General features: G+C 57.6%; 3 protein-coding genes across 11 annotated transcripts; 2 read left to right on the top strand and 1 right to left on the bottom strand.

The window, feature by feature from the left end:
- Positions 1-9,197: 9,197 nt before the first annotated feature.
- KLHL26 (kelch like family member 26) lies at positions 9,198-36,663 on the top strand. Its single transcript, XM_058563805.1, has 3 exons — positions 9,198-9,265; positions 32,216-32,392; positions 34,620-36,663. The coding sequence occupies exons 2-3, from the start codon at positions 32,328-32,330 to the stop codon at positions 36,205-36,207; spliced, it is 1,653 nt and encodes a 550-aa protein (XP_058419788.1). The 5' UTR covers positions 9,198-9,265; positions 32,216-32,327; the 3' UTR covers positions 36,208-36,663.
- Positions 36,664-45,805: 9,142 nt separating this feature from the next.
- On the top strand, positions 45,806-118,645 carry CRTC1 (CREB regulated transcription coactivator 1). Of its 9 annotated transcripts, XM_058563811.1 has the most exons (16): positions 45,806-45,944; positions 88,366-88,482; positions 89,592-89,639; positions 91,199-91,336; positions 92,356-92,417; positions 94,212-94,306; positions 97,437-97,522; positions 100,788-100,828; positions 101,310-101,530; positions 106,490-106,623; positions 108,391-108,540; positions 108,649-108,699; positions 110,871-110,975; positions 114,280-114,366; positions 114,976-115,156; positions 116,508-118,645. In XM_058563811.1, exons 1-16 carry the CDS (start codon positions 45,819-45,821, stop codon positions 116,717-116,719), a joined length of 1,854 nt encoding a protein of 617 aa, XP_058419794.1. In that variant the 5' UTR covers positions 45,806-45,818; the 3' UTR covers positions 116,720-118,645. The 9 variants fall into 9 exon arrangements, with proteins under 9 accessions (XP_058419794.1, XP_058419790.1, XP_058419799.1 ...); XM_058563807.1 differs by having other exon boundaries at positions 108,391-108,699; XM_058563816.1 differs by lacking the exon at positions 110,871-110,975.
- A 3,833-nt stretch (positions 118,646-122,478) lies between these two features.
- On the bottom strand, positions 122,479-129,972 carry COMP (cartilage oligomeric matrix protein). Its single transcript, XM_058563468.1, has 19 exons — positions 129,894-129,972; positions 129,579-129,664; positions 129,131-129,182; positions 128,548-128,717; positions 127,712-127,849; positions 127,369-127,443; positions 127,115-127,273; positions 126,924-127,028; positions 126,731-126,838; positions 126,388-126,547; positions 125,751-125,869; positions 125,542-125,594; positions 125,259-125,440; positions 124,868-125,046; positions 124,694-124,742; positions 124,158-124,354; positions 123,321-123,493; positions 122,699-122,838; positions 122,479-122,616 (listed from the first exon to the last, which is right to left on the bottom strand). Exons 1-19 carry the CDS (start codon positions 129,970-129,972, stop codon positions 122,570-122,572), a joined length of 2,271 nt encoding a protein of 756 aa, XP_058419451.1. The 3' UTR covers positions 122,479-122,569.
- Positions 129,973-138,391: the final 8,419 nt, after the last annotated feature.

Here is a 138,391-nt window from a genome sequence, read left to right on the forward strand (position 1 = left end):
CAGTCTCAGTCACAGCTGTGTCCCACACACTGAGGTGGCTGCTCTCAATACATCTTTGTCAAAACTTTCCTTCCTTGCTCCAAGCCTTGCCCATGTCACCCCAGCCAATGTGGTCTCATCTCTGTCCCTCAGGCTCTTTCTGGCACCAGGCTTGAGTCCTACACATTACTGCCACACGGAATGTTCTGGAACATTCCGGGCCCTCCCACAATGTTCTGGAATGTCCCGGAACATCCTAGAACATTCTGTTTCGTGCTTTTATTAAAGCTGGGACATCACCTCCTCAATGAGGCTCTCCTGTTAGGAGACTAAACTGACTAAAGCAGTCCATCCCCCCGGTCACTCTTAGCCATTTAGTTGTCGCCATCTGGAAAGGCCTCAGTCATTGATCGGTTTATGTGTCTCAGGTTTGTCTTTCCCACTCGAATATACATTCTGGAACATTCTGGAACATGAGGGCAGGGCTCTTGTCTGGTGTGTTTACAGTCGAATCTCCGGCACCTGGCGCACAGCAGATGTGTAATAAGTGCGTGTTGATTGAATGGAGGGGGCAGTGATGAGAGAGGACGTGGTGATGAACTCCAGGGTCAGACAGCTTTGACATTTTCCTCCTGGGACCTCGGGCAAGTTATTTACCTCCCCGAGCCCCAGACTTTCTTTTTAATTGAGGTGTACTTTATAAATAGCATTGTGCACCCATTTTCACTGTACAACTCCATGAAGGTTTACACTCATGTGACCCAGATGCAGAGCACCCACAGCTCCCAGGGGCTCCCTCGTGTCCCCTTCCAGTTGGTCACTCCTCAGAGGTAGCCCCATGTCTGACCTCTACCACCTTGGCTCTATCTGACCTATTTTTGTTTATTTTTTAATAAATCAGCTTTAATGAGGCATAATTGATATCCAGTAACGCAATCATTTTTTGCACCCAGTTCAATGAGTTTTAACAAATGGAAACCCCTCTGTTTCCCCATAATCAAGATATAGAACATTTTCATCACCCTAAGTCCCAGTGCCCCTTTGTGGTCAATGGCTTCCCTCCCTGATGATCTGCCCCAGGTGGGTCCTGGCCCAACCTGTATCACCATAGACTAGTGTGGCCTGTTTGCACACTTCGCATCAGTTGAATCATGATGTGTGTCCTCTTTGTGCCTGCTTCTCTCTCGCAGTGTCAGGGAGCTCACCTGTGGGGTGCAGGGAGCAGTGGGTCATTCTTTTTCCTCGCTGCATAGTATCCCATTGTGTGAATATGTCACTGTTTATCCGTCGACCTGTTGATGGACCTTTGGGCTGTTTCCAGTTTGGGGCTGTTATGACCATTTGTGTTTGCATTTTTGGTGAAACCATGTCCTCCTTTCTGTTGGATAAATATCTGTGGTGGGTTGAACGGTGTCCTCACCCCGCCTCAATTCACGTCTACCTGGAACCTCAGAATGTGACCGTACTTGGAAATAGAGGGTTTGCAGGTGTAATTTACTTAAGAATCCAGATGAGATCAAAGTGGATTAGGGTGGGTCCCAAATCCAGTGAGAGTGTCTAGGTAAGAGACAGAAACGAACACACAGAGACACGGAGAAGAAGGCCGTGTGAAGATGGAAGGAGCGAGTGGAGTGACGCAGCCACAGGCACAAGACTGCAGACAACACCGGAAGCTGGGAGAGCGGCATGATTCTCCCGCAGAGCCTCCAGAAGGAACCAACCCTGCCAATGTCTTAATTTCAGACTTCTGTCCTCCTGAACTATGAGAGAATAAATTTCTGTTGTTTTAAGCCACTCGCTTTGTGGTCATTTGTTACGGCAGCTCCAGGACACTAACACAATGCCCAAGGGTGGAACTCGAGGCCACAGAGTGTATAAACATGCTCCTTCAGCAAATATTGCCAAATGGCTGTCCCATGTGGTTGTACCAGTTGACCCTGCCACCAGCTGAGTGTGAGAGCCACAGCTTGTTCATCCCTACATAGGGATCGTAAGAACCGTTCCCTTTCCTTCAGGAGTATGGAGAGAATACAATGGAATGCACAGTTCTGGGCATTGAAAACATTCCGTGCCAACATTCAAACTCGGCTCCATCTGTCTTCAACCTTAGGTCTTTCTGCTCGTCCCCAGGATGAGTCACACACAGGGAACTCAGGATGAGGACCCTTGCCTCATCCTGGGGCTAGTGGGAGCTGGGTTCTGGGGTGATGGTGGGGACACTGGGAGGCCCAAGAGAGGCCATGGGGCTAGAGGTGACTAAGACAAGCCAGAGCAGAGTCAGCCCAGGAAACCCTCATTCATTCATTCATTCACCAACAAATTTGCTGCCAGTTGATGCTGGATGTAGGAGGCTGGGACCCTGGCAAAGCCCCCATCTGGACACAGGTGGGCAGCCAGGCTGGGCAGAGGGGAAATGGGAGCTCTGTTGGGCAGCCAGGAAGGCTTCCTGGAAGCGGGGACCTGCAGTGGGTACAAAGAATGTGGGAGGATGCACAGGGACCACTCTGACCTTCCTTCTGCCATTCCTGAGTGTATGAGTTTCCTGCGGCTAACGTAACAAATGACCTCAAACTGAGTGGCTTAAAACAGTAGAAATTCATTCTCTCACTGTCCTGCAGGCCAGAAGTCTGAAATCAAAGTGCTGGCAGGGCGCTTACTCTGAAGGCTCCAGGGGAAGCTCCTTCCTCACCTCTTCCAGCTCAGCATCCCAAGCGTTCCTTGGCTCCTGGCAGCATCACTCCAACCCCTGCTTCTCTTGTCACATGACTTTCTCTCACTGTTTGAATTTCCTTCTTCTTATAAGGCCACCGGTCATTGGATTTAGGCCCCCCCTCCAGGATGATCTCATCTTGAGATCATCACCTTAGTTACATCTGCGAAGACTCTTATTCCAAAAAAGGCCGTATTTCGAGGTTCCAGGTGGACATGTCTTTTGGGGGGACACCATTGAACCCAGGGCACTGAGAATGTTTGTTCAGTGCTCGGGGGCAGGCTTGTCTTTGTCTTGTGTGGCACGTGTGCCCCGTGCCCACCACAGGGTCTGGTGCCCAGGAGGCTGTCCATGAGTGCTTGTTGAATGCCTGGATGAAAGAAAGGAAGAAGGGAGCCAGTGTGGGCACTGGAGAGGGTGTGAGCCTCGGGGTCAGAGTGGTCAGAGAGAATGGGGGTCCCATTTCTGGCTCCTGAGCCTTGGCAAGCCGCTTCTGCTCTCTGAGCGTCACTTTCCCCACTCTGCAAGGTTGTCGTGAGGACAAGGGGCAAAGTCTGCGTGTCACTGAGCATGCAGTAGGACCCTAGGAGGTGTAGCTGGGGTCCGGGGGGAGGGTTGGGGAGGGCGCCCCAGGTTGGTAATGTTCTAGACTACAGGTAAAGTTAGAGATGGTGGACCCACTGCAGACCTGACTTCAAGGGGGCGCTGGAGATGCTGCTGGCTGGGGTGACAGCCAGAGAGCAAGATCAAGGGTAACTGTGTTTATTTGTCACTGAGCCCTGCTCACGTCCTGGAAGGAGTGGCCTCTAGGTCCCTTCTTTTATTTTCATTGAGGTGAGACTCACATAATGTAAAACTCACCATTTTAAAGATTTTATTTATTCATTTTTTTCCCCCCCAAAGCCCCAGTAGATAGTTGTATGTCATAGGTTCACATCCTTCTAGTTGCTGTACGTGGGACTCGGCCTCGGGTTGGACGGAGAAGTGGTGCCTTGGGGCGCGCCGGGGATCCGAACCCGGGCCGCCAGCATCAGAGCGCGCGCACTTAACCGCTAAGCCACGGAGCCGGCCCCAAAACTCACCATTTTAAAGTGCACAATTCAGTGGCATTTAGCACATTCACAGTGTTGTGCAACCATCACCTCTATCTAGTTCCAGGACATTCCCATCATCCCCAAAAGGAGACCCCATCCCCATGAGCAGTCACTCCCTATCCCCTCTCTCCCAGCCCCTGGCAACACTAATCTGCTCTCTGTCTCTGTGGATTTGCCTGTTCTGGACATTTCACGTAAACGGAAACATACAAAAGGTGACCTTTTGTGTCTGGTTTCTTTCACTCAGTATAATATTTTTGAGGTTCATTCCTGTTGTAGCGTGTATCAGAGCTTCATTCCTGTTTATGGGTGAGCACTATTCCGCGGCATGGGTGGACCGCACTGTGTTTATCCATTGATCAGCTGATGGACACTGGAGTTGTTTCCACCTTTTGGCGATTGTGACTAGTGCTGCTGTGAACACGAGCACACACATATTTGTTTAAACACCGACTTCTCTTCTCTTGGGTATGCACCAATCTTACAGATGAGAAAGCTGAGGCTGGGAGGGGGGTGAGTCAGTGGTCAAGAGAGTGAATCTGGAATGAGGTGAGATTTGGATCTGGTTTGAGGTTGGGCTCTGCCGGACACTCACATGTGGCCTTGGGCCTGAGGAGCTACCAGGACCCCTGGTTCACAAGAAGAAGCCCCGGGAGGACCTGTTGTGAGCACTTGGTCTGTATCAGCTATTACATTATTAATAATAATAATGGGGGAAGCTGGGACTCCTCCTCTTGCCCAGAGCCCACTCCCAAGGGGTATCAATCAGCGGGGCCTGCTTTGCCTCCCACCTCTGCATGAGGTCTCCCTGAAGTTGGCTCACCTCTAGACAGCAGTCCTGGCCCTGTCTGGCTGTGGACTGGCATCTGCTCCCAGCAGCCCAACTGAGGTGGGGGTCCCCAAAAGCTGCCTCTGACTCAGCCTCTCACACAGCCCGCTCCCTAAGGGTCTGGAGCCCAAAGCCCTCCCTGTGTGACTGCAGAAGCCCCTCACCTTCTCTGCATTTGACCTTCTCAGCTATCCAGGTCTCGGCCCTTAGCAGCTGTGGAGGCGGGAGTGGGAGTAAGGAATGCAGAATTGGTGATTCTTTTCTTGGGGACAATTAGTGGCCCACGGTGCATACACTGTGGGCATCTGAGTCTGGCTCAGAGCCTTTTTGGAAGAAGGGGGACTAATTCTTACCAAGGGAAGGATTGAGTTCATTCCCATTTCACAGACATGGAAACTGAGACCCAGAGAACCTAAGAGTTATTGCCCAGCCAAGAGTCACAATGATTCGTTCATGCATCATGTATCTAGCTAACGTGTCAGGTGCTGCCTGGGGCTCTGCGGAGCCAGGAGGAAAACAGAGTCCCCGTTCCTTGGGGAGTTGACATTCTAGGAAGTGGATGGAATGGTAAGCAAGAAAAGGAAACGCATGACAGTTCCTCAGAAAGTTCCTCATAGAGCTACCCTGTGACCCAGCACTTCCACTCCCAGGTATGTGCCCAAGAGAAGTGAAAACAGGGATGCAAACAGATATTCGTGCACGCATGTTCACAGCAGCACTGTTCACAATCGCCAGAAGGGCAGCAACCCAGATGTCCACCAATGGATGAATGAAGAAACGAAACATGGTCCATCCCTACTGTGGATAATATTAGGTCATGAAAAGGAATGAAGCACTGATAGATGCTACAATGTGGATGAACCTCGAAAACATCAGGCTAAGTAAAATAAGTCAGACCGAGAGGGACATATATTGTATGTTTCCATTTATATGAAACATCCAGAATAGGCAAATCCATAGAGACAGAAGGCAGATGAGTGGTTGCCAAGGGCTGGGGGAAGGGAGTGGGGAGTGACTTCTAATGGGTATAGGGTTTCCTTTTGGGGTGATGGAAATGTTCTGGAACTAGATAGAGGTGATGGTTGCATGACATTGTAAATGCACTAAATGCCATTGAATTGTACTCTTTAAAAAATGGTGAATTTTATAGTATGGAAATTATATCTTTTTTTTTTTTTTTTTTTTTTTATTTTTCCCCCAAAGCCCCAGTAGATAGTTGTATGTCATAGCTGCACATCCTTCTAGTTGCTGTATGTGGGACGCGGCCTCAGCATGGCGGGATAAGCGGTGCGTCGGTGCGCGCCCGGGATCCGAACCCAGGCCGCCAGTAGCGGAGCGCGCGCACTTAACCGCTAAGCTACGGGGCCGGCCCTGGAAATTATATCTCAATTTAAAACAAACAAAATGAAAATACAGAGCTTGTTAAATGGGGAGAAAAATCAAGCAAGGCTGGGGAAGAGTGGGTGTGGGAGAGGGGACATAGTAATGCCAGCAGCTGGCATGGACTTAGGGCCTCCTGCCTGAGCTGTCATGAGTGCTGTATGTTGTTTATTTCATCCTGGCCTCTGCTCTGTCCCTCAGGGACATTTTAAAGACGGGGAAACTGAGGCAGCAAGAGCCAGAGCAAACCGCTTGAGGCTTCGCAGCTCGTAAGAGGTGGATGCAGATTAAGGGGAATAGCACAGATAGTGAGCATTGATTAGATGTTGGCCTATCTAATGTACAGAGAAGCACAGGGAGGCCCCCTGGGAGCACCAGCAGCTTGCTCTGAGGCCACTCAGTGGTGAAGGGCAGACACGGTGGACGCCGGCCTCAGCATGAGGCCGCAGGAAAGCAATGCATCCCCTTGTCCCCAGGCCTCAATATCTTCCTCTGTAACACCTCAGGGTTACAAGGAGGCCTCTGAGCTCCGACCTGGGGCTGTGAGTCCCACAGCTGGTCTAGAGCAGAGGAGCAGGTGGCGAGGCCCCTGCCTCTGGGAGAGCCATGCCAGCTGTGGGCCAGATGGTGGCCAGGCCTGCGGACACTGCCTGCTGTGTCCCTGCCTGCAGGCTCCGCCGGATCGCGGGTCATCATTATTGGATGAGGATGTGCAGGAACCGTCACGGCCCTCCAGGACCTCCACCTGCCCGTGCCCCATCCCAGTTATGACAGCTGCTCCGTCTCAGGCCAAGAACCCTAGGGACAGTCCCTGGCCTTGCTCTGCCTCATCCCCACGTCTCCTGTTGGCTCCACCTGCAAAGTGCATCCCAGCTAGGACCACCTCCCACCCCCCACCCCACCCCCCGGCTACCACCCTGGGGCAAGCCCCATCATTTGGCCTGGAATATTTGCCTAGGTAATGTCCCTAATTCAAGATATTGCCCCTGGTTCTTCACGTTGGTAATGTTCTCTCTGCTCACAAGCCCCCTTTCTCTCCTCATTTCACGCACAGTGGTCCACAAGGCCCTCCATGACCTAGGTGACCCCTTGTTGCAGCTCACCCATCTTCTTCTCCCCTCTCCCTCACTTTTCCCTGCCAGACAACACTCCAGGCATTCGCCTGCCTCAGGGCCTTTGCACTGGTTGCCCTGTGCCATGTGATCTTGGAGCACCTAGTGTGTCCACAGCACCGTGTGTCTGCAGTGTGCTATACATGAGCACACAGCGGAGGCCCAGTGAACCTCTTCTTGCTTTTCTTTGGCTGTGTGTCTGTGTTTGACGTGTGGGTCGAGTCTGGGTGTTTATGAAGTGTGCGTGCATGTGGATGCCATTGACTGCCGCAGTATGTGGGGCGGGCGTGTGAGCTGTACGTCTCTGCTGAGCGGAGTTTGATGCCTGCATGTAGTTCATCTGGAACAAAGCCTCCAGCGGCGGGCCGACTGCAGGTGGGTGAGGGTGTGTATGCAGAGCTTGCTGGAACTCGAGCTGCTCAGGCACTCATGCATTCAACATTTATTGAGTGCTTATTGTGCGCTAGAGAGGTCAGGAGGGCCGCCCTTTAGCACCTGTTATCTATCAACTTGTACAATGTCAACTCCTGAGCATTTTACACAAATGATTGAGCACCTACTGTCCGCCTGGCCCTCTGCTGGAGATGGATCAGTTGGGTCTGGTTCTATCCGCAGGAACCCACCCAGGCAGGCCCCTCGCTCCCTTCTCTGGGGTCTCCAGACCCATGTCCATCCCCTTCTCCCAACACTGACTGCAGGGAGGGCTCTGAGCCCTGTCTGGACGCTTGGACCCTGCCCGAGGCTGCACAAGGGAGAGTTTTCCAACTCAGAGGGTGAAAGAATAAATGGGCTCAAGGCTGGACAGAGGATCCCAGGAGTTTGGACACTTCCAGGGCAGAGATTCTAGTTTTTCAGTGGGTTAGGGGTAGGGCGTGACCTTGAAGGCTCTGGAAGCTTTACAGAGACCTTGTTGGCCCTGGGCTCCATGGGGTCCAGAGCAGAGAGGGAGGCAACAAGGGAGAGGAAGAAAGGAAGGAAGAAGAGCAAAGAAAAAAAAGAAGGACACAGATGCAGGACTCTGAGCCGTGACTGAAAATTGGGGTGTTTGGGGGGCTGGAGCTTGGGGATCCAAGGGGGTTGGGCCTGGTGGAACGGACTTTGGGGGTGTAAACATGGGTTTGAAGGGTCCGCCGGCAAGGATTTGGGGGAATGGGAGTTGGAATTTGAGCAGATGATGGGGGAGGTAATCTGAGGGCAGGGGCTTTGGGGTGCGAGGACCAGAATTGTGGGGGAAGCAGGAGGTTTGGGGATCTGATGGCAGATGATTGGGGTCTGAAGGTGGAGGGTCTTGGGTGTGAAGGTGGAGGCTAGGACAGGGCAGGGTTGGAAGTCTGAGGCCTGGGCGCTGGGTGAGTTCCAATGTCTAAGGGAGGTCTTGGGGAAGGAGTGACCCTGGGAGGGGGAGGGGAGGTTCTCAGAGCTCTTGCCCCTCCTCCCATCTCGGCCCCTTCCCTCCCTCTTCCCAGACCAGACCCCACCCCAAACCTGCCGCACTTTACTATCCTGCTTGTCCCTACTCCTAACCCCGCTTCCCCCTCCTCCCACTCTTCCCCGTCCCACCTTCTCCTCACTCCCCTTCACGGGCCACGCCCCCACCTCGCCCGCTGCCTTTGCCCCGCCCTTTCTTGGGCCAGTCCCCGCCCCCTCCATAGACCATGCCCCCTCCCCTCCGCCCTGTCTCGCCAATCCCCTGCCCCTCCTCAGACCCGACCCTGCCCCTCGTCCCAGACTCCACCACTCGCTCCAGGCCTTCCCACCCTCTCCTCTCAGCTGAACGGGCCCCTGCCTGGCTCCACCCACTCACAGACTCCGCCCCCTCCCCGACAGGACCCTCCCCTCCCTCAGAATCGGCCCCTCCCCTCACCCCCAGGCCCCGCCCCTCCCCTCCCGTCAGTAGAGCTGGCCCCTGCCTTCGCTCGGCCCCGCCCAACAACAGGCCCCGCCCCTCAGGCTCGGCCCCCGCCCACCGCCCAGGGTCCCGCCCCTCAGCCGAGCAGGCCCCCGCCTCTCGCCCCGCGTCTCCGTCTCCTGGGCCGGCGCGCGCGGCTCCCGTCACTCGAACGCGCAGCGGTGGCGGCGGGAAGATGGCGGAGTCCGGTGCCGGCGGTGGCGCTGGTGGCGGCGGCTTCGGCGCGGGCTCGGGCCCTGAGCGCCCGAGCAGGTGAGACCCGGCCAACAGAGTGGGCCCGTTCCTGCCCTGGGGCCGGGGTGACCTGTGGGGAGTCCTGCGGTTCTGAGGGGCTGGGGATCGGCCTGGGCCGGTTCGAGGGTCTTTCCGGGGGACTGCGGGCTTTAGGGGGCCGTGGAGTACTGGAGGGACGAGGGCTACTGAGGCGCCTGCATGCACCCCTAGGGATCTGAGGGGGCGTTGAGGGGCATGTAGGTCTGAAGGGAAACCAGGGGCTGCTACCTGTGATGGGGCCATGGGGGAACTGAGGATGCCTAGGGGTCGGGGATGCAGAGAGGGCCTGAGCAGGGGCCATGGGCAGTCTTGAGGTTGTTAAGGCTCTCCTGCGGGCTCTGAGGAGGGCACTGAGGGGAGCTTGGAGGGGCTGAGGCACAAGGCTTCCTGGGGGGGTGCTGAAAGACCCTAAGGTGTCTAAAGGTGATCCTGGTCCTGAAGGCATGCTGAGGGGACCTGGGAGGAGTGAGGACCGTGGGAGGCTGGGGGTAGAGGGCTCAAATGAATCTGAAGGCCTGAAAGAGGCCTGAGGGCCTGGGAGAACCTGAGAGGGGGAGGCTGAGGGGTCCTGGGGGTCCCAGTGAGTCCGGATCGGCAGAGAGGGGTCTGGGGGACCTGGGGGATTGCAGGGGTCCTGAGAGGCTAGGGTGGGTCTTCAGGAGCCTGAGGATGGTGAGAGAGCCCTGAAAGTCTAAAGAAAACAAGGGAAGGATCCCTCCCTCAGGCTTCTCCCTCCCATCTCTGGGTTCAACTTCCTGCTTCTCAGGTTAAAGAACTTGAAGCAAGGTCTGGCCCTCAGACCAAGGGGGCAGAATTCACTCCCCCTTTGGTCAGAGAGAGGCCCCTTTTCCCTTTGGCCGAGCCCTGAGACTGGTTGCTTAAACCCCAGATTGGCATAAAAATTGTAGGTCTTTATATGTGGTGTTCTGGGTTCTCTGAGGGGAAGAACACCTGCCTTATGGAGCACACCCTCCCTCCCTCTTCCTATTGTATGAGGCCGGCATGGCCCAGACCCTCCCCTCTCAGCCCCCCAGGACAGCCTGCCATCCTCGGCTGGCCAAGGAGGAAATTTGGGCTCTTCCTTGCTGGTAAGCTTACGGGAGCAAATGATTTCACTCAGTGTGATAAATGATGAAATTGGTTGATACTCATGTGCTGTGGAGTCAGTCCTTGTTGTAGGAACCCAGGCTGGTGCTGCTAGGAAAAGCCTGAGGGCCCTGGTGGGTGAGTTGGGCTTTGGAGGCCTGCAGTGGGGAGCAAGGAGAGATCAGAGGGTTTGGGGAGACATTCAGGGGTAGACTGGGCAGGGCTTGGTGACCAGGCATGAAGTGGCATGTAAGGGACAAGCAAGAAGGGGCAGCAAACCCTAGGTCCCTGTCTTGTGATGGGATAACCTGGGGCAAGGGTGAGGTATAGTTAATTACTTACCATACAATTCACTCATTTTAGCTGGACAGTGCATTGAGTTTTAATACATTTATGGAGTTGTGCACCCGTGACCACAATCCAGTCTTTTAGAATGCGTCCATCACCCCAAGAGTTCCCTCCAGCCCCTTTGTGGTCAACCCCACTCCCACCTCTGGCCCCAGGCACACCCTGATCTGCCTTCTCTCTCTATAGTTAATGACTTTTTAGAAATTTTATATGAGGGGGATCATACAATATGTAGCTTCTTGTGTCCAGCTTCTTTCCTTTAACAAAATGTTTTTGAAGTTCATCCATGTCGTCGCAAGTATCAAAAGTTCATGCTTTTTCACTGCTGAGTGGTATGCCATTGTATGGATGGATGCAGTTTATCTATTTAGTGGTTGATGGGTGCTTGGGTTGTTTCTGTTTTGACAATTAAAAATAAAGTTGCTGTGAACATCTGGGTATGCGTCTTCAGGTGGACATATACTTTCATCCTCCTGAGTACATACCTAGGATGGAATGACTGGGTCCTATGGTAGGCGTAGGTTTAACTTTTTAAGAAACCGCCAAGCTGTTTTCCAGAGTGGTTGCGCCGTTTTACATTCCCAACAGCAATGTACGAGAGTTCCAGTTGCTCCCTGTTCTTGCCAACACTTGATATGGCCAGTCTTTAATATTAGCCATTCTAAGTATGTGCTGTTATCTTATTTGGGTTTTAATTTGCATTTCCCTAATAACTAGTGATGTTGGGCATTTTTTCATGGTCTCCCTGGCTATTCATATCTTTGGTAAATTTTTAAATTGAGTTGTCTTCTTCTTGAGTTTTGAGAGTTCTTTATATGTTTTGGAAACAAGTCCTTTGTCAGATATATGATTTGCAAATATTTTCTCCCAGTCTCTGGCTTGTCTTTTCATTTTCTTAATGATACTTTTCACAGGGCAGAGGTGTATCATTTTGATGAGGTCCAATGTTCTTTTTTGTGTGTGTGTGTGTGTGTGTGTGTGTGTGTGTGTGTGTGTGAGGAAGATCAGCCCTGAGCTAACATCTGTGCTAATCTTCCTCTTTTTGCTGAGGAAGACCGGCTCTGAGCTAACATTTATTGGCAGTCCTCTTTCCTTTTTTTTTCCCCCAAAGCCCCAGTAGATAGTTGTATGTCATAGCTGCACATCCTTCTAGTTGCTGTATGTGGGATGCGGCCTCAGCATGGCCGGAGAAGTGGTGTGTTGGTGCGCGCCCGGGATCCGAACCCGGGCTGTCGGTAGCGGAGCGCGTGCACTTAACCGCTAAGCCACGGGGCTGGCCCCGAGGTCCAATGTTCTTTTACGGATCATGCTTTTGGTGTCATATCTAAGACATCTTTTCTAAATGGAGGCACTTTATTTTTTTTTTTGAGGAAGATTGGCCCTAAGCTAACATCCATGCCAATCCTCCTCTTTTTTCTGAGGAAGGCTGGCCCTAGGCTAACATCTGTGCCTATCTTCCTCTGCTTTATAGGGGATGCCACCACAGCATGGCCTGACAAGTGGTGCCTCAGTGCATGCCTGGGATCCGAACCTGGGCTGCCAGCAGCGGAGCACGTGCACTTAACCGCTACACCAGGGGGCCAGCCCCCAGAGGCACTTTCTTAAAAGACATCTTCCCCATCCCTGAGATGCCCATTTGCCCCCTTCCCTCCATCCCAGTGAACAGTCATTGTTGTCTGGAGCAACTGATGGGGCCATCTTATTCCTGTAGTGCTAGTGTGGGAAGAGGGCTGAGTTTCTCTAATATGGCAAAATGGAGCAAACAGAAAGAGGACCAGGTTTTGATGCAGATTGTGGTACACAATATTCTCCCAAGGATCCTTTTCAGATGTAGAGGCCTTTGTAGCATTGTTCATTTATTCGTTCCGTCGTTTATTCCAAACGGGCCAGCCAGACCCGGTACGCAACCTGCCTATGACTCATTCCTCTTCATCCTTCCACATGCCAAGGTCATGGTCTCTCACAGCCTCCTGCCTCCCGAGCTCAACTTGCCCCCAGAATACTTTTTTTCGTTACCTTGTTGTTTTTTTGAAGTGAAACTTATATAACATAAAATTCACCCATTTAAAGTGTACAATTCAGTGGCATTTAGTACATTCACAGAGTTGTGCAACTATCACCTCTATCTAGTTCCAAAGCATTTCATCACCCCAAAAGGAAATCCTGTAGCCGTGAGCGGTCACTCCCTATTTCCCCTCCCCTAGCCCCTAGCAACCACTTATCTACTTTCTGTCTCTATAAATTTATCTGTTTGATAAATAGAATCATACGATATGTGACCTTTTGTGTCAGGCTTCTTTCACTCACATAATGAGCTTCATCATTCACATGATGTTTCCGAGGTTCATCCACATTATAGTGTGTATCAGTACTTCATTCCTTTTTATGACTGCATAATATGCCATTTTGTGGACACACCACATTTTGTTTATCCATTCACCAGCTGATGGACAGTTAGGTTGGTTCCACCTTTTGGTGATTGTGATTAGTGCTGCTGTGAACGTGTGTGCACAAGTTTTTGTCTGAACACCTGTGTTCAGTTCTTTGGGGTCTATACCAGGAGCAGAATTGCTGGATCACGTGGCTATTGTGTGTCCTTGATCGAGCTGTCATCACCCAGCCTTTCTTGGTGTGTTTGTTTGTGGAAATGCCTTGAGGGTAGAGAGCATGTCTGTCTTGTGTCATCTTATATGCCTGGAGCTCGGGCCACATAGAGGAAGTAAGTGTTCAAGAAATATGGCCGGGAGGGAGGGAGGAAGGAAGGGATGGATGGATGGGGTGTGGAAAAGCTCTCTAGGGCTTGCCATATGGTGGGTGGAAAGTCCCTAGTATGGGATTGGGTCGGCCCCTTACCTTCTTGGGGAGGCTTGTGGGGCTGTCGAAGGCTGTGGGGAGGCTGACCTTGTCTCTGAGGCTGGTTTTTCAGCCTGCCAGGCAGGGCCTGCATCTGCCTTTTTGTCCCACTTAGGGTTTGTCATTTGGCCAGGGGTGGGGATGGTTCCTGTCTTCCCCTTGGCCCTTCCAGCAGTCCCACAACTCAAGAAATTGTCCTCAGGAGGAACTGTGTTCCCCCACCCCCCCAACTGGCCCCAGCGTTACATAACATGTTTGTTCCAACTTCTCTTTTCTGCAACCAACGTGGAAAAAAGAAAGAGAAAAGCTTATTCTCCTTCTTTCCTATCTCAAGGGATCAACAAAAAACCCGTTGCCTAGTAGAGATGGTCGTTAATGACTGAATGGGACCTCTGGGGTGGGATGGATGGAGCGTGGCCGTCTCTGCGGCCGGCCGGGGCTTGTGGAGGGGAGGTGGGGTCCTAGCTGCAGGCTGGCTCACACAAAAGACACTTGTTTTCCAGCGAGCCCCCTCCCACTTCCACCTCGGGCCCTCCGCTGGGTCCAGGCTTCTGGAGGGAAAGGAGGTTTGCGGCCATGCGGGTTGTTGGGAGGGGGAGGTGGAATTCTCCGGAGAGTCGCACCTCCCCAGCTAAAATTCCATCGCTGTGAGGTACCCGGCCGGCCGAATTCCGGAGGAACCTTCTTTCCATGGAGACTCTTCAGACGTTGGGGCTTTGGCATCCTTGCTCCTCGGCCCATCTTCCCTAAAGGTGTCTGGATGGGGCCCAGGCTCACTGACTCACACTGCTCTTGGGGGGTGGGGTGGGGGTATCTGAGTGAGGGACACGCCGGCCACAGGTGTTTCCGTGCGAAGTCATGGCCGGGACGCAGCGTGAGTGGGTTTGGCACAGTTCAGCCGAGGCGTCTGCTCCTGGCTTGGTGGTCTTTGTTTGTTTAAACTTTCTTAACCAGCCCTCTCTGGCTGCACCCGAGATTGTCTTCACTAAGCCCCGAGGTTCTGGACGAGTTCAACCCCAACCTCTGTGTGAAAGACTGGGGGACGATTTGGCCTCCTGAGAAGGCTTTTGTTCCTCTGGCCTTGTCCTCTTTTCAGCCGGGAGGAGAGGCTGGATTTCACCCATCAGACATGGGGACTTGTCTCCTTCTGGCGGGAATTCCGGGAGATTGGGCAGCATCAGGTGCCTCATCAGACCCATGTGTCTGTGGTCCCTCCTTCTGGTGAGCAGGCAGCCCCTCATCCTCATTGCACACCTTGGGCATGTCTGTAACCCTCCGTGTGTTAGATTTCTCATCTGGGAAGTGGGACCCCGAGCGCACTGGGCAGGGTAGCTGGGAAGAAGCGAGCTGGGGTGAGGGCATGCTCAGAGGGTGCCCAGCTCCTCACATGTGTGTGTGTTAGTGTTACTGTGGACGTGGTGACGTTGCCCTGTGGTCCCGACACTGTCATCGTTCTGTCCACTGTGCCTGTGTGGGCCTAGAGGGGATCATAGGGTGTTGGCAGGTCTTGCCAACGAGTCAGTGTGGCAGGTGGGGAAAAGAGGAAGTTGCTGTCTTAGTCCATTTGGGCTGCTGTAACAGAATACCATAGACTGGGAGGCTTATAAATAACAGAAATGTATTTCTCACAGTTCTGGAGTCTGGAAGTCCAAGATCAAGGTGCTGGCAGATTGGGTGTATGGTGAGGCCACTTCCTGGTTCATGTGTCTTCTTGCTGTGTCCACACAGGATAGGAGGGTCTAGGGAGCTTTCTGGAGGCCCTTTATAAGGGCACTAATCCCATTATCAGGGCTCCGCCCTCATGACCTAATCATGTCCCAAAGGCCCCGCCTCCTAATACCATCACATTGGGGGTTAAGTTTCAACATATGAGTTTTGAGGGTACACAGACATTCAGTCTATGGCAATTGGCCTGAGTAGTTGGGAGGACAGTGGCAGCATTACTTGGTGGCCGTGAGTGGGAAAGTGGCAGGGGCAGTGGGAGTATGGAACGTGTCAAGTCTGAGCCACTTCTGTATTATCAAGAAGGCAGATGTCGCCATGTGAGTCTGGTGCCCGGGAACAGAGTGCAGAGTGTAAGCTGGGTGCGGCTGGCCAAGTGTTGGAGTGGGGCTAGTTGAGTCTGCAGCAAGCTGGAGGGAGTGCTGGGCTGGAGGTGCTCGGGGGCCAGGCTGTCAGCTCAGCTCCTCCTGGGGTAGTGAGGCGTTACTTTCCTAACCTACTGGCCTGCGGGGTCCCTCGAGCTCATGATGTGAAATTACTCTGAAAACTGCACACTTCACCCCGAATTGTGCAGCGTGATTGTCTCACAGCTGGATTGTTTCCACCCAGTAGCTGCGACCCCTGGGGACGGCCTTCTTGTAGTTGCCCGTAGTTACTGGGGTAGAAAGGTTTTATTAGCCTCCGCTATCATCGTGCCTTCTCCAGGGAGCCCACTCGATGTGTCATCCCACTTTCCTTAGGCAGGTATTTTTTATTGCCGATCCACACGGGAGAGCTGAGTGAGGCCAGGTCTGGAAGTTTACGTGCGTGTCCCCCTAGACACTTTAAAAGTGGGGCTGTCTCTGTACTCCCACCCTTTTGTCTTAGGGGATATTTCAGACTTGTGGTTGAAGGCCCTGGGGGAGGGGGAGGGAGGGGAGGAGGAGGAGGAAGGGCCCAGAGAGAAACAATTCACCGATGTGGGTGACATCCTGGCATCCCAGCTCCTTTCTCCTGTGGATGGGACTCATTGGACACCTTTCTCTTCCCCTGGTGGCTGTCTTGTGCCTCCTGTGTGCCTGCCGCTGCGCTTAGTGCTGTGTGTGTGGACCCAGGACAGACGGACCCTGCCTGCGGGACTCCGACACGCCGGCAGGGAGTTAGTGAGACAGCCGTGCAGTCATTTCCCCATGGTTGCCAGCAATGATCCCAAAGCCCAGGTGGAGGTTTCCGCCTTCTCGCCTTCTCCGGAAGGTTCTGAGAGCCTCCTCTCGAATGAGGTGGAGTGAGTCTGAAGGTTAGTGTCATTGGCTGGGGGAAGGGGGTCTCTAGTAGTAGAATATTTTCTGGGCGTGTGCAGGTTCTCAAGAGGCAGGAGCCTGGCTTTTCAGGGCTCAGTAGGGCAGAGAGGAGCCGGAGAGGGTGGGAGGGAGGAGGCAGGAAGGCTGCAGGCCTGGGAGCCAGTGCAGGGTTTGAATGCATGGGCACCTCCGTTGTGTTTTGGAAGGATCCCTCTGGCGAGAAATGAGGGACCTGGACCAAGGTAGGGGCCGTGGAGATGGTGAGGCAGGCTTGGGTTTGGGGAAGATTTGAAGTTGAACTTGTGCAACATGCTGACCGCTTGTGGGGCTGGGCAGGGAGTCACTGGCTCTCAGGTTTCTGCTGCACTGAGGGGTGAGTGCTGCAGGAGGACCCAGTGAGCAGGTGGACGGGCAGGGGAGGCAAAGCCTCACTTGGCCTGAGAGGCTGCAGCTGCCTTTGAGCATCTAGTGGAGATGGGGGCAGAGGTGGTCATCTGTCTTGGAGGGCTCGCAGTCCTGCCTCTGTTCCAGAAAGCTGTCATGCCTCTCCTTGCTCAAGGGCCTCAGGTCTTCCAGCATGCAGGAATGGTCCCAGGAATGTCCTTCCTCCTGAGAAAAGGCCTAGGTCCTGAGGTCTCCCCCGTTTGATTCCACCCACCAACTCTGAGCTTCGCCTTGAGAGTGCTCCCCACGTACACCACACAGGCTTATTTTCTCTCTCCTCCTCTCGTCTGTTGGAAGGTCGAGTTGGTTTCACTTTTGAGCCGCATCTCTGTCTGCCCCTTGCACCTCCTCTTCATCCCGGCTCTGAGCTGCCATCAGCTCTTGCCCTCCCAGCCACCGGCCCCCTCCTCCAGCTGGTGGGACCTCCCAAGGCAGGCATCAGACCATGCCGCTCCCCCGCCTGACACCTGTCAGGGGCTTCCTTATTCTCAGAATAAAAGCCACTTCTCTACATGAGCCTCCCAGTCCCCACAATGAGGCCCTGACCCCCCAGGAGGCCCCCCGTGCTTCTGCAGCCTGGCTGGTCTCCAACAGCGTGACAGCACCCCTCCTGGGCCTGTGACCCGGCTCTCCCTTGGCTGGAATGTCCTGTCCCAGTGCTTTGCACGGCTCCAGCGTTGCCTCCTTGTGGCCTGGCTGCTCTGTCCACCGCAGCCCCTCTCCTGCCCCTCTGCCCTGTGCTCATGGTACGTTCTGTGTACTCAAGGCCTTGTGTCCCCTAGAATGTGCTCTCCCCGAGGGCAGGGCTTCACCGTGGTGACTCTGATTCGATCCAGCAAATACCTCAGACATGGTCTGTGATGGGTTTGCGAGGGGACTGGCCTGACCTAGAGGCTTTTGGAACAGTCCTCCACGGCCCTACCGGGCAAGGGTCAACCTTCTCCTCCTTAATCACGGGGGCCAGATGGAGAAACAGAAAATCACAGGCGTGTTGTCAGTGAATCAGCCCCGTTAGAGAGAAGCCAGTGAACGGTACCCTTTGCGTGTGCATCATTTAGTTAACCAACAGGATCTTAGGGCTGTGTGTTGAAGACGGGAAATGGCCTGCCGCTCTCCCTGTCCAGCTGCCTGCAGTGGGAAGTGGGGGCCAGGACCGCTGGGTCCCCACCGAGGCAGACCCGCCCTCCTCCTGTGGTAGCCGCTCCGTAGCTGTGCAGGCGAGCTCTTAACACTTGTTAACCCTGCGTCTCTAGTCCCTTCCTCCTCCCCCGCCCCTTTCCATTTCTCTCCAGAGAGAGTTCCTCAGGATTCACAGAACTCGCCCCCCACGGGCGGGAGAACCTTTCCCTAGCATTCCTCCTCTGCAGAGCGGGTTTTGGGGTGCATCCAGCGTGATTTCAGACCCCTTGCCAAGCAGCCGAGTGGCTGATCTCTTCCCTGCACTACCTTGCCGCACACTGAAAATATTGTGATTTGGGAGGAAGTAACCAGCACCTTCGGGGAATCACAGACCTTTCCTGTGAGGGAAGCAGCTTCCGGAATTGAACACGCTTGGCCTGGAGGAAATCTTGAAGAGTGGACCTTTGGGCTTTTACAGGCCTGGGGGGGGGGTCACCCGAGGATCAGGCTGAAGATGTTTTCTGACGCCACAACTGCGAAATTCCACAGGGGTCAGAGACGTGATCGGGGCGGGCGGGAGTGGGCTGGGCTGGATATCCGGAGAGCTCTCCTCTCAATGGGATGTTAGAATTTGAAGCAGTCTGCCGAAGGAAGCAGGAGCAGAGAGATGTGATCACCTGGAATCTTCTGTAACCCCAGCTGAGAGTGGAGCACTCTCCCGAGGCTGGGTTTAGGGGGTGGTGAGGTGCCCAAGAGGTAACAGGCATGTAAGGGAGCCCCACTGAGAACCCTGAAGGCAGCCTCCACATGGAAAACTTGCAGGACTGTAGTTAAAGTCATGACCCTGTGCTTGCCTTGGTGAAGTCTGGTCTATCCCAGGAGGGCTCTCGCTCGCTCTCTTTTCTCCCGCCTTCTGTCACGGGAGGAGGTAATTGCAGCCTGCCCATGTGCCCGTAAGGCAGGGCGGTTGGGAGCACGCAAATGTTTATGCTCCACGTGAGTCACTTGCATAAACGATTGGTGGTGTTTTCCTTGCTGAGGCTGATGGCATCGGCTGCCCTGCAGCTTGAGCCTTAGGCATGCTTCCAGCATTTTAGCATTTAGAGTTGCTGAACTTTCGAGGTGGGGGGTGTGAGTAGCTTGCTGACCTTTCACAGGGAGCTGACTGTCTTGTCACAGGCAGGCGGGGCTCAGGCTGAGTACAGCCACTGCCCTCTCCCCGCAGATCTCCCAGCATGGCTTCCTTGTGCCCCCCGCCCCCCTGTCCCCCGGAGTAGGAAGCCTGTGTGCAGTGCAGGGAGAGGTGGCAGCTGGAGAAGCATTAACTCCACTGTGGTTTTTCCAGAGGCTCCTCTGGAATGTGGTGGATGGGAGCCCTGGATCTGAGGCTTCTGACATTGAAGGCCCCCTTTGGTTATGAGAACTAGAAACTCAACTTACTGCCTTCAGTTAAAAAATAAGGGTTCATTATTCACATTAAAAAAAAAGTTCAGGGAGAGTTTTAGGTACGTTGGGATTCAGGGCTCAGATGATTCCCTTGCAATCTGTGACTCCCGTCTCAGCTCTGCCTTTCCTCTTGGCTGGGCAAGGTGACCATCCAGAGGGAAGGCGAGTCTCCGTCCTGGGAGCTCCAGCAAAAGTCCCAGGGAAGGCTCTGATTGGATAAGATGGGTCACACTCCCATCCTGGGACCAATCAGCATGGCTGTGGGCCTGGGAGACTCTGGTTAGCCAGGCTAGGTCATGAGTCTCCCTTTCCAGCCCAGGGATGGAGTCTCCTGATCCCTGTCGCTGGGGCTGAGAGTGAAGAATAGGAAGTTCCCTGAGGAAAACGGGGCCCTTATCAGAAGAAGGAAAGGATGTTGGTACCTCCTAAAATGAAGATATTCTTGACAGGCCCCTTCTGATACCTTATTTTATGCTGCTGTTGGAAGGGCCCAGCTGAGCCATCCCCACGTCTGTATCTGCCTCCGTCTGGCCTAGCACCACAGGGCGTGAGCACATGCTGTTCATCAGAACTGTCCCTTTCGGGGCCTCAACACCTGCCCTAGCAGGGGAGACAGCCAGGCTGGGCCCGCAGATACTGGAATTTGGCAGTGCTGGAATCTCACTGCGTTTTCGAGTGGTGCTCTAGGGCTGTGTGATCATGCACCTACTTGCCTGATCTGCAGAGTGAAGGGGTTTTTCTCAGTCAAGTGGCCCCATCTCCAAGCCCAGTATAGCGGGGATAATGTGGGGGGATGGGCTCTTATTGGGATCAGCCTCGCATCAGTGGATGAGAATGAAACAGGTGAAGCCTCAGACTGAGACCTGCCATCTAGTCTGCTCCTGCCACTCCTGGCATGGGAGCCCCGGCTGGGCTTTGAGGGGCAAGGGAGCCTGTGGGGAACCCTGGCTGGGCCTTGAGGGCAAGTGAGGCCACGGGGGAGACCTTCTACTTCGAGAAGGCTCAGAGGTGCAGGTGGCAAAGGAGCATGGAGGAGCTGGTGGACCTGGGAGTGTGGCATAGGGAGGAGGGTCAGTGGGGTGCAGGAGAAGTCAGCCCTTCAATGTGGGAAACAGCATGAGCGAAGTGTAGAGGTCAGACATCCCAGATAGAATCCTGCCAAGGGCTTCCTGGTTGAGCCCAGTCAAAGGATAACATACTCAGTCCCAGGACTTGGACCAGGAGGTCACATGGAGGGGGTGAACAGAGCAGATACATGCAGCAGATATGTGCAGCAAGCAGAGATATAAGTCAGGCTCCAGCCAGTGTTGCCACCTAGCAGCCATCCGCTTGCCACCCATCCATTCACCCACCCACCCAGCTATCTACCCACTCATCCACCCATCCGTCCATCCACCCATCCGTCCACCCACCACCTACCCATTTGTGCATCCATCCATCTATCGTCCATCCATCCACCCACCCATCCATTCATCCGTTCAACATCCATCTGTTCATCTATCCATTATCCCTCTATCCATCCATCATCCACTCACGCACCCACCCATCCAACTATCCAATTGACAAGCATGTCTGAGCTCTGAGCACATGCTGGGCATGGTGCCAGGTGCCAGAAACAGCAGGAGACAGAACCCACCCAGCCCTGCCCCGGTGAGGCTGGGATCACCGTTTCAGCCTTGGGGAGACAGACTGGGAAGAGACAGATGGTGTGCTAGACAGAGCGATAAGCAGGGAAGAAAAATAAAGCCAGGTCGGGGGTCAGAGAAGCATGGGAACCTGGGAAGGCTCTCCTAGTGTGACCCTGCAGGGTGGGGTTACCTCACTCGGAGCAACTGGAGGGTCAGTGGGACAGTCCACACCCTTGCCCTGGCCTGTGCTGAGGAACCACGTCCTGCCCTTCCTGCTGTCCAGCTCCAAGTCCACCTCCCAACTTGGTGCCCCTCGTGAGCAATCTTAGCTCTCCCAGCCTTAGTCTCCCCATCTGCATCACGGTGATCATGAGGTCCACCCACCTGGGGCTATGAAGAGGCCGACACCGGCCAGGCCCCTTGTGTGCTGAGTGGCCTTGGGTGGGTGCCTGAACCTGTGTGCCTCAGTGTACCCGTCTGTAAATTGGTGGTGATAGTGGTATCCCCCTTTCCAGGCTGTCCACTGAGAGGTGAGCTGGGAGCCAGGTCTGCACCTGCCCAGTCCACAGCCCTGCATGGAGTGGGTGCTCACTCACCAGGATGGGGAGGGGCGGGGGTATCATGGAGGCGGAGCTTGCTGCTGACGAGGGAAGTGAGGTCTGGGTGTCCTCTTTCCTTCTTCCAGCCTTGAGAAGTGGCTAGAGTTGGGCAGGTCTGGGATTGGGTGCACGCTGTCCACAGGGTCCTCCTGTCCATCAGCAATGGCCAGACCCCCATGCACCCTGGACTGTCAAGGGCATTGGTCAGAGGCTAGAGTGAGGGTGCACTGCCCAGGCAGGAGGTCACGGACTGGCTTGAGGGGCACTGGGCTCACAGCAGTGGTCCCTGAAGAGTGAGGAGAGGCTCACAGTGGAGAGCCGTGGGGGGTGCTTAAGCAAGGGAGTGACGGGGTCTGACGTTGCCTTCCATTGGCGTGAGGACAGGCTGTGTCCGCAGAGTGCACCACTGTGACCCAGTCAGTATTTGGGGAGCACAGGGATCCGTGCGGTTTGTCCCTTTCACAGCAGAGCAGGACCGCCGAGCTGGCCCTGCCTTGTGTGTAGTGGGCACTGAGCGAGGCCACCCCGCCCCAGGCCCTGTGCCCCTGGGGTCTCGGGCGGGCCTCGAGATGGGCTCGCCTGGGTCTCATTGTTGGGCTGGTGACATGCAGCCCAGGTAGACTCAGCCTGTACTCCCAACCCCACTGGGTTTGCCTCTCCAGGACAGGAGCAGCGGCTTGCCTCACTTCACTGGGTCCTTGCCAGGATTGATGATGTTCTTTCAAGGTGATGCGGGTTCCAGAACCTACCTGCCTGCCCTGCCGCCCTTTCGACCCTCAGCCTGCCTGGCTGGCTGTCACATGGGGGTTCTCAGGAGGTGCCAGCCTCAGGTGCCACGAGGTTGCATGGTTACCTCCTGCCAGGCACTCCCTGACACCCTCTCTTTTCTGTCGCCCTGTCACTGTCCAGCAGGCACAGACAGACAGGAGCCAAGGATGTACACGTGGGGGATGGCTCCTGATAGTGATGCCACGAGGAAGATGAGGCGGGCAAGTGCAGCGTGAGCTCCTTCACAGAGCTCAGGGAGGGCGTCTCTGCGGGCAGCGTGCTCCCAGGGTGGGCTGCAGTGGGCCCTGGCCGTGTCTACAGCCCAAGGCTCTTGGAGGAGGCAGAGTGGATGGGAGGGAGGGGATAAGGAGGAGACACCTGTCCTCCTGAGACACACACAGATCAGTCCACAGGCTGCAAAGGCTGGCCTTGAGGCTGGGCATCCTGTTTTAAATTATTGCAGAAGATGTAGGAGAATAACAAGCATGATGATCAGGAGGGAGAAATAAACAACTGCTGATGCCTGTGGAGAGAAACCAGGCTCGGGGGGGCATGGGATCCGGGCCCTTGGCCAGGTTTTCTTCTCTCTCTCTGGGCTTCTGTCCCCCGCCTCCCTGGGTCTCTGTCCCTCCCTCTTTCTGGGTCTCTGTGCCCCCCCCCACCCAGTGTCTCTTTTTCCCTGTCTTTATCTCTGCCCCCCTCTCTCTGGGTCTCTGTTCCCCCTGGGTCTGCCAGTGGTTTGGTGTCCAGGCCTGCCTGGACACTGCCATGGGGACTTGCATCTGCTCCTGGGCTCCACGCTTGTCCACCGAGAAGCCCTGATCTTTGGTTCCTCCCCAGGAGCCCAGGAACAAGCCTTGTTAGAGAACTGCAGGCAGGCATCTTGGCAGGAGCTGCCCCTTATCAGGAGGGGTAGGCCCAGGAATGGGCCTGCTGCGCCTGGGGTTGAGGAGGGTGGGGCCGGCCTCGGAGGCGAGCAGTCCCAAGAGAGAGCACACTGACGTGAGCGTGGGGGCTGCTGGTCCGCTGGAGCGTTAGAGGGCCGGTGTGAGGTGCCAGAACATGGTGACTCTATCCTTTGGGCTGGGAGCACAGTACCCGGAACTGTGAAATATTGTGGTAACCATGGCAACAGTGGCTCCGGGGTTGTCTGCCTTTGTGGGGCCTGTGGGACCCTGGCTCAGATGCACCTTTTATCCATGGAGCTGCATGCCCAGGAGCCAGCACTGTGGCCTTGGCAGAGCCAGCAGACTACAGCATAGTGAGAAGTAGGAGCCAGCGCTGGAGTTGCCCGCAGCCGTAGGGGCTGTGCTGGGCCTCGATTTCCCCATCATGAAGGGGACACTTGCTGCACTGACCTCCTAGCCTGGCGGGGGATTCATCAGCTTGCGTGTGAAGAGCCATGCCTGGCACATGCTGCGTCAGTGGGCCTGCCTCGCGAAGGGTCAGAGGTGGGCGAGAGGGGGAAGGCAGAGAAGTTTCCAGTCTGGCTGGAGGACAGGAGGTAGGGGGAGGGTAGTATGTGAAATAGGGCGGAGAGGTGGACCAGCGGGCTGCCAGAGCTACTCCATCTGTAGCTCTAGAGCCCGAGTTCCCCCTCTCTGGGCCTCTGTCCTTCCCTCCCGGGGCCTCAGCCCCCTTCCCCACCCACCTGCTCTGAGTCTCTGTCCCCCTCCATTCTGGGTCTCAGTCCTCCCTCCATTCTGGGTCTCTGTCCCTCCCCTTGGGTCTCTGTCCCCCCCCACGTCTCTGTCCCCCCCCCCCCCACCCCGGGTCTCTGTCCCTGCCCTCTGGACTCTGTCTTCCCCCCTGGGTCTCTGTTCTCCCTCCATTCTGGGTCTCTGTCCCCCTCTCTCTGGGTCTCTGTCCCCCCGCTCTGGTCTCTGTCTCCCCCTCTGCGTCTCTGTTCTCTCTCCATTCTGGGTCTCTGTCCCTCCCCCTGGGTCTCTGTCCCCCCCTCACATCTCTGTCCCCCCTCTCTGGGTCTCTGTTCTCCCTCCATTCTGGGTCTCTGTCCCCCCCCCCCACGTCTCTGTCCCCCCTCCATTCTGGGTCTGTCTCCCAAAGGGTAGCGTTTTCCCCACTGATGCACCCCGGGACCCTGGGGCCCAGTGGCCTGGAGCTCCCTGGTACGGCATCAGCCGGGGCGCGAGCCAACCAGCTGTGCTGCGCTGCTGTGCTCCGTTGAGCCACATGGACAATAAAACCAAAATTGGCTTTGAAAGTGGAAGTGCTCTCCGTTTTAAGGGGAAGTGAGGGAATTTGCATGTCAGAACAGTATGTTAAAGGGGCAATACCGTCAGACTCTGTTCTGGCCTGAGCTTTGGGCTCCATGTGGGGGTGGGAAAGGACTTGACAAAACCCCAAAGAAATGTTTCCATGAAATTCTTTCTTGTTCTTGCTTTTTCCTTTTTTTTTTTGGACATTCCAATGAAAAGAACTGTTCTGGGACGTCGGATCTCTCCTGTAGGGTTGGGTAACTGACCGTGGAGACCAGGGCCAGCAGCCCGGTGAGAGCGGAGGAGGGGAGTGCCCACCCCGCAGGGTGTTGCTCTCAAGGCAGCCCCCACCTCCACCACAGGGCCCCGTCACAGAGGTGCTAGGGCCGCACTTGGTGTGGCTCTGCACTGTCTGTGGCCTCCCCCCACCTGGCCATCCTGCCTTGGGCTAGGTCCCCTCCAAAGCAGACCCTGAGGCGAGGACTTCAGCCCATGGCGTATTTGAAGGGTGACTCCACGAAAGACCAGAGGCGGGAGGGAAGGAGCCCACGCAGGGGAGATGAGCCGTTGACAGCATGGGTAACGGGCTCAGCTGGCTGGGGACCCCGAGGAGATGATGGGGATCCTGCTACAAGTGGGCCACCTGGGGGCATTTATCCCACCCAGTCCTACTGGATGTCAGCCCCTATGCAGGGAAAACCCCAAGGGAGGCAGTGCCGTGTCCCCATGTCCATCACAGGCCTGGGCCTGGCAAAGGGGTGCCCGATGACAGTGCTCGGGGGACGTGGTGCGGGGGAAGGGGATCAGGATGGTCCCAAGCCCAGGCCAGGCCTGCAGGGGCCACATGTGACCCCTCAGAGGCCAGATCCAGGCCAAGGGTGCAGCTGGGGCGGCAGAGAGTGACCTCCAGAGATGCCCTGACCCGGCTGCTGACGCATTGGCTCCGATGACTCAGTGCGGGTGACCAGGGCTCTGGTGGCCGTCTGGAGACTCGGACCGGCTCAGGGCTGCCGCCGCCGCCGCCTTCCTGGGGGCGCGTGGCCCCACCGCGCCGGCCGCCCCCTGTCTGGGCCAGCCTGAGTAATGGGTCCTTCCCTTAGTCATCGGTCCCAGGCCCAGCCCTCCCTCCTCCTCCTGCCCACCGCCGCCCAGCCAAGCCTGCCTCTCCATCCAGGCTGGGGACTCTGGCCCCTGCTGGCTTCTCTTCCTCCCTGAGCTCCCCAGAGGGTGTAAGGTGTGTGTGAGGGTAGTGGTGGGGGTTTCAGGGCCGGTTGTCCCATCTGTGAGATGAGAGGAAGGAAACAGCCTTGTGGGGTGCTGTGAGCCTTCCTGGGGGCACGAGGAGGAGGCCTAGGGGAGGATGAGGCATGGACAGAAAGGGGCTGCCTCCTCCCTGCCCAGTGCAGCTTGAGCCTGCAGCCTGTGAGCAGCCCCGCAGTGGGCTTGGCTGGAATTCCTGTGCCGGGGCATCCTAACTCCCACGTAGGAGTATGGCCTCTGCGTTCAACTGAAGGGAGCTCTTTGTTGGAAGTACCATAATTCTGTGTACCCCCTTGAAAGGCGTTTAGCTCATTTCCCATCTTTGGCCCCTAGAAACAGTATTTGGTGAATATCCTTTGCATCTCTCGTCTTGTATGTGTGAGTATATCTCGGATAAATCCTAGAAGTAGACTTGCTGGTTTGAGGATGTGAGCCTTTAGAATTTTGCTAGGTCTGCCAAACTGCCTTCCTGGAGTTTGTCTTACTTCACACTCCCACTGGGAACGGACGTGAGCGTCTGCTGCCAGACAGCCTGATGACTCTGCCCACCTGAGGGGTGAGGCTAGTTTCTTGGTGAGTGCAATTTTCTTATTGTGAGTGAGGCTGACTCTTAGGTTGTCTAGCTAGCTGTGCTTCCTTTCCTGTGAACCGTCAGCCCACATCCTTTGTACATCTTTCTGTGAGCATGATGGCTTTGTATTGATTTCTTGGTGCTCTTTGTATATGGGGGACCACAGTAAATATATGTGCAGGAACTGAGCAGTCCCAGGATGAAGTTGCCCCTGGTGTGAAATCTTCCTTCTGGTGAAAATGTGCACGTGCCTGCCAGTCCCCAGAGCTTAGAGGAAACACAGGAAGTCCTCCCTTCTTGCCTCGCAATTCAAGGAACTTCTAAGAAAAAACGAGGCCAGTTGAAAGCAAAATGGCAAAGGCCTGGCAGGCCTGTGCACAGAATCTGTGAGGCGAGGTGTCCATGGAGAGGCTAGCCAGGCTCCCTTGGCATCTGCCATGTGCTGGCACACTGGGTGATTCCAAGCTTTAGGTCTCCAAGCCCCTGGCCCGGTTTGAGGGCACATGAGTGGCTCGTACGGGGGGTGGTGGTGGGATGCAGCCCCCCACCGGGCCTTGCTGCTTACCTAGCCCAAAGGGAAGCTGAGGGAAGTAGGCAGTCTGTGGTCCCTCGTTTCCCAAGAGGTGACTGGGGCCAGGGAGCCTCACCACAACTCTGTGACATCTGTGCTCCTGCCTGCCCCGTTTGACAGCTGAGAAAATGAAGACCCAGAGACAAGGGAACGTGCCTGAGTCACACAGCTGGCCGACGGCTGGGCAGGAGTTGGAATCCTGCCCTCTGCTCATCGCACCAGATGCCAGAGCCTTGTGAGGCGAGGGCTGTGCTGCAGCCCAGGCAGGCTTCCTGGAGGAGCGAGTCTCACTGAGCTGCATCTCCCAGCCTTTGTGTCCTGGCCTGAGCCCCAGACACTCCACTCAGGGCCAGGCTCTGGGTTTGGGTGACTTAGGGGACCCTGGTGTTGAGAGTGGCATGCTGGTGCTGTCCACTCCAGTGCTTGGACCTGCTGAGTCCAAGTCTGTGTCTTAATGCCATGCAATTCACCCGCATGGTAAAGTTCAAGACTCATCTCTTCTCTGCCTTCCCCTCCCCCGTCCCTGAGAGGGAGGCTCCGAGGGGTCACTCCCCGTTCTTGACCACCAGGCCACTGTGCTGCACAGAGAGGGTGAGCACGCAGCCCCAGGCACGAGGGCCCGTGGTGGTGGGGGAGGTGGCTCTGCACACTGTCAGGCAGGCGGGGCCCCAGGCAGGGCTGCAGGGAGTGGGTTGGCTTCCCAGGGCAGGCCGTTGTGGCAGCCAGGCCTTTGGGGCCAGCACCCAGGACGCAGCCAAGCCCTCTGCTCCAGGGGAAAGGCTGGTGTCGCTGTCTAACTGCAGGGCTGGGAGGAGAAGTTGGGGACACCCTCACTTTCTGGCCTCCGTACCCCTTTGCACCCGGCTCCTGTCCCCTCTCCCTGGGGTGCTCACAGCTGCAGCATGAGGCTGATTCTGGACGATTTGACCACTTTTTGTTCCCATTCCCTGGACTGTGTGCCTGGTGAGGGCAGGGCCACTCCATCTCGTTCACGCTGTGTCCTCCCACCCACGAGAAAGGGAAGAGGGGCTGACAAAGCCGATGAGGCAAGCAGGTGGGGTGGGGGGTGGGGTCCTTGGAGACTTGTGCAGGGTGCAGGCAGCTGCAGGACTGTTGTAGGGTGTTGACGAGAGGACACAGTGAGGCTCTGTCCCTGGAGGCGTCCCTGCAGGGGCTGTAGAGTGGAGGGCAGCCCTTTGAGGTGGGCACACTTTGAGGCCCTTAGAATCCTCAGGGTCCAGGAACCAATGGCATTCTCTTAATGATCTTCAGAACTTGGGTCCATCGTGGGGTCTTGGCAAGCAGAAAGAGCAGAGACTCGGGTCACAGCAGTGGCCTGGTCAGGCAGGATGGGCTGGACGCAGTGGCACTGGCTGCCTCGTGCCGGGGAAGGCAGGGGGTTGTATGAGGTGGCCATCCCCTCCACCTGGTGGGGAGAGGCGACGGGGCTGAGCTGGAGACTTGGGGTCCTCCTGGGCCCCTTTCCTTCCCTCGCTCCATGGCCTTTAGGAGGGCTGTGCACCCAACCTTCCAGGCAAACCCTGGGTTTGGCTGCCAGAGCCCCAGGCACCCTAGCATCGCCAGCCCAGATGACTGTGGCCCTGGGCTCCAAATCATGTGTGTTCCTGCCTCCCAGGGACAGGCAGCCTTTCTACCAAGTGCCGGCCGTGTCCCCCCATGCCACGTCCCCACACCTTTGGGACCCTGAGCACCTTGCAGGCCTGTGGTCAGCGCCTGGGGCCCTGTAGCCCCTCTGCCCATTGATTGGTTCAGCCCCCTTTCCTGAGGCTCTCTGGAAGGGCCACTGAGGTGGGTGGCCTGTGTGTGCTCGGGAACCTCCTGTTAGCAATGGCTGCGTTGATTGAGCACTGACTGTGTGCCTGTGCTTGGTGTCAGCTCTTTTACTCCCGGGAGTGCTTTGGGAGCTGGTGGGCAGTGGGGGCTGAGAAGCCTTTCTCCTTCTGCTTTCTTGGAAAGACCGGTGCCCACATTCCTGGCCCTCATTTGCGGGCAGGCATCAGTTCCAGGAATGGGAAAGCAAGTTCTAGAGAGCTGGAGGCTGTGGGGAGAGAGCAGAGTGCTTGGGAGGGTGGCCCTGGCCCAGGGCAGAGTGGGGCGTGGGTCGGGAGAGTCCTGGGGGGCTTCTTGACCCCACAGGGGCCTGACCCTGGAGCTGTTGGCACGTTCCCCTCCTGTTGTATTTGGAGGATGAAGTGATGTATTAGGGCCTTTTGAACCATTCATTCATTGAGGCACTCTACGAAAGTTTTCTGAGATGAAATAGCAAAGGGGACAGGGGCTGGAGGGGAGGGGATGAGGGGATGAGTGGGGCATAGGGTCTGGACCACGGAGCGCCTCATATGCTGTGAGGTGCTGGCGGCCATGGCTGGGTTTTATGCAGGACCTGAGAAGGCTCGATGTCCTTTCATTTTGTTTTTCGTGTTTTTTTTTTTTTTTGTGAGGAAGATCAGCCCTGAGCTAACATCCGTGCTAATCCTCCTCTTTTTGCTGAGGAAGACCATCTCTGAGCTAACATCTATTGCCAATCCTCCTACTTTTTTTTTCCCTGAAGCCCCAGTAGATAGTTGTATGTCATAGCTGCACATCCTTCTAGTTGCTGTATGTGGGACACGGCCTCCGCATGGCCGGAGAAGCGGTGTGTCGGTGCGCGCCCGGGATCCGAACCCGGACTGCCAGCAGCGGAGCGCGCGCACTTAACCGCTAAGCCACGGGGCTGGCCCTTGTTTTGTTTTTTTATTGAAGTGAAATTCACATAACATAAAATTCACCGTTTTAAAGTGTACAATTCAGTGGTATTTAGTGCTTTTACAGTGTTGTGCAACCACTACCTCTGTCTAGTTCCAGAACATTTTCATCCCCCCAGAGGGAACCCTGTCTTCCTGAGCAGTTAGTCTCCATCCCCCCTCCCTAGCCCCTCGCAGCCACCAATTTGCTTTCTGTCTCTGGATTTGCCTGTTCTGGACGTTTTGTATAAGTGCATCATGCAAACATGTGGCCTTTTGTGTCTAGCTTCTTTCACTTATAAAAATGTCTTAAAGGTTCTTCCACGTTGTAGCACGAATCAGAGTCATTCCTTTTTTATGACTGAGTAATATTCCATTGTGTGCATACAGCACATTTTGTTTATCCACTCATCCGTTGATGGTCATTTGGGTGTTTCCACCTCTCTCCTTTCTAAAACTTTATTTTTTATTCTAAAATGACCTTTGCCTCCTGAATCCTCATTTTGAGGTGCAGGGCTCTCTACTTCACTTGTCCCCTTCTTCCTGGCAAGCTGCCGCCACAGGTAAACTCATTTTCTTAGGGCAAATATTCTTGGTTTTGTGGCTTCCCCACAATTTGCTATGCTTTGCCCCATATTGACCACAGGGTAACAGGAAGATCCCATGTAGCCTGCTATTTCCCAGGCCCAGGTTCAAATCCTGCTGCATCTTGTTGTAGTTCCAGGGCTATGGACAAGCCACTTGCCGTTTCCCTGTCCATGGAAGGTGGGACAGGCCTTTCCCCTTGACTGGATGGCCACTGATTGCAGGCCAGAGCCAAATTCTTCTGAAAATGGCCAGAGTGACTTTGTGGTTGTGTGGCTGCCCTCCCCTGGGGTGCTGGGCACAAGAAGTGGGCTGGGCAGGTGTTGGTGTGGCTGGGCCTTGAAGGCTGGCTCCTCCTGGAGGTGGTGCTCCCTGCTCCCCAGTGGACGGCTGGCTTGTGACACCCCCATCCCCAGGGCCTGTGCTGCCTGGGAAGCTGCAAGTCGTCGTTCCTCCTTCACACCTGAACTGGGGCTCTGTGCCAGCCCCTTAATCCCGCTCCACCCTTTGCAGGGGAGAGAAGATGGGTTTACCTGTGGGGGCAGCTCGCTGGGGCATGGGGGACAGCAATGTGACACAGAGGGTCCTCTACCTCAAAATGAGTGCTCACAAGGCACATTTAGAGTGAAAAATAATGGAATAAAGTTGTAAAAAGGGGAGGAGTGGAAGCAACCCAAATGTCCACAGATGGATGAAGGGAAAAAGAAATTGTGGTCCATCCACACAGTGGAATATTACTCAGCCATAATAAGGAATGAAGCACTGACACATGTTACAGCATGGATAAACCTCAGAAACATTATACTGAGTAAAAGAAGCCAGACACAAAAGGCCTCATAGTGCGTGATCCCATTTATATGAAACGTCTGGAACAGGCGAATCCACAGAGACAGAAAGCATATCAGGGCCGGCTCCGTGGCTTAGTGGTTAAGTGCGCGTGCTCCGCTACTGGCGGCCCGGGTTCGGATCCCGGGCGCGCACCGATGCACTGCTTGTCCAGCCGTGCTGAGGTGGCATCCCACATACAGCAACTAGAAGGATGTGCAGCTATGACATGCAACTATCTACTGGGGCTTTGGCGGGGAGGGGGAAAGGAGGAGGATTGGCAATAGACGTTAGCTCACAGCTGGTCTTCCTCAGCAAAAAGAGGAGGATTAGCATGGATGTTAGCTCAGGGCTGATCTTCCTCACGAAAAAAAAAAAAGAAAGCAGATCAATGGGTGCCAGGGGCTGGGGGAGGGAGGATGGAGATTGACTGCTCATGGGGACGGAGTTTGATTTTGGGGTGATGGGAGTGTTCTGGAACTAGATAGAGGTGATGGTTGCACGACATGGTGAATGTACTAAATGCCACTGGATTTTTTAAAATGGTGTATTTTATGTTATGTGAATCTCACCTCAATTTAACAAAAAAAGAGTCATTGTAACCTCCTCCGGTTCTATGTGAAACCCCTCCTGTTTCACAGGCGGCAAATGGAAGTGGAGAGGCTGCGTCTGCTGCCAAGGCCTCTTGGTGGGCAGGTGGCAGATGTGAGCAGGACTCAGGTCTGGTTTCTGCTTCTCTGGGGCTGGTTCTGGCAATTTTGCCCACGCCTGGGACACCTTCAGAGCCTGCCCAGTGTCTGGGGCGGAGACCAGACAGCCCTGAGGCCTCTGAGCCACGCCCCCACCTCTGCTGTCTTGCAGCTTGGCCGACAAGAACGGAGCCCTCAAGTGCACCTTCTCGGCACCTGGCCACAGCACCAGCCTCCTGCAGGGCCTGGCCACCCTCCGCGCCCAGGGCCAGCTCCTGGACGTCATGCTCACCATCAACAGAGAGACCTTCCACGCACACAAGGTGGTCCTGGCCGCCTGCAGCGACTACTTCAGGTGAGTGGGGCGGCCCCAGGGGCAGGCTGGAAAGCGCCCGCCCTTCTAAGAGGCAGCCGTCTCCGCACCAGCCAGCCAGGGATGGCTCTGAGTGAAAGTAGCTGGTGTTGGCCAAATGTCCAGTAAACCTGCAAGTTTCTCCAGGTTTGCAGCTTTATTCAAACTTTTTGGGGACATTGTGCAAGCAAGCAGAATATGCCTGAGAATTGAGTCAGAGGCGGCCAGTGGGCTCCTATTTAGCAGCTTCCGCCCTGGGGGTGGTGGCGGGGCTCCTCCAGGTTTTCCTTCTAAGTCTTTATTTGATACCAGTGTGTGCCAGGCACTGTTCTAGGCCTCAGGGATCCAGCAGGGATAGGACAGGCGCAGGTCCCTGCCCTCACAGCGCCTGTACTCAGGCCAAGGGACAGGCCAGCGCCCCCATGTGCGCATGCTCTAGTCCAGTACCCATGTGACAGGTGAAGGCTTGCTGGGTATACGGGTCAGTCTGCCACCAAGGCCCTTTCCTAAAAGTTCCTTCCCTGTGCCCAGCTTGGTGGGGGCACGAGGGCCCCCGGGTGCTGGGCCAGGAGCCATTCTCCTTGCCAGCTGGGGGCTGTCACGAGCTGGGGATGGTCTCGCTCATTCCCTTGGTGACCAGCCGGCAAGCTTCCTCCTGCCAGGTGGCGACCCCACCAGAGAGCTGGGGGCCCGCCCTGACGGTGGTACTCCAGCCTGGCTTCGCCAGCTGTGGCAGAGGCGCCCCTGCCCGCCGTCTCAGAACCCCAGCCCAGGTGTGCACCGTGGGCTGCATGCTCCTCCAGCCCAGGTGCCTTGCCTGGTGCGCCCCCCGGCTGCCCACTCTGTGGGCTCAACGAGGCCGTTCTGGGGAGTCGGAGCAGCCAAGCCATCTGGGGCGCCGCTTCTATTTTTATTCTGGATTTGGGGACGGGCGGGCCAGCCCAGCCAGAAATGCCCTTTAAAGGCTCCTCTGCCCTGGCATTGCAGCCGGGAAGGCCTTAAAAGGCAAGGCTCCCTCCCGTCGCTGTGACTGCCTCTGCCTTTGATGGGCTGATGGGACTCGTGGGGACAAGAAGGGGCAGTGTCTGGGGGGATGGCAGAGTGCTGCTTCTGGAAGGCTCTGTGGCGCTGCGGCGTGGAGTGTTGCGTAGTTGTTAGCTGGTGGCCCCGCAGCAGCACCAAGCTCAGCTGTTCCTGCTCAGGGGCCCGAGCCCAGCCCACAGTGGGTGTGCAGCTGGGGGGCGGGCATCTGTTGGGCAAATGGATGAGCGAAGTTCCCTCCCCTTGGTCAGCCGTCATGATGAATGCTGATAGTAGTCGCAGTTATAATAAAATGCCAGCTTGCTCTGTGAGAGGAGCCTGCCTTGCACCATCTTCTAGAACCTCCCACAAGCTCTGAGTGGGCGCTGGGGTTCTCACCCCTTTTCCCGGTAGAGGGCCCCTGAAGGCCATGGGGGGGCTGTGACCCAGGTCTTTGTCTCCCACTGGTGCTCACGTTAGTGCCACTTGCCAGAGCAGGACAGCACAGCTGACAGCTGAGTCACTCACAGGGGGTCTCATGGTGGGCTGGGGCTCCTGTGGGCCATTCTTGGGGGGCTTCCCTGACCTCCTGGGCCTCTCTCTGGAGATGGCAATGACCCCAGTGGGGCCCCCTGATGGGCACTCCCACCTGGGGACCCTCACCCCCTCCCCATCCCTGTGTGACAGCAGCTGAGACCCAGGCTGGGGAAGGTGGAGCCACCTGCCCAGGTGAGCGTGCCGCTGAGGGGCTGGGCTCTGTGGACAGTGCTGCTAGTGCCTGCGGGGTCTCGGCCTCATCTCCTCGGCTTTCTGCAGGTGTGGTCTTCCAGGGCCAAGTGCCAAGGTATGGCTGGAGAGCTGTCCCCGGAGCCAAAGCCAAGGTGTAGTCTCCTTCTGCACAGCTGCACCCGCCCCGCCATGAGCGGCTCCCGGCTCCCACCCTCCGAATCAGCTGGGCCCCAGGCCTGCACGCTTCTGGGTGAGGCTAGGCAGGGCCCCTTGTGGAGGGGCACAGTGGGGAGCTGCTGTTTGTAGGAAGATGCATAGTTTAGACTGGATTCAAAATCTTTCTGTTTTGTTTTTTGAACATCTTTAATGACCCTCTGGCCCCCCTCACCCCATACCCCAGTATCTGAGGCCAGGCTGGTCTGGGCCAACCACAGTGCCCCTTGGCCTCCCTGAGCCCACATGCTATGTCTCCCACCTTCAGGGCCATGTTCACGGGTGGTATGAGGGAAGCGAGCCAGGACGTCATCGAGCTGAAGGGTGTGTCGGCCCGCGGCCTGCGGCACATCATTGACTTTGCCTACAGTGCCGAGGTGACGCTGGACCTGGACTGCGTGCAGGATGTGCTGGGTGCCGCTGTGTTCCTGCAGATGCTGCCTGTGGTGGAGCTGTGCGAGGAGTTCCTCAAGGCCGCCATGAGCGTGGAGACCTGCCTCAACATCGGCCACATGGCCACCACCTTCAGCCTGGCCTCGCTCAAGGAGTCAGTGGACACCTTCACCTTCCGGCACTTCCTGCAGATCGCCGAGGAGGAGGACTTCCTGCACCTGCCACTGGAGCGCCTCATCTTCTTCCTGCAGAGCAACCGGCTGCAGAGCTGCGCCGAGATCGACCTGTTCCGCGCTGCCATCCGCTGGCTGCAGCATGACCCGGCCCGGCGGCTGCGCGCCAGCCATGTGCTCTGCCACATCCGCTTCCCGCTCATGCGGTCGTCGGACCTGGTGGATAGCGTGCAGACTCTGGACATCATGGTGGAGGATGTGCTGTGCCGCCAGTACCTGCTGGAGGCCTTCAACTACCAGGTGCTGCCTTTCCGGCAGCATGAGATGCAGTCTCCGCGCACGGTTGTGCGCTCAGATGTGCCCTCACTAGTTGCCTTTGGCGGCACGCCCTACACCGACAGCGACCGCTCCGTCAGCAGCAAGGTGTACCAGCTGCCTGAGCCGGGCGCCCGCCACTTCCGCGAGCTCACAGAGATGGAAGTGGGCTGCAGCCACACGTGCGTGGCCGTACTGGACAACTTCGTGTACGTGGCTGGTGGCCAGCACCTGCAGTACCGCAGTGGCGAGGGTGCAGTGGACGCCTGCTACCGCTATGACCCCCACCTGAACCGGTGGCTGCGCCTGCAGGCCATGCAGGAGAGCCGCATCCAGTTCCAGCTGAACGTGCTGTGTGGCATGGTGTATGCCACGGGTGGGCGCAATCGGGCTGGCAGCCTGGCCTCAGTTGAGAGGTACTGCCCGCGGCGCAACGAGTGGGGCTATGCCTGCTCGCTGAAGCGCCGCACGTGGGGCCACGCGGGCGCCACGGCCGGGGGCCGCCTCTACATCTCGGGCGGCTATGGCATCTCAGTGGAGGACAAGAAGGCGCTGCACTGCTATGACCCCGCAGCTGACCAGTGGGAGTTCAAGGCGCCCATGAGCGAGCCCCGCGTGCTCCACGCCATGGTGGGCGCCCGCGGCCGTATCTACGCCCTTGGGGGTCGCATGGACCACGTTGACCGCTGCTTCGACGTGCTGGCCGTAGAGTACTATGTGCCTGAGACGGACCAGTGGACCAGCGTGAGCCCCATGCGGGCCGGCCAGTCGGAGGCCGGCTGCTGCCTGCTGGACAGGAAGATCTACATTGTTGGGGGCTACAACTGGCGTCTCAACAACGTGACAGGCATCGTGCAGGTGTACAACACCGAAACAGACGAGTGGGAGCGTGACCTGCACTTCCCAGAGTCCTTTGCAGGCGTCGCCTGTGCCCCTGTCCTGCTGCCCCGGGCCGGGACCAGGAGGTAGCCCCCGGGGTTGGCATGGCCTCCACTGTCGCCACGAGGGGCTTGGCGAGCCCACGTCTGAGTGAGAACCGCGGATCCCCCCTCTCCCGGGCTGGCCTCCCGGGGTCTGCCTGTTGATAAGGTCCCTCCTTTCTTCCCGAAGCAGATCTGGGCTCAGCGCTGGCTGAGGTTGCCTGCCAGCAACAAGGCTGGCGTGTCATGGCAGCAAACTTGCACCCGAGGCGGTTTCCTGGTCGTGCATTGTCCTAGTCCGTGGGTGGCAATCTGGGCTCTTTGGGGTGGTGTTGTGTGGCTTTGCCCCGCTTCTCTCCCCTCCCACAGCCCAGCCGTCTCAGACATTCAGATGTGGGCTCATTAACGTGATTAACGTGATCCCAAATCCATGGTATGCAACTCACCCCCCTCCAGGTTTATGCGCCTGTGTTTTTTAAAATAAATGCACCACAAATCTCTGTAACATATAGACCTCTAGGAGTGGGAGGGGGGCTTGGAAGCACCCACCTGCCCAATAAACCCAAGCTACTGGGGGTAGAAGGGGCTGGGGGAGGAAGGTCCCGTACGCGTCTGCTTTTCTGTCCTCGGTCCCCACACCTTCAGGGCGTTCCCTCAGCCACTTTCAGGAGGAAAAACACAGTCAGCTCCCAGCTTACAGGCACTGGGTGTTCTGTTTGGCACTGGGCGTCTCGTGGTCCTTCTTGAGGACTGGGCCCACGCCTTGGTCCCTGTCCCTGTGCCGTGGTTGAAGGGGGATGCCAGCTTCAGAATCTCATAATGCGTCTTCACTGTACAGGTCTGCCCTTGACTTTTATTTCTCGCCCTCTTTGCAGCCCTCTGCTCCCCCTCACCCTGAGTTCAAGTCAACAAACCACCAGGCCAGGGCCCACCCGACGTGGGAGGTCAGGTGGGCCAGGAGGCCTCTCCCTTCAAGGGCTTCGAGGCATCTGCAGCCACATTTGTTTTGGTTCCGTTTTGCTTTTTTTTAAAGCGGCCGGCACCGCTGTCTTATAAATGGGATTTGTACCCTCGGGACAACTTAAAGTGTCTCTTCTGCTGCTAATAGACGATTGATATCGTGTCTCTGTGACCCACTCGCCGTGTAAAGAATTAACCTTATACCTTAGCAGACGTCATCTCCTAATACTTTCCTTTTATTTAATAAAAATATTATGGTGAAGAGATGAAGCAGGCCCAGTGCTGAGCTGGTGGGGCCTGATGGGTCACAGATTCCTCCGGTCCTCCACGTGCTTGGGGGCTGCTCTCCCCCCCTCGCCCTTTTCTAGCCTTGCAGAGGAGCTGGAAGGGGGCCGGCCTTTGGCTCAGGGGCGTGGGAGCAGTGGGAAATGTGGCCAGGACTCCACCGGGCCCTGGAAGACGGAGGGCAAAACTGGCCTGTGCCGGGCAGCCTTTGGCAAGACTCTCTCCACGTTGTTCCATGCACGAGGCAGCCCCCAGCCCAGCAGGTTCTGTCTCCATCTGCTCAGTCCTGGGGCCCGAGATGAGGCGACTGGGGAGCCCCTGTCCCCAGAGGCGGTGATGATGGAGATGCATGGCTGCTCCTACAGGAAGCACGAAGTCATCACGCTTTCATGTGGGCCCATGAGCTCCGCGAATTGCCCCCAGCCCCCACTTCTGTGGCAGGCCTCACCGTGACCTGGCTGCACGCTGGTGGAGAATGCCATTCCAGACAGCCTTATGAGGGGAGCCTTCCGGGATTACTCTCAAAATGTGCCTGCAGGCCTGGTGCTCCTGTGCAGCGGCCAATAGCCCGGTGCTGCTGGCTGTGGGGGGCCAAGGCTGAAAGAGGAACTTGGTTGGGAACCAGGAAGAAGCCCACGCAGCCAGGGCATCGAAGTGAAAGCAGTGGCCCTTGGGGACTTACCAGAACATTCCAGACCCTTCTCATCCCTCCCCGCCCTGAGCTCCCCCAAAGAGACCCCCTTCCCCACTGGAGGCATGGCCCCTTCAGGGGGGCAGTGAGAAGCTTTTGCCAGCTGCAAGTCCCCCCAGATCAGCTCACACCTCACAACATCTTGTCCCCAATGAGCTGGCAGGGGTGCTGGGGGTGGGGTGGGGGCGGTGCTGCAGTATCTAACCGGGTTGGTTGTGCATAACCGTCTGGGTTGGTTCATGGAATGTTCTTGGGGCCCTCTGCCCCTCCCTCTCCACCACCCCCCGAGAAGAAAGGAAAATTATTTTTCTTATTGTAAACTTTAAACATGAAAAAGCTGTTTTTAATTTAGCAGAAACTGGCTTGAATCTTCACTTTGTGAACATTTGTGTCCTTCAGAGAAAGGCGGAACATGAGTGCACACACACATTTGCACACATGCACGCATGTGCTCACACGCACACCTGCACTCGTGCATTGTGACACACATGTTCATCTAGTCACGCGCTCACACGTGGCATTGCTCATACGCTTTGTAACACGCTCTGTGCTCGCTCACACGCAGTTAAACCCCCGCTCACACTGACACCCCTGGACCAGCCTGGCCTCTCTGCACAGCACACTGGAGGGGTCTGGAGCCCGTTACCTCGTCACCTCCCTTCACCTCTTGCCCAGGGTGGCTGGGCCGAGAATGGCTGTCCACTGCATAGGGGCTGAGCTAGGGGAAGCCCGTCTGCTTCCAGATATCCTGCTTCCCTGCTGCAGCCCTGCATGGGCCAGCAGGAGCCTCCCTCCACACCTGGGCTTGGGCTGTGGGAAAACGCTGTCTCCCAGGACGGTGAGATGCAGGCCTGCGAGAAGGAGGCCAGTGTGACTTCTGGGGCCTCGCAGTGAGCGAAGGCCAAGGGGGCCTCCAGAGAGCCGTGTGAGGTGGGAATCTGCCCTGGACCTGGCCAGCTTGGAAAACTGCCCCTGGCTTTGTCTCTGAGAACACAGCTCCAGCTCCTCTGTTCTCACAGGCCCTGGAGATTTTGCTTCTCTTGGTGGAGCCTCCACACACGGTTTTATTAGGGGGCACCTGGCCGTGTATCCCAGGGGGCACAGCCCGAATATTTGTTGCACAAGCAAGAGGCTCTTGGGTGGGGAGGTGGGAGCAGCATCATCCACTCCAGCATCCTTGGGCACTGTCTGCCTGCAGATCCCAAGGGCAGGAGAGCTATGGAGGCCCTCTCCTGTGGGCTTGTAGCTGACCCTGCTTGTTGCCATCCCAGCAGCCACTTCTCTCTCCTTCACCAATAGAGCAATGATTTGGTGCCAGCAGCATCGTGCCCAGCCTCAGGGGTTAATTTAGGATTTGTCTGAGCCAATCTTGGCAGTGCCTCTTGCTGGGGTTGTTTTCGATCTGGGCGCATTTCCCAGCTCTGGCCAGCAAGATTTAAGGGGAGGTCGTGGGTGGGGGTTTCTGGACAAGGGAAAGGCCTTATTGCCTCCTTCCCACCCTAACTGCTTTCTATGAGGACACAATGCCAGGAGCTTCTGCAGCCATCTTGTGGCCATGAGGAGAGGCACAGAGATGCCACCTCCCAGAGCCCTGAAATCATGGGGCCATCAGTCCCACCCTGGAACCTCTGACTTCTAGATTCCTTTTTATGAGAAATCACAATGTCTGTGCTACTTAAGAGACTAGTGATCAGATATTCTGATACTTGTAACCCAAACAATTCCAAAATTATAATATAAATGTAACAGATGCTAGGATTTCCCCATCTTATGTAAGTCAGGGTTTGCAAGCAACAGAAACTGACTCCGGCTGATTTAAATAGCAAAAATGTGCACTGGAAGGCTATTTGGTTGCTCACAGAAGTAGCAGGAAGGCTGGAAAACCAGGCTCAAAGCAGTAGGAATCAAGGGGGCGAGGCAGCCAGGGTGCCCATGCCAGGGAACTGGTGGGTGAGGATGCTTCTGCTACCACCACAGAATGCAGATGCCTCAATTGGCACTGTCATCTGCCCTTGGCACTTAGCTGGAGCTGCTCCTGGAAACCAGATGCTGCTGTCTCAATGCTGTTTCTTTGCACCACTTGTTCCTGAGTGGAAACATCCTGTTTGCCCAGCCTGTGTCCTGTGCCAATGCCCTGGCTGCCTGGGGAGCAGGGGAAGTGAGTAGGGCAGTGCATTAGTCAGCTGCTGCTGCGTAATGAACAAGCCCAAGTCTCAATGGCATGCAAAAATAAATGTTCTTGCTGTGTCTGTGACTGAGCTGGGGTGCGCCTGTTCTAGGCTGCCCTCAGCTGTGCAGCTCTGCCTCCAGGAGCAAGGCCGTGGAGCAGCCAGGAGGCTCAGAGCCACTGGTCTCACATCCTCCTCCGACCAGCAGCAAGCCAACATACGTCCTCCTCCTCCAGTGGTGCCAGAGGAGGAGTGAAGTCACAGGAGGCCTCCTAAGGTCCGGATTTGGAAGTCTTGAGCTGTCACTTCTGCCCATATGCCTTTGGCCAAAGCAAATGACATGAGGAAGCCCCAATTCAGGGCTGGGGAATATGCTCCACCTTAGGGAGGCAGAGCCATGTGGTTCGTGGTGGAGGGTGGGACGCGGGAACAGCCCGGGGGCTAAGGCCTGTAGTTTGATCTGTCACACCATTGGCTTTGGGGCTTCTGTTGCCAGCAGAGGGTTGACTTTTTTTGTTTTGTTTTGTGAGGAAGATCAGCCCTGAGCTAACATCCATGCCACTCCTCCTCTTTTTGCTGAGGAAGACCAGCTCTGAGCTAACATCTATCGCCAATCCTCCTCGTTTTTTCCCCCAAAGCCCCAGTAGATAGTTGCATGTCATAGTTGCACATCCTTCTAGTTGCTGTATGTGGGACATGGCCTCTGCCTGGCCGGAGAAGCGGTGCGTCGGTGCGCGCCCGGGATCCGAACCCGGGCCGCCAGTAGCGGAGCGCACGCACTTAACCGCTAAGCCATGGGGCTGGCCCCGAGGGTTGACTTCTTATTGTGGGCACTCCCCAGACTTGGATGGGGACTCCTCCGATGCTGGGCACCAAAACGAGAAGCCTGCTCTACCTCTCCTGCAGCCACTGCCCCCTGGAGGTCGGGGAACTCTCCCCTTTTTCCGTCCAGTAGATTGGGCTGTAGGTGTCCTGGGCTTTTGGATGTCAGGGAAGAGGTCTGCATGGGGGCGTTCAGCTGCAGTTCAGCCACGTCCCAGGGTATTGTGGTGTCACTGGGAGGCCCGCCCCAGAGCTCCTGTCAGCACAGTGTTTACCAGGGGAGGAACTGGATTGTTGGCTCTGCCCCTGTCTCGTTGACCCCTAAAGCCGTCCCCCCGGGTCCCTGGCCCCTCAGCTCTAGGCTCTTGCTACCCTCTTTGGCAGTCCTGCCCTGTCCCACCTTCCACCCCACACTCAGCCCAGGTGGGGGGGCCAAGGGGCCTGGGTCCTCATCTAACCTCTTCCTATTCAATTGTAAGGAGTGGGCGCCGTGTCTGGCGTTTCTGGCTTCCACTGAATTCTCCCCTTTCACTTCATAATCTAACCTGGCTCTTGCTTTGCCTTTCAAAACTCAGTCTGGGTTCAAAACTGTGCCTGGGTTGGAAGTCAAAGGCCCTGGATGGTTTCCTCTTTGCCTTCCCGCTCTGATGGCCCGAATTCACCTCCACACGATGTGGGTATCCCGGATTGACTGAGATTCCATATAAGGCAGTGCAGAAAACCGAGGCGTGAACACCAGCATCTCGAGGTAGAGTTTGCTTCCCTAACAGTTGCTGAGTGCTTGTGAGGAAGCAGGCGCTGAGTGCTTCACTTGCATATCGATTTCATCTCCCCAAGAGCCTGCTACGAGGAGCCACTACCCACATTTAACACGGGAAGACAGCGAGGCACAGAGAGGTGAAGTCACTTTTCTGTTGTCACACAGCTGGAGAGTCGGCAAGGGCTGGGCCATGCAGAAATACTCAGGAGTTTAGGTTTTCATTTGGCTTCTATTTAGAGGCTTGATGCTGAGGAGTGCTATGGCCTGGATGCAGAGGAAAGGGCATTCTAGGCAGGGAGACAGCCTGTGCAAAGGCCCTGAGGCAGGAAGCAGCAAGGCTACAGTGGAGGACGTGAGAAAGGGAAGGGTGGGAGAGGATGCTGGGGAAGCTGGCAGAGAACAAATGGAGCCAAACAGAGCTACGGAACAGAGGAGAGAAAACTATATCCTGGAGGCAGCAGGAAGGGGCTTATAAGGACTTGCCTCTTAGCTCACACTTGGATGTGCTCTGTAACTAAAGTGAAGCTATTCAACAATTGGATATTCCGAGCCCCTTTGGTCAAGGCTGGCTGGAGAAGGACCCAGGGCTGGGTGAACCTAGAGTGAGGAATCCTTTGGGATCAGGATGGGCTTTGGGGAGGAGGGGACATTTGAGGTGGGTTTTGAGGGATGAATAGGAGTCTCCCAGGCAGAAAGTGATTCATTCAACAAACACTGCCTAATTCCCCCTCTTTGCCTAGTGTTGTGTTAGCTCTGGGGACCCAGAGAAACAGAATGAACACAGATGAGTATAAAATGAGGCCTAAAGTGCTCAGAGCCATCAGGGGATAGAGAACAAGCCTTAAGAGTAGGGAATTGGGTGTGTCTGTCTTTCCCGCTTCACACAGGGAACCTGAGCCCCCGTTCCCTGTGTTTGGAAAGGGTGAACATACTGTTAGCTTCTGATCTCAGCTCAATCTATGGGGGAGCAGACCCCGGAAATAGCTGCTTTCAGAGAGTTGGCTGTTCCCTGGTCATAGGACACACACACAGGAGTGCACTTCAGATAGGGCCCTCAGGGAGGGTCTCTCAGAGGAGCCTGAAAGATGAGAAGGTGCCAGCCGTGAAAGGATCTGGGGGAGAAACAGTCTTGGCAGAGGCAACAGCACGTGCAAAGATCTGGAGGTGGAACAGCAAGGAGGCTGGAGTGGCTGGAGTGAAGGGCCAGGGGGGCGAGGGCCTTGCGGACCCTGGGAGGAGGGGGGACTCTTCCTCAGGGCGATATGGAGCCTGAGATCTGCCCTAGATCCGCCCTGCCTTACACAGACCGCAGCTGGTCCAGGAGCCCTGCCTGGCTACACTGGGTGGCAGCAGCTTCCTTTGATGAAGGAAGAAAGTGAAAACATCAGCGCTGGGTGTTGCCCGGGTCTCCAGATGCCTCAGCCTCCCCTGCCCTCCTTGGGGCTGGGGGTCAGTGGAGCAGGAGGAGGGCCTGGGTCACCGTCCGGCCATTGCACAATAAGCAGGCTTGCGGCTTCCTCTGACTCATCTCCAGGGTTTAGGACAGATGGAATTACCGCCGGGGCGTGAGGTGAATAGGGGTGAGTAGGGCGAGCACTGGCCCTTCACCTCTGCCCTGCGGGCATGGCCCCTTTCTGTGACCTGATAACCCCTGCTACCCCCCAAATCTTTTCTCCCCTATCTTTTTGTGCCCAGAGACTGGCTTAGTGCAGGCATATGTCAGTGATCAGGGTAACCAGCATTTTTTGAGCACTTATGAGCCAGGCACTTGACATGAGTTAACCCCATTTAAACCTTACAAAACCCTGTGCAGAGACCTCGGCGGTCCACACACTGAGCTCTGCCATCAGGCCTGAGTTCTAGTCCTGGCTCTGGCACTTAACTTGCTATGGGCAGCTGCTGTTCCTGCTCTCGTCTCTATTTCCTCTCCAATCTCACAGGATGGTGGCAGGCACTAGAAGCCACATCTGTAGAAAGCCCAGCCCCACACTTGACTCCCAGAAGCTGCTGTCTCAGTCAGTGCTGGGGAAAGAAAATGGACTTCAAGTTGACTTCAGCAAAAAAGAGAATAAATTATTGGCTCATATAACTGAAAAGGCAGAGGTGTTTAGCTTCAGGCATGGCTGGATCCAGGAGCTCAGACAGTGTCTCTCTTTACCTTTGGCTTTATTTTCCTTTGTGTAGGTTTACTATTTCAGGCCATCTCTCTTCAAGTGGTGACCTCTGGCACTGCAGACTTGTGGTATCCTTCAAACCAGCCGCCCAAGCAAAGAGCGTGCTTCTCTTTCCCATGGTTCAAGCAAAAATTCCAGAATTGCATCTCATTGTGCAAACTGGGTCACATGACTGCCCTGAACCAATCGTGATGGCAGAGTAATGGGCTCTGCTGATTGGCCAAGCCTTCCAACCTGGGAAGGGTTGTTTGTGGGGAGAGAAAGTAGTGAAGCCAGCCCCATCCACATATCATGGGCTGAAAGTTGTGACGAGTGTTCCCCAAAGGGCAGTTGGTTGTTGACACCCGAAAGGGGGAGCTGATGCTTGTTATGCAAAACGGTTAGAAGTCCATGGAAGTGCTCAAAACCATATGAACAAGAAGGATAAAACAGAGCAGTGGCAGTGCCTAGGACACTCCAAATTAATATATACATATATATACTTAATATGGACATTTCATTAAACTGTTGTAAAGTGCAAATAAAAGCATGTTCAGAAAATGTTGGTGTCCCCCTATGATCTCTACCAGCGTCCAGCCATCCCTGGCCTTAGTGAAAAGCATGCTTGTTGTGCACTTAGAGGTGTCCCGCAGCCCCCCAGGCACCCCTCCCGGCTTCCGCCCCATCCATGCCCCAAATCCCTGGTGGGTGCAGTCCCTCTGCTTGAGGAGGCACAGCTGGATGTCAGAACCCCTCTTTCTTCCCTGGGTCACCCCCCTGCCACCAGGGAGACTCTGCTACCCCTTTCACTGCTGGGTCTGGTCCGGGTGGATTTCTGGACCTTTCCTTTAGCACCCCATGGCAACGCTGGGCTCCCTGAGTAAGATTGGGCTGGAGAAATTCAGAGAGGAGGCTGAAGCTCTTTGGGCTTAAGGATCAGAGAATAGGGTCAAATGTGAGGTGAGAGGAAGGTAGTAAGGATGACGCCCAGGTTTTGTGGGCTGGGGGCTGCTCACAAGGTTCAGGTCTCAGCTCAGATGTCCCCCCGCCACCCTGACGGTGGTGGCCGTAGGTGCCTCCCATGCTAACGTCACTCTCCTGCCAGCCCATCCCTGGTTTTATTTTCCACATACATGTGTCTTCATCTGAAAGGTTCTTGGGTCATTTGTTGGTGGGTGATGTCCGTCCCCTCCCCGACTGTGCACCCCATGAGGGCAAGGGCCACGCCCGCTTGCTCACTCCTTTCCCCCAGTGTGCCTGGCACATACGGGCCCTCAATAAATATTCGTTGAATGAATGAATGCATGAACGAGCAACGCCCTGAAATGGCCTCAGAGAGGAACTGGTCGGAGCCTAGGCTTAGCCTCAGGGTGCTACCTGTCCTTGCGGGGGTGCTGGCCCCATCCTTGTGACCTGGAAGGGTTTGAGTCCAGCTGTCTCCCTCTTGGGGGCTCCAGCGCCGCCCCCCCCGCCGGTCCGCGGACCTTGCCTAAGGGCCAAGCAGCCGCTGTCCAGCGGGCCAGGAGGCGGCTCACTGCGCCTGCGCCAAAATTCCCACTTTCCCTCCCTCGCCTCCCCCGCCGGCCCCAAGCCCGCCGCCAGGGCGAGCGCATGCGCTGTCGCCCCCGCGCCGCGCGCCGCTCCCGTGCGCCTGCGCCGCGCTCACGACCGCCGAAGCGCCTGCGCACTGCTCACCGCCCGCGGGCTCGGCTGGCGCTTGCGCGGTGGCACCGGCGAGTGGGGGGGCCAGGAGGTGGAGGAGGAGGAGGAGGTGGAGGAGGCGGCGGAGGCGGAGGAGGCGGCGGCGGCGGCGGCGAGAAGATGGCGACTTCGAACAATCCGCGGAAATTCAGCGAGAAGATCGCGCTGCACAACCAGAAGCAGGCGGAGGAGACGGCGGCCTTCGAGGAGGTCATGAAGGACCTGAGCCTGACGCGGGCCGCGCGGGTAAGGGGGTTGCCCGCGCTGACCCCGCAGGGCCGGGGAGGGAGGGAGAGGGCGCGTGTCCGGCGCGTGCACGGGGCCAGGGGTGCGCGGCGGGGGCGGGGCGCGGCGGGGGCGGGGCTTGGCGCAGCCGGAGGGGACAGGTGTCCCCGCGCCCCGGGCGTCGTGGGCGGGACAGGTGCCCCCACATCATCGATACCTGAAGGGATACAGGTGCCCCCACATCATTGCTACCTGGAGTGGGGGACAGGTGTCACTGCATCATTGTTACCTGGAGGGGTAGGGGCCTCTATATCCTCACTACCTGGAGGGAACAGGTGCCACTACACCGTTGTTACCTGAGGGCGGCTAGGTGTCCTACATCCTTGCTCCCTGAGGGGGGCAGGTGCCCCCATATCACTGCTACCTGGGGGAGACGGGATGACACTGAGGTGTATGAACCGGATGCTGCTTGTGAGCATCGTTGTTACCTTGTAGGGGGGATAGGTGCTCCCACATCGTTGGTACCTGGTGCGGGACAAGTTCCCCCCCATCACTGCTACCTGAAGTGACCGGTGTCTCTACATCATTGTCACCTGTGCCCTCACTCCCTGGGTGCTGGGGGAAGGATAGGTGCCCCCACTTGCAGACCCGAGGTGGGATAGGTATCTCTCCGCTCTGGACACCTGGGGCAAAGGCCAGGTGTCCTCCCCTGTGGGTACCCCAGGGGCTTTGGGAAGGCAGATTGTGCTCAGTCCTGGAGCTTGGAGTGGAGACAGCTGCCCCTTCTCCGTGCAGCCCCTATGGTGGGGACAAGGTGATGTTCCTCCCACTGGGACAAAGGACAGCTGGCCACAGATGGCCCCTGGCCCCTGAGGACCAGGGTGGAGGGACAGCTCTCCCTCAGGTGGCTGGGCTGTTTGGCCTGCAGGGGCAGGCCACGTTGCCTGCTGACCTCCTGGCAAGTCTCTGTGAGCCCAGAGCAGGGCCTTGGTTGGGGCTGGGGTCAGAGGCCTGGCTTTTCTCCTGGGCCCCAGCTCCCTGGCCATGTGACCACAGTGAGGTACCGAGCTTCTCAGGCCTCGGTGTCCTCCTTTGTCAAATGTGTCTGGCAAGTCCTTCCTGTGGGTCAAGGAGGTGAGCATGCTTTGCACAGGTGGCAGTAAATCTCCGTTGCGTTCTGGAAGAGCGGTGTCCTGCACCCTGGGGCCTCGGGGAGGGTTTGGGTGGGAGCTGCAGACACTCACATCGCTGATTTCTGGGTTGGGTCTCTGATCAGACCATCCTCGGTGGACCTACCTCTGTGACGTGAGCCTCAGGTCACACGCCTGATTCTTCAAGTGGACTTTTCAGGTCACGTTATTTTCTAATTAGCTGCTTGTTTCTCCTCGAGATCGTGACCTTGTAGATTAGAAGGTGTGTCTTCACTTCTGTGCGTTCATTTGGCACACATTGATTGGGTGCTCACTGTCGGCCAGGTGCTGCCTCTGCCTGCTCCAGCAGCTCCAGCAGCTCCCGTTTTCGCGCAGGGCGTGGTCGGTGAATGAATGAGTGAAGGAAAGTGTGCAACTTGAGTGTCCCCCATGTGTCAGGGCTTCTGAGGGCAGGAGTGTCCACTTCATCTTGTCTCCAGAATGTAGCAAGTGCTAACATACAGTAGGTGTCAAATGTATGTAGTGTGACAGGAAGAATGGGGTCACACTAGGTTCGTGGCTGTCTTCATGACTGGAGGTCCGGTTTCTGCGTTGGGGTTGGAAATGGATTATTGTTGTTGAAAAGATTTCTTTAAAATAACAGCTTTATTGAGAGATAGTTCACATACCGTATAATTCACTTGTTTAAAGTATACAATTTAGTGGTTTTTAGAGTTGTGCAACCATCACCACTGTCTTAATTCCAGAACATTTTCATTGCCCCCAAAAGAAACCTTGTACCCACCAGCAGTCACTCCCCATTTCCCACTTCCCAGCCTTTGGCAACCACCTATCTTTCTAGATTTCTACATCTTTATGGATTTACCTATTTTGGACATTTCATATGTGTCCCCGTGTGTCTGGCTTCTTTCACTCAGCATTATATTTTCAAGGTTCATTCATGTAGCGTATGGCAGTGCTTCGTTCCTTTTTATGGCCAAGTAATATTCCATTGTCTGAATGGACTACGTTTGTTTATCTGTTCATCCATTGAGGGATTTAGACAAGATTTTTGAGATACGCAGACAGCAGTTCTTTTGGTCCTGGAAACCACTTTCTGTCTCCTTCCTCCCCCTCTGTTGGCTTCAGGAGTTGGGGAGGTGGGTGGACATGGGCCCTGGGCAGAGGTGAGCTCACACTGGACTTTTAGAGACAGAGCAGTGTTCTCTACAGGGGGCGATTCTGTCCCTCAGTGGACATTAAGCAATGACTGGAGACATTTTTGTTGTCTTGACTAGGGGAGGGGGTGCTACTGGCATTTAGTGGGTAGAGTGCAGGATGCTGCTTAACCCCCTGTGATGCATAGACAGCCGCCGTAACAGAGAGCGCACCGGCCCCGGGGGTCAGCAGTGCTGAGGCCAAGAAGCCTTCAGTTGGAGGAAACGTTGAGTGGGCAGGGGTGCAACCTTTTCACTGGGCAGATAGAGTTCAAGCTCTGTCCCCACCCCTATGGCTGTGCCACCTTGGTCATGCTGATGGCTTTTCCCGCACCTGGGACCAGGATGGGCAAGCTAGTTCCCAGCTGTCCGGCCATTGCACGTGGCGAGTGGAAGATCTGCAGTGTCTGGTGCCGGTGGGTGAACCCACCTGATGCAGGCTCCCCTCCTGCCCTCCTCCCGTGGCTGCAGCCTTCCTGTGCTGCCTCCCCATGCGGTAGACACCAGGGTTTCACCTGCACCTGCGAATAGGTGGGATAGTCAGTACCTGTCCCCAGTCGGTACCTGCTGTTCTGTCGTAAATTCCACAGGACTGGAGCGAGCAGGGCCACTCGTGTGTCTGCTCACAATCCTTAGTGCTGATGGGCGTGCCCGCAGTGCCTTCCCTCGTGAAAGACCAGTCAGCAGACATTGGGCCTGATGAGTAAATCCATGCTGTCACCTCTCCTGGAGGCGGGGACCCCAAGGGCTGGGTTGGGTTGGGGAACAGGACGTGATGTCAGGGAGACTGCTCTCAAGTCGCAGGTTAGAGGAGTGGGGGCACGAGTGTTTCTTTCTCATTCTCAGCCTTGAGGCAGCCCAATGTGCATGGCGCTCTGCTGTGTGACTTGGGACAGGTTTCTTAACCCCTCTGGGCCTCAGAATCCTCACCTGGAAAGTTGGGGTAGCTTGTTCATTGCACAAAATGACATTTTAATTGCCCATCCCATCCCAGGGACTGTGTTGGGTGCTGGGCAGCATACGAGACATGTGAGGGCCATGCTCTTGGGGAGCCGGTGTGGTTTTAGGGGGAACAGGAGAGACTCATTACAAATGAACAAAGCAGACGCTATTGGAGAGAAGCAGCAGAGCGATGTGCTGAGACTGGCTAGGGCATGGGGCTGACATCTGGACAGAGAGATAGAACCCCCCACGCTGGGGAAGAGTGCCCCAGCTGAGGGACGGGCAGGTGCAAAGGCCCTGAGGTAGGAAGAGCTTGTCGAGGTGGAGGACAGGTGGGAGGACAATGAGGCCGTCATGTCAAAAGAGGGAGAGGAGAGGCAAGGCTGGAGCGGCCTCATGAGCCCTGGGTTCCCCTGAGGAGGGGCTCTGGGAGGGTTTGAGATGGTGAGTGGCCTGACCCTCTGCTTGTTTTATAACAGCTTTATTGAGGTATAATTCCCAATACATTCAAACCACCCATTTAAAGTGTACCATTCATGGGACTGGCCCAGTGGTGTAGTGGTTAAGTTTGCATGCTGGGGTTCCCAGGGTTCGGATCCCAGGCGCGGACCTACACACCACTCATCAAGCCATGCTGTGGCGGTGACCCACATACAAAATGGAGGAAGATTGGCACAGATGTTAGCTCAGGGACAATCTTCCTCAGCAAAAAAACCAGAAATAATAATAATAAAGCATACCATTCAGTGGTTTTTAGCATATTCACAGAGTTGTGCAGCCATCACAGGTCACTTTAGAACATTTCCATACCCCAGAAAAGAAACCCCATACCCATGAGCAGTCACTCTCCATTCCCCTTCCCTATCCCTGGCACCCACCAATATGCTTTCTCTCTCTGTGGGTTTGCCTGTTCTGGACGTTTCGTATACATGGAATCATACACTATGTGGCCTTTTGTGTCTGGCTTCTCTCACTCAGTGTGAGGTTTTTGAGGTTCATCCACGTAGCATGTATTGGTGCTTCAGTCCTTTTTTTGAAATTGTGGTAAAATATACATAATGTACAATTTACCATCTTAGACATTTTTAAGTGTACAGTTCAGTGGCATTAAGTACATTCACAATGTTGTGCAACCATCACCACCTTCCATTTCTTTGTTACTTTTTAAGGCTGAATAATATTCCATTGTGTGGATACACTGCATTTTGTGTATCCATTCGTCTGTTGGTGGACACTCGGGTTGTTGCCACCTTTTGGCCGTTGTGAGTAGTGCTGCCATGGACATTCGTGTTCAGGGGCTTGTGTGGACACAGGCCTTCCTTTCCTTTGGTGTATCCCAAGGAGGGGAGTTGCCAGGTCATAGAGTTCCTTTCCGTTTAGCCATTTGAAGATGTTTCATGTCTTCCAAAGATGGCCGTGAGCTGAAGGGCATGGGGTGAGGGGGGAAGCAGCAGACAGTGAGAGGCCTGCTGCAGTGTCCCGCTTGGGGAGTAGGGGAGGTGGCTTGAGCAGAGAGGTGGCCGTGGTAGTGACCAGGAGCGATGGGTTTTGGTGATTTTTCGGCGGTAGAGATGCCTGGATGTGCAAGTGGATAGGATGTGAGGGGTGAGGGGAAGGGGTGGGAAGTGCCACCCGCTGGCCAGGGGCTCAGGACACAGGAGGCTCTGCGTGTGATTGATCACCGAGCATCCCAGGGAGCTGCACCTGGGCCAGAAGAAGCGCACGCAAAGCTGTCTGCGGTGGTCCGGCTGCGCCAACGGAGGATGTTCTCCCGGCCCTGTCCTGAGGCGGGGGGGGGGTGGGCTTTGCACAAGCTGAAGGAAAATGGGGCCCTGGGCGGCAGGCACAGCGCGGTGGTGGCTCTGGTTAGCTGAGCGTGGCAGCCGCCCCCGGTCCTGGCCCCAGTCCTGGCTTTGGCACCGTTTGCCTCTGTGCCGGCTGCTTCAAGTGTGTGGTGCCATCTGCAGCCTCGACATGCACGCACGCACGCAGGACTCCCCAGGCTGCTCTGTTTGAGAGGATGGGGTAAGCCATCCACCGCCCCCAGAAAGCCTCAGCAGTCTCAGTGCTCTCCAGGTTGTGAGCTGCACACCCGGTAGGGGGTTGAATGGGGGCCCCTAAAGATGTTTGTCTACATGCTGGCCTTCAGAGCCTGTGACTGTGACCTTATTTGGAAAGAGGTCTCTGCAGATATAGTTAGGGCAAGGGTCTGGAGATGAGATCATCCTGGATTTAGGGTGGTCCTAAATCCAATGACTGGAGTCCTTATAAAAAGAGGAGAGGACACAGACACTCATGGGGGAAGGCATATGGAGACAGAGGCGGAGATTGGGGTGATGCAGCCATGAGCCAGCGATGCCTGGAGCCCCCAGAGGCTGGAAGAGGTGAGGAAGGCTCCTCCCCTAGGGCCGCTGGAGGGGATGTGGCCCTGCTGACACCGTGATTTTGGACATCTGGCCTCCAGAACTATGAGAGAATAAATTCCTATTGTTTTATACTCCCTAGTTTGTGGTCATTTGTGACAGAAGCCCCAGGACACTCTCCACCTGGGCTGAGACAGAGCCTGCAGAGTCCAGGTACCTTGTGGAAACCACCTTGGGACGGTGGGCCAGGGGGCTGTCTGCAGATGCACACGTCTGTCTTCCTCTGGCCAGTTCACACGGGTCCTGTGGCATTTACTGTTGAGGTCCAGAGTGGACTCTTCATTCAGCCATCGTCGGGAACTGGGGACCCTCACTCCATACTGGGCCTGGCAGTGATGGTGAACAAGCCAGAGGGCCAGCAGTGGGAGCAAGGCCGCAGGGCAGGAAGGGGCATCTCGTCATCAGGAGCTGACTGAACGCGGCCCAAGTGCCAAGGGGCACAGGGGACGCGGGGTGAGAATTTTGGGTTTTATCCTAAGGTGGGGGAGGTAAAGTTTGCCCTTTGCACTCTCGCTTCTTGCTCCCTGCTGGGCGCTGTGTGGCTTTCACTCAACCCCCAATTGGTGTTGCTCACGCTCCCTCGGAGAGCAGGTGTTGTCTTTCCCATTGTGCAGATGGGGAAACTGAGGCCCAGAGCAGTGTCGTAGCTGGGAAGAGGTGAGCTGGTGTTTAGCCCTGGGACAAGCACACATGATGTGTCTGAAACAAGGAATTAAAAACAAAAACTAGAACCTTCTGTTGCCTGCTTAGGCTTGGTTTCTCTGAGATGTGACTCAGTTTCTCCTGTCAAGCTCATGTTTCTCTTGCAACTCAGGCCTGGGAATCCAAGTTTCCTGCCGTTAACTGTTGTTGTCACAGAGGCAGTGGCCATGGGTTCCCCTTTGTGCATGGCCCATGGCTCTTCTTCCCATGAAAGCCATGGTCTAGACCAGGCTGGATGCTGCACTCTCTGTAGCCTGCATGGGACAAGCTTTTCCCTGAGTCCAACGAGCTGCCATTTGGAAGGAGGCTTTTCCTGGGAGCCCCAGCCCTTGCTGAGTCTTTCCATGCACACATCCCACAGGTGACTGTTGAGTGCCCCCTGCCAGCCTGGGGTCCTGTGCAGAGAACCCCTCCCAAAGCTCACAGCCAGCCCGGGGCCTTAGAGCCATGCAGAGTGATCTTTTTCTTTTTTTTCACTTTTTAAAAATTGAGGTGACATTCATATAAAATGAACCATTTTAATGTACAATTCAGTGGCATCTAGTACATTTACAGTGTTGTGCAACCATCACCTCTGTCTAGTTCTAGAACATTTCCACCCCCACAAAAGGAAACCCCATCCCCGTGAGCAGTGACTCCCCATCCCCCTCTCCCCCCAGCCCCTGGCAACACTAATCTGCTTTCTGTCTCTATGGATTCGCCTGTTCTGAACGTTTCATAAAGATGGGATCGTAGAATATGTGGCCTTATGTGTCTGGCTTCTCTCACTCAGCATGAGGTTTTCGAGTTATATCCATGTTGTAGCGTGTGTCAGAGCTTCATTCCTTGTTATGGCTGAGTAATATTCCATTGTGTGGATGGACCACATTGTGTTTATCCTTCATCTGTTGATGGGTATTTGGGCTGTTTCCACTTGCTCACGGTTGTGAATGGTGCTGCTGTGAACACGTGTGTGCAGGTGTTTGCACGAGCCCCTGTTTTCACCTTGTGGGCACATGCCCGGCAGTAGAGTCATCGTGCGTGTTGATTCACTAGGTGGTGGCAGGTGGTCAGGGTGTGCAGTGGCGGGACCCGCCTGCTCTGGGGAATCCACGAGGACTTCCTGGATGTGCAGTGTGTGTGGAACCAGGGGTGTCCAGGGCTGGGTGAGGGAAGGTGTCAGTGGCTGGGGGACAGGTGTAGGAGCCGAGGGCTTGGTCTTGAGGCTGCCTTCTCACTTCCTTGACTGTGACCCACGGTTAGAACTTTGTGTTTTGTGTCATCCCAGCACCCACCAACAAACATACAATCAAAACAATTTTCTCCAGAAAGTCCAGCCCTCCCTGCGTGCAGGGAAAATTGATATAATCAGTTCTGTTCTGTTTAATATAAAATGGCAGTCGGGGCCCACTGAACCCGCTAATTTGGGCTCAGCAAGCTATGCCTGTTTTTGTAAATAAAGTTTTATTAGAACATGGCCATGCTCGTTTGTTTACGCCTCGTCTTTGGCAGAGTCGAGTCATTGCGACAGAGATTGAATGGCTCGCAAGGTGAAATATTTACCCTCTGGCCCTTTGCAGAAGGACTTTTCTGGCCCAAGGCCGAAGGATCTTGCCCGCAGCTTGAGGCCTGCTGACCTAGAGCAACAAGGGAGGTTGAGAAGCTGGTGGACGGTGGGTCTCTCACTTTCCGGGGCCTCTGAACTGTCTGGGAGCTAAAGGATGCAGACTCCTGGATTCCCCCAAGATTCTGCCTCTGCAGGTCTGGAGTGGGGGCCTGAATTCTGAGTGGGGGTCTGAGGACCCTGCCATGCAGGCCTTAGTGGGAGGCCTGGACACCGGGGTCACCAGGGCTGTGCCAGGTGGAGGGAGAGGGTCAGCCACCGTCTAGGGGTGAGAGGGCTGTCTGGCCCTCAGTTAGTGGCACAGTGGTCTCTTTTGGTCCGTATAGCCAGGAAGGGTGTTCTGCTGTCATTGTCTCCAAGGCCGGCCCCGGGGCATAGTGCCAGGTGACTCTTGTTCGTGCAGTGGGCCTTCTGGCCCTGGTCTGGATTAATTAGGTTACTCTGGGTCAGAGCTTGGCCGTTGCGGACATTGTGGAAGGCTGTGTGTTGGCCCTTCTCTGCTGCTCTCCACGCTGGGGGCTTTCTGGTTTCATGCTGTTCGTGAGATGAGGCAACAGGGCCTCAGGGTTCGGGATTCAGAGTCCTTGGTGCTGGGAATTTCTCTTTAAACGGGACCCTCTGGAAAATGCCATGTGGATGTCAGGAGTGAGGTCTGGCCGGGGAGAGACTGGCCTGAGCGCAGTGCCAAGGTAGCATCAAACATGGGTGGTGCAGGTACTCCCCCGGGCCGGTTCTGCCAGCGGGGGCATTTGGCAATGTCTGGGGACAGTTTTGGTTGTTATGACTCTGATGGGGGGCGGGGGGAGGGATGTGCTTCTGGCATCTGGTGGGCTGAGACCAGGGATGCTACTCAGCACCCTGCCGTGCCCAGGACGGTCTCTCCCCAGAGACTAAGCTGGCCCCGGCAGAGCCGAGCCCAGAAGCCCTGCCTTTGGTGTGCCGGGGTTGTACAGGTGCGGAAGTGGTGAGTGGAGGCCCCCAATTCCATGAGCCGCAGACCTCGAGCCTGGGGACATGTGACAACAGCCCCGGGCAGCTGATGGCATCCTCTCTGGTTCACAGAGGAGTAGACTGAGGCTGGGAGAGCCTTCGAGGTGGGAGAGCTGGGATTTGACCCAGATGGAACTGACCTGGTCACCCGTACGTTTTCTCCCGTCTCCCGCTGCTCTGGGATTGTGCCACCTGGTCAAGGTGGGGCAGAGCGTCACAGAACACTGATCACGGAGGAAATGACTTAAGGAGCATAGGCCGCATGGGCAGAGTGGCTGGGAGGAAGGCTGGCGGGTGGGGGATGGCCCTGGGCCAGGCCCTGCATGCAGGCGATGGGGAGGCATGGAAGCTTCCAGCAGGATGGTGACACGAGTGACATGAAGCTGTGGGGAGTGGCAGGAGCCAGACTTGGTAGAGGCCATGTGCATGTGCCCAGTGGGTGTTGCAGTAACCCACGAGAAAGAGCCTGTTGCTTTCCCTGTTGCAGAGATCAGAAACTGAGGCGTGAGAGGTCACGTGGTTTGCTGTGCGCGGAGGTGCTGGGTTTGAGCCCTTGTCTGAATCCAGGGCTCATGTTTTTCTTAACGGGGCATGGAAGGCCCTGTTGTATGCTGAGTTCATACCCATCTGTTGAGGACCATGGAGGTCATCCATGTTTTTTTTTTTTTTAATAATTTTATTTATTTATTTTTTTCCCCCAAAGCCCCAGTAGATAGTTGTATGTCATAGTTGCACATCCTTCTAGTTGCTGTATGTGGGACGCGGCCTCAGCATGGCCAGAGAAGCAGTGCGTCGGTGCGCGCCTGGGATCCGAACCCCGGGCCGCCAGCAGCGGAGCGTGCGCACTTAACCGCTAAGCCACGGGGCCGGCCCATCGTCCATGGTTTTTTGCAAACCACACATTCATCGTGTTCATCCCCATGCGTGTACGTGCCCAGGCGTGGCCCCCCACCTGTGTGTCTGTCCCTGTGCTCCCTGCAGCAGGGAAGAAGTGCAGCAGCTTGGGGTGAGCCACGGCGAGGACAGGGGAAGGGCCGATTTGGTGCAGTTAGGAGGGTAATAATGACGGGGTTTATCGAGAGGTGAACAGGAAGGAGGGCAAGACGGGGGCTCCCTGGCTGCTATGGAGGAACCAGAGACAAAGGGACGGAGGTGGGCGAGTCTCACCTCACCTTGGAGCTTGTAGGATGGAACAGCCCCCTGTTTCTGGCTGGGGTGTCTCTGACCTCCTCCCCTCTCTCCCACCTGCCACCACGTCCAGCCCCAGGGCAGAGGTGGGTGCCCTGCCCTGGCTGGGCATGGCTGTGGTGCTGCTGATCCTGATGGGGGTCCAGGTGCACAAACACGGAAGCTACTGCAAGCCTCTTGGGCCAAGGACTTGGAGAGAGTCAATATTTATTGTTTGCCAAATAGAAACAGAGCGCATCTGGGGCCTCCTCCTCATGGTGCTCAGATGGGCACGAAGGGGAGAAAGCGCGGGAGGATTCCGTAGCACCTAGTGCCCAGCCCCGGGCCACACTGCGGGGCTTCTCCCTCTTCACCCTGGGTGAGTTTAGAGCCGGGAGTCCCCTCTCCATGAAGTGGGGGTCACAGTGGTCTCTGCCTGGTCGGATTGTGGTGAGACTCGGATAGGTTAACCCATGTCATGTGTCCAGAACGGCGCCCCGCGTGCAGATGCTCACTGCGTGTGTGCTGCTGCCGAGGTTCTGTAGGCGCATGCACAGTGAACACACGGTGGCGCCTGGTGGGCACCACTGTGGGGGAGTACGGCAGGCATTCAGTAGGCACTCAGCAGATGCTCAGCAGGCACACATTGTGTACTCAGCAGGCACTTGGCAGCAGGCACATTGTCGACCATTGATGGGCACCCAGCAGGCATTCAGCAGGCACGCAGTGTGTACTCAGCAGACACTCAGCAGGCACTCAGCAGACACTGGGCTGTGACCTCCCTGAGGGCAGGCCTGTCTCCAGTTCATTCTGTGTCTCCGAGGTGCAGGTGTCCTCTAGATGGGCCAGTTTCCCACCACACTGTCAGGCTTCCCCCCTTAAGTAGTGGCAGTATGGTGTGGGGTCCTGGTCTCTAGCTGGGGATGTACACCAGCCGCTGAGGAGCCATGGAACCAGATGGGTAGAGTGGTGGTCTTCCCGGAGCTCTAGTTTGTTTTGTTTTGTTTTGATTTGATTTGATTGAGGTCACAATAGTTTATAACATCGTGAAATTTCTTTCCTTTTTTTTTTTTTGTGAGGAAGATCAGCCCTGAGCTAACATCCATGCCAATCCTCCTATTTTTGCTGAGGAAGACCGGCCCTGGGCTAACATCTGTGCCCATTTTCCTCCACTTTATGTGGGACGCTGCCACAGCACGGGCTGACGAGCGGTGCATCAGGGCGTGCCCAGGATCCTAACCTGGGCCGCCAGCAGCAGAGCGCACGCACTTAACTGCTATGCCACGGGGCTGGCCCCTAACATTGTGAAAATTCAGGTGTACATTATTATTTGTCCGTCACATATAAATGTGCCCCTTTACCCCTTATGCCCACCCCCAACCCCCTTCCTCTCTGGTAACCACTAATCTGTTCTCTTTGTCCGTGTGTTTGTTTATTTTCCACATAAATGAGTGAAATCATGTGGTGTTTGCCTTTCTCTGTCTGGCTTATTTCGCTTAACATAATACCCCCAGGGTCCATCCATATTGTTGCAAATGGGATGATTTTGTCTTTTTTATGGCTGAGTAGTATTCCATTGTATATAGATACCACATCTTCTTCATCCGGTCATCAGTCGAGGGACACTTGGGTTGCTTCCACGTCTTGGCTATCGTGAATAATGCTGCAGTGAACATAGGGGTGCGTTAGTCTCTTTGGATTGTTGATTTCAGGTTCTTTGGGTAAATACCCAGTAGTGGGATAGCTGGGTCGTATGGTATTTCTGTTTTTAATTTTTTGAAAAATCATGGAGCTCCAGTTTTGCTGAAGAGCTTCAGGGAGAAACTTGGAGTTCGTATTGACCACACACTGTGTGTTAGGGGTGGACTGGCAGAGCCCCGGGGGCTCGGGCCAGTGGGCCTGGGCAGTGTGGTGCCTGCTCGGCCCTCCGAGTGCCCTGGGGGAGAATGTGAAGCCCTGGGTCTCCCGCTGAGGTCTCCAGATGCAATCTCCCTGCAGTGGCCAGGGTTTGGATTGAAAGAACCTGCTTTGTGCCGGCCCTGGGGACACCCTGCGGAACAAGTCAGCTGGAGCCCCTGCCCTCAGGAGAAACCACGCCAGCGGCCAGCTGGTCTCCTTAGCCCTGAGGTCACAGCTCTGAGAGGGTGCAGTGGGGTCGGGGTGGGGGGCCCTTTGGGGGAGGTGACATTTGGGTGAGTCCCAGGAGACAAGGGTGAGCCATGGGGGTGGGGAGCACGAGGCCTGTCGTTGGGGAGATCCTGGCCTGGCTGAGCTCAGTGGGTGATGCCTCAGGGCCACGGTGAGGGCTCGACGTCTGGTTCTGGGGTGGTGGGGTGTTCCAGAAAAGTTATGAGCAGGGCAGTGACGTGAGATGTAGGTTTAGCAAAGATCCCTCCAGCCGCCATATGGAGACAGGTCTGGGGAGTGCGGGTCGGGGCTGCAGGGACCTGAGAGAGGCTCGGGCAGGCGTCCCCCAAGAGCTGGTGGCGCTGGGGGAGTGAACGCCGACTCGTTAGAGACCAGGACTTGCTGACTTGGCAGCAGTTCTTTCACCCAAGAATCAGGAATCTGATTCCTGAGGGGGTGCCGGGGGAGGTTTGTATTAAATAGCTCCGACTTCACGCTCTGGTGGCCCTGTACTGAGGAAAGGCATTTCTGCAGCAGAGAGGAGATCTTGAGCCCTAATTTCATGTGAAATTCCCCTTCTCTGTGGTCCCGTCCTGATAACCCACTGGGCACAGGGGTTTCACCCCAAAGCCGGGGCGTGGTGTTCTGTCCAGAGGGGCGAGTTTCTGCAGCGAAAGACAGACCTTCTCCCTTGTCGGCTGTCGGGAGTATGAGCACCCCGTTGCCCGGTCCAGCCTCGGAGCTCGGTGGTCTCTCCCGCACTGCCCAGTGCCTGGGGCTCCCCATCCACGGGAGGAGCCCTGTGAGAGCTTGTGCCGCTACCCTTCCCTGCCCGCCGGGTCCCGTCGGGGCTGCGGGGAAGCGCTCTGCCGCACATTTTTTTTTTAAATAAAGAAATCATTTCTGTTTAAAAGTTTCGATGAAAATAGAAATAGAAAACCCAAAGCACTTCCCATTTCCTCTGTGCATCTGACACAGCTCACCTGGGTGTGGAGGGGGGCTGGGTGCATGCCAGCTGGTCATATGCCTGGAAATCTCTGGGAAGTGTTGGCCCAGCCAGGCAGAGTCCCCGGGGCTGGCTCTGCGGGGCCTGCCAGTCCTCGGGCTGGGGACATGAGGCGGCAAAGCGTGCCCTGCGAAGACCCAAGAGCTGTCCGCCCCACCGGAGCCTTGGAGGGACGCTGTGTCCGTGCCGGGCCCGGCTAATGAGCCTGTCATGTTGGGATCAAGTTCAGTGTTTCTCAAGTGACTGAAGAGACAGACTCCCAAGGCCCTGTTCCATGGTCCTTTTGCACCCCTGAGCATTGCGCTGCCTTGATCCCTTCTGTCCTCCCAGGCGGGCGGGGTGTGATAGCTGTAATTAGTGTGGGAGCAGCTCGTTAAATCATCACGGAGTCAATACACAGTCTCAGGAGTGATTTACGGGCCCAGCAGCCTCAGTCTTTGCCCACAGGTGGCAAGGAGACGCTAATTCCTTCACTGCTGGCTCAGCAAATGCAGAAGGAGGAGCCCTGAGGGTCTATAGCAGGAGCCTGCTGGGGGCCACCTGTGCCCAAGAGCCTTCTCTGTGGTCCTCCCAGCGCCAGGCCAAGTGGCTCCTCACTGCAGCTCAAGCCCTGGCTCTGCTGGCTTCCCCTAGATGACTCCTCCTCTTGTGCCTCAGTTTCCCATCTGTAGAGCTGTACAGGTGAGACAACGTGCCCCACCCAAAGCACTGAGTCCTGTGCCTGGCCGGCATCAGGGTGCCCTGTGGGGCAGCCATGGGGACAGAGTCTCACCCTGTGCCTCCACGTGCTGTGGCTTGACATGTGCTGGATGCCACGACATGGCTTATGCATCGTCTGTTCATTTTCATTTGGTTGCAGGGGGTGGTGGGGATATTCATTTCTTTTGAGATAGTTTTAGACTTAGGGAAAAGTTGCAAAGACAGCACAGAGAGTTCCCAGAGACCCTCACCGTGAACATCTCTGGTGACTAGGCTGGGGTGGTCCCAGATCTATAGTAGTCACAGATCTATTAACCAGACTCTAGGCATTTCCTCAGATGTCCCCCGGTGACTTTATCTGGCCCAGGATCCCATCCAGGCTCCCACATTGCATTTAGTCGTCGTGTCTCCTTGGTCCCCTTCGATCCCTGACCATGGTCAGGGTTCCGTATCATCCACTACCTTCAAGCCTTGAAGAGAACCACTTTGTCTTTGTATAGAATGGCCCTCGGGGTGGCTTGTCTGATGTTTTCTTGCAATTGGGCTGAGGTGGTGTGTTTTTGGCAAGAATCCCACAGAGGTGAAGTGCTAATTTTCTTTTTATATTTTGCCTTTTTTTAAATTGTGGTAAAATATACATAACAAAATTTATCATCCCAACCATTTTTAAGTGTATGGTTTAGGGGCATTAAGTACGTTCACATTGTTGTGCGACCGTCCCCATCATCCACCTCCAGGACTTTCTCATCTTCCGAAACTGCAACTCTGTCCCCATTGAACACTAACTCTTCCTCCCCCTCCCCCAGCCCCTGGCACCCTCCATTCTACTTTCTGTCTCTGAATCTGACTCTTCTAGGGACCCCATATAAGTGGAATCATACAGTATTTGCCCTTTTGTGACTGGCTTATTTCACTGAGCATAATGTGCTCAAGGTTCATCCATGTTGTGGCAGGTGTCAGAATTTCCTTCCTTTTTAAGGCTGAATAATATTCCATTGCATGTGTATACCACATTTTGTTTATCCATTTATCCTTCAGTGGACACTTGGGTCTTGGGTTGTGTCCACCTTTTGGCTGTTGTGAGTAATGCTGCTATGAACATGGATGTACAAATATCTGTTTGAGTCCCTGCTTCCGTTTTTCCGGACTATACACCCAGAAGTGGAGCTGCTGCATCATGTGGTCCTTCTGTGTTTAACTTTCTGAGAAACTGCCAGACTGATTTCTACAGTGGCTGCTCCAGTTGACATTCTCACCGCTAGTGCACGAGGGCTCCAGTTTCTCCACGTCCTCGTCAGCACTTGTGATTCTCTGTTTTTTTGGTTATAGCCCTCCCAGTGGTGTGAGCTGGCATCTCCTTGTGTGTTGATCTGCATTGCCCTGGTGACTAGTGATGTGGAGCATCTTCTCCCGTGCCTGTCTGCCCTCTGTATCTCTTTGGAGAAATGTCGGTTCAAGTCCTTTGCCCATTTTTGAATCAGCTTGTTTTTTCTTGTTGAGTTTTAGGAGTTCTGTTTATATTCTGGATATTAATCCCTTATCAGATTTATGATTTGCAAATATTTTCTCATGTTTCATGGGAACAGGACCTTTTCAGTTTGTTGATTGTGTCTTTTGATACACAAATGTTTTTAATTTTGATAAAGTCCTATTTATATATTTTTTCTTTTGTTGACTGTGCTTTTGGTATCATAGCCAAGAAGTCATTGCCAAATCTAATGTTATGAAGCTTTTCTTCTGTTTTCTTCTGAGTTTTACAGTTTTAGTTATGGTTATATAGTTATAGTTTTAGTTTGAGGTCTTTGATCCATGTTGAGTTAATTTGTGTATATGGTATAAGGTGTTGGTCCAACTTCGTCATTCTGTGTGTGGAGATCCGGTTTTCCCAGGACATTTCTGAAAAAACTGTGCTTTCCCTGTGGAATGGTCTGGCACCCCTGTCAAAACTCATTTGACCGTATTCGGGAGGGTTTGTTTCCAGGCTCGCCGTTCTGTCCCGTTGGTCTGTATGTCTGTCCTTATGCCAGGACCACACTGTCTCCATTACTGTCGCTTTGCAGTAAGGTTAGAAATCAGGAAATGTGAGTCCTCCAACTTTGTTCTTCTTTTTCAAGATTGTCTTGGCTATTCGGGGTCCCTTGAGATTCCATATGACTTCATGGTGGATTTTTGTATTTCTGCAAAAAACGTTGTTGGGACTTTGATAGGGATTGCATTGACTCTGTAGATTGCTTTGGGTTGTATTGTCATCTTAACAAAGTAAAGTCCTGCTCTGCTCCTCCCAGCTGTGTGATCCTGGGCAAGCACATAACTGGCCCCTGCCTCAGTTTCCCCATTGCCACCACTCCTCTGATGCTCTGTGGAGGGGTTAACCGGGTCAGTGCGTGACCAACCCCAGGACTGTACTGGCACACAGTTGGTGCTTGTGGTGGGGGTTGTGTCTGCTGATTGCCCTGAGGAGCTACTGACTTGCAAGAGAGAAGAGGCTACAGAACGGTGGGCCATGCTGGCAGCGTTGCCTGGAGGAGGAGAGCTCTGTGGTGGGACAGGAGAGGGGTGGGGAGGGGAAGGGTCTTTGGGAGGAAGAGGAACAGCATGTATGGAGGCACAGATGCCTGGAGGGGGATTGTCTGGGGCATGACTATGGTTTGAGGTAAATCTGGGTGGGGGGCACGTGGCGAGAGAGGAGAGAGGGTGGGTGGGAGGCAGATCCGGAAAGACCCCGAGAGCCAAACCGGGGAGCTTGGATACCATCCTGAAGCCGGCTGTGGGGGTAGGGAAGGGGAGACCCACCATTAGCTTTGAGTTTTAGAAAAAGCTTGAGAAAAGCTTGGCCAGGGGAGGGAGGAGACCTGGTGTGGGAGGCATGGGGCCTGGGGGGCTCAGGAGCTGTGGCAGAGAGACGACTGATAGGCCACCGCAGCTGGGAGGCCTGCGGGAGGAACGGGCCACCCCCGGGTTTCTGGTTGTGACACGGGGAAGATCATGGTGCAGTCTGCCAGGGCCAGGAGGTGCCGGGGTGTGGAGTGGAGGACTCAGGAGGACACGAGCCTGGTGAGGTGCTGCTGGGATGAGGAGGTTCCTGGGAGCCTTGCAGAGAGCGTTCCAAGTGCAGGCCGGGTGGCCCTCGGGAGTTGCCGGCTGACTTGGCATTCAGGGCCTCCCCAGAAGAGGTGACCTGTGAGAAGCACTGAGGCCTGAGTCCTTGGAGAGCGTGTTTGAGGGAGGTGGGAGGGGACCACAGGGTGGAGGCCGGGGGAGGAGTGGAGTGAAGGGAGAGGGGGTCCCCTCGCAAGGGCAGCTATGGGCGCCAGGCTGGAGAGGTGCCCCTGGTGGACGGACGTCTGGCCAGCGCCTGCTCTGAGCCTGCATGGTGCTTGGAGACACAGGTGCTACAGCTGCCAGGTGGGGCTTAGGGGGAGCCGCATGGAAGCCAGTGGTGCCACGAGGGAGGTTTGCCCAGGGGGGCAGGAGGAGGCGCACCTGGTGGAGGGCACAGCAGCTGCAGAGGCTTGGCGTGGGGGGGATGTGCGTGGGAAGGTGGAGCCCAAGTGAACAGGATCTTGGGAGCACCCCACCTTGGCCTTGTGCTCCTGCACACGCATTGGACTTGATCTCGACGCCGGTGGTGGGAAGCCTGCAGTGGGGGCAGCAGCTGCTGGTGCAGGGGACAGCTGCACATCTTTCATAATCATCCAGGGAGTGGCCCTGTGGCCTGAGTTGGGGTCTGGATGGGAAGGAGGGAGATGTCGGGAGGAAGGACGGCCAGTGCCTCAGTGCCTGCATGGGGGCGAGAGAGGGACAGACAGAGTCTGGGGGCTGGCCAGGGGCTGTGTCCACGTGAGGCCGTGGACGGGAATTGAGGTGAGCTAGCGTGCCTGTTGACACCTCCTGGGACCTGCTGGAAAGCTGTAAGTGCACCCACGAGTGCGCCCTGAGAGCGCTCAGTCCCTGGGACAGGTGAAGCTCCAGGTCCCGTCTGCCCCAGGAGCCCTTACTTGTGCCTGCACAGCCACTCAACCGTCTAGATGTCGCATCGGGCCCCATCCTGGAATGCCCTGGGTTCAGGGGTCCCTGCCCCAGTCTGGCCCCTCCGTCCAGCTCCTTCCAGCATGGGGGACTCTGTGCAAGAGAAGGTGGCTCAGGGCACTCTGCTTTAAATACTTCCAGTGGCTTCTCATCACACTCAGAGTGAGGTCATGTGAGGCTGAGCCCTCCTCCCCCCACCCCCTGCTTACTGGGAGGTGGCCTGGCCTGGCCCCCTTGTCCCCCTCCATGCTGGTCCTCCCGCATCACGCTTACTCTGACCCCAGGGCCTTTGCACTCATTGGGCCCCCCACCTGGAGTGTTCTTCCCAGCTCCAGTGTCACCTCCTTGGCCACTTGCCCTCCCCCCACCCCCCGCTTCCTGCACAGCCCCTCTCACTCGGAAATCCTAGGCCTCCTTCCTTAGTTTGCCAGCCTCTCTGCCCGACCTGGTGCCTGAGGCACACCGGGACCTGTTGATGCTGTGGGCGAGCATGCAAGCCGGCAGAGTTTGCCCCCAGCCAGCGCAGGCCTGCTGGCTTTTCCTGCGGCCTCCTTTCCAGCACCCTCAGGCAACGGACTCCCTGTGTCTCCAGCGGCTTGCCCAGGCCTCCCGTGCTGCTGGCCCCCGGCAGTGCCTTCCTGGAGGGGACCAGCCCCACCAGCTGAACAGACATGCAGGGTTTTCTGGGACTGCTAGAGGGTGAGGACGGGAGCCAGTGTGAGCGGCTCCCGGGCTGTGTTGAGCTCTTCCTTAAGGTGGGGTCTCTGGGTAGGGGTGTGGTGTGGGCTGCCCTGCCCTGGAACCCCTGTCTCTTGAGCCAGCCTGTGCCCGGCCTAGCTGCTGACCCCTCTGCCGTCACCACTGTCCCCTCCCCAGGGCTTTGCAGGCCTCTTGGCGTTGGGGGGCCCACCCTGGCCAGGGCCCCTAATGGTTAAATACTGGACAGGCAGCAGTAGATTTCTTTGGGGTTTTGGCTCAGAATTAGACGTGCATCCTGGGCCTTGCTTGGCCCACATGCAGCATCCTAGGTCTATACCTTCCCGTGCTGGTTGGCCTGCTTCTGGGGGTGGAGTGAGGGCTTCTTCCCCCCAGGCCTTGGGTCAGGCCACACGGCTGCTGAGCTGTAGCGAGGGGTAGCAGGATTGAGCTGGGCTTGGTGGCCCTGGGTCTACAGCCAGCTGGGTGACCTCAGGCCACGCTGACCCTCTCGGAGTCCGGGCTCAGGCATGGGGTGTGAGGGGACCCATGCCGCCTCCATGCCAGCGGGGCGGAGGGAGCTGTGGCCCTGTGCTGGCTGATAAAAAATCACCAGCCAGGAATCCAGGCCCCAAGTTGTTGGCACTTCTAGTGTGTCAGGAGAAGCCAGCAATTCTGATGTTTAAGTTTCAAATGATGTTTCAAAAAATTTGAAAGTTGGCCACCAGTTTGCATTTTTTGAAATGCTCTTCAGACCTCAGGAAGGCCACAGCTGTGACTGTTGCGCCCCCGCCTGCCAGGTTGCAGGCTCTGACGTGGGCCCAGAGGCGCCACCGCCCTGTGGGTTGCAGCAGATGGGCGGCTGTGCCACTCCTGGGGTGGGTGCCAGGCAGGTCCGCCCATTCCTGGGCTGCCTCAAGAGGGATGTGCGATGGCTGAGAAGCCACGTGGCCGGGAGTCTCTGACCAGCAGTCCGTGTTCCTCTAGAACGCGTGGGGCTGTGGTGGTTTCCTGGTGAGACCACACTGCTCTGAGGCAGGGACGCTGTCCTTGGTGACCTTCTCCCACCCTGTTGTCCAGCAGGCAGGAGGCTCAAGACAGGTTGCTCTGGGCCTCGCCCGCTGCTCACCTCCAGGCTCACTACACTTTGCCCTTGGCCAGAACCTCAGGAATGCTTATCATTTCTTTGTATATTTTTATTGTGGTAAAATTCATGTAACATAAGCGCACAATTCAGTGGCATTTAGTGTATTCTCAGTGTTGTGCAACCAACACCTCTATCTAATTCCAGAACATTCCCATCACCCCAAAAGGAAACCCTGTCCCCATAAGCAGTCACTCCCCATACCCCTCCCCCAGCCCCAGGCACCCACTAATCTGCTTTACGTCTCTGTGGATTCGCCTGTTCTGGATGTTTCATATAAGCGGAATCATACACTATTTGGCCTTTTGTGTCTGGCTTCTCTCACTCAGCGTGAGGTTTTTGAGGTTCTTCCACGTTGTAGCGTGTGTCAGAGCTTCGTTCCTGTTTATGGCTGAGTACTATTCCATTGTGTGGGTGGACCACGTTTTGTTTCTCCACTCATCCGTTGATGGACGTTTGAGTTGTTTCCACCTTTTGGCGATTGTGACTGGCGCTGCTGTGAACATGGGTGCACACGTTTCTGTTTGAACACCTGAGTTCAGTTCTTTTGGGTCTATGTGGTAATTCTCTGGTTCGCTTTTTGAGGAACTGCGAGACCATCTTCCAAGAGCCAACGGGTTTTGAAAACCGCCCCTTCCATGTTCACTGTTGCACCCCAGCTGGGAGCTGGGGCTCTGTGCTCACTTGTGGGTCTTCCACTTCCCCTCCCCGCTCACTCCTGGTTTTATTGGGCATTCTTAATTTACATTGTCAAGGTTTGTGGTGTTTGCACGTGGCCCTATAACTGTTAAGGCTCACCGCTGGTCTTAGCTCAGTGTCTGGGTGCTTGATGCAGGCTGGGATTCCTGCCCTGGTCCATCTGGAATATTCTATTCGTGTGTGAAGAAGTGAAGGCCCAGGCACAGAGCCCCAGGGTGTACACCACACTGGACACCCAGGGAGGTACCCCGGACACCTGTGCCGTGGCTGCCAGCGAGTCCCCCACCTAGTGTGCCCCATGCCCATGCAGTCCACTTCCTGTCCCAGCGGAGGGCCTGCGAGTGTGGAAACCCCCCTGCAAATAGCAGCCATGTGCCTCCCATGGGCAGCCTGGGCCCACCCAGAGGCAGTGGGTGAGAGTGCTTGCTGGGGCCCCCACAATGCCCCACTGGCCTCCAGCGTGTGCTGTGATGCCTGGCAAGCCACACACACCCAGAAAGACTCTGAAGCGGAGGGTCAAGGGTGCCCCAGAAATCACATTGGCTCCATTTCTAGGAAGATGGGATTGTGCGCAAGCAGACGTTAGGTGGCACCCCCAGTGGGGTCTGGGCAGCCTCACAGTATGGACCTGGTAACATGTTTGCAGCCAGACTGATGGCTCTGAGAACAGACGGGCAGCCTCCTGTGCACTGGTGAGGTGTCACCTGTGGTGGGCTTGTGCCATGCTCACCAGAAAGGTCTCTGCAGAGCTTTTGTATTTCGGGATGGCAGGTTAGGGATTGGCGAGTTGTTCCCATGAGGGGGACCTTCGCCGCATTGGCTACATCCTCCTGTGACCTCCCCCAGTGCATTTTGAAGGCCCTTCCTGCTCACAGTGGTCTCTGGTGCTGCCTCACACAGCCTGAGGGCGGCCTTGGGGGCTCTCCAGGAGTGTTTATTAGTGTCCTGGGGCTGCCACAACATGTGGCCACAAACCTCCTGGCTTAAAACAACAGGAATTGATTGTCTTATATTCTGGAGGCCAGAAGTTGGAAATCAGGGTGTCACTAGGGTTGGTTCTTTCTGGGGATTCTTAGGGAAGAGCCTTCCTCGCCTCTTCTAGCTTCTGGGGGCTCCAGGCATGCTGTATCACCCCAGTCTCTGCCTTCCCCTCTGTGTCTGTGTCCTCTCTTCTTCTAATAAGGGCACCGTCATTGGATTAGGGTCCACCCCACTCCATTACGACCTCGTCATAACTTGCTCACGGCTGCCAAGAGCCTGTTTTTAAGTAAAGTCACATTCTGGGTGCAGAGGTGATGACTTGGACATCTCTTTTTGGGGGACCCAGTTCAGCCCACAACAGAAGGTAAGTGCTGTGGATGGGGTGGAAAAGTCAGCAGCAGTGAAGGCCCTACAGCCACAGGGGCAGGACTTGCCCTCAGTCGCCCGCGGCCCTCGTGCAGCGCCTGCCCTCCGCTCAGCGCAACTCTCAGCGCCGCGTCACGCCTGTGCTTGCATCACGGTAGGTTTTTTTTTTTTTAATTGAGGTCATAATAGTTTGTAACATGGTGAAATTTCAGGTGTACATTATTATTTGTCCGTCACATATAAATGTGCCCTTTTACCCCTTATGCCCACCCCCAACCCCCTTCCCCTCTGGTAACCACTAATCTGTTCTCTCTGTCCATGTGTTTGTTTGTCTTCCACATATGAGTGAAATCATGCAGTGTTTGTCTTTCTCTTTCTGGCTTATTTCACTTAGCATAATACCCTTAAGATCCACCCATGTTGTCACAAATGACACCATTTTGTCTTTTTTATGGCGGAGTAGTATTCCATTGTATATAGATACCACATCTTCTTTATCCACTCATCAGTTGATGGGCATTTGGGTTGCTTCCATGTCTTGGCTATGGTGAATAGTGCTGCAACGAGCATAGGGGTGCATAAGTCTCTTTGAATTGTTGATTTCAGGTTCTTTGGGTAAATACCCAGTAGTGGGATAGCTGGGTCCTATGGTATTTCTATTTTTGATTTTTTGAGAAATCTCCATAGTGTTTTCCATAGTGGCTGCGCCAGTTTGCGTTCCCACCAGCAGTGTATGAGGATTTCTCCACATCCTCTCCAACACTTGTTGTTGTTTGTCTTGGTGATTATAGCCGTTCTAACGGTGCAAGGTGATATCTCATTGTAGTTTTGATTTGCATTTGCCTGATGGTTAGTGATGTTGAACATCTTTTCATGTGCTTATTGGCCATCTATGTATCTTCTTTGGAAAAATGTCTGTACACATCCTCTGCCCATTTTTTGATCAGGTTGGTTGTTTTTTTGTTGTTGAGTTGTTCGTCACGGTATCTTCACATCCCAGAGTATGGTGCTGTTCGCATGTGCAGATGGCCCCCCAGGCCAGCGTCTCGCTGAGTTGCCCTGGGTTTTGAGATTTGTCTCCGCGGAGGGATGAGCCTGCCCTGCTGAGGTCAGCACCGTATTGTCGTTTGCAACGTCGTTTGCAACGTCGTTTGCAATGTCCACAGTTATTTGCCACATTTGGTATTCCTGCCACTGTCGCTTCTGCTTTGCTGCTGTTTGGAGCTGCCACTTCATTCTTGCACCCATAGCTTGGAGCACGTGTGCAGCTGTGGGATTGCGGGGTCACTGAGGGGGGCCGACGCTGAGGGCCAGGCCCCATGCTGCGCTGCAGGCGAGGAGAAGCCTTTGGGGCACCTAGCTGCCCGTCCTGGTGCCTGGCTCTGGGCATTCCACGGTGAGCGCAATAGCCATGCTCCGCCCTCGTGGGTCCCGCAGTCCCAGGAGGGGGACCTCGGTCTGAGAATCACAGTTGGAGGTGGTGCTGGGACATGGCTCCTGCAGAGTCAGGGGCAGGGGCAGGTGTGTGGGAGCAGGGCCTGTGTGCTGGGAGAGGCTGCTGGGGGAGGCGAGGGCTGGAGGGCCTGGCAAGGAGAGATGCTCTAGGACCTACCTGCTCAGGTGGGCAGTTTGGCACGACTCTGGCTGCCACTTGCAAAGAGGATTGGGGCTGCAGAGTTGATTTGGGCACCCAAGCAGGAGGCTCCCGTATTCGTCCGCAAGAAATGGTGGGGCTTTGACCCGGGTGTGGAGGGAGGAGTGGGAGGGCCTGGTGCTGGAGCAGATGTGGAGCAAGATGGGAGTGGTCTGAGAGAGATGCAGTCCCTGGGGAGGGCGTGAGCTTGTGCACATGTCAGTGTGCGTGAGGGAGCGAGCACACGTGTGTGAATGGGTGTGCCCACATGCGTGTGGGGATGAGTGTGCATTGAGTGCTTGGGTGTGTGTGAACACATTCGTGTGAGTGTGTGTCCGAGTGTGCATGTGTGCCCCTGTGTGCGCACACGTGAGTGAGGGTGCGTATGTGCGCTAGCCTGTGCTTTCTGTGCAGCCTCCCTGTGGGGATGGCAGGAGCTGGGAGGGAGGCATGAGTTTCGGGGGCTTTGAGCGAATCCTGATGAGCTCGAGGCGGGCGCTGAGAAGAGGGCTGCTGGATTTGGGAGTGGGGTCCAAGTGGGCTTCATCCGGAGCCGAGGGGAGGGCTTCCCTCTAGCACTCTCGCAGGGGAGTGCTCTGGTTTGTGGGGGGCTGGAGTGTGTGGAGCTCAGGACTAGGCCTGTCTCCTCTGGGGCCTCTGTCCCTGGTGTGTTAATGGCCACTGGGCGGTGGCCCTCGGGGTCAGGCGCAGCCCTGGAGCCTGGCTCCAGTAGACCGTGAAGGGGATCAGGGTTGCCACCCCATGCTGCACGCGGGCAGATCCACCACGCATGGGCAGAGCTGAGGGTCCAGGCCTTCCCCTCCTCAGCAGCCCCCATTTGACCCCGGGCAGCTTGGAGGCCTACGGACACTGCTCTGCCCTCCCAGGCCCAGGGGAGGAGGCAGGGCTGAGTGCTGGGCAGGGAGCAGATTGGGGGAGGCAGGGCTTCTTGGAGGAGGGGGCTTGGTGTGCAACCCCCAGGTCGGGGCACAGCTGTTCCCAGAGCTGGAGGAGCATGGGTGGGAGGAGGAGCAGGCACAGACAGGGGTTCTGAGAGGAGAGGGACTCGGCCCTCTCGAGGAACAGGAAGAAGACCCGGGTGGCGGGGCAGGGCGCAGCTGGAAAGACAGCACAGCGCGGCCAGCACTGTAATGTGTCTGGTTTGATTTTCGTCGATTCATTGGTTGATAATTGAGTTGAATTTCACATAGCATAAAATGAACCATTTAAAGTGAACGATCGAATGGCATCTAGTACATTCACAGTGTTGTGCAATCATCACCTGTATCTAGTTCTAAAATATTTCCATAACTCCAAAAGCAGATGTCATCCCCCATACCTAGTCACTCCCCACCCCCTCCCCCTGCCCCTGGAAACCGCTAATCTGCTTTCTGTTTCTGTGGATTTGCCTGTTCTGGACACTTCATATAAATGGAATCATACAACATGTGGCCCTTTGTGTCTGGCTTCTCTCGCTCAGCATGATGTTTTTGAGATTCAGCCACGTTGTAGCATAATCAGTGCTTCATTCCTTTTTGTGTCTAAGTAATATTCCATTGTGTGGATGGACTGTGTTTTTTTACCCACTCACCCATGGATGGACACCTGGGTTGTTTCCACATTTTTGGCTGCCATGAACACGCGTATGCAGGTGTTGGTGTGGATGTAGGTCTTTGATTTATTGGGGTATATACTGAGGAATGGAATTGCTGCGTCCTGTGGTATCTCTGTTTAACTTGTCCAGGAACCACCAAACTGGGGTCACGTTTTATTTTAAATAAAACTGGTGTGTTTAAAACAGGAGCATGACACAATTTGAACTTAATTAATAAGGAACAGGCTTGAGTTTCTGGCAGCGATGTGCAAAGTGGGCTTTGGGCAGGGGGATGGGGAGGAGGTTGTGCAGGTGTCCTGGTGCGAGATGACACAGGCTGGGACCCCGGAGGCCCTGGATGTTGAGCTGCTGGGACTTGCTCATAGAAGCCACAAGAGAGAGAGGGACAGGGGGCCCTGCAGAGACTCTGCCGTGCTCCCCTGCTGGCCCCGCACCTCGGGTTGCACTCAGGTCTCCTCCAGCCCATCCTGGCCTCCTCTTAGGCCTGAACTCCTTGCAGTCTCCCCGCCATGTCTGCCTGCCCAGCCACCTGTGCCACCATTGGCCTTCGCCTTTCCTGGCCCTTGTTCTTGCTTCCTCTTCCCTGGGGGGGTGCGGCCCTGGTCTGGTAACAGTTCCTCCACAGCGAAGCCTGTCCTGGGAAGTGTCCACTGGACCACGCATGGTTCTGTGTGGGGCCCGCCTTGGTGGACTGTGAATGTGGTCTGAGGGCAGCGAGGCAGCCCCCAGGCCAACCCTGTCCCGTCCCCATGCCTGGAACAGGTGCTGCCCAGGGCCCTGCTGGGGGCTGAGGGTCTTGGGTGCTCAGGGCAGAGCTGTGAAGGCACCTGAGGGGCACAAGGTGGGCCCAGGCAGGCCCAGGATCCTGCCTGCCAGGCCACAGAACGGCTTTTAGTGTCGTTATGTAACTCCATAGTTGTGCTATGTCTAAAAAATGGAGCACAAAAGCTATTTTGGGCCCGTGGTAATGAGGGCATCTTGCTTTTGTCTTGTCTTCCTGTGGCCCCTGCCGTGGGGGGGAGACAGTGTTGAAAGAGCTGCTCGTGAGAGGCAGTTCCACTCCAGCACCCCAGCAAGGCTGTGCGGCAGCGTGTGGATGCCGTTCTCAAAAATCATTTGTTTGGCATCAGCCCGAGGCAGCTGCTGGCAGATCACCCTGCGGCGCCTGGGATCCCTGAGGCCGGTGGGCACTGCTCCCCCCAGTGTGAAGAGGCCCGGCCTCCCGCCGTGTCTGGGACCCTACTTCCCCGAGGCAGGTCAGGCACCTGTGGGAAACTCGGCCTGACATTTTCGAGGTGGGCCAGGCAGGGCGAGGGAGGGGCAGGACACGCCATGGCGGCGTTGTCCTTGCCCGGCTCTCTGCCCAGGCCGAGGGGCCACTTGCTGGGAGGCAGCCCCCATTTCCTGTGGCCGGCATTCAGCTGGTGGTGTGTGTCATCCAATTGGTGATGAGATGTAAAATTAAACTGCAAGGGATCCTTTCCCTTGGCTACAAATAGAGATGTGTGCTCACACATTCTAGAAGCTGTGTGTGCACCCAGGGGTGTGTTCAGAGTCCAGGCAGAGAAACGATGAGTTCTGGAGATCTCTCGCTCTGTGTACAACACACATGGAGGTGCAGAGCCTCAGGCCTTTCTCAGTGTCCTGGGGCCACTGTAACAAATGACTATAGACTGGGGGGCTTAAACAACAGACATTCATTCTCTCACAGTCTGGAGGTCAGAAGTCCAAAATCAAGGTGTCACAGGGCTGAGCTCCCTCCAAAGGCTCTAGGGGAGGACCCTTCCTTGCTTCTTCTAGCTCTTGGGGGCTCCAGTATTCCTTGGTTTGTGGACATTTCATATAAGTGGAGTCACACACTATGTGGCCTTTTGTGTCTGGCTCCTTTCACTCGGCATGATGCTTTCGAGGTTCATCCACGTTGTAGCGTGTGTGTCACTGTTTCCTTTTGATGCTGCACTGTGTGAATGGACCACATTTGATTCATCCTTCATCCCTTCATCCGTTTGGTTGTTTCCACCTTTTGGCAGTTGTGGATGGTCCATTTGCAGTTTATAAATTTGTTTGCACCTGACCTTCCATCTCCCTCCGCCTCCCTCCCTCCGTCCCTGCCCCTGGAGCCAGTGCTCAGGAGGTGCCTGTGGGCGAGGAAGGATGAAACAGGCCCAGGAGGGGCGAGTGTCCCCCCTGCTGAGACTGATGGGTGCAGAGCGGGATCCAGCATGGGGCTGTCTGCCCTCCCAGGACGTGTGGCACCACCACACTCAGTTTAAAGTGTCACAAGTTTCTGGCTGTGGTGGGTTCAGGGCCACATTCTCAGCAGTGGGCTTGGTGTCTGCTGGATGGAGGGCCTCTCGGGGAACTCTGCAAGGACTGGCGTGCGCACATCCGTTCTGTGTTTCCTGCCTCGGGAGCTTTTGTTTGGGGACAAGGATGTGGGACCTAAAAGAGCTGTGAGCCCTGGATGGTCACAGGGGCCTGTGAGCAGGAGAGGTGCGGGGCCTGGACGGAGTGAGATGGTCCCCACCTGGCCGCCATCCCCTCAGAGGCTGGTGCGCTCAGAGCCCCCAGAAGGTAGGATGTGGGTTGGCGTGTCAACGATGATGGCGTCCGGCGTCACCTGCAGGGCAGCACGACATGAGCACGAGCGCCGTGGCGGCATCCTTGGGGCCCATCAGCCGCTTTGCGGAGTGAGAGGCCATGATGAGGGAGCAGCAGCAGCTCTTAGGTCTTGGGCGGGGGTGGGCATATGCGCGGCGTGTTGTTCTCCATGCTTGCTGGAATTCAGTTTCAGTTTCCTGTTAAAAGAAAGAGGTAATGGTGCACCTTCTGTGTGTTTTTGTGGGGTTCTCTCATGAGCTTGGCGTTCAGGGCCCACCCACCAGGCCTCAGCTTCCCCTGGGAAGGGGAGATGGCTGCCCCTGTCCTGGCTTGGGGGCCCACGGGTGTGAGTGTCCTGGGGCTGCTATATCAAGCACCACAGACTCGGGGGCTGAAACAACGGGAGTTTATTCTCTCACATGCTGGAGGCCAGAAGTCTGAAATCCAGGTGTGGGCAGGGCTGCGCTCCCTCTGGTGGTCTAGGGGAGGAGCCTTCCTGGCCTCCAGCTCCTGGCGGCTCTGGCCTTCCTCAGTTTGTGGAACCATCACCACAGTCTCTGCCTCCCTCTCCACATGGCCTTCTCCATGTTGTTTCCTCTTCTGTCCCTTATAAGGACACTTGTCACTGGATTTAGAGGCCACCCAGATAACGCAGGAAGATTTCTTCATCCCAGGTTACTTACCTTATTTACATCTGTAAAGATTCTTTTTCCAAATAAGGTCACAGTCACAGGCTCCTGGGGTGAGGACGAGGACATAAGTTTTCAGGGACACACTGTGAACCCAATGTGTGTCCTGAGCTGATTAGCTTCGTTTGCTTGGATGGCGCCCACATGGGGCAGGGGAACGCACCGTCTTGGTCTCACTGTCACCACCTTCTTGCTCTTGTCAGGGGCCTCCGACCCTGTTGCCCACCCAGCCCCCACCCACACCACCTCAGCACGCCTGCCCTGCACCCTCCCCGCCCTCCCTGCCCCCTCTCGGTGGGGGCCCCGCCCTGAGCTGGGGTACGTCTCCACATCTCCATGTCTGTGACCTATTGTCCGTATGTGAGATCCTGCTCCCTGGGCCCCTTGGCCTGAGTTGGGGGCCCTCCTCTCTGACCTCTGCACCTTGAATCCCCGCTTCTTCCACAGCTCTGTCCAGTTGGGCATCCATTCCCATGGCCTCCAGGAAGCGCCCCCCCCCCCATCCTCACAGAACCCTTCACTGTCAGATCATCTCATTGGCCTGTTTTTTGGGTTCGTGTCCGTCTCTGTCCTGGAGAGGATGAACCCGGGTGTTTGGTCCTGGCCCAGAGCCCAGGTGGCCTTGGTCACCCTTCTCGAGGAGAGGGCAGTGGCTGGGCTGGCCATCCCACACCAGGGCTCTCAGTCAGTGTTGAAGAAGGTGCGAGTGCCGGGCCTGAGCTGTCTGCTCACGGGGCCACCAGGCCGCTCAGGTCCCTTGGGATTGGCGTGACCCTCTGCCCTCTTCCTGGCCTTTGCCGTGCGCATGTCCCCTTTGAGTCTCATTCCTTCCCTCTCACAGTTGCCCAGTTGTCCGACCTCCCTTTTCCTGACCACCACCTGCGTGGCATCCTCTCCCCTGTTCTGTGGTTAGCTGGCCCTGCATTTGTTCCGGAGAATTCCTCTCCCACCCTGTGGGGCATTTCTGGGCTGCTGGCCACCCTGCTCCCTGCTCTTCTCTGCTAACCCCTGCATGTTCCAGCGCCCCGTCCCACTTAGGGACGACCTTGGGAAGGGGGTGGCCTGGCCTCATCCCAGATCCTCCTATCCGTGTACGGGTCTATTGTGGAGACGGTCTAGAAATCGTGACCATCGTCGGTTTCCCACCATCCACCTCCAGCCCGGCGGGCGCGTGTCCTCGCTCTTCTCTGGAGCTGAGGCTATGTCCTGCAGCCAAGTTCCAGCTCCTTGCTCTGCTGACCCATGATTCAGGAACATCTTTGCGCATAAATCTGTGTTTTGGACGATCTCCCTCAGGAGAGCTTCCCAGAAGTGGGATTACCGGGTCAGAGGGCAGGAACGTCGTTCAGGCTCCCAATGGACGCTGCCAAATGACTCTGTAGACGCTGCTGGCCACCTGCCTCTCAGGGTCCTGCTCATTTCCGCTGCAGCTGACGAGTGCTGGGCGGGTCCATGTGCCGCCCCAGCCTCACCCCTCAGCCCCTAGGTGACAGCAGAGGAAATGGAGGCTCGGGAGGGGAGAACGCTGCCCGGGGCCAGGGCTGCAGCAGTAGGGGTGGGGCTTGAGCTTTGGGGTGTTGCCATCGTGGGACGGTTCTTAGCGTGAAACCTCAGCTGACACAGGATTGAGTGACTGATGGGGTGAAGAACGTCCCCCCAAATTCATGTCCAACCAGAACCTGCTAACAGGACTTTATTTGGAAATAGAGTCTTTGCAGATGTCAAGTCACCATGAGGTCATCTTGGAGTAGGGTGGGCCCTAAATCCAGTGACTGGTGTCCTCACAAGAAGACACTATAGAGCCCCACTGGGAGAAGGCCGTGTGGAGATGGAGGCGGAGATCGGAGGGGTGCGTCTCCAAGCCCAGGAATACCACAGACTGTCAGCAGCTCCCAGAGGCCAGGAGAGAGGCCTGGGACAGATCCTCCATCAGAGTCTCGAGAAGGAGCCAGCCCTGCCCGCTCCTTGATTTCACTTCTGGCCTCCAGAACAGTGAAGGAATAAATTCCTGTTGTTTCAAGCCACCCAGTTTATGGTCATTTGTTACAGAGCCCAAGAGTGGGGATGGACAGAGAGGGGCCCCGGGGTCAGGGTCCCTGCTCCCGGAGAAGCGCCCCTCCCCCGGTGCCCTGCCCCCCCCCCCCCGCAAGGCTGCCCAAGGGCCTAGAGTGTGCCTTGTCCTGACCCCTCCCCCTTTTTTGTTAGTAGGCAAGGAACTTTATTAACCTTGTTCCAAACTTTATTCCCAACTTCTTCAGCTTAATTAGCCATACAGCGTGAATCGGGGATAAGCAGAACCTGGAAAGAGCTACAGTGGCCAAGGGGTTTGGACTTCAAAATCTCAGAGCTCTCGATCTTATCAGCTCTGGAAACCAAGTCACGTTAGAATGCTGTCCTAGTATAAATGAGTGGCCCCAAGTAACTTCTTCAACTCTGATCTTTAGAATGTGACTCGATTCTGTTTGCCTCATTCTTGGAGGCCTCTCTGGCTGCGAGCCCCAGCCTCATAGCCGCCTCAGAGCTCCTGCCAGGCCAGGTCTGGCACCCTGTGGGGCCGGGAGAGATTCCCCAGGTTGCTGGTGAAACCAGGTGCCCTTGGCCATTCGGACGGAGCCTTGCCGTGTGCCTGGTCGGCCACTTGCCTCGGGGGATGCTGGCTAGCGGTGGGCATACTCCGCTGTGCTGCAGGAAGCTGGCGCTCAGACAGATGGGGTTGGGGGTGGTGCTCATGTGCTGGTCACCCTGTGCCGTGTGGGGCAGTTGGCCTCCTCTCCCGTGGACACCATGACGTGGAAGTGGGGGAGCAGATATCTGAAATGCAGAAAGTGCCTCAGCAGCCCACAGCTGTGCATGGCCCCCACCAGAGAATGGTGGAAGGTGGCCTGTGTCTCCAGTTGGCCCTGCTGGCGGCACTGGGCTTTGCCTTCGGGCTGTGTGTGGGCCCTGCACAGCACGACCCCTGCATCCCACTTGGGGCCCCTCGTGGCTCTCCTGAACCTGCCGGGGCTCGTCCAGGGCGGGAGTGGGCAGGCAAACACTAGACCCTCCCGGCCTGCTGCATATAGCCCCTGTGGACCTGACGGTGACGTGCTGTGGCCCCGGAGTCAGTATGTGGATGAGGAGTCGGGGGGTTGCACTGCTGAGGCCCCGGCTCGCTGGATGCCGCTCCAGCCCTGGGGATGCAGTGCCCAGTTGCAGGCCAGAGGGAGATGAGTAGCCAGGGCTGACCTCTGTGCCTGGTGAGACCCCACAGCCACGTTGCTCCACCTGCCGCAGCCCTGAGGGCCTGGGGGTGGGGTTGGCATGGGGTCGGGGAGGGGCGTCCCTGGGACCTGCTGGGGAGGTGTCTTGGGGATGGCCCTTTTGCAGTTCCCAGTGTGCCAAGACCCCACCTGCCTGGCAAGTCCACTGTGTCGCCAGCACTGGGTCTCCAGCCAGGCGTTGGCCACCCCCTGTGCTGTCCTGGTCTGGGCTCCAGTGTTGCCCTCCCTGTCCCTCTGCAGTGACCGCCCTTCAGAGCTGGCCTGGCCTCATCCTTCCTCCCTCTCTTCGTGGGCCTCCACTTCTGCCCTTGCTGTTCCCTCTGCTGGGACCCTTATTAACTCATTCTGCAGCCTGGAGTATTGACTTGAGGGTCCCCATCGTCAGCCTTCCCCCACTGTCCAGTCTCAGGGTCCCCGCCTGCCCCAAGCTTGGCTCTGAGTGGCCCTGCCTCCCTCTGGCCCCCGTGGACTCTGCTTCGTGGCAGTTAGTGTCCTGGGGCTGCCGTTGCAAAGTACCGTAAACTGGGGCTTAAAACAAGAGGAATTGATGCCCCCTTAATTCTGGAGGCTAGAAGTCCGAGATCAGGGTGTGGGCAGGGTTGGCTCCTTCTGGGGGCGCTGAGGGGGAGTCCGTCCCAGGCCTCTCTCCCAGCTCCTGATGGCTGCCGGCACCCCTTGGGGTTCCTTGGCTTGTGGCCGCATCACCTGATCTCTGCCTCTGTCTTCACATAGCTGTCTCCCTGTCAGTCTCTGTGTCCTCTTCTTGTAAGGACACCAGTCATGGGATTTAGGGACCTTCCTAAATCCAGGATGACCTCCTCACAAGAGCCTTAAGTAATTACATCTGCAAAAACTCTGTTTTCAAACAAAGTGACATTCTGAGGTTCGGGGTGGGCGTGAGTTTTGGGACACTGGTTAGCCCAGTACAGGGGTTCCTGCTCCGTCATGCTGTCTTGCAGCCGCCTGAGATGCTTGCCAGGTGCTCCCAGCCAACCCCTGGCCTATGGCCCCGGGGAGCAGGCGCATCGCTTTACATTTGGGCAACTGATTCTTCCCTCAGCAGCCCCCAGAGAGTGTGCACCGCTGGTCACCTGTGCCTCGCCGACTCTCGGGCTCTCCGGGGCCAGGCCCAGAGAAGGCCCCTTTCCACAGGCCACTCCACCCTGCACCCAGGGGCCTCCTGCCGGGAGAGTCCTGGGGTCCCTGGGCTTTGCCTGGGCCTGGCTGGCTCTGGGTGTTACCAGAGGATTCAGGCTGTAGGGTGATTCCGGGGCTCCCCAGTTCCAGATACAGCTGTTGACGTTCGTTTCCCGAGGGAGTCGCTGGTCCCTGAGGCACCCACAGAGGATGGGCAAGCAGGGCCCAGCTGTTAGGGCATGCTGGCCCACCAGACAGACACAGGCTGGCAGCATATCTGTGAGAGAGTGCTGGGGACGGAATTGTATCCCCCAAATTCATATGGGGAAGCGCTAACCTCCAGTGTGACTGTATGTGGAGATGGGGCCTGTGAGGAGGTGATTAAGGTAAAATGAGGTTATAGGGATGGGGTCCTGATCCAACAGGAGAGAGAGAGTTCTCTCCTCACATTTCTCAAGGAAAGGCCACGTGAGGACACGGGGAAGGCGGCCTTCTGCAGGCCAGTGAGAGGGCGCACACCAGAGGCTGTCCCGGAACCCTGGTCTCGGACTTCAGCCTCTAGAACTTTGAGAAATGAATGTTGTTTAAGCTGCTCAGTCTCTGTGGTGTTTTGTCATGGCAGCCCAAACTAATACAGAGGGGTATTTTGGAAGTAGGGGGTCAGGGAAGGCTTCTTGAGGAGGTGATGTTTGAGCTGAAACCCAAATGATGAGAAGGAGCTGCCGTGGAAGGTTCCAGAAAAGAGGGCGGTGGATACAAGGGCACAGAGGCAGATGGCAAGGGCTGGCCTTGTGGGCCACTGAGGGGAAGTTGGGGTTTGCCAGGGAAAGAGCCTAGATTGTAACTGAGGCCCCCTCCCATCTCTTGGTGACCTCAAGCAAACCTCGCGTCCCTCAGTGCCTCAGTTTCCCCACTTGTAAAACAGAGGTGAAGCCATGTGTCCCCCCATCCCAGGGCTGCTGCGAGGCCCCACCCAGGGTGGGTGCCCAGCTGACTGGCAGGGCTGGGGTCTCATTCACAGGGAGAAAGGCCTCCTTGAGCCAGCTGTGCTGCACTCAGACCCCGAGGGACCCTTCACACGTCCCAGCCGGAACATCTGTGTTCACCACCACCACCAGCAAGGGAGTCCAAACGTGCTCGCTGCAGACCCTCTGACTCTGCCGGGCTGGGAATTTGGCAGCGGCAGCAGGGCCTGATTAAAGGCATTCCGAGGCACGCTGGTGTTTGTGTATCTGGTTCTGTATTTACACTTTGGGAATGAGGGGGGAGGCAGCTGGGGAGTGTCTCGGATGGCCAGGGGGCCGCGGGCCGGGGTGACTCAGCCTGGAATCGGTGCTGGGCCACACGCCTGTGACTCGTTCATTCATTCCCTCATTCATTCATTATTCCCTCCTGCGCTTGGCAGATGTTTAATGAGAAACTCCAGTGTACCAGACTCACTTCCGTGGGGTCTGCCTGGCTCTCCTCAAGGCAACCCTCAGTTGCCTTGGGGGCTGGTGGGGAGGTGGGACCAGAGCAGCAACGAAGTTAACAAGAATTAACTCAAAGTGGACCAAAGACCTAAATGTAAGAGCTAAAACTATAAGACTCCTGGAAGGAAGCATAAGTGTAAATCTTTCTGGCTTTGGGTTAGGCAACGGATTTTTCACGAGCAACAGAAGAAAAATAGATTAATTGGTCTCTATCAACATTGAAAACTTTTGCACATCAAAAGACTATCAAGAAAGTGAGAAGAGAACCCACAGAATGGGAGAAAATATTTGCAAACCATACAGCTGATAAGGGATTAATATCCAGAATATATAAAGAACTCCTGCAACTCAACAAGAAAAAGACAACCCAGTTTAAAAATGGGCAAAGGACTTGAATAGACGTCTGTCCAAAGAAGATATTCAAATGGCCACCAAGCACGTGAGAAGTTGCTCAGTGTCACTGGTCATCAGGGAAATGCAAGTAAGAACCACCGTGAGATATAGCTCACACCCGTCAGGACGGCTCCTACCAGAAAAACAGGAACCAGCAGTGCTGGCGAGGGTGTGGAGGAATCGGAACCCTCACACACTGCTGGGGGGCATGTACAATGTGGGAGAGTCTGACGGCTCCCTCAGTAAGTTGAACAGAGAATGACCATGTGACCCAGCAACTCCGCTCCTGGGGAGAGACCTGGAGATTTGGAAATGGGGTGGCAGACAGGTACTTGCACACGTGTGGTCATGCAGCACTGTTCACAGCAGCCAAAACGTGGAAACAACCCAAATGTCCATCAACAGATGAAGGATACACAAAATGCGGTCCATCCACACAATGGAATATTACTCAGCCATAAAAAGGAATGAAGCTCTGACATGTTACAATGTAGATGAACCTCGAAAACCTCATGCTGAGTGAATGAACCCAGACACAAAAGGACAAATAGTGTGTGATCCCATTTATATGAAATGTCCAGAACAGGCAAATCCACAGAGACAGAAAGTAGACTAGTGTTGTCAGGGTCTGGGGGAGAGGGATGGGGAGTGACTGCTTACGGGGCGGGGTCTCTTTTTGGGGTGATGGGAATGTTCTGGGACTAGATAGAGGTGGTGATTGCACAATATTTTGAAGGTGCTAGATGCCAATGAATTGTTGGTTTTATAATGGTTCATTTTATGTTATGTAAACATTACTTCGATAAAAAAGAAGAAAGTTTAAAGAGAGAGAGAGAAGAGCAGTCCCTGGCCTTCCTGGTTGGTCACGTGTTCAGGTATAGCCGTCTCCCCCAGAGCCCTGGGTTTCTGATCCTTTCTGGAGTGGGCAGGGGAGGCGTGGAGAGAGACTGTACATCCCATGGACACTCGGCATGAGTGGTCACTGCTAGTGTCTCAGCGGCCATAGGGCGGAGGCCAGGGCATCCTGGCTTGGAACCAGCAGCCCTCTGCCCTCCTCTCTCTGGGGTGACTCTGCCCGGGGTGTTTGGAGTCACCTCTGTGGTCTCAGTGAGCTGTCCACAGCCTTACATATCACCCAACCTCAGCTGAGCAGTGGGGGGCCCAGTGTGATGAATGGAGCCCAGGAGGGGCCATTTGTCTTCCTCGAACTGGCCACCTGGTGCCCAAGCTGACACGGGGGGCCTCCCAGGGCCGGGCCAGGCCATGCAAGGAACCTGGAGGGACGTAGCCAGACAAACTGGGATGCACACGCTCGTCAGGGAACAGTGGCCCCAGAAAATCTGTGGGCAGCTCCACGTGACTCAGAATCAGATCCTTTCAGTGGCTCTTGGGGCTCCCTCCACGTACCCCCACGACTGCTGGAATGCTTAGAGAACCTGACGAAGCCCTGGTCCGTCCTTCCCAGGAAACACTCCCAAAGGTGGCCCGTTCCAGGCCTCTCTGCCCTTGGCAGCCTTCTGAGGCCTCCACCTAGGGGAGCCCTGAGGTTCGGGGTTGCGGGTCACGGCGTGCGAGTTCCCCCGGGCTCCCGGGCAGTGCTCGGGGCCCGGAAGCGTCGTGCGCTCGAGCTGGCGAGGAGACAGCGTTCGCCGTCCGCCTCCTTCTTGTGGGTGGTTCTTTGCCTCTGCACTTGGGCAGTGTCTGTTCTTCCTAACTGTAGGCAGTGGACAGGGGTCCCACGTGGGTGCAGGAGAAATGTGGGCTCTGCCAGGGTTCTGAGCGTGTCTAGTAGTTGTTCCTGTGCGCACATGTTTATCCAGTGTCTGCTCACTCACTGACCACGTGTGTGCCTGGCTGTTCCATGTGCCAGGGTCCTCATGGGGCTGACAGTCTGACAGGGGGAGACAGACAGAACACAGTGGGGTGGTTTTGGACAGTGAGCTGCGGAGGAGACGACCCCACGGGGGTGAGGTACATGGTGTTGGGCTGGCCCAGCGGGAAGAGCCTTCTGGAGCAGGGAGTGCCAGTGCAAGGGCCCCGAGGCAACGACCTTCTCAGCTGATGGAGGGGCTGTGAGGAGGCCTGTGTGCTGGAGCTCAGTGGTTAGGGAGAGCAGAGGGCCAGACCGTGCAGGCTTTTGTGGTGAGGGGGACACTGAGGCCGCTTGGAGCACACACCTCCTCCCTGGCCCCCCACAGTGTGGCCCCTGCGCCTGCCCTGGCTTTGCAGGACAGAGCTCAGCCTTCAGCACGCCTGCTTCCCTTAATCTTATTAGAAGGCCGGCCAGTTGCCATGGTGATTTCTGGCAGGCTCCACTAAGGCCAGCTCTGTCTGGAGCACAAGGCCTGGGAGGGATTGGCAGGTGGGGGTATTGCTGCATCCTGTGCAGGTCCCGGAGGATTGGGGGCTGCCCTGAAGAAGTGGCTGTGTCTGTCACACCACGCCTTCCCAGGGCCACCGGCCCCCGTTCCTCAGCCACCTGGAGGCCACCAGAATGAGGGGCCGTGTCCGGTAGGGGCGTGGGCATGGACAGAGGCCAGGGCTGCGTGCTGTGCTGGGCGAGGCCCTGTGGGATCCTGTCAGGAAGGGGGCTAGGGGAGGCCAGAGAGGCCACTGTTTACACAGGGCTCTGCAGGGGAAGTGGGTGTTGGGCAGGGAGAGGGGAGAAGGATTTTGTGTATGGGGACCTTGGGCACAGGCTGTGTGTCGGGGGAGGGGGCCCTGCCTGGAAACGAGGGGCTCAGGGCCGAGGCAGGTCCACAGGCGGATTTTTATAGGGAGACCTGTACTGGGCTTGCCCATGATAGAGCCCACGTGTAGAGTCATCGTCAGGTTGGTGCTGTGACCAGAAGCTCTCAGAGGAGCTGGACACTCTTGTCAAGATGCGACGTGGCCTCTGTGGCACTCTGCGGTCCCAACCGCCCACTGGTCCACAGGGTCACGCAGGGGTCAAGTTCCAGGAGTGGGGTCTGTGCCCCGCTTGGCCACTTCTGAGCTGGGTGGCCCTGGGCAGTTCCCTCAGCCACCGAGCCTTGGTTTTCCCATCTAGAAAGTGGAGTGTCCTGCTGCCTCCCTCAGAGGGCCTGTCTTGGATTGAATTGTGTCCCCTGCAAAAGATATGTCTACGTGCTCACTCCTATGACCTGGGAATGTGACCTTATTTGGCAAGAGGGCCTTTGCAGATATAATTAAGGGTCTTGAGATGAGATCATTCTGGATTAAGGTGGGCCTGAATCCAATGACAGGTACTATTATAAGACAAAAGAGAGAGATTTGAGGCACAGACACAAAGAAGACCACAGGAGATGGAGGCAGAGATGGGAGTGATGCAGCCATGAGCCAAGGAACGCTTGGAGCCCCCAGAAGTTGAGAGAGGCCTGGAACAGATCCTCCCTCAGAGCCTCCAGGAGGAGCCAACCTACTTGCACCTTGATTTTGGACTTCCACCTCTTGAACTGTGAGACAGTAAATTGCTGTTGTTTTAAGCCACCCATTCTGTGGTAGTGTGTTCTGGTAGCCCCAGGACACTTACGACAGGGTCGGCTTGATGCGTAAATGTGCTGAGACTTCAGAAGGGCTCTATGCCCCACAGCGGGGGCTCAGGGACACCTGGGGTGCCATCTGTACACTCGGGGCGGGGAGACTGAGCACAGGATGGCTGATGTCTGCGCTGTGCTTCCCGGTCATCCTTTGTGGCCCTGTTGTCCTCAGCCCTGAGATGCCTCTGATCCCCGGGGTCTGGCACTGCTCGGCCCATTGGTTCAAACCTTAGGGCAAGAAAATTTGAGAGGCACGGATGGGACTGTTGATCTGGAAAGATCCAGGGCTGCAGCAGGCAGGTGGGAGGCGAGGCCAGACACATAGCAGCACTTGCCAAGGGTCCAGCATGGCTATATGCAGTCCTGGCACTGGACACAGCATGACCAGCAGACCGTGAGTTTCAGGTGCCCACTGTCTGTGGGTATGGGATGGGGATGGTGGCCAGGGTCACGAGCAAAGGCATTTCAGACACAGCGAAGATGGTTAGAGAAGCCAAGAGGCAAGTAAATAGGCTCAGTCGGTGGAGCTGCACCGCAGTCGTTTTCTTAGCGTTGGCCCAGTGAGGTCAGAGGGTAGCTGGGTAAGGGATATTCAGGGACTCTGTAGTATCTTTGCTGTTTTTCTGTAAATCTGCAACTTTCACAATGAAAACTTTATTAAAAACAACAACAGCAAAGCCAGAGGCTGATAGCGACTTGGGGGGCTGTACCTTGGGCAGGGTGTCAGGGAGGCCCCTCTGGGATGGGTGTCGAAGGGGGGCTGTCATAGGCTGAGGCCCTAGGGGGCCACAAATGGGGTGCTTTGGGGCCAAGCGGCCAGAGGGAACAAAGAGTGGGGAGAGTGGAGGGCAGGGAGGCCACAGCAAAAGCGTGGTAATGGGGCGCCTGCCCACCCTCAGCTCAGGCCCTCTGAATCTAATGTGCGGTCCACTCTCAGAGTCAGGGAGCCCTTCTCAGACCTGGAGCTGTCTGACTCACAGGCCACAAGCAAGGAGGAGTCCAGGGAGCTGAAGCTCTCCCTTTCCAGCGGGTGGTCTCCAGCATACAACAGCCTTGTCCAGGCCTCACTTCCCTGCCTGCCCCGCCATGGCCAGCAGCCATGAGGACAGGGCAGGGGGAGGGGAGGCCTCTGAGCCCTGTGTCAGCCCCAAGCCTCCATACGGGCATCGGGAGCTGTGTTGGCATCCTGAAAGGTCCTTTCGTGGCCTCCAGACGGGCCTCTCATCTGGCTTGTGAAAGTCAGCCCCTGAGTATGGGAATGGTGGTGTTCGTTTATTCACTTACTCACGTGTTCGTAGGTTTGTTCCACCAGTGGGTTCTGCTGAGTGACAGGCCCTGGCTTGGATGCTGGGTTCATGGAGCTCTGTTGGCAGGGTCAAGGGGAAGTGCTGTTGAGTGGTCACAGAGTGAGGGCCGCTGGGCAGAGAGATGCCTGAGGGACCATGGCTTGGCAGCGGGAAGAGGCATGAGCTTCAGTGACCAGCGGCTTGTCAGACTCTGTCCATGGTGTCACTCTGCTATCCTCCCTCTGAGGCAGCAGGTCCATGGGTGGAGCCTCAGTCTGGCAATTCCTCACCCCTGGACCCTGCTCCTGGGGGTTCCCAGCCAGGCCTGAGAGAGCATTCAGCTCCTGCAAAGTTAGGGGGTCCCCCGGACCACCCTCATGTCTGACACCAACTGCAGAATTGGAGTGTTCCAAAGACCACACTCAGGTCAACAGTCATTAGAAGCTCTCAGAACTTACTGAAAACCATTCTACACACACTTAGAGTTTATTACAGCGAGAGGACACAAATTGCAGTCGGCAAAGGGACGGGGTGCATGGGGTGGCGTCCAGGAGAGTCCAATGCATGGAATTTCTGGTTGTCCCCTCGCCATGGAGTTGTGGGAACAGCGCTTCTCCCAGCACCAATGTGTGACAACATGCATGGTGTACTGCCATCCAGGGAGGCTCCTTGAGTCTCAGTGTCCAGAGTTTTTATTGGGGCTCATATGTGCAGACCCAGCTGACTACCCACGTGGCTGACCTCCATCTCCAGCCCCTGCGGAGGGGAGCTGATGCCACATGGCCCAAGACCCCCACCCTAAATCACACTGTTGACGCAGACCACCCACTGTGGCCCCAGGCCAGCAAAGACACTCTTAGCAGCAAGGACCTTCTGAGGGCTTCCCCTTCCCGGGAGCTGGGGGCAAAGGCCAGACCTCTGTGGGCCAGGTTAACTCCTTCCTGCGCAGCCCCACTTGCAACCAAGGATGCACACGGGGTCCCCCAAAGGAAGAACAGCGCCCCCACATGCATGCGTTCCAGACCCAGAGGCCATGCCCCTGCAGTCTGACAGTTCCATAGCAAAGTGGGCGGGGGGTGGGGGGCCATCGGAGAGAGAGGTTTGGACAGAGGTGGGCCCAGGTGGGCCAGTGTTGCAGCAGCATGCAGGCTGTGAGCGTCCTGTCAGTCCCCGATCCTGTAGCTCATCCTCAGCACTGGGCTCCGTCTGGCCCGGGACCGGGCAGCTTTGTGGAGTGTTTGCCTTCGACGTGGGGGTTCCAGAGCTGGTGGGTCAGCCTGTGATGAAAGTGCATGTGGTGTGAGTACTTCCTGTATCACACGCCAGGCATTTGCATGCACACTCGCCTGGACAGCCCACTTGGGGGAGGGGAAACTGAGGCCCAGAAGAGGGCCATGGCCCTCCAGGGCCACATGGTTCTTGAGAGGCGGACACAGCGCAGGCTCCTGCCACACAGCTCAGACGCAAGGAGGGCATGGGGGGTGGTTTCAGCTTGGAGGTGACCTCTGCCCACCACGCTGGGCTTCCCTGTCCCTCTGGCCAGGATCTGGCCTGTTTTATCCCTCATGACTGTGGGGAGGGACACAGTGGGGTGTTCACGGTGAGTGTCCCCAGCCGTCAGAGACAGACCCTGGGCCTGGCCCCGCAGGCGCCTGAGAACCAACCGCAAAGGAGCAAGAAAGGTCAGTCTCCTCGGCTCCACCGCGGCTCGAGGAAACAGCTGTTTACCTAGGTGAGGTGCTCGGCTGGGCGGGTGGCCAGTTCCTGAGCTTCGCTTCCCCCTCCGGTGTCCGAGGCCCCCCAGGAAGCTGGGGCCAGTGTGGGAGAGCAGGGCGGTGCGGGCGGCCAGCTCATGGAGCACTGCCAGGAGCTGTTTGCGAGGGAACATGAACTGGCCTTGTTGTGTATACACCGTCGACCCTAGCAACCGCCCAGCTGGCCGGAGCGGACGCCCACCCTCCCCACGTGCCCAGCCGCTGCCCTCGGTCACGGAGCCTGTCTCCTATGGCAGTGTGACAGGCGTTGTGGACCTGCGGCCCCAAGGGCCGTTGGTGGTGCTGACCAGGTCAGGGGCATCTGCCGTTGATCCAGGGCAAGTGGAATTGGCTGCTCGAGGGAGAAGAGGCCGGGTCCCAGTCCCGTTCTGAGGCAGCCGAGGCAGCCGGGGCCGGTAAGGGAGCCCCAGGCTCCTAGTTCTGAGGCCGGCCCACGCGACAAATCCCCATGCAAGTGCCAGGCGGAGGGCTGTGCAGGGTTGCAGCGAGCCCAGATAAAGGCCCTCCACTGGGCCTGGCCCCTGTGAGGCGGCAGGACAGGGAGGGGGCTTGGGCAGGACCCCATAGAGCTCAGACGGGCTCTGGCAGCCCCGCTTGCCCTGTGTGCTGCCGCAGGGACTGCACATCCTGCCCCTGGAAAGCCAGCACTGTGCTTCTGAGACGGCCGCTCTGATTCAGGCCATTGGAAAGACGATTTCTCCTGTGTCTGGGGGTCAATTTGCAGCCTCTGGCCTCCGCCCCAGGAACGTAGACTTTGGCAGTGATAAGAAATGGCTCCCCCGGGGGGGTGAGGGGCCGCCTCCTCGGGCTGCAGGCTCCAGGTACATGGATACTCTCACTCATTCACAAACCGGCCGAGCCCGCCAGCAAGCCTCCCCCAAGTTAATGGAGTTCTGGGGAGGGCTGGCCAGGGCACCTTGGGTTTCTGGTTCTGCCATTTATGGTAGAGAGGCACGTGGCTCCTCTAAGAATCTGAGTGACGAGGTCCCCACCCTCTGTGACTGGTGCCACTGACCCCATCGCTGGGGTTCTTTCGGGGCCCTTGGGGGTGGTACTCTGTGGGGTGTGCTCGAGAGGGCCCCCCGGCCCCACTGCAGCTGCTGGCTTCTCTCTTGCAGCTCCAGCTCCAGAAATCTCAGTACCTGCAGCTGGGCCCGAGCCGTGGCCAGTACTACGGCGGGTCCCTGCCCAACGTGAACCAGATTGGGAGTGGCACCGTGGATCTGCCCTTCCAGGTGAGCCCCCATCCAAACGCACTGCCTCCCACCTGGGGCGCATTGCACTCCAGACCCTGCCCTGGCCACAGCCCAAGCATGTGTGCATGATGGCCACTGCGGACAGCTAGGGTCACTACCCTGCCCCACCGCCTACTCCTCTCCTGCCCCGGTGCTCTCCTGGATCCCCTTGGCCCGGCCCCTGTCAGCAGACCCTGAAGCGAGGCCGTGGTCTGGCCTTGAGCGTTTCGGCAGCCACTACACCTGTTGGCCGGCTGTGCGGCAGCGGGAACCGCTCGGGGCCTCTGGGGCTTGGCTCTGTCCCGCCTCACTAATCCGCAAGCCCAGCAATTCTCAGAAGGAGGCCCCGTGGCCTGACCCCACTTGTCTGCAAACGTTTCTTGGCAGAGACCCACACAGCGTGGCTCCCGCAGGCCGCAGGGCCGCTGTGCACATCCCTATCATAAATAATGTGAGATAAGGCCCACCGCCCAGGCGTAGGGCCGGCCTCTTCCCCCAGGCCATGCCCTGGCCCTGGTCTGCAGGTGGAAGCTGGGGTGAGGTGAGCCCACCCCTGGCACGATGTCTGGGCTCTGCAGGGACAGGTCCATTGCTGGGACAGGGCCCTGGAAACAGCCGTGTCTGTCCACGTGCTGACAGGCCAGGTGGAGCTGGGCAGGTCCCTGGGGAGCTCAGTCCCCCACCTGCCCACCTGAGTCGCTCCCCAGCTCCTACTCCTCCCACGCTGCCCCAGGACACAGCAGGGCACTGCCCAGGGTCCCCCAGGCTGGCTTGGGGTCCTCCCGGCCCCCAAGGGGATGCCTCCTCTGCATTCCCTGGGCCCCGGGGCGAGCCCCTCCTCATCAGAGCAGATGTGTGGGCCGCTGCCCGGACCCCGTCTGCCCAGAGCCTGGCCTCTCGGTCAAGGCCCCCTCGTTTCGCTTCTCTCCCTCCTCCCCATCTCTCCTCTCTGTTTCCTGTGTCTCCTCCTCCCTTGAGGAGAGCATCTTTCTGGGCAGCCCCCAGCTTGGCCCTGCCTGGGGTCGGTGTAGAGCCCCCTCGGGCTGAGGGTGCACGGGGGCCTGGGCGAGGCAGGAATGTCTCAAAGTCTCGATTCTTTGCATTTTCAGCCCAGCGGATTTCTGGGGGAGGCCCTGGCAGCGGCTCCTGTCTCTCTGGTAAATGAGCCCCTGGGCTGAGGCCACCCAGCCCCTGAGCCGTGTCCCCAGCGTGGGTGCTGGGTGTTCCTGTGTGGCCACCCCCCTAGCCCCCATGGCCCAGTGGGTGGTGTCCCGTCCACCAAACGGAAACAGATCTGCTCTGCACCCCCATCTGGGGCCGTGCTTGTGGTCGCGTTGAGAGACCTCCACCTGGGGATCCGAGCATGCACATCAATGCTGCACGGTTCATTCCTGTGACACACACATACATGCGTGTGCGTGGATCCTAGACGTGGCCTGGTGAGCCAGGCTGTGGCCGGGCCCGAGCTTTTCTCTGCCTCTGGCTCTGCTTCAGCCACCTCAGTTTCCCCTCTGGCCTTCCAAGAATCTCTAGGAGGAGATGAACAGCCCCTGCCCTCCGGTGTCCGTGCCCGGATGGCAAGGTCCCCACCCTCCCTCAGTCATGGCTGTCTCCCAGCCCCGCAGCCTTTGGGAGGCAAAGGTGCAGAAAGACCCAAGCTGGAGGGTCCTTACCAGGTCAGAGAGAGACGGGGGTCCCCGGACCAGGAAGAGCAGTCACCCTGATGCTGGCCGGGGTGTTTGGACGGGTGGGGAGGAACAGTGACTCCAGCCAGTGGCAGTCTTCCAGAAGGAAATTGCTTTTTGCCCAGCTGCCCAGAGAAGACATTAGGGCCCAAGGACCAGATGGCCGGGTGGGGGAACTGGCTGTGTCCAGAGCTGGCTAAGGCCGCCTGTCTTGTCCTCTAGTCAGATGGCTAGAGGCCCCATGGTGCCAGGGCAGGCAGAGAGCAGGCTCCTGGGGGCCCTAGGGGCATGGAGCCAGGAGGGAGAGCAGGGCCTGGCCAGGGGCCTCGTGCCAGCCCCAGGTGCTGGAAGGAAGCCCCATCCGGCCAAGCTGTGGGCGAGGGCTCCGGAAGGCGCCTGCGCTTGGCTCCCGGTGGTGCCTCATGCAATGCCTGGATGAGGTCTGGGGAGGGTGCATGGGGGTTGAGTCTCCATCAAGCCCACCCGGGCTGAAGGAGGAGCCTCCAGGGAGCCAGCACTTGGCCAGGTGGGCCCCTCGACATCCTCGGCTGGAAGCCCCAGGGCTGTCTCTTGGCAAGCCCCTCCAGGGATGACGTAGGTGGGGAGAGGAGGCCGGCCAGGCCCGGAGAGAGAAGGCAGAGGCCTATCTGCACCTGGAGAGGCTGGAGGGGCGCTCAGGCCGTCTGCAACCCTGGTACCCCAGCCGACACCGGGCCCCGAGCTTGCGCCGCTCTGCCTGGCCCGTGCATGCCAGCTGTACTGCACGCCTGCCGCCCTGGTGCCCAGGACTCCTGGCTCGCCCCCACCCCTGCAGTGCTCAGAGGCCGGGGGGCTGAGGCTGCAGGAGGAAGCCCGTCTGAGCTGTGGAGTGGTGGCTGAAGGTGTCATGGGAGCGGGGACCCTGAGGTCAGGTCTTCAGGGCAGAGCTGGGGTCAGATCTCAGGCCACAGCTGATAACGGTGTTTTGGGTTTCTCTTTTTTCCCATTCCTTCCACCCCTCCCTCCCCTTTCCGGCCCCCTCCCCTCCCCAGACACCCTTCCAGTCCTCGGGCCTGGACACCAGCCGGACCACCCGGCACCACGGGCTGGTAGACAGAGTGTACCGGGAGCGCAGCCGGCTCGGCTCCCCACACCGCCGGCCCCTGTCAGTAGACAAACATGGACGGCAGATATCCTTCTCCTAAAGGATGTGCATGGGTGAGGGGTCCGGGCCCTATTGGCGACTGCCAGACCCAGAATTTGTCTAGCTGATGGAGCCACCCACTGCTGGCTCTGGCGATGGAATCAAGGCTGCCCCAGCCTTCAGGGCCCCCGGGAGGACTTCTTGGAGGAGGTGTTGTGGCTCCTTGAAGACCCTTTCGCCAGGCTTGTGGGGTAGGTGGGGGCACAGGAAACAAGGACGCAGAGGTGGCTGCGGGAGCACACAGCCTGAGGTGGGAGTTGGGGAAGGTGAGGCCGGACCACATTGCACTTGGTTGCCCAGCTGGGCAGTGGCCCAGGAAGGCTGTGAGCAGAGCACCTGTGTGTCCAGGCTGAGTTGATGGACAGCATGGAGGGCAGCCCAGCCAAGGTAGTGGGGCCGAGGAGGTCTGAGCCAGACCTAGACAGATCCAAGGGAGACTTGATCTCTGCAGGCTGCAGAATTCACCTCCCCACCTCAGCCAAGCAGAGAGATCCATGGAGTCCCACCCCTACCCCCAACTTGGCCAGCCAGGCCCCTCCCATCGCCAGAGTCTGACCCGCCACTGCCGGGACCCGCCGGCTCTCTTGAACAGAGAAGCCTGATCTTTCCCCATTCTCATTTCCGTGGCTGGGGGAGCCCAACCAGCTGGGCCCCAGACTGAGCCCTCGGGCCCCGGGAGCTGTCCCCTTGGCCCACAGTTAAGAGTCAAGACGGGTCAGCTGAGTTAGATTCCCCACTGCCCCGCAGGCCTGGTTTCGCAGCCGAGGCCCCTCTTGGAATGGGTGCACTGCGCACGTGTGCTCACAGTGGGTGAGTGCTGAGTGCTAGGTGGACAGGGCCACACCCTGGGGGCTGCTTGCAGCCAGGCAGGAAAGGCCCCCGCCCCACGGCCCCAGCTGTTTGCCGGCTCCCAACAGCCTGGCTGTGCAGGCTGGCCGGCCGGGGGTTCCTGGGACTCGGGGCCGGGCCTAAGCTGACAGTGCTGTCCCCTTAACTCATGTTCACGCAGACAGCTGCCCGTACGGCACCGTGTACCTCTCGCCGCCCGCAGACACCAGCTGGAGAAGGTCAGTGACCCAGAGCTACCCGCAGCCTTCTCATTGAAAACAAAACCAAACTTTCTTTGTGGTCGTGCTCGGAAAACCAATAATACACAGTCGCTTACAAGTGACAAACTAAGAAGCATCCAGAAGTTTCTAGAAACCAGGTCTATCCCTATAACAATGAGGTCACAGCTTTGGGGTCTTCCAGAGTTTTTGTTTGCTTTCTGTTTGTGTGTGTGTGTGTGTGTGTGTGTGTTTGTGTGTGTGTGTGTGTATTTTTAAACATAGTTGGGATTGTGTTGGATATTCAGTGTTGGAGCTTGCTTTTTTTCATTTAATATTATGTTGTGAGTGGTTTCCCACATTCCTAAGCAGCCATTGAAAGTGCGATTATAAAAGTATTATATATTTATTACTAGAAGATGAGGAAAATACGTAAAGGTATCTGAAAGAAAGAAAAACACACCCCTAATGCCATCATCTAGAAAGGTCTAAAATAACAATAATACAGTTAATGTAAATACCTATAGTAGCATAGGTGCACACCAACGTGAATGTAATAACGCCATAGAGGTATACACTCAAAAATGGTTAAAATGGTAAATTTTATGTTACATATATTTACCACACATACACCAAATATATACGTAGGTGATTTCAGTAGACAAAGACCAAAAGCAAGCAAGTTGTTTAAGAAAATATATACACACACGCGTATATTCATAATATGTGATATAATATTAGCAGTTAAATACCTGTCAAGCACATTTCATATATTAGGCCCCGTATCAACCATCATGTACATTAATTGATATAAGATGCACAGAACTTTGTGAAGTAAGTGGTGTTATCCTCCCCATTTTAGACATAAGGAAATTGAGCACAGAAAAGCCAGAACACTTGCTTAGGGACACACAGCTGGTGGGCGAGGCCAGGGCCCTGACTGGCTCCTCACTGCTCGGCCAGCCCTTGGGTCAGACTCAGCTGGCCCAGTCCTTTGTAACTGCTCTTTTCTCTTTGAACTGTTCCCTCCATTTCACTCTTAGTGGCTGGGAGGTCCACACTGCGTCCTTGTGGCTCTTGTTGCCATCCCCGAATTGCCAGTTGTGCAGCTGGACCTGCCCTTTGCGTGTCTGCCCAGATCCCCTGGGCAGCTGAGGGGCTGTTTTGGGGACCCTCCCTCCAGGCACCTGCAGCTGGGTCAGATTCGGTCACCCTGTCTCCGGGGCAGAGGGCGGAGCTCCTGGCAGCATTTGGGCTGGTGAGCAAGACCTTCCCTAGCCATTCCCCCATAGGGGCCCCTCAGGAGGCTGCATTCCTTCTGGGGCCTTCTCCGAGCCTCATGTCACTGCCTCCTCTTCCCTCCCATCACACCTGGTTTGTAACTGAGCATCCTTGAGGGTGGCCTTGCCCGTTGGTGTTTGTCATCAGAAGGGGACCAGTGATCACAGTCTGTGGGCTCGTAACCCCAGGCTAGGCCACTGTGGGACTGTTGGGCCCCTCTCCAGATGGTTTCAGGAGAAAGGCACCATCCTTTACTTAATGCTGAGAAGCCCACGGAAGGGCTGGGCTGGGCAAGGGCTGGTTAGGAATGGGGGAACGTCTCTGCTGAAGCTTCCTGTTCTCAAAGGCTTTGCAGACAAAAACCACAGTCACTCCTGTGGGTTTTTGAGAACACTGTCTTTAGGGTTTTGCTTATGTGCCACAGCTCACAAAAGTGACTCACTACTGCCACCCTGTCCCACTGGGTAGAGTGGGGCCAGGACTATCCCTTTGTCCCCTTTGGGGCCCAGGCTCACTCTCTCTCCTCTTCACCAGGACCAATTCTGACTCTGCCCTGCACCAGAGCACAATGACGCCCACCCAGCCAGAGCCCTTTACAGGCGGGTCCCAGGATGCACACCAGAAAAGAGGTATTGGCAGGGCACGTGGGCGTCTTTCCTCGGGTCAGACAAGTCCAGCAGGTGGCCCGTGTGTTCCCAGAGGAGGCTGCAAGCTCCTGGGTGGACAGACCTGCAGAGAAAGACTCAGTGGGTGCTGTGGGACAAGGGGAGGGGCTCAGGGAAACTTTCAGTGATGGCGCTACTTGCATTGGTGGCTAGTGGCACCCCGCATTTGCAAAACACCCCCGGGGCAGCAGTGGTGGTGGCCTAGCTCACACAACTGTGAGCAGACAAGGCAGGAGCCCCCAGCCCCCAGTAGCAGCACTGCTGACACCAGCTCCACCATCAGTGGGGCTGCATACAAGTCCCCGGGTCCCCAGGCCCCCATCAGTGACAGCAACACCATGAACCCAGCACCCGTGGCAGTTGTGCAACCAGCACCCCCAGACAACTGGGGAACAGCAGCACCCAAGCCCGCGGAGAGCCAGTGGAGGAACATGAGATCCAGCTGACCAGAACCAAAGTAACCAAAGCCACACCCAAGTAAGAGAAGGTGGTTACTACCACAAATGCACCAGCAGAGGATCAGCTCATCAAACACCATGAAGAACTACAGTAACACTGCAGAGCAGAAGGAAAATGACAACTTTCCAGAAACCAAACCTGAGGTCACAGAAGACTACAGTCTGACAGAGAATTCAGAGTAGTTGTCATTAAGAAACTCAGTGAGTTACAACAAAACTCAGTTCGGTGAGCTCAGGAATAAAATTAGTGAACAGAAGGAATACTTCACCAAAGAGATTGAAGCTCTAAAAAAAAACCAAACTGAAATTCTGGAGATGAAGAACACAATTAATGAGGTAAAAAATAATGTAGAAAGCGTAAAAAATAGAGTAGACCTTATGGAGGAGAGAATCACTGACCTTGAAGATATAAACCTGGAAATGATGCAAGTGGAGGAGGAGAGAGAACTAAGATTTAAAAAAAAAAAAAATTCTCCGAGAAATATCCGACTCAATTAGGAAAAGTAACATAAGGATTATAGGTCTTTCAGAGGAAGAAGAGAGGGAGAGAGGAGCAGAGAGCTTGCATAAAGAAAGAATAGCGGAGAACTTCCCAAACCTGGGGAAGGAACTGGCCTTACAAGTACATGAAGCCAATAGAACTCCTAATGACATCAATGCAAAATGACCTTCTTCAAGGCATATCATAGTAAAACTGGCAAAAGTCAATGACAAAGAAACAAGGGCAGCAAGACAGAAGAAAATAACCTACAAAGGAACCCCCATCAGGCTTTCAGCAGATTTCTCAGCAGAAACCTTATAGGCTAGGAGAGATTGGAATGATATATTCAAAATACCGAATGACAAAAACTATCAGCCAAGAATACTCTATCCAGCGAAATTATCCTTCAGAGATGGCGCTACTTGAGTTGGGTTTTGAGGAGTGCATAGGAGATTTCTAGGCAGAGAAAACAGCCCCTGCAAACTCACATTGGCTTCTCTTCATGGATTCAGGGCACGGCCACGCAGTCTGGGAGCCTTGCAGATTCTTTCATATGTCAGGGGCAGCAAGCCCAAGCAAAAGGGGCATTTATCAGCTCATGGCCAACAGTCCAGGGCTAGATGTTCAGCTTCAGTTACTGCTTGATCCAGGGCTTCACACTGGACTGCTTCCTGGCTCTACTGCTCAGAACCCTCCTGGCCCACAGCCCCTGGGCCCGTCCTGGCTATGTTGGGTAGGAAAGAGGCTGGCTGTTCCCTAAATCTTACCCAGAGCCTCCCCTCCAACTGGGCCATGCGTACATCCCTGCAGCTGGGGCACATCTGTGCCCAGGCCCCTGGTCTTTCCTTGGAGCCAGGCGTGGAGGCAGAGTCCACAGGACCTTTCAGTAGGGTATATGCCATCTTAAAAACTGGGGCAGTGTCACCCCGAGAGAGGAGTACAGTGTTATGAGGCCAGCCTCAGAAAACCCCACACGGACCTGATTTGCCCTGAGACACTGAAACCAGAGGATTAGTCACATACACTGACCCAGATGCTTACTGCTCTTTTGATAGCATTTCACTCTGTGAGTATCTAAACATACCAGGGAGATTCTGCTGATAGAAGAAGGATTGTCAACCAGAACTTCACCCCTTGGGGCGCAGGGGCTGTCCGCACACAGTATTCCTGGGATCCCAGCTCATTGGGCAGCAAAGGCGAGATTGCGGAAGAAAATGTTTCCCTAATGAAAACAAGGATTCCAGACACCCAGGAGTGACAAGAACGGACACAGCGCCTGTCACTTTCCTCCTGTCTCTGATGCTGGGGACAGTTCTGAGGGCGCCGTCTCCCTGGCGGGTCCCCATAGGTGGGCGGGCAGGCATCACCATCCCTGGACACTCTGTGACTGTGGAAGGGAGCTGCCCTCAGGAGCCCTGGCAGCTCACAGTCCAGTTGTTGAGGGAGGAGAGGAGACATGTCACCTGTCCCTGTTTCTCTAGAAGGGGCCCATGTGGTGACAGGGTTAGGGGTTAGCCTGGCTGCCCTCCCATCCCTCCGCCCAGGTATCAAGGAGGAGGAATTGACCCAGCTAGCTATGCTTGTTATGGCTCTATTGCAAGGGGAAAACTGAACCTCCAGCAGGCGTGAAGAAATTGGGTCACATAAAATGTTTAATCTCACCTTAACTGAAAAGTCCAAGTAAAGGAGCCTTCAGGTACAGCTGGTTCCAGGGCCTCGAAGGATGCCTGTCCAGTCCCTCAGACCTTCCCTCCTCTCCTCCCCTCCTCTTGGGCTGGCTGGCATTGTGACTAACTCGTGGGGCTGCAGCTGCTATGGGTGCATCAGCCCAGCCTCTGCCGATGTGGGGCCTGGGCCCCTGTGCTTGGTGCTGATAGCCCAAGATGGTGAGGCAGGAGGCGACAGGGCAGGTGGGGCACGTGGGGCAAGGCAGCCACTTACAGGAGGCAGAGAGAGGTTCTCAGCTATTCTTTAAAGTTTGTGTTTGTTTTTGTTTTTTTAATGAAATCCTTTTTTGTACTTTAGTTGTATCCCCAGAAGTTTCTGTGGGGCAGTTTCAGTCTCATCGTGGTTGTGATGTCAGGGAAGCGCCTTCCTGGTGCCACCACAGGGCTGCCCCGAGATTCCTCTCTTGACTCTTGTTCTCCCCCTGCAGTCTTACTGTTAACAGTCCCGGGCATGGAGGAGACCACGTCGGAGACAGACAAGACCCTTTCCAAGCAGGCGTGGGATACCAAGAAGGTAAGGGCCCGGGGCTTTCGAAAACAGCTTTCCTTCCTGTTGCTTTTAAGCACAGCCCTGGTGAAGATGGCGAAGCAGCACGTGGGGGCCTGTGCCTTCCCTGGAGTGTGATCCTCACTTGGAGTCGGCCAGGCGTGTAGGCAAGCCTGTCATGTTGGCGGAAACCAGAGAACTCCAGCCTGTGCTCGCCTCGGCAGCACAGACACTACAGCTGGACCAGTATAAGGATCAGCACGGCCCTGCACAGGATGACACGCAAATTCACGACACATTCCATGTTGTTGTATCTGGGGATGGGTGTTAAGTCGACCTACCGTGGTGATCATTTCACAGTGTATACAGGTATCAAATCATTATATTGTACACCTGAAACTAAGGTTATATGTCAATTATACCTCAATTTAAAAAAAAAGAAGTTGAAGCCAGGGAGGTTAGGTGATCTGCCCAAGGCTGTGTGGATGCTCAGGGTTTAGAACCTAGACCTCGTAATTCCTAGCCTGTGATCTCCCTACTAACCCACAGCATTGGGTAGTTATCAGTGTTTATAAATGTTTACAGTCGTCCTTAAACATAGACTTCCATTCATTTGCACAATAACCACAGCTTTTGTTAGAGAGCAAAGCCTACTCGAAGTCCCAATTGGATTGAGATTTCTGTATTATTTCCAGGTCTAGAAACAAATTTCTCAAGTTCAGTCTATAAAAACGTCTAGTGATCAGATAGAATTTGTGCCATGAATACAGATTTCAAAGAATTTGAATAGAACAAGATACACTTAGCACTAAAGGTATTTTGAATGTTAAAAAAAAAAAAACGAATTAAAACCCATTGCTGGTCATGTTGTGGTGAAAGAGACAACATATGAATTCCTCATCCCTCCGGGAAATCATAGCGAGATGATGAACACGCAAACAGCCATGTGTTCCTCAAAGGCATGTGTTCAGAAATCCACTGGAAACAACCTGAATGTTCAACAGGAGGGGATTTATAAGGAAATTATCCTCAGTCCCTCATGTGGAGAGCTCCACTCGTGTTGGGTTGGGATTTTTGGAGGCATTGTAAAGGTGTGAGAGATACTCGTGATGATACTCTTGTGTGGAGAGAGCAGGATAAGCTGTTAGAAGGGCATGAAGACAGCAGCACAGATGCCTACGGACAGACGCCTGGGTGTGTAGAACCAGGCCGAGGGCAGACACGCGAGTGGGGCGCATCCTCTTGTGCAGGTGTGGGCACTGCCATTGGCCCTTTATCCCTGCCTACCTGTTCCAGTTTTGCACAAGGAATGCATATGGTTTTTATACTCAGAGAAAAAATACTCAGAGTTCTAAGGCCGAACAAAGTGAGAACACAACGGAAACATCTAGGTGCAGAGAGGTGGGTAAGTAAGGACATCAGGATCCTTACAAGCAGAATGTGGTGCTGCCATAGAGAAGGCAAAGATGGTGAGTGTCGTGACAGGGAGGAGAACCCCCCACCTTCCTGGGAGCGGGGAGAGGGCGGCAGAGCCCGGCATCATGGGGAAGCTCCTTTCACCTGCTGGGAACCAGGTGTCGGTGAGGATGTCAGTACAGGAGTTCTGTTGGATTCATTGGGGGTGGGGTGGGCACAGTGGGTGAATTTTTAATACTGTTTAGAAATCCATTAGTTTCTCCATAACGTTCATGGAATGCTTTTTTTTTTTTTTTGAGGAAGATTAGCCCTGAGCTAACATCTGTTGCCAATCCTCCTCTTTTTGCTGAGGAAGATTGGCCCTGGGCTAACATCCGTGCTCATCTTCCTCTACTTTATACGTGGGATGCCACCACAGCATGGCTTGATGAGCACTGTGTAGGTCCACACCCGAGATCTGAACCTCTGAACCCCGTGCTGCCAAAGTGGAGCATGCGAACTTAACTGCTCTCCCACCAGGCTGGTCCCTGGAATGCTTTTGAAAAGATTCTTTAGAAAGTCGTCGTCAGGGGCCGGCCCGGTGGCGCAAGCGGTTAAGTGCGTGGGCTCTACTGCAGCGGCCTGGGGTTCGCTGGTTCGGATCCTGGGCGTGCACCGACGCACCGCTTGGCAAGCCATGCTGTGGCTGTGTCCCATATAAAGTGGAGGAAGATGGGCACGGATGTTAGCCCAGGGCCAGTCTTCTTCAGGAAAAAAAACAAAGAGGAGGATTGGCAGATGTTAGCATAGGGCTGATCATCCTCACAAAAGAAAAAAAAAAAGGAAAGTCGTTGTCAGAGTTCTTTGCAAAAATCCAATAATGAAGCGAGTGTTTACTCTCAGAATTAAGAAGCCCGTCGCCAAGTAGAAACCCGTCCTGCTGGTGTTCCCTGCAGAGGCTTAACGCCTGCTGGTCTCATGCCACCCCTCGGACTCCCCAGTCCGTGCCAGCCCAGTGTCCCTCCTCACTGTGTGCGGCAAGGCCACCTGCTTGTCTGATAATCCCTAAAGAGCACACGGACCCAAGGGCCCAGGAGACAGACGGGGACTTAGGGAAGGTAACACAGCGGAGCCCCCATCAGCGGGGCTCTGTCCCGTCATGTCTGCCACCATTGGAAGAGAGTTCCCTCTGTCCTTGACTGAGAGACCAGGGCCTGCGTGAAGCCTGCAGTTCTTGGGTGGTGATAGTGTCCTCTACTCGCAAAGGAGCAAGTCGGGGTTTCACTGCCAACGGAGTTTTGCTGGGACCCTCTCCCTGGGGCCAGCCCACAGGGCAGCCAGGGTCTCTGTCCTCTGGGAGCGAGGGTGTGGGAGCGCGCACAGTGCTGGGGCACCGCTGGCAGGCAGTGCCCTCTGTGTGCTTAGGGCATCTGGTCCAAGCCTTTTCTGGCTACTACACATGATGTCCTTCTCCACCGAGGACAAACAGACGCTGAGCAGAGGAGCCTCTGCCCCAGGGGCCCTGCCCACCCTGATCCAGGAATGGAATGAGGGGTCAGCCTCAGGGCACCCAGGTTTCCAGTGGCCCCACTGCAGAGTTGGGGGTGTAGAGTGGGCAAGCCACCTTCTTCCCCGAAAGCCAGCTCTGACAAGGGGCCGCATCGCCTCTCGGCTGTGCCCTCCTTACTTACCAGATATAGGGAGACTCTCTTCTCAGCTCTTGGTTTTGCCTCTGGGCGTGTCTGCGCCAGGCTGCCCTCCCTCTGGGCGATTGTTATGTCTGTGGGACTCATGCTTCTTGTTGGGTGGCTCTTGGCCCTCGAGGGATCAGCCATGCTGCGCGGAGCTGCAACGTGCATGAAGAGGCCAGCTCAGCCTCTGCTCTCTTCTCTTTCAGACGGGGGCCAGGCCCAAGTCCTGCGAGGTCCCCGGAATCAAGTAAGTCTCTGCAGGGCCTGCCCTGCATGCCCAAGGCTGATCGGGGGGCTGCTTGGACGACCCCAGAGCTTCTCATCAGCTCACGAGGCTGCAAGTCCCGACAAGAGGGGCCTGCTGTTGGCAGCCACCCAGCCAGCCCTGTGGTGGGGGACACTCCCACCTTCCCTACTCGAGATGAGAGCCCCCAGCCTCAGCCCTGGCACAGCCAGCCCTCAGACACACCCGGGCAGTGAGAGGACCCTCACCACCCCTGTCCCCCAACCCTGTCCTGCAGGGATGGGCTGCTTCCTAAGGCCCCATTGGAGATGTGGGCTGACAGCCATTTTTCAAGCAGGGCAGCACCTAATCACGGGGTGTCATTTTGCACCTCCTGATTTTTTTTGCACCAGCGCCCTCCTGCCCCTGCTGCCGCTTCTGGGGGAGAACAAGCCCGGCCACTGTCCTGAGAGCTCACCTCCCCCTCTGTTTGGCCTTTCCCCAGCATCTTTCCATCCGCCGACCAGGAAAACACTACAGCCCTGATCCCTGCCACCCACAACACGGGGGGCTCCCTGCCCGACCTGACCAACATCCACTTCCCCTCCCCGCTTCCGACCCCGTTGGACCCTGAGGAGCCCACCTTCCCCGCACTCAGCAGCTCCAGCAGCACTGGCAACCTTGCAGCCAACCTGACACACCTGGGCGTCGGCGGCGCCGGCCAGGGTAAGGCAGCCAGGTGATTGGGCCCTTCCTTCCCTGGCAGAGCTCATCATCTAGTGAGCACGACACGTATGTTTGAACGATGACGTAGGGTGACATCCAAAATGCCGGGCATGGGGTGGGGGACAGAACACACCACAGGGGCTTGGCATTTCCCCGCATTGCCCAGGGAAGGCATCTCGGGCAGAGGGCACAGCCTGGGCAAAGGCGCACGGGTGGGAGAGCTCATGGTGCCCCCAGGGATCAGACAGTGCTTCTGAGGGGCTGCTGGGGGCTTCAGAGACGCTGAATAAACCCAGAACATTCTAGGAGGGGAGCCTCCAAGAGTTTGACCCAGTTAGGTGGGCCAGGCTTTCCCCCTGTCCCTCATCATCCCCAGCCCCTTTCTAAGGGACAGGACCTGACCTGCTCCCCGCACATCCCTTCCCACCCCCCAGCTCGCTGTGGCTGCCTGCTTGGGACACTGTAGCCTGGCCCCCTCCCCAAGCTCCACGTTCATTTCTCCCTGGGCTGTGTCCGGGGGTCGTCCCACGGGCCCCTTGCCCGTCCCAGTATCTCCCAGCACTGCCCCAACACTGCTGCTCCTGGGGACCAGTGGTGCCATTCCCAGATGGCTCAGGCCAGGGACCGTGCAGGTCAGCTCCTCTGTCCTGCTGCCTACCCTGACCTCTTGGCTCGTCCTGTCGGCCCCACTGTCAGGACCCGGCCCAACTTGGACCCTCCCTACCCTGCACGGCCTCCACTTGCCTGGCCCCTGCGGCCCCCTGAGCCCCTGGCCCCCAGTCTCTTCTCCACCCAGAATGGCCGTCAACTCATGGCTCTCCTCGGGTTTGGACCTTGCACTGACCCTCAGTTGCCTCCCAGTGAAAACCTGAGACCCCCAGGGCCTGGGAGGTCTGCTACAGTCTGCCCTCTGATCTCGTTCCCTACCCGCTGCAGTCTCCTCTCTAGCCCCAGAGCTCACCTCAGGGCCTTTGCACGTGCTGCCCTCCCGCCAAGGTCCTCCCCTTCCTCCAGAGGGCTGCAGGGCCCCTCGCCTGCCCCATCCCCACTCACACCTCCTCCCCTCTGCAAGGCTGTCCTGATGGCCTGCCTGTGCCCACAGCCCCTCACACTGCGTTCCTGTTCTGCCTTCATGCTCCTGTTCTTGTGCCCACAGCCACTCACACTGCGTTCTCCTGCCCTCACCCTGCTGCCCCTGTGCCCGCAGCCCCTCACACTGCGTTCTCCTGCCCTCACCCTGCTGCCCCTGTGCCCACAACCCCTCACACTGCATTCCCCTTCTGCCCTCACCCTGCTGCTGCTGGGTCACTAGTTTGCATTCTTGTGTCCCCTGGGTTGGGCCTTGCTCTCCTGCATCCCTGCTGTGACCCCCCACACCCATGTTGCCTGTCAGATATGTCGGTTTGCATCCAGAGAGGAGACAGGGCTGCCCCAACAGCCCCGTGGGGACAGGCAGGCGGGGTCGTGGGCGGCCCCTCTGTGAGGTCAGTGAAAACACTGCCCTGTGCCCTCCAGCCTGCTTGGGAGCCACAGAGCAGGCCGATGCTTGCCCTGCACACCTGCATGTTGTACCTCTCCCCCGAGCGTGGTGGGCAGCATCATGCAGGGTTTGCTGAGAGACAACCTCATGCTCTGACTCGTGTTTGTCAAAGCCCCTCTGGCTGCCCAGGGAGGCCAGGCTGTCAGGAGGGGGCTGCAGCACCTGGACCAGGCTGGGGCCCCATCGGTCAGTTTGCAGAGAGATTTCCAGGTGAAATTGGCCTGCTGGGAGTGAGTGGGTATGGGGAGTAGGGGAGAGCAAAGAGCCAGGAGTCCCTTCCTGGCTTTGGTGCCGACAGGTGAGGGGTATTGAGGACTGTGAGAGGTTTTTAGATGGGGGGATGGAGGCCAGAGCAGGACCTTGGCCTAACGGCGTCAAGGCCGTGTTCTTTCTTCCACATGCCCCGTGCCCGCTGAGGCTCAGCCGCCTGGATGAGGACACCAGCCCCAGCCTTGGCCCTCACCCCTGGGAAGGCCCAGAAGAGAAAACGAGCAGATTCAGGGAAGCCTGAGATCCACGGCCCCCAAGAGATGGGTGGGTGGGCAGCGTCTGCACAGGTCTGTGCAAAGCAAGAAATCAGAAGGTCTGCTCTGGGGCACCCCCTCATGCAGATGCAGCTGGCTCCCCAGCCCCTGTTTTTCTGCTCACATCTCCCTGCAGCCTCCAGAGCACCACCCCCTCTGCCAAGGGGTCCTTGGCGGCCCCCTGACGCCCGCCTGGGAGCTGCACACCTCCAGCCCGCGCCGAGTCTAAACAGGCACAGGAAAACGCAGCACATGTGAAAGCCATAGATGCGGACGAGTGCAGGCCCGAGCGTGGGGCCCAGACCCCGGCCCGCCTGGCTTGAGCGCCGGCCCAGTAATGTCTGACATGTGTTCAGTTGTTTGGGAACCTGCTGCTGTAGCAGCTCGCCTGGCAGGGGCTTTGCTTTCTGGGCACATTTTAAATCAAGCCGAGCCGCCGGCCCTGGCACACGTGGAGACCCCTCAGCCCCCAGCCCACCCGCCAGTTGGAATGTGAGACCCGCGAGGAGGCAGAGGGAGGCCTCCAGCGCCAGGGAGACAGCGGCCTCTCTCGTCTCCTTCCACATGTGCTGAAGTCGTTTTCCTGGCTGCTCACAGAACCCTGAGAGGATAGGCCTGGGTCCTCCTTCCTGGCACAGCTCTGGGGCGGCCGGCCCCGCACACAAGGCTTGCGTGCCTCAGGCCGGGCCGCTGCCACCTGGCCTGCCCTCCCCTGGCAGCTCTCCCTGCCTGCCCCAGACCTCCCTTCCAGCTGGTCCCACTCCTTTTCCTAAATGCGGTGCAGGTTGCCAAAAAGAAATTCAGCAGCAAGCTGTCTGTCCACCCTCCTGGCCCAGCTGGCCTCTAGAGGATTGGTGGCGGCCCCGTGTGAGGCCGGGAGTTCATTCTGCAGCCCGGCAGAGGGTCATACACTCCCTTGTATTCACAGCAGACGTTAGAGGCTAGCAACCCAAGGGCCAAATCCAGCCCACTGGTGTGTTGTGTCTGGCCCATGATGGTGTGTGTGATGCTCTGAATCAACATTTAAAATCAGGAGAGTGCATGTAAAAATCTGCATTTCTGGCTACTTTTGAAGAATCAGAAGGTCCAGTAGCGGTGGGTTGAGGTCCTATGTTTCAAGACTATCCAGAGCGCTAGAACTTGCTGCAGGCCCCACCCGCCCCTGTCACCCCACTGTCCCTCTCACTGCTGGCATTTGTCTCTGCCACTCAACTGAGCCCTGACATCTGCTCCCTGGGTGTTGAGCATTCCTCGGCCCGCTGGATGTGTGAGGCAGGGGATGCTCAGAGAAGATGGAGGAGCCGCCCAGGCTTCTGATTCCATGTGCCTTCTGACTGGGTATCTCCTGGACCCCTCCTGCCCAGGCCTCTTGTCAGTGCCTGCCTTGATGTTGCTGTGTACACAGCAGCCTGATTCTGGGGCCCAAGATCTCTGCAGAAACTGGACCCAGGGACTCTGCCTTGGGAGCAGTCAGTGGTGCCAGGCTCCCTGCAGTACTGGGCTGAACAGAGCTGCTGGGGTGGCCGAGGGGAAGTGTAGGCGTGAGCAGGCTTGCCTTCCATGGATGACACAGCCCCAGTGAGCAGCTGCCCTGGGTGGAGTGAAGGCTGCCCGTCACCTCTCCTCGGTGTGTGCCCGCTGCGTTCCCACCAGCCCGCGAACCTGCCGTGTCACCTGCTGGAACCAGGCCGATCTGGTGCCCTCAGCAGGATGGGCCTGGCTCCCCAGGCTGTCAGGCACCTTCACCCGGCCTTGACTGAGGGCCAGACTCTCTTCAGAGCCTGCTAGTGACCTGTTTAGGGCCTCATGGTGAGCTCACAAGGGCGGCTCTTATCTCCGTCTCGAGGGCGAGGAACCTGAGTCTGAGGGATCAGGCCAGGCCCCAAGGGCTCCCTCGGCTTTGGAGGCTTGTTGCCTGCCTGGCTCAGAGCCCTAGATGACCTGGCAGGCCCCAACTGTTTCCACACTGAGCTTGACCTCCCTCAGCTCCTTCACAACAGATGTATCCAGGGATTGGATTGCTGCGGGAGGGGCAGGGGGTGAGGGAAGGGGCAACAGAGAGGCCCCAGCAGGAGCTCCATCAGGAATCAGTGTGCTGGAAGAAAATAAAGAGTAACTGAGTTTCTAGCTTGGGCAGCCTGCTGGGGGTGGTGCGGCAGCCTGAGGAGTTCATGAGGTCGGGGGAGAAGGACGTGGCTGTGAGATGTGGGGAAGGGGTCACCAGATACACGGGTTCAGGGGCCAAGAGGAGATCTGGCTGAAGCAGTTACAGGAAGGGGCGCGTTCTCCGAAGGTGGGTGAGGAGAGCCATGAGGTTCTTGAAGCTAACCAAAACCCAAGCCAGTTTCGGCAAAAAAGGGGATTGATTGTCTCTGGAAACCAGGAAGTGCCAATGTGGCTGGATTCAGGGCCAGGTGCTGCCCCTCCCCCTCAGCCTGATTCTCTAGCCTGCCTTTCCCCTTGTGGCCACAGGATGCCCCACACACAGCTCCAGACCTCCTCTCTCGGAGTTCCATCAAAAGTCCTGGGGTAGCCTCTCATGGACCAGCCTGGTCACATGTCCACCTGGGGGCCAATTACGTGGCAGTCCAGAGGCAGGGAAGTGCTGATTGGCAGGGACTGCGGAACATGCCCCTCCTGGAAGGATGGCAGGGTCAGCCGGGAACGTGTTGTTCAGCACAGGTGACGGGTAGAATGGAGCCCACGCAGAGCTGAGGACCCTGAGGTCAGGTATTGGGGCCTTGGAGAGGACACCCTGGGTTTGGTGGTCAGGACATGCCTGCTGGCTTGTGTCTGAGCAATTAGGCTGTCCCCAGCAGTGACCGTGGGTGTGTGAGTGGCCCTCCGGAGGCTGGAGTCATGCCCAGCCTCCCTCTTTCCCTTCTTCTCTTTCAGGGATGGGTACACCAGGCTCCTCACCGCAGCACCGCGCCGCTGGCGTCAGCCCGCTGTCCCTGAGCACCGAGGGGAGGCGGCAGCAGGCTCAGCAGGTGTCGCCCACCCTCTCCCCGTTGTCACCCATCACTCAGGTGCGAGGGTGTGGTGGGGTGGGGGAGACGGGCCCGGCTCTGCCTCTGGGAGGCCTCCCACTCCTTTCGGGAGGCCGCAACATCCTGAAAACATTTTCAACATCTTTGGCTTTTTGTCAGACTTGCAAACGCACAGGAAATGCATTAATCAGTGCCTGGAGTCCCCTGTGCCCATCACGGCTGTTAGATCTGACGGCTGTTTGCTTATGGCCATGTGACTGGGCGCTCTTTGTTATGTTATTTTCTCTTCCTTCAGATCTAGTTGAAGTTTTCCAAAGTAAAATGTTTAGAGAGTTTTTTTCTTTTCAATTTACCATAGGTTTGCTTCATTTGCCTTTTTGATAGTTCGTGTGTGTTTTGGGATTGGCCGTGGTGTCTGGGTTATCCGGGTGCTGATGTGTGATCGGTCATGATACTTTCCTACAGTCCTTTTCATTTCTGTGGAGTCGGTAGTAAGCTTCCCACTTTCATCTCTGGTTTCCGTAATTTGAGTCTTTTCGTTTTTACTTAGTCAATCTAGGGTTGTAGAACGAGTTAGGGGGTGTTCCCTCCTCTTCTGTTTTTTGGAAGAGTTTGAGAAGCATTGGTATTAATTCTTTAAAAGTTTGGTAGAATTCACCAGTGAAGCCAGTGGGGTCTTGGCTTATCTTCATTGGGAGGTTTTTTGATTACTAATTCAACCTCCTTTCTTGATACAGGTCTACTCAGATTTTCTGTTTTGTCTTGCGTCAGTTTTGGTAATTTATGTGTTTCTAGGAATTTATCCGTTACACCTGTTTTTTAAAAATCACTAATAGATAAGATTTATGTTGTTGTTTGTTTTGTAACACAACCTCAATGGCGTTATCCACCTACAGCAAAATTAACAGGACTCTTTCATCCCTCCTGTGCCCGGCCGGGCCTCTGTTCCTTCGTATCTCTGTCTGCTTGTATGGTTTTTGTTCCCATCAGGGTCCAGACAGAGCCATGGGTGGCTCCTGGCCGTTGTGTCTTCAGTCTGTCCATCTCTGACCCCTGCCTCTTCTCCCTCTCCCTTAGGCCTGCCTTCCCTTTCCAGAAACTCCTTTTTGGTCATGAACCCACTGCTGATTAGAGGCCAGGCATTCTGCTAAGTGTTACGTCCTGTAGGTCCTGGGCATGTCCAGCCTCCCTCAGGGCAGGAGCCCCGCCTGCCCCAGAGACTGTCTGCACAGACTCATTGACGTTGAAAACATCGCTCTGGTTATCTTCCTCTCTCCAATTCAGAGGGCCCGAGCTGGTCATAGCCGAGTGACCACACCGGGGCCTCCATCAACTGCATCCTCTCCAGCTTCCCCAGGGTGGGCCAGGCTGTGGGATGGGGGTAGGGGCTTCCTTACCCCCAGGACCCCAGAGAGGCTAGGTGCCGCTGCCCACTGTCTACCAGCGTGTGGCACCGGTGCCTACACACAGCGGGGAAACTCCAGCTCAGGGAGGCCGGGGACTGCCTGAGTCTCAGTGAGGACGGAGGGTGGCCCACCTCTCACAGTGAGGTGAGGGTGAAAGAAGGGCTTGTTGGGTGCAGGGCGCAGCCAGCTGAATAGCTGCCCGGGCCCGTCCAGCTGCAGCCTAGACCTCTGTGGCCCTGGGCCGGGCCTGTCCTTTCTGGGCCTGTGCTTCCCTCTCCAGGGTCTGTGCATCCCTTTGTTGGTCCATCCTATTGTTGCTGAGCGTGGGGGCCCCGGGGACCAGGTGCTCGCCACCCCCCGCCTCCTGCGCCTCCTGCCTGACGCCCTCCTCTCTCCCCAGGCCGTGGCCATGGATGCCCTGTCTCTGGAGCAGCAGCTGCCCTACGCCTTCTTCACCCAGGCAGGCTCCCAGCAGCCGCCGCCGCAGCCCCAGCCCCCGCCACCACCGCCACCCACGTCCCAACAGCAGCCGCCCCCACCACCGCCACAGGTGCCCATCGGCCTCCCCCCAGGAGGCCCCCTGATGCCGAGTGCCAGCTTGACACGGGGGCCCCAGCTGCCCCCACTCACAGTCACAGTACCATCCTCTCTCCCCCAGTCCCCCCCAGAGAACCCGAGCCAGCCGCCGATGGGGATCGACATCACCTCGGTAAGCCTGGGATGGGGTCCCCTGCTGGGGGACTCACGCGGGAGGAGCCTAGGGCTGTGGGAGGCCCACACTGGGCACCCAAGGCCCAAGGACAGTCAGGCGCCTGGCTGCATCTGCAGCCAACTCACAACTCCACTGCAAGGCCAGCTTGGCCAGGGGTTGGGGCTGAAGCAAATGCTGCCTGGGGCCGGGTGCTTGATGGGGGTTTCTGCCTGGAATCCTCAAGCCAGGATTGACACCCCGTATATAGATGGGGAAACCAAGGCACGAGCAGGGGTCAGTTGCCTCAAACTTCACCCAAGATGAGCTACCCTGTGTCTGGCTGCCAGGCCCTCCCACATGGCCCTTGATGCCCCCACCTCAGCCCTTCCCACCCGAAAGGGGCTTCCTTGGAGGCAGGGAGAACACAGAGCTCTCAGGCCCTGGGGAGGGGACTTATGGGACCCAGAGGGACCGAGATAAGCTTGGAGAGGAAGAAGGGATAGAGCCAGCCCTGTGGTTCCTGCAGCACAGTGCCTGGGCTGGGGGCTGCAGCTCAGATCATGGGACCCCCTACCTGGGGCTGGGCTCATGGTGACAAGTGCTAGGTTTTGGCCTCTGCACCCCCAAACCTTCCTGATTGTTCACACTTTCACCCGGTTGCCCTGGTGGGAGGGGGGTGGTCGCAGCTACCTTTGGGCACATCCAGAGGAACGAGGACTCATGTTTGGGGCACAGTGAGCCTTCCCCACTCGGCCCTTGGCTGCCAGCCCTAGGATAGTGTCATCAGAACATCACGTGCTCTGCAAAGAGCAGGCCCCCCCTGAGCTGGGCGGGGCAGGCCTGTGACCTAACAGGTAGAGACCCAAGTTTCCAAGCTGCTCTGATCCCTCAGAGGGCAGACCCCAGGAGTCCCCTAGATGAGAAAGTGCCCAAGCCCTTCCTTTGGCTGAAGTGCTGCAGGTGTGGGAGTAGCTGACAGTGGGGCCTGCCTGGGGCACCCAGTTCCCTGACGCCCTCTGACGGTGAGGCCTGCTTGGGAGCCACGCTGATGTTGGAGGCATGGCGCCTGGGCCGGCGCACAGGTAGCTCCTCCCCAGGCTCTCAGATCAGGGCCTCTGTCACCCGGTCTGGCCCAGGCACTGCCGGTTTCCTCGGGGCGTGGGCTCCGGTGGCCTCCTTCAAGAGTTTGTGTAGACTCGCTCATGCCAGAAGAACATCCTTCTGGACATTTTCCTCTTTCCATCTCAGAAGGCCTGAACTGGTCATTGCCAAGTGACCACACTGGCACCTCTGATACCCACATCCTGCTGATGAAGCCCCCAGACCCAACCGGGCTCAAGCCCCATCCCAAACTGCTCGGAACAGCCACTGAGGAAATGGGGGAGACGGAGCACTGATGGGGCCCTGGGCCACCTGTCTGGGCCTCAATGAACAACAGGCTCAGAGGGGTCAGGCAGCTTGCCTGGAGGTGCACAGCAGGTCCTGGCCGGGCTGGGACCAGAGCAGAGTCTAATTCCAGGTCCTGGCCCAGCCCATTGTGCCCCTGAGGGGCATTTGAGAAGCCAAGGTCCTCTGTCCTTCGAGTGAGGAGAAGGCTGCCCCTGGGAGGTCTCTGGACAGCATTACCCCATCAGGCTTGTCTTAAGTGACACCAGTGATTGTGACTGCCCGGTGCTGGAGCCTTGCAGTGTGCCCTAGACGGCCTCTGCTGTCAGTCCCACCACCCCTCGAGGCGGGTGGGATGTGCCAGTGCACACAGTGGGGCTGAGAGAGCCAGGGACCCACGCCGAGTTGAGAGCAGAAGGCAGCGTCCAGCTGCCTGGCCCTGGGCCTTCCCTGCCTACATGTGTGTGGCTGTACTGTGTGTACACATGTGTGCAGCTGTGTGCACATCTATGTGGGTCCTCTGAAGCCTGCTGAGTTGAGGCTAACCCCTTGGTCACCTCTCCATGGCCGTCCAGGGCGATTGTGTGGCTGGTTCCGGCTTCTCCAACCACAGCCCCCACCCTCTGGGAGCCGGGTTTGCAGGCAGGTCTCACAAGGCCTGGGGCCCAGGCAGGGCTCGGGACCACACCTCCTGCAGGTGCCCTGGGTGCTCTGCTTACCTAAGGGGGGAGCCCTGTGGGGAGGCTCGGCCGGGCAGGGCCGGGCCTGGGGCCCCTGGCGCCCTGACCTGTCTGTCATCGCAGGCGTCCGCTCGGCAGCAGTACCGCACTAGTGCCGGCTCCCCGGCCAACCAGTCTCCCACCTCGCCCGTCTCCAATCAAGGCTTCTCCCCCGGGAGCTCCCCGCAAGTAAGGGACGTCGCCTTCCCTCACCAACACCCCGCGCTCCAGCCTCGCTTCGCACCCCATGTGCCCCCCACCTGCCCGCCCGCCATCTGTGCCTTGTACCTCACTCCATCCCATCTCGTCCACCCCACTGGGGCTGGGAGGAGAAGGCGTTGCCCAGTTCCCTCTGTGGTCTGTGCCGAGTCCCTGCTGGGGGTGGCGGGCTCCTCACTCGCATTGGTGACCTTAGTGTCAGCCAGCCCCCCAGCTCCTCGCTCAGTGGCCAGCGACACCCCCATGTACAGCTCAGAGCACGCATCAAGCAGCTTGCAGCCCGTCCCCACCCGTGTCTGCCCGCCCTGAGGCCTGGCCCTTTGAGGCTGCCAGATGTCGGGTGCCCCGCCTGCTTTAGGGCACAGCTGAGGAGCTGAGGTGACAGCTGACCTGTATTGGGGGCTCCAACTCTTCAGCGCCCTCTCCGCCCCCACCGCCCTGCAGGAAGGCGTGTCCTCCCCAGGACGCCTCTCTGAGCAGCACTGCAGCCTCTCAGGGGTCCTTGTCCCCATCCCACAGATGGGGAGACTGAGGGCAGGCCCCAGGAGACAGGCAGGGCTTGACCATGTCCATCAGACTCGGGTTTTCCCCCCACACCCAGCACGATTGTACCCTGATCTTTGTCACACACACGCACACACCCCGTCCAGGTTCCTCAGAATTCCCCTGAGCCCAGTTTGGCCCATGGCTGCATTCTATCCAGTACGTCCCGTAAGAGGAGAAGGGGTACCTGCAAAGTTGATAGTCGGACCCGAAACCTCTCACACTAGCGGGAGAGCCTCCCTGGAACCCCACCACTCTGTCCCGAAAATGTCACCAAGCTGAGAAACTCCAAGGAGACACTGCAGTACCCAAGGCCTGAAGCCTCATTCTCTGCCAAGGGGACGATAGCGTTTTCTTTCCCGTCTGGAGCCATCCTGCCAGACAGGACCATGCAGGAGTGACACCCGGCTGCCTTGCCCCAGGGGACATGTCCTACTGTCCCCATGTCCCCAGCTCTCAAACATGCACTCCAAGCTTGGCCCTGTGTGTTGGGACAGTGGGTGTCCCGCTCACGGAGGGCCCCAGCCTGCTCTCATGCTCTGTCTGCTATGGGAGGGGCTCTACCAGGGTGCTTCCTCCACCGCCCTGGTGCCTGGGGTCCTGCTGGGACTGTTGGCGGGCGGCCTGCTCCACAGGCAGGTGGGGAGAGTGGCGGTGAGCTCAGGGCAGGCTGGGGGTCAGCCTGGTGTCCGCGCGGTCTGGGTCCATCCATTCCGGCTCTGAGCACTCGTGGCTCCCGGTGTCTGGTCTCGTCACGTGGCACCATGGGGTGTGGGGGCAGGAGAAGCCAGTTCAGGCAGGGGAAGTGGCAGGTGGGGCCAGTCCCAGCTGGGCAGCCCCACCTGGGGCCAGTCCCTGAGTAACATCCCTTTTTGCACGTGAGGCTGGACGGGAATTCAAGGGTCAAGCAGATTGTCTCAGTAAAGATACGCCTGAGCCAGAGTGGCTTGGGCCATCCCAGGTAGAAAGCGTGTTGCCGTTGTGTCAAGCCCACGTCTGTGTGTCCGTCTGTCTATCGTTTGTGTGCTGGCGAGGGAGGCAGGCAGCTCAAGTGGCTGTGAGGGTGGGGCTGTCAGGCTGTCTGGACTCAACCAGCAACAAGGGCCTAAGAGGGCCAAGGGGTTCGCTCGAGGGCGGATCATGCTGGGCGGAGGCCAGACCTACCTTCCCGCTGTAGCTGGGTCCCTGAGGTTGTGCTCAGTGGCCTTTTGGGCCCAGACCTCCCCACGCCTCCCGGGCCCAGCCAGCATCTCCCCTGGACGCACAAGGCAGCCACCCTGGCCCACCCCGCTTGTCTGTCTGGCTGCACCCTGGGCCTTAGGCAGCTAGAATTGGTCCTGTGTGCTGCCTCCCCCTTCCATTCTGAGTGGACCTTTCTGGCAGACGCTCATGGCAGCCTCATAAGAGAAACCTTAGCCTGGGGTCCCCTGCGTGTGTCGGGCCTCTCTGAGGCCAAGGCCATGGGGACGGGAGCAGGCGCCCCAGAACAGACCTGCCTGCTCCTTCACGAGTCAACCCAGCCGCAGTCTTGCGGCCCCTTTTTCCAATCATGAAGTGGGCGATATTTAGGACAAAGATGGTATTTTTGCCACATGGGCTATTTCTGTTTCTATTTTTATCCCACTGACCACCTGGAGCAGCCAGTGGGTTTGTGGCCAACCCCTCTCTGGGATGGAGGCCGAGACTCAAGCATTGGCCATTGTCAGAGCATGTGGGGACCTTTCTAGAAGAGGGAGCTCAAAGGGAGCAGGCCCAGGGCTTTCGGTCCATGGAGACTTACCGGCGTGCGTGCTGGGCACACCCGGGAACGGCTGCAGTGCAGCGACTCTGAGAGTCTCCTTGTCCTGCAGAGGAGGGAGCAGACGCAGGGTCCGGGCTGGGAAGGTTTCCCGGGCCCTGTGCTTAAGGGGCAGTCGGGCCACACCCCCGTCATCCCTCTCCTCCCTTCCGCGTCCTGCCAGGCTCCATCCTGCCGTCTCCCTGGTGGCATCGTGGGAATGGGCAGGGGCTCCAAACTCCTCTTTTGGGCATCTCCATTGCCTGTGAGGGTCCCCAGCCCCCTGTTCCTCTCCTGGGGCAGCCTCTTCCCCTGCCCCCACTGGCCTTGAACAAGCGGGGGTGGGGCTGCCCGTCCACCCACGAGCCCTGGGGTCTCCTAGACAGGCAGCCACGGGTGGGCAGGGGGCTTTGTATGTGCCTGTCCTGTGCTCGCTCGGCTGGCATCTGGCTCTGTGCCCCGACCCTGTCCACGTGTGTGTGCGGCCTGCCACCCCGGCCATTGTCTCCCGGGGGCCTGACAAGGTCGCCAAGCGCACTTCTTGTCCTGAACGTCCAGAGCACCTCCTGCCTTGGCCCAGTCACATGCTTGCTTCTGGGGCCCATCAAGCAGGGCTCCCCATCCCTGTGGCCCCTCATCTTCCATCCAACAGAAAGGGGGTCAACGACACCTGGGATCAAGGAGAGGAGACGGGGGACAGCTTTGGGGGATATCAGAGTACAGAGGTCCCCCGGTGCAAGCAGAAAGAAGCACTGATCCTGAGATTGGCGGGGCACCCCTCCATCCCAGAGGGTGTGGGCTCTCCCGGGGGCCCTGAGATAGGTGTCATCAGCCTGCGTGGTCCAGAGCCTCCTCCCTGTGGGAGCATCCAGCCTGTGGGAGCCCCCCCCCGCAGCAGCCCCGCCCCACCTGGTCTCGGGGCCATGACAACAGAGGCCTCTCTTCCGTCTGCAGCACTCTTCCAGCCTGGGCGGCGTGTTTGGGGACTCGTACTACGAGCAGCAGATGGCGGCCAGGCAGGCCAATGCTCTGTCCCACCAGGTGAGCGGGCGCCCGGGCTGTAGCGCCCACCGCAGACGCCCGCCAAACCCCACCTGCCCCTCAGGCGTGAGCTTCGCTCCTAGGCGCCCTTAGTCTCCAGGCCTTGGAGGGGTGGCTTGGCTTTGCCTCCCCTGGCATCTGCACCCAGCCCGCAGAACAAGGCCAACTGCAGAGCAGGAGGAAGGGCAGGTGGTGAACACTGGCAGGGACGGGCAGTGGCTGTCACTGTGGCACCTCAGTGTGGGCCGTGCATGTGGGTTTGCCGGGAGGTCATGCTGGCTTTGCGTGGAGGCCAGGGTCAGTGGCTTACGGCATGGGAGGGGTTGGCCACTGCCTGGAGCTGGTCACCCATTCATCCATCCATCCATCATCCATCCATCCATCCATCCAGCAAGCTCTGAAGGGGCCGTGTGCAGGCAGGCCTAGGTGGGTTCAGAGATGGGGAGACCCCGGGGCAGAGGGACTCATGCTTGGCAGCCCCAGGTACACCGGAGCACGGGTGCTGGGCATCCTGCAGAGGAGGTGGTCCCAGTGGCTGCAAAGCAGGCAGCCAGTGGCAGCCAGGGGCTCGGTGGGGCCGGCCTCATGCCTGTGTGCTTCCCCTCCCAGCTGGAGCAGTTCAACATGATGGAGAGCGCCATCAGCTCCAGCAGCCTGTACAGCCCGGGCTCGACGCTCAACTACTCACAGGCGGCCATGATGGGCCTCACGGGCAGCCATGGGAGCCTGCCAGACACACAGCAGCTTGGCTACCCCAGCCACAGCAGCATCCCCAACATCATCCTCACAGGTGAGGCCACCTGTGCATGGCATCCTGGGTGGGGGTCTTGGTCACGGTACCCCTGGGGGGCCTGGCAGCTGTGAGAGGCTTCAGCCCCAGGGGAAATGGAGCCCCAACCCTTGGCATGGGCCTGAGGAGGCCAGACACTCCCCCAGCCTTGACTCACTGCTATGGGACAGGCCAGGGGGACACACTGGACCCTGGCCCAGGTGTTCAGCATCCCGTGCTCAGAGTGAGAACAGGACAGAGTCAGTCCACCACCCAGGCCCGTGAACCCTGTTAACTGACTGCTGGGGATGCAGGTGACCGGAGAGTGTGCCCTGCTGGTGGGGCTTGTCACGTGCAGCGTACAGACATGTAACAGCTCGCACATACTGTGACCAGCATCCCTGAGCGGCCTGAACACAGCACCCAGGCGCCCAGGGAAGTACACGGCACCCTGTGTGAGGAAGTCTCTGCTCTGTCCAGCGCAGAACCCAATCCCTCTGATGCCTCCTCTCTCATCTTCGCCCAAAGGTTCTGGGTTTTACTGAAGAAGGAAGTAATTTCCTTATAGGCCAGGGCTGTCGTGAGATTGAGGGTGATGCCCACTGACATCTGCAGGATGGAGGGTTCCATCCCCAGAGCCCCCGAGGCCTGGGCTTCAAGTGCAGACCCACTGCTTCCTCCCCACCCCAAGAGTGTGGCAGTGTCTGCAGTAGATGCTCTGGGGGCAGTCGCCTCAGACTCATGAGAAGGATCACGGCCCTGTGATTGCCCAGGAAGACCAGGACTTTCATACCCATTTCCCAGATCAGGAAACTAAGGCCAAGGTCTCACTGCAAGTAGAGGAGGGAGCCCAAGTTTGAACCTGGGTCTCTGTGGGGGAACTCGGGCTTCTCTCCAGCCCACAGGGAGGGCCCCTGATGCACACGCACACATGTGCTGCAGCCTGCTTCTTGGTAACGCACACGGAGGAGACTGTCGGGCAGAGCCTAGAGGAGCAGGAGAGGCCCCTGCTCCCGCTAGGTCACGCTGACGTCTGTGATGCAGCCCTCAGCCCAGAACTTCCCAGCCTCGGCATGGCTGACATTGAGGCTGGATTTTTCTCTGGGGGGGGGCCGTCCTGTGCACTGTGGGGTGCTGAGCAGTGTCCCTGGTCTCCACCCACTAGATGCCAATAGCATCCGTCCCCCCGTTGTGATAACTACAAGTGCCCCTAGACATTGCCACTATCCCTGGAGCACAAACCCCCGGGTCAGCGCCCTTGGTGTGGCCCAGACCCCCCTTCCCTGAGCACTGACGGGGGCTGTGGAGGCACAGGGCAGGTGGGCCAGGGGCCAGGGCCAAGCTGAGGCTTCTGTCTGTCCCATTCCCCCAGTGACAGGAGAGTCCCCACCCAGTCTCTCTAAAGAATTGACCAGCACACTGGCCGGGGTTGGCGATGTCAGCTTCGACTCTGACAACCAGTTTCCCCTGGACGAACTCAAGATCGACCCCCTGACCCTGGACGGACTGCACATGCTCAACGACCCTGACATGGTCTTGGCTGACCCGGCCACCGAGGACACCTTCCGGATGGACCGCCTGTGAGCGAGCGGCACACCACTGCCCAGCCCCCGGCTCCATCACCCCGCTGGTCAGTGGTCCCGACGGCATCTCCCGCAGCCCAGGGACGGCCATGCTCTGTCCCTCGCAAACGGCCGAGCTTGTGATTCTGAGCTTGCAATGCCGCCAAGCGCCCCCTGCCCTGCCCCCCCGGCTGTTCACCTCCCTTGTGAGGCCGAGCATCACCCCCACAGACCCTCCCTTCGCGTGCGCTCTCTTGCCCCCCACCCCGGGCCATGAGCCGTCCCCCCAGAAGATGTGGAAAGCGTGTTGGGCAGGGCCACTGGCCTGGGGGGGCCGCCGTGGTCCTTGGCGGTGGTGGGCTGAGGTGCATTTTCCGACTGTTGTCCAGCTCTCACTGCCTTCCTTCGTCCCCGGTGCCCCCACCCGCCTGCCACCCCCAGCCCGTGGTTAGGTAGAGAGCCAGACCCACTCTGCCGAAGGGAGGAGGCGCCAGAGAGAGAGGGGCGGACACAAAGCAAAATAAACACTATTTTGACTGCCGTCTTTTATATTTCTGAGCACACATGGAACACCCGAGTCCGGCCCGTGGTGGAGGAACGCCGAGGTGTGGACAGAGCATGTGGCGCAGCGGCATCTCCCAGGCCCACCCCCGCCTCACCCACCCTGGCCGGGGCGCACGGGCCCGCTAGGGGCCGCACGTGGAGGCAGAGACGCCTTCTGGGGGTTTTACAGCTTGTTCTCGTCTTTCCTTCTCTGTCTTGTGGTCACCGTTACTGCTACGTAGAGAATGAGCCGGAGAGGGGTGGCCAGGGCGTTTTTGTTGTTTTCTTGTTCGCGTCTTTGGGTTTGCATTTACATTTTGGTTGTAGAGGAGTAAGTAGCTGACTCCTTCAAGCCAACACTTGCCTGAGAGCATGTTTTTATTCCAGAAATCCTGCGTTATGTACTTTTAAGCTAACTGGAAGCAGTCCACTGCCAGCTGGTTCCAAGCTGTCTCCCTGGCCTTTTCAGCCTTGCCCCTCATCATCTCCGTACGGAAGGGCCCAGCGGCTGGCGGCCATGCAAGGGGGCTTGTCCTGGCAGAAGCTCGCAGCGGTGGCTGGAGGTTTGTCAGCTACGGCCAAGTAACAGACTTCCAGGAAGGAGCCACGGCTTTTATGAAGGGTCTCGAGAAGACCCGGTCTGCCTGGCGCTCCAGACCCCGAGGCTGGCAGCACCTGCGGTCCCTCTGTTCGCAGATGCCCCAGAGACGAGGCTTTCTTCTCACCCCCACCCCGAGAGCCAACCCACATTCGTCCCCTCTGGCCACCCCTCTCGTAGCTCCTCCTGGCAAGGCTGGACTGGAAAGCAGGGAGCAGTGTGCATGTTAGTGGCACGTTTCCAGGTGCTTCTCAAAGTGCCTCTGGAGGCCAAGGGGACCGTCCCTGCGCCCTCCAGTCCCTGTGAGGGGGCGGCGGGGGTGGCTTTGTTTTCTGACGGCTGCTTTGAAATAGGAACCTCCGTTGCAATCCCTCCGAACTCTCATCTCAGCTCCTGCTTGCTCCACCGCCTGCAGCCAGGCTGGCACCTCCTGCCTGGTGCATTTCTCTGTGGTGTCCTGGCCACCGCCTCACCAGGGTCTTGGGAGCCCTGGCCTCTGTCTTTGGGAGCCAGATTTGATCCTAGCGACCATCCGTGTCATTCTGTCTAAGCAGCTGGGCGGCTGCGAGCGTGAGAGGGCCCCCCTCGGACACTACACCCCACCGCCGTCATCAGCTGGGGGCACAGTGTCTGTCCGCCCAGGTCAAGGGCCCGGCCTCTTACAGTGGTGGGAGCTGGGGGCAAAGAGTGGGGACTTTTTTTTTTTTTTTTTTAAAGAAAAACTACATGTACATAGAAGAGTTTGATTACCGTTAGACTTGTATGTAGAAATTTTTTTAAAAAGGCCTTAATAAAATTACAAGCGACCTTCCTGGATGCAATTTTCAAACAAGGCATTGGGGGCCCCATGAGGGAGCCTCGTCAGCCCGCACTTCCCGTCTGCCAGGCGTCCAGTTCTCAGAGCAGACGGGCAGGAGAGGAGGGGCCTCCAGCCCCATGGCCTGTTTCCAGTGTCCCTCGGCCGGGAGCGCAGATGACATTGTAGTAACATGGCCTCGGCCATAAGGGCATTGGTGCAGAGCTTTCCCCGGGAGGGAGGCCCAGCTAGGAGTCAGTAGCCAGCTGTCCCTGTGTCCTCAAAGGGCTGGTTCGCACCCCTTCCTGGGTCTGGGCTGCCTCCTGGGGTCTGCAACAGGGGATTTTGTTTATTTCTTAAGTATTGCTTCTCTACTAAATATTCTTGAATTGCCAAGACTTGCTAAAACAAGACAGCCTAAGGGAATCAGCCCTTTGACTTGTGATGTGAAGATGCTGTGATTTCACGAAAGCTGCGCTGCGTGGGCTGGGCCGGGGCCGCTGCATCGCGTATAGACCTGGCGCCTGCGTCCTTGCTCGCTTGGGACAGGCCTGCATGGTCAGCCCACGTGGGGCCAGAGGCCCGGCCAGGCTGTCCCCCTGCTGTCACCCCCCAAGTGCTCCCGGCTTCAGCTGAGCCCCCTCAGCTGTGTACACCCTTCCCCCCCGGGAGCGTGAGCTGCCCAGCATGTCCCACCTGCCTCTGTGCTCCAAGTCCCCAGGACAGTGAGCTTGTTCCCCCAGGTGGCTGCAGGCCAAGGATGGAGCCTGGGGTCAGCCCTGCTCTGTGTCCTCTGGGAAGAAGGTTTATGCCTCTGCTTCCCCCAATCAGTGTCACCACCCACAGTGCCCAGGGCTGCTGTGGGGTGGACAAGGAGGGGTCTCGTCGGGATCATGTCCCCATCATAGACACCCATGCCGGACTCCACCCCCACGTGCCCTCACCGCTGGGGAGACAGGCAGCACTTTGGGGCATCCTGCAGCCCTCTCCCCACTCTCCTTGCACACCCTGCCCCCCCGGCACTCTTCTGGGTGGGAAGGGTGGGTGCCAGCCCCTTGGGGCAGGGGACCCTGAGACCCTGAGTGGAAAGTCAGAGGGCAGGTCGACAGCAAAATTGGGGCTTCAGCAAAATTTGGGGCCCACAACCGGCGGCATTCAGAAACCATCCAGGTTCCCCTGCAGGGACAAGCCCAGCAGAAGGGGCCCTAATTGTGGTGGGTCCAGCCCCCGACCCCACTGTAGTCCACAGGGCTCCCTGGGACCAGACCCGTGAGGCCCGAGGGCGAGGGCAGGCCGGTGTTCGGGGCCCTTTCCCCAGCGACACCTCCACACAGACCTCCTGCCTCCTTGCTGGCCTCGGGCCTCCCACATGCCCAGCGGGTGTGCACTGGGGGCGAGGGCCCTGCCTCAGATGCTCAGGCCAGCTTTTGTGGCCTCTCTCTGCCATTATCTTCTTGTGGGTTTGGGGGGCCGGGAAGGAGGGTTCTGACATCGTCGGTGAGTTTGGCCTGATTTCTTTGGGCGGCCAAGCTCCTGGGAGGACACCTAGCTGGGCAGGCCCCGTCGCAAGGCTTGTGTGTGACTGTGGGGTGGGTAAGGACAGCTGTCCATCTGTCAAATGCTGTGAGACCCCCCACGTGGAGGGCGAGAGGCCTCATGTCCATCTGTTCGTCCATCTTGCCAGGGGCGGTGTCTGGTTTGGGGGCTGTGTGCCTTGTGCTGACTGCAGCCTGGTCGGGTGGGATGGGAGCAGGTGCAAGGCCCATGGGGGGCTGGCAGGGCTTGGGCAGCAGGGGCAGCCCCATCTCTGCCCAGCATCCTGAGCCTGATGAGCCCCCATGAGCGACTATCCCTAGAGGGACCCTGGGGGTCTACGGACACATGGGAACATGCCCCCCTTCCCAGGCCTCCACATCTCGGCCAACCCTGAGCTGCTTTGTAACCAAACATCCTTCCAAACCTCTGCCCCCAACTGGGTTCTGTGTTCTGCAATTCCAAAGAGGGCGTCCTCACAGGGCCCGGGTACAGGCTGTGTGGGGAAGCCTGGTGGTATTGGGGGGGTCTACCCCTGCGGCCTTGACAAAGCAGCGGCAGCATTGGTTACCCTTCCTGGGTTCTGATGAAGCCATAGTCAGAGGCCAGGGGGACCCTCGGCGTGGGGGTGGGGTGCGGAGGCTACAAGGTCAAGGGTACTGGGCGCCCCCAGTCCTGGCTCATCGCTCCTGCAGGTGGCGCTCCAGGTGAGGGAGCAGAGGTCGCCTGAACCCTCCCCACACGCCTGCAGAGCTGGGCAAGGACTCGGTGCCCAGCCCACCCAGGGATGCCCGCCTGGGGTGAGTGGGCAGCTGGGTCTGTTTCTGTCCCTGTTCTTCTTGAACCCCGGGCCCCTGCCTCCTGGGGGTCTCGTAGCATGTGATTAGGGGACCCTGGGACATTCCCCTGCCAGGCTCTGGCCTGCCAGCTCTGCCTGAGCCAACTCTCTCCGTCTTCCCTCAGGCCTCCGCCTCCAGGAGTCCTGGCTGGGTGGGGCTCAGGCACCTTTCATAAGCCTGGGGCTGCCACAGGCGACTGGCCGCAGACACAGTTCTGCCCCCAAGGCTGTTACCTAGCAGAGGGAGGTGGGGTGACCTGTAGCCCCAGGCCTGGGCGCTGGGGTACTCCAGAGGGTATGGGGGGCGGGAATGAGACCCTCAGTTTCCCTCCTATCATTGGCTCAGACTCGTGAGTCTCAGGGCCCCAGGGTCCTCCCAAGCAGGATGAGGGGCAGGGGCTGGATGTCAGGGTGATGCTGGCTCCAGACGGTTCCCTCCACCTTTTGTCCTCCTGGCCAGCCCCCAACACCCTGCCCTGAGGAGCCAGGGACATGTGGAATGTGCAGGGGGCAGTGTGTTGCCCCCATCTTGAAGAGTTCTGGAATTTAGGGGCAGTCAATGCCCAGCCTATCCAAGCCTGTCACTTCTGACCTCTTGCCCACTGGGGACAAGGGGACACAGCCATGGCCTTCGTCACCAGGCCCCGGGAAGGAGGGCTTTGGCAGCTGAGGTCCACTGGCCCCGCCGTGACCCCTGTAGGAAACTTGCCCCCTGAGGGGCTGGGTGGCACCACAGATATATGCAAACCTGCCGGTCCGAGCCCTGCCCCGCCTGTATCCCTCTGTCCCCAGGCTGGCTCTGCGCCCCCCAGCATGTACACTCTGCTGTGGACGTCCCATGGGCCATGCTTGGGGGAGCCCATGGCAGGCGGGGGCGGGCAGCTCAGGGTGCATTCGGCCGGCCCCTGCCCATCCTCTCTGGCGTGGACGCTTTTGTCTTTGTATCTTTGCATTCTTTGTAATGAAACATAATAAAAATCCAGTGTTTTCGTCTGTGCCTCCTCCCCTTTTTTCTTGCCCCTCCCCCCACCCTGGGGATGAAATGTGGGTGTCCCAGGTGCAGCAGGTGGGAGCCGCAAACATGTGCGTGAACATGGACATGCAGGTGTGTGCCCCTCACACACACACTCTAGCTACTTGGGCCTGAAGCGTAGAAGGGGAAGGACCCTTCCCCCTTGCCCAGGATCCTGGGGCAGACACTCCAGGGTGGGGTTCCAGGCTTGTGACCACGAGTGGGTGAGATGCAGCAGCAGGCCTGGGGCCTCCAAGTCAGGCCGCTGGACCCCAGCCAGTCAGGAGGGGAGTCAGCTGCAGGTCCCCTCTCCAAGGCCTGGGTTTGGGGTCCCCAGCCCAGCCTTCCCTCAGGCCCGAGACCACCCTCACCCCGCTGCTGAGAATGCAGCCGGCCACTCCGCCGCACACACACTTTATTTGTTCTCTCTGAGCCCCTCTCCCTTCCCCCTCCTCCCCCCACACTGGCCGGTCACCCCTTGGGGATGGGTGCTGAGTTCCTGGCCTGCCTTGAAGATGGCTCTGGTCCAGTGTTGGGTCCCCACCCCCATCCCTAGGCCTGCAGCAACCGCTGGGTCTCATAGTCCTCGGGGATGGTGTCTGTGGAGAGAGGGCGGGTGGGTGAGAGGGGCGAGGCTGGGCAGGGGGGACTCCCCCACCCCCTGGCAGAGCTCCCCCTCACCATTGCAGCGGTAGCGCAGGTTGGCCCAGATGATGTTCTCCTGGGAGAAGCAGAAGACTCCCAGGCGGCCACCCCGCATGGACGTGTCCAAGACCACATTGCTGTCAGCCACCAGCTCAGGGCCCTCATAAAACCGCACTCTGTGGGGAAGAGGGGACAGTGAGGCGGGGCCCTGGGCCAGGCCCTCCCCTCTCAGAGCTTACCTGTCCTGCCCTGGAAGGTGGGACCCCTCCTCTCTGGGAGTGGAGGCTGTGTGCCCCCCTGCCTGGGCCACACAGGGCAGGTGGGGCTCCTGACCTGAGCTTTGGTTTCCCTGTGTGGGAGGGTCCCGCCCAGGGTCCTGCACACAGTAAGTGCTAAGCAGAGCGCCTGGACTTCCTTGTAGTGCAGAGTAGGGACTGAGAAACGGGGAGTGGGCGAGACCCCACCTTCTAGCTGAGGACCCGCTGAGTGCTGGGTCCTGGGAGAGGTGTCATGCCCCAGAGCCAGACACAGTTAATTCTAGCTGCCAAAATCATTCCCATTTTACAGATGGGGGACCGAAGCCCCAGAACCACCCCTCCCCCAAGGAACCGGGCCAGAGTGGGACTCCTGGTCCCTTGGCCAGTGGCAGCGTCCACACCTGATGTAGCCCACTTGGGGCCGATGCTGCAGGAACCAGCGGTAGGATGTCTTGTCCTTCCAGCCCACGTTGCGGGGGTCCTTCCACAGCAGCCGCACCTGTGCCGCTGTGTCCCCTGTGTGCCACAGTGCGTTCCGCAGCTGCTCCCCAGGGCCTGTGGAGGACTTCACAGCCTGCTCGGCCCAGGGACAGGGGAATGGGGTCAGAGACCTCGAAGGCCACCAGAGCCCCTCCGAACCCTGCCTGGTGGGACAGGTGGGGAGCTGTGGGTCCTGGAGGAGTGGTGGGGGGCCCCAAGGGGCCTGGATGGGAGACCCACAAGGAAGCCTTCTTGAGGGCCACATGGAGGTGTGCAGGTGGGTCGTAGGGGGCAGCAGGGGTCTGGGGGCTTGTGAGAGCATTTGGGAATCTGTGGACAGGTTTCAGGTCCGGGAGAATTTGAGGGGTCTGCAGAAGGATTTAGTGACCTATAGGAAGTTTAGGGTGTCCATGGGCTAAACTGGGGTCTAGAGGATTTGGGAAATTTACTGCAGCATTTCAGCAACATACTGGGGTTGAGGGGTCTGCAGGAGGATTTGGAACCTGAGGGAAAGTTTAGGGCTCTGTGAGAGGGTTTTGGGGCCCAAAGGGAGACCCTGGGGGTGTGTTTGAGGGCCTTTGGGAGGAACTGGGAGGATTTGGAGCCTACGGGAGTCCAGGGAAGAGCTGGGAGTGGGTGGGGGGACTTTGAGATCTATAGAATGATGCTGGGGGTCTGTAAAGGCTTTGGGGGTCTGTGGAAGGGTTTGGGACCTCCTGGAGGGTATGGGAACCAAGAAGTCAGGTAGGGGATGGCACCTTCAGCTGGATGCCAGGCTCAGCTACTGCGCGGAAGGGGTTCGCCTGCCAGTATGTCTGCTCCATCTGCTTCCACATGACCACGTAGAAGCTGGAGCTGTCCTGGTAGCCAAAGATGAAGCCCGCATAGTCGTCATCTGTGACCGTGTTCACGTGGAACGTGCCTTCGAAGTCCACGCCATTGAAGGCCGTGTAACCTGCGGAAAGGAGGAGAGCAGTGGGGCTCCAGGACGCTGGCCCCTACCCCTACGAGGGCCCTGGCCCGCCCGCATACCCCTTCCCTCCAGAGACCAACTTGCCCCCTGGACCCAGATGTCCACCCCCCAGCCCCGCCCCAGCCCCCAGCCCTGAGTCCAGACGCAGCCACGCCCCTTGAGCTTCCCGCCTGCCTTGGGCCTCGCTCCTCGGGAGTCCAGAATCACCAGGCCCCGCCTTTCCTGAGTCCAGGCCCCGCCCCGGGCCCGCCCCTGGACTCCCCTCCTTTGCACCGCCCCCTGAGCTGCTACCTACACCGCTGCCCGCTCCCGGTGTCTCACCCACAGCCAGGCCAGGGTCGCTGTTCATTGTCTGCACGATCTCCATCCCCTGATGGGGTCAAAGGAAGAAGAGGCTCAGCCTCAGCGTGGGGGCCCTCGGCTCCCCGCCCCCAGCTTAGGACCAGCTGTGGGGGTCCTGGGCTCCCTCTACCTCCCACCTGGGCTCTGCCCCACCTGGTTGAGCACCACCCAGTTGGGGTCTATCTGCGCGTCGCCCTCGGGGTCCAGCACGACCGTCTGGAAGGCCCGGAAGTCGGTGAGGGTGACCTCGGCGTTCTCCGGACACACATCGATCTTGTCCACCACCTTGTCCGCGTCGAAGTCGCCCTGGCACACGTCGCCCACGCCGTCCCCTGAGAGGAGGTGAGAGACTCCACCCTAGCGGTAGGGTCAGGGCCAGGCCCCGCCCCGACCTAGCCACGCCCACACCAGCCACCGGCCCTGCCCACACCACGCCCCAGCCCCGTCCACACCTGTCCCTGGCCCCACCACGCCCACCCCAGACCCCGTCCCAGTAACTCCGCACGGGCCCCGCCCCCGTCATAGGCCCCGCCCCCTGCCTTACGGTCCTTGTCTTCCTGGCCCGGGTTGGGCACCAGGCGGCAGTTGTCCCGACTGTCGGGGACTCCGTCGTTGTCGTCATCCTCGTCGCAGGCGTCACCCTGGCCATCGTTGTCTGAGTCCTGCTGGGCGCTGTTGGGCACTGTGGGGCAGTTGTCCCGCGAGTCCTGGTGCCCATCCCCATCCCTAGAGTGAGTGGGTGGGCGGAGAAACATGAGATCCCCGGAAGGCCAGGTCAGGAGCCGCCCACCCTGAGCCCCGACCCCTGCCCCACAAGCCCTTCTTACTTGTCTTGGTCGCTGTCACAAGCGTCTCCCACAAAGTCGTGGTCCACATCCCTCTGTGGGGGGGGATGCAAGGGTCCACGATCAGGGCAGAGGAGCCCAGAAGCCTCCGACCCACCCCCAGTTCCAGAGCCAAGGTCCTCCTGACCCCAGCTGCTCAGACTGGGCTGCAGTCTCATTAACCAGCCTGGGGTTGGTTAGCCTGCACCCACCTGGTCTGGGTTACTCTTCTGGGGACAGTTGTCACAGACATCCCCTACACCATCGCCATCACTGTCCTTTTGGTCTGAGTTGGGCACCCTGGGGCAGTTGTCCACCGTGTTTCGGATCCCTGTGGGAAGCAGGGGGGCAGGACGAGACTCCAGTGGGGCGGGGCCAGGCTGACTGCAGCAGGGGAGGTGCGGGCCTGGGGCCAGGCTAGGACAGAGTCCCATCCCTCACCTGGCTCACAACAGCTGCAAAGTTAAACCAAGGACCCGTGCCTGGGCCCCAGCCTCGTGGAGACTTAATGAATGGGCAGCAGGCAAGGGTGCTGGCCCTCACTCAGGGGCAGCCCAGCTGGGCCCTCCCCTTGCCCTGTGAATGCACCACCCTGAGCCTCTGTGCTGCAGGTGTAAAAATGGCACCTCCCTGACCCTGAACCCCAGGCTCTGTCCTTCTCTTCCTCCCTGCAGCATCTGACACAGGGGTCACCTTCTTCTTCTGCAAACGTTCCTGCCTTCTCCCTTCGGCCTCGTGTCCCAGCTTGCATTTTTCCATCCATGGTCCCTGGCGCCCTAGGCGACCCCGGCTTCCAAACCGGCCGAGCCCCGCCCCTCGGTGCCTCACCACCACCACCCCCGCGCTCACGGTCGCCGTCGATGTCGTCGTCGCAGGCGTCGCCTCGGCCGTCCTGATCTGTGTCCTTCTGGTCGTCGTTCTTCTGGGACCGGCAGTTGTCGCATGCATCGCCCCACTTGTCGCCGTCCACATTACTCTGGTCTGGGTTCCGCACCAGCGGGCAGTTGTCCTGGGGCACAGGGCCGGTTAAGGGGGAGGTCAGGCCAAGAAGGGCAAAGGTCACACCCCAGACAAGCCCGTCTCCGAGGCCCCGCCGCCTTGCAGGGAACCCCTCATCCCTCTGAGACCAGCAGTCCAGCCTCTGAGGCCACGCCCCATCCAAGCCACGCCCAGGCCCCGCCTTTGGCCCTACCCCCTCGTTGGGGACTCCGTCCCCGTCGGCATCCGGGTCGCAGGCGTCTCCGATGCCGTCGCGATCCGCGTCCTCCTGCCCTGAGTTGGGCACCGTCACGCAGTTGTCCTAAGGGTGGACACGGCGGACATGAGGGACGTGGCCTGGAGCCCCGCCCACGCGCACACAAACCACGTCCTCCCGGCCCGCCCACCTTGCGGCACTGGCGCTCGGAGCAGCGCAGCTTCTCATCCGGGAAGCCGTCCAAGTCCGTGTCGCGGCCGCACAGGAGACCGTTGCCCGCCCAGCCGACGGCACACTGCGGGTGAAGGAGTGAGTGGGCGCCCCGGAGTGGCTGCCCCCCGCGCCCTCAATCCTCGCCCCTCCTGGCCCGCGCGCACTCACCACGCACGATCGCGAGCCATCGCGCTCCAGGACGCAGTCGGCCTTCTCGTGGCATGGGCTAGGCGTGCCGTCGGGGCAGAAGCGCTGTGCGCGCGGACGGCAGCCCGACGCCTGGTCGCCTACGAAGCCGGGCTGGCACGGGCCGCACTGGAAGGAACCCTGCGCCCGAGTCTCAGTCAGCCCGGGCCGCCTGCCACTTCGCACCGCACCCCGCCCCCGTCGCTCGATCCTTCCCCTCTCCTCCTGGGCCTTACCGGGGTGTTGATGCACACGGAGTTGGGAACGCAGTTATGCTGCCCAGTCTCACACTCGTTAATGTCCGTGCAAACCTGGGTGGGAGGGAGCGCAGAGGTAACCGCCCCCACGCAGACACCCCCGAACCTCCCACGAGGCTCACATTTCCTCTGCATCCTACTTTTCCCTTCCATCCTGCCCCCAACCCTGACGCGGACCCTTCCTCTCTCCATCCGCCAGACCTTGGTCCCCACCCCCTCGCGCTGGAGCAAGGCGGGGAAAAGGCTTCGAGGCTAGAGAACGCGTTACTCAACAAAGTGCGCCCCCCATCTCCTCCTAGCGCCTCCCTCCCACGGCCCTCACCTGCTTGTTGGCCTTCGCGAAGGCCATCCCCACGCCCTCGTGGGTGGGGCCGCTGTACCCGGGAGGGCAAGCCTCGCAGCGGAAACCGGGGCTAGTGTTGATGCAGCGGACGCGGGGAAAGCACGGGTTGGCGTTGCACTGGGGGAGGAAGGGCCACGGGGTGTCAAGGGCGCGGAGCTGGGCCCCCCGAGAGCAGCGCCTCAGGGTTTCTTGGGCTTGGACTTAGAAGGCTCCACGGTCATCAGCCAGCACTTGGAGGGGGGTGCCATGTAGGGCGGAGGCCATCGTCCCACGAGTCAGATGCGACTTTGCCTTGATGGGGGCAGGGGCGCGACCAAGCTGGGAGAGGGGCGTGTCTGGAGGGGGCTGTTCTTGCGACCCCGTGGGTTGGGTACTCATGGGTAGGGGAAGGAATTGTGAGGGCGGGCGTCCCCAGCAGAAGGGGGAAGTGGTCGTCGGGGCGTGCGTGCCCGGCGGTGGGGGGGTCGCCGAGGCAGGCGCCCCGAGGTGGTGGAAGGGTTATTCGAGCTAGCGAGCCCTGGAGGCACCAGGTCAGGTGAGGGGGGTCGTTGAGGCGGACCACTCTCGGCGGTAGGAGAGTCGTCGGGGCGGCCGTCACTGGCGATGGAGGGGGTCGGTGGGACGCGCGTCCCTGGTGGTGAGGGAGGTGGTTGGGGTGGGTGCCCCCCGACGGTGGAGAGATTGTCTGGACGTGCACTCCCGGCGGTGAGGGGGTCCTCCGGGCGAGTACCCCCAGCAAAGGAGGTTGTTGGGGCGGTGGGGAGTTGTGGGGGCAGGCGTTGGGGGATCGTCGGGGCAGTAGGGGGCGGGCGCACCTCGTTGACGTCGGCGCAGTATGAGCCGTTGCCTGTGAAGCCCGCGGGGCAGGGTCCGCAGCGCGCGCCGCTCGCGGTCTGGGTGCAAGCCACACCGGGGAAGCAGGAGCCCGGCGCGCACTGGGATACGGGCCGCACGCTCAGGCTGGGGGTGCGCGCGGGCTGCATCCCTGCGAGGGGCGGGGCGGGACTGGTCACGGCCACGCCCCGGGGCGGAGCTAGCAGGACCACGCCCCGCCCCCCCGCCCCGCACTGCGCGTTCCGCTGGCCAGGTCTCTCCAGTTACTGCGGTCTTTGCCTCTCCGCGTCCGTCCGCTTTCTGCTTCTCCCTCCGCGTCTCTCCACCTCCCTGCATCTCTCCCACGACCTCTGGCTCTTTTTGTGTCTCCCCCTCCCATAGTCTCTGTCTCCCCTCCCTGTTCGCCTCTCTCCGTCCCTCATCCAATCTCCATCTGGGTCGGCCTCCTTCTCTTCCTCCGTCTCTTTTCCTCCCGGTCTTCCCTTCGCTGTTCGTCTCTGTCTGTCTCCCCGTCTCTTCTCGCTCTCCTGCCCGCCCTGTCTCTGCTACCCCAGCTGCGCTCACCGCACGCGTCACACTCCATCACCGTGTTTTTCAGGAACGTGATCTCCTTGACCTGCAGTGCAGGGAGTACGGGGCGTGCTCAGCGGTCCTCACCCCTCTCCTCCCTCGGGTGTCCCCTCTCCTTCCCCCAGACTCCCTTCCCACAGACCCACCCACTCCACTCGCACTCCCTACCCCCAGACTCCCTACCCCGCCAGCCCCTCTTCTCCTTCCCTGGGACTTTCTACCCCCTCAAGCACTCCTACCCTCTCCGCGGAACCTTCTATTCCTGCCCCCGCTTTCCCTCTTCCTTTTCCACAACCCCTTCCCAGGTCCTGGTAAGGGGGTCTTACCCACCTCCACCGGGACCCCCTTCTCCCCGACGCTCCTCTACTTCCGAGGCCCCTTCCCTCTCTCCCAGGCCTCTCTCCCCTCTCCCGCACTCCCTGTCCCCCACCCCGGCCCCCACCTGCTGCCGCAGCAGCTCCCGCACGTCCTGCAGCGCCGCGTTGGTCTCTTGCAGTTCGCGCAGCATCTGCGGGCCCAGGTCTGTACCTGCGCCGACAGGGGGCGCTGGTGGGGCGTCTGGGCTCGAGGACCCCCACCACCACTCACTCCGCCGCCGGCGCAGGGACCCCGGACGCCCACCTCCTTCCTGAGCCTCCGCCCTGCACGCCCCCGCGAACAGCCCCGGAGCCCCAAGGAGCCGAGACCCCAGGCCTCCCGCGGGTCCTCCTGTCCGTTTGGGGGTCCGGCACACACCGCGGGGGAGGGCGCAGCTTACCCAGCGGGATCTGGCCCTGGCCGGATGCGCCGAGGGCGGCCAGGGTGAGGAGGAGAACGCAGGCGGCGGCGAGAACCATGACGGCGACGGGGAGCTGGACGGAGGCTCTCTCTCTGCCGCCCACGAGGCCTGCGGGGCCTATTTATCCCGGCAGCGCGGCCGGCCCCAGGGACGGCCCACCACGGCCCTGCCCAGCGTCCATCCGCAAGGTAAACAGATGGCACTGGCCTCTGCATTCAAGGCCCCGCCCGACGCGGCTGAACCCGGACCCGGCGGGGAAACTGAGTCACGGGGAGCCTGTGCAGGGGTCGGTGGGGCGGTGAGTCAGGTGGGACCACCCTTCATCCCTCTCATTCACTTATTTATTGAGTGCCTGATGTATGCCAGGACTGGGGCATAGCGGGGAAGGAGAGGATCCCCATGGCGGCTCCCCTCAGCTCACACTTGGGGAAACTGAGTTAACAGCTGCTAAAGATCAGGACCCACCTCCACTGGCCACCCTGCTTTAGGTCAGGCTGGCTGGCCCTTCCCTCCCTCCTCACTTGCTTCAGAATGGGGCAAATGATGTCTTTCTGTGCCTCAGTTTCCTCCCCTGCACAATGGAGGTATAAGTATCATTGTTGACGGTGGTGATTGTTATTACAGGAAAAGGAAGGATCAAGCGAGAGCAGGGACCCTCTGTCTTCCTGCCCAGGTGCACGGGGGCTTTCTCCTGGCCCCCCTCCCCAGAGAGTTGCCAGTGACTGTAGGCACCCCTTTCTGGTCTTGTGTCTCTGTGATTCTCTGGATGGGGTGGGGGCAGCCTGGTCTCCCAGGGGCCGGGAGCCCACTCAGCTTCCCAGTCTGTGCGATGGGCTGTGCGTGAATCCACCTCCGGGGGCGGGGGCGGAGAGCAAATCAACAGGCTCTGCTGGCGGAGGTCTGGGGGGGCCTGGGGGTTCTGTTTGTAGAGCCTTTGCCATACCTTCCAAGCTCCGCTCCAGCTGCTGTGGGAACAGCCTGTAATAAAAATAAAAATTACTGCTAATCAGGAAAATCGTCCCTCCCAGCCCAGCCGCACTTGAGCTACAAGACACCTTGGCTTTCTGGAGTTAACCCTCTCCACCTCCACCCTCCAGTGCTTGCAGCCTCTATTCTATAGACGGGGAAACTGAGGCTCAGAGAGGGAATGTGACTAGCCTAAGGCCACTGCAGGGGGCAGGGGTGAAGCCAGGGTAGGGTCATAGTCAGATCTGTTCTCCTGGGAGGCTGCAGAGAAGTCATGGAGGGCTTCCTGGAGGAGGTGGCAAGGAAACCTAAAGGAAAGAGAGGACTCAAATCAGCAGAGGGAAAAGGAGAGGACAGTTCTGACAGGGAAGCGTTTGGAGCTTGGACGTGGGGAAATTTCAGGCACATTCATTTATTCCGCAAATGTGCGTTGAGTACCTACTGTGTGTTGTGTCCTGTGCTGGGCACAGGGACACAGGGTGAACAAGCCAGGCTGGGCCCTTCCCTCATGGGAAACCCAGGTCACTGGGGAGGCAGCTATATAATCACCAAAAGGGGCCAGGGCTGTGATGGGGGACGCACAGGCAGTGGTGGGAGCTCCAAGGACCAGGAAGATGAGGAGGACACGGCCAGCAAAGAAATGGTGGAAAGGCCTTCTGGGTAGAGGAACAGTATACACAAGACCCTGAGGCAGACATGAGACTGGTCTGCTAGATGGACTGATCTCAGGGTAGAGATTTCTTGGGGCTCAGGAGAAGCAGTGCTCGTGGTGTGGGGCTTGGGCTGTCTTCTGAGGGCAATGGGGAGCCACAGAGGGTGAGTGAGGAGGGGTGGGCCTGGAGGTGAGGCTGGGTGGGAACAGCTAGCCCCAGCCCAATGTCTCCAGTGAAGCCCGTGCCCTGACAGTGCCCGCCTTGCCTGCTGCCTGCCACCGGGCCATGAGCTCACCTCCTGTTTTCCTTGGCGTCCAGCACACCTGGGGGCCGTTCCTGGCTGGCGCTGGAATTCTTGGGAAAACCACGACTCCGGCAGGGCCTGTGGGCTTGTGTGTGCCTCATGCAGCTGAGACAAGGGCACATGGAAGCCAGGCCTCTGCCACAGGCTGGGCACGGGGCTGAAGCTTGCACACACGTGGCCTTGTTCATGGCCATGGGGAGACTTGGGGAAAGGCGTTCCAGGCAGAGGGAATGGCAAAGGCAGAGGCCCTAAGGAAGTCCCAGCTTGCAGATCAGACACAGAGGCCCTGAGACAGTCTAGTTTCATGCTCCCGGCTCCTCGATCCACCAGCCCTGAAATCCCCCTTCCAAGCAGCCGCTCCCTCCTCCCATGCACACCACACCAGCCTTACGTTACAGAATAACTCACTTTAGGTGTCCTTCCCGGCCGTTGTACCTGCTGTTCCCCACCACCCCAAATATCTTCCTCCATCCTTCAAGTCTCAGCTCTGACGCCCCCTCCTCCAGGAGGCCCTCCTTGCTCTTGCTGGGCAGGGCTCAGGGGCTGGTGCCTGTATGACAGTCGCCTGGGACCCCTGGCAAAGTATTCTTGGCAGAGAAGGTTGGGATGGCCTGACCCCAGGGACTAGGAGTGCTCTGTCCCTCCCAGCCTGGGGCCCCTCGGGGGCCTGTGCTGGTGCAGAGGGGGAAGGCTGGAGGGTTTGGTGAGCCATGACAGCGCCTGCTAGGATTAGTGTGACATTATTATTCCTTAGAATTAATGTAGCATCATTCCTACCAATAATAGTAACCCCTGCCACCACTGGACCTTAGGACAGACTCAGGGGCCACATGGCCAGGCACAGCCTTGCTGTGTGACCTAGGGCAAGTCGCTTGACCTCTCTGTGCCTCAGTTTCCTCACCTGTAAAATGGAGGTGATAGTTGTGAGAGGATAGTTATTGAGAGGATTGAATGAGCTAACCTGTGCCCACTGTCTGGCTGCAGTGTTAGCCTCATTATACGACGTGGAACTTAGACGCTGTGCCTCAGATCATTCTTATTCACATTTTCCTCAGAGAGGAGACGAGACAGCTCAAGGTCACACAGCTGGGGTTAGAACTGGGGAAGGTGGGACCCCTAAGGCCTTCACACCCCCTCCCTGCCCTTGGCCACAGAATCCAGACTAGAAATGCTGGCCCGGGCACCTCATTAGCTGTGCAGACTCTGTTGCCTGGGACCTCCTGGCCTGAGCCTTTGGCCAGCGCCCCAGCCAGCCCCCCTTCCCACCATGCCAGACCCAGCGGTTCCAGGAGCCCGGCCAGGCAGGGGTAGAGGGGCCGGGGCCTGCGTGATGGGGGCCCCAGGCCCTTCCTGGCAGAGCCCTGCTGGGCCAGGAGACATGTGGGCGCCCTCAGCTCGCCCAGCCGCCTCCCCTTGTGAATTCAGGGGGAAAGTATGTCGGGACGGCAGCCGCCCTGCCCTGGGCGGGCTGGGCTGCAGGCCCAGGGTCTGGGGAATTCATCAGGGCAGTGAGGGAGGCCACTTGGCCACTGCTTCATCCATAGCTGAGGAGCCTGACCCAGTCTGCCTTGGACGGCCCCACTGGACCCGTCTCTCCACAAGGACCAAGTAGCCAGGGGGTGTGGGGGGGCAGGGTGCCAGCAGGCACTGGAGTCTGACAGGCCCACTTGCTCTGTGACCTTCAACAAGCCCTGCCTCCTCTCCACCCTTCATTTGCCCCAACCCTGTCCCCATTCCATCCTAGGCTCCCCAAAAGGTGATGACAAACAAAGAAGATAACAATAAATATAGTGGCTACAATTTTATGGAGCAAGTGCCAAATGCTCGAAAGCTTGCCATGCCACTTTTGTGAGTTTTCCTTTTCTGTACGCCGCCACCCTCCGCAGCCCCAGGAGGCAGGACCTCATTAATCATGGGAGGCAGCAGGCACAGCGAGGAAGGTCTTGGTCTCTGGCACTGGGGCCCTGAGTTTCACATCCCAGCTCTGCTGTGGGACCTGAGGCAAGCTGCTTAACTTCTCTGTGCCTCAGTTTCTTCCTTTTTTCTTTTCTTTTTTTGGGGGGGAGCGAGGGGCCACCTTCAAAAGTTTATTATAGTGTAAATTTTTGCTTCTCAAGGTTAGCCAGCCTACTGAAGAGTTGCTTCAGGAGAGAAGGAACTTCGCTGGGAACTGACTGGAATTTAATGATGTGGCATCCAATGGATGCTGGTGTCTAAGAATGATTTTACACAGCCGCTGCCTTCTTAATTTTCCAGGGATGACTGCGGCAGGACAAATGACCACCTTGGTGTTCTCTCCTTTCCTCTCACACTTAATGACAATTTTGTAGGTAAGAGTAAAACAAATCTGTATTGTTTTACAGATGTATTAGAGAGAGACTGCCTGCCGGGCTAACTACAGAAATATTGTTCTCTCCCTCAGTCTCTCTCTCTCCGTCTAAGGAAGTAAAAAATAGAAATGCCTAAAGTTTTATACAACGTAACAGTAGCTGTAACAACCAAAGTGAAAATGGAGACCGTAAGAGCCCCTATCTCTTAGGGTCGTCATGAGACCTGAGTCAGTTAGTCCATGAGAAGTGATGAGCCCTCGATGCTGGTGGCTGTTAACGTCCCCACTCTACAGACAGGCAAACTGAGGCTCAGCGACGCAGGTTCGTCCTGTCATCTCAATTTGGGCACTGGATGCTCAGAGAGGGAAGTCACATCCTCCCTCCCCTCCCCACGAAGGCACACAGCCTTGCCGCAGGGAGAGGGTCCCCCACCCAGGTTTCTGCAGCTCTGTCTAGGGAGGGTGGGTGGGTGGGCAGCAGAGAGCCCAGGCACCAGAGTCCTGCCCCCGATTCCTCATCCTCCGCCTCCTGCCACTCTCCAGCTCTCACCCCGGGCTCATTAACAGGAGGCCCTTGTTCAGGACAGTGATGGATGGCGCAGGCGACTGAGGGCGCGGTGTGTTTACCCACCGGCAGCCTGGCGGGCAGAGGCCCAGGCTGGGGCACGGGTCAGTGGGGGAGGGAGGCTACCGGACAGGGAGGAGCCCCAGCCCCAAAGTGTGAAGGCTGGCACACAATAGGCGCCAAATAAATGATTGTCGATCAGTGGGATGAAATTAGATAACTTCACCAACTGGCCATTGACCCTTCGTCACACAGCCACCGGGACAGAGGTGGTCTTGGCCTCAGGGCCTTGTGCCGGGTGGCCTCAAAGGCAGACAATGCATGCAAGCTACATGGAAGAAGGGCTGGAGGAAACGGACCCCAGGGGTCAGGGAGGCCACTCTGTGCTGGGATGGTGGTGCTGAGATCTGAACAGGTGAGTGGGTTCTGGCTGACGAGGAGAGCCCCAGGCAGAGGGCACAGCAAGGGCAAAGGCGCAGAGGTGGGATGTGCCTGATGCATTGGAGGTTCAGCAAGGAGGCAGGTGTAGCTGGAGATGAGGGGTGAGGGGGTGATGGAGGGGGGAGGGGCTGGACCAGAGGGAGGAGTGTGGTGATGGGAGCCCTGGGCAGAGCCACGAGCCATGAGCCATGCTTGGGCTTCACGGGCCTCTCCAGCCCCATCTCTTTCTGCCCTCCAGGCCCTTACCTGGGCTGTGACTGCTCCCTGGCGCACTGTCCTCTTTAACATGGCTCCCTGTCCCAGCTGGTTCAGTGGGCTCCTCTGGCCTCCAAAGTGCCCTGAGCATCCTCCATCACAGCTCTGACCATGCTGTGTGGGCACTGCCAAGTTATGTGGGCTATCTGGCTGCATCCTCCATCAGACTGAGCCCCACCATCTTGTTCCCACAATGTCTCCAGCATCGTGCACATGTGATGGAATAAATGAATGATGGATGGATAGATGGTGGATGGACGATGGGTGGATGGTTGGATGACGGGTGAGTAGATGGATGGGTGGATGGGTGGGTGGGTAGATGGACACATAGATGAGTGAATGGATAGGTGAGTGGGTGGGTGGATGGATAGATAGATGGATCAGTGGGTGGAAGGATTGGATGGATGATGGGTGGGTGGGTGGGTGGATGGATGAAAGCGTGGGTGGACAGATGGACAGACAGATGGGTGGATGGGTGAGTGAATGGATGGATGATGGGTGGAGGGATGGTTGGATGATGGAAGAATGGACAAATGGATGGATGGATGGGTGGACAGATGGATTGATGGATGGATGATGGATGGATAGACAGATGGATGGATGGTTGGATGGATCAGGGGATGAATGAATAGATGGATGGATGGACAGATGGATTGGGGGATGAATGGATGAATGGATAGATGGATGGATGGATGATGAATATATATGGATGGATGGACAGAAGGATGGTTGGACATGGAGATGGGCAGGTGGTGTTTGGATGGGTGGGTAGATGGATGAATGGATGGACTCTCCCAGGAGCCTCTCTGGCTATGTGGCAACTACATTCAGAGATCACTTGAGAAGTCAATAAGAGAATGAAGGTGAAGCACGTAGTAGGTGCTTTTTCTCTATTCTCTGTCCCCTTGCCCTGTATGAGACAAAGGGAGGTGAACTGGCAGGGCCACCTTCTAGCCACACTGGCCACCTCTCTCTGTGCCTCCCACTCTCAGACTTCTGCCCACCTCAGGACCTTTGCACGGGCTGTGCCCTTCCTCCTGCTCTTTACCTGGCTGACCCCTACTTAGCCTAACTTAAAGGTTATTCCCTCAGGCTGGACCAGGCTTGCTGGCCTGTGTATCCATATTCCCACCCCACAGAGGGAGACTGAGGTGTTTAGTCAAACCCTCCCAGGAATGGCCTGTTCGAGTAGTCTGGAAGGGAGCTGTGGGAGGATGCAGGCACGTGGTGCCCTCTGGAAAAGGGGTGATGTCACTGTTGCTATTGGTCCACATGGGGCTGAGGATCATGGGAACACCCACCTCCTGAGTTTTCCTGACTCTATTTCCTTCTCTAGAGCCAGGAAGTTCCAAAGAATCCAAGAGTCACAAGACCACAGAACAAGGAGCCACAGAACTAAGGAGTGACGGAGCCGTAACGTCAAGGGTTGATGGAGCCACAGGACCACGGAGTGCTAAAGCCACGGAACTGTGGGATCCTAGGACCACGGACCACAGCATTAGAGAGCATGGACCCAGAGTGATGTGGCCGCAGTGAATGCAAGCACGGAACCGTAGGGTGGTGGAAGCCACAGGACCGCAGGGGTCCTGAGACACGGCCCTGGGGCATCCCACACCTGAGGGCCCATAGCATGGGGTCTCAGAGTTGACCCCAACAGAAGTGCCCTTTTGGCCACACCCTCACCTGTCGGCCATCCAAGGAGGTTCCCAGAGGCCACAGGAGCTGTGAAGCACTTCCTCCCCTGTCTCTGGGGCAGCTGTAGGAGAGAAGGACCACGCCATCGCCGACACCTGGAGCCAGCCAGCTGCCACTCAGTGCGTCTCTGTGCCAGGGCCAAGTGAGGCTGTCCAGGTGCTGGGAGACGGTGCCAGCCTCCGGCCAGGAGCACCGGGACGCTGAGTGCTCGGCAGCAAGTGGAAAAAGAATCAACGAGTTACTTCTACATCCACATCCTTTTAAAAGCCAACAGCAACACGGCACGGAGGGGAGGCTGTACCCTGGCTGTGTCCGTTCCTGGCGGGGGCAGACTGGTAAGCTGCCCCTCCTCCCAGCACCTGCCTCCGCCCATGCCAGGAGTCTCAGCCCGGCACAGATTCCGTGTGTTAATGAGCTCTCCCGGGACAGCTGCTGTCCGCCCAGCAGGCCCCGCACCTGATGCCCAGAACAGCCAGTCTGTTTTGGAGAAGGGAAACTGAGGCCCAGAGGTAGAGCCCACTGCACACCGTCACAGAGAGCGGAGCCGAAACTTGAACCTGTCAGATGCTAAACATGAGTTCGTCAGCACCCAGCTGGGCTGCCCCTTGGGCCTCAGCCCCTCTGCTCGTGCAGCCCCAGCTGTTGCTTCCTGACGTGGCCAGTGCGGAAGGCAGGAGCGTGGGCCTGCGCAATTCTTCCCTTTGCTGAGCTCAGACTGTCTCGCTCACAGGGCTGCCGTGAGGACAAAACGTGATCTTAGTGAGTGCACACGGGGATGTGGTATTGCTGGTGTGGAAGGACCTTGCCCCCCTCCCCTCTTACAGATGGGAAAGCAAGGGTTCTGACCCTCCTGAGGCCTCTGGCATCTTCAGTGAGGGCTGTTCTTATCGTGATGGGGACGTGGGCGTGTAGAAATGCAGCTGATTTTCTGAAACACCAGATTACCGGGAGAGAAAGCCCCTCCCTTGCTGCCTTACCCCAGTGGCGGGTTTGCCTTCAGCCATGGCTGGATCCAGAGCCCCAATGATGCCTTCAGAATCCTTGTCTCTCTGTCAGCTCTCTTCTTCCTTTTCTTTTTAATTGTGATAAAATACATGTAACAAAATTTATTGTTTCAACAGTTTTAAAGTGTACAATTCAGTGGGTTTTAGTACATTCATGATGTCATGCAACCATCACCTCTATCTAGTTCCAGAACATTTTTGTCTCTTCCCAAAAGTAGACCCCGTACCCATTAGCAGTCACTCCCATCCCCCCTCCTCAGCCCCT

Source organism: Diceros bicornis, chromosome 20, assembly GCF_020826845.1.
Source record: "Diceros bicornis minor isolate mBicDic1 chromosome 20, mDicBic1.mat.cur, whole genome shotgun sequence".
NCBI lineage: Eukaryota > Metazoa > Chordata > Mammalia > Perissodactyla > Rhinocerotidae > Diceros > Diceros bicornis.

Bases quoted from the DNA above. Each gene is read 5' to 3' on its own strand.
- KLHL26 (XM_058563805.1), top strand. From the start codon at position 32,328: ATGCTCACCATCAACAGAGAGACCTTCCACGCACACAAGGTGGTCCTG. The intron at 32,393-34,619 runs CTTCAGGTGAGT...TATGTCTCCCAC, and splicing joins CTGGCCGCCTGCAGCGACTA to CTTCAGGGCCATGTTCACGG.
- CRTC1 (XM_058563807.1), top strand. From the start codon at position 45,819: ATGGCGACTTCGAACAATCCGCGGAAATTCAGCGAGAAGATCGCGCTG. The intron at 88,483-89,591 runs GTGAGCCCCCAT...TTGCATTTTCAG, and splicing joins CCGTGGATCTGCCCTTCCAG to CCCAGCGGATTTCTGGGGGA. The intron at 110,976-114,279 runs GTAAGGGACGTC...TTCCGTCTGCAG, and splicing joins CCCCCGGGAGCTCCCCGCAA to CACTCTTCCAGCCTGGGCGG.
- COMP (XM_058563468.1), bottom strand. From the start codon at position 129,972: ATGGTTCTCGCCGCCGCCTGCGTTCTCCTCCTCACCCTGGCCGCCCTC. The intron at 125,441-125,541 runs GTAAGAAGGGCT...CACTCACTCTAG, and splicing joins TGTGACAGCGACCAAGACAA to GGATGGGGATGGGCACCAGG. The intron at 124,743-124,867 runs GTGGGGCAGAGC...TGACCCCATCAG, and splicing joins ACTGGGTGGTGCTCAACCAG to GGGATGGAGATCGTGCAGAC.